Source organism: Tenrec ecaudatus, chromosome 17 (genome assembly GCF_050624435.1).
Source record: "Tenrec ecaudatus isolate mTenEca1 chromosome 17, mTenEca1.hap1, whole genome shotgun sequence".
Classification (NCBI taxonomy): Eukaryota; Metazoa; Chordata; class Mammalia; order Afrosoricida; family Tenrecidae; genus Tenrec; species Tenrec ecaudatus.
Genome location: NC_134546.1, coordinates 20,195,368 through 20,338,948, shown reverse-complemented (window position 1 = coordinate 20,338,948; position 143,581 = coordinate 20,195,368). Strand labels below are relative to the sequence as shown.

The 143,581-nt window shown below is 50.9% G+C and overlaps 2 protein-coding genes across 2 annotated transcripts; one reads left to right on the top strand and one right to left on the bottom strand.

Moving 5' to 3' along the window:
• The first annotated feature begins 35,401 nt into the window (after nucleotides 1-35,401).
• PCARE (photoreceptor cilium actin regulator) lies at nucleotides 35,402-43,898 on the top strand. Its single transcript, XM_075536069.1, has 2 exons — nucleotides 35,402-39,129; nucleotides 43,727-43,898. Exons 1-2 carry the CDS (start codon nucleotides 35,402-35,404, stop codon nucleotides 43,896-43,898), a joined length of 3,900 nt encoding a protein of 1,299 aa, XP_075392184.1.
• Nucleotides 43,899-55,719: 11,821 nt separating this feature from the next.
• Nucleotides 55,720-112,128, bottom strand: TOGARAM2 (TOG array regulator of axonemal microtubules 2). The gene is made up of 19 exons (XM_075536068.1): nucleotides 112,006-112,128; nucleotides 105,589-105,730; nucleotides 99,608-99,889; nucleotides 97,329-97,543; nucleotides 95,583-95,773; nucleotides 91,427-91,473; nucleotides 89,811-89,980; nucleotides 86,758-86,908; nucleotides 86,347-86,511; nucleotides 82,056-82,209; nucleotides 80,995-81,100; nucleotides 78,423-78,658; nucleotides 74,973-75,131; nucleotides 71,805-71,922; nucleotides 71,312-71,400; nucleotides 69,030-69,222; nucleotides 67,934-68,150; nucleotides 61,265-61,351; nucleotides 55,720-55,976 (listed from the first exon to the last, which is right to left on the bottom strand). The coding sequence occupies exons 1-19, from the start codon at nucleotides 112,126-112,128 to the stop codon at nucleotides 55,720-55,722; spliced, it is 3,102 nt and encodes a 1,033-aa protein (XP_075392183.1).
• Between the last annotated feature and the right edge of the window lie 31,453 nt (nucleotides 112,129-143,581).

Below are 143,581 nucleotides of genomic sequence, written 5' to 3'. Positions count from 1 at the left end.
ATTGATGTATGTATATGTATGGATTGTGATAAGAGTTGTATGAGTCCCTAATAAAATGTAAAAAAAAGAAAAGGGGAAAAAAAAGAAAGAAAAGAAAATGATTAGGGCAAAGAATGTACAGATGTGCTTTATACAATTGATGTATGTATGTGTATGGATTGTGATAAGAGTTGTATGAGCCCCTAATAAAACGTTTAAAAAAAAAAGTTGCCTTGAGTGGCTTAGCATTTATCAACTTGCTAGATTTGTTTGTTTGTTTAATGGCAAGTGATGCTTTACAAACCATTCGTTTTCAGACTCAAGGTGTGCAGGGAATCACCTGCATTCAAAAATCAAGTTGAGTCGAGTTACAGAAATGCCCTTGGGTGATCAAAATCTATTGTCTCTGCCTTTCCCATCACACCTCATTAACCACTTAGCAGCATCTTAATACCAACATAGTCGCTATTTAGTCACTTAGTTATTAAACAAACAGGTCATAATAGCATGATCTCCGGCTCGGTGCCCACTGGACAAACCCAGTCCCAGCAAGGAAGCAACAGCCACGCTACCTGGTTGGGTGCTGCCCTGCGCACCCAAGGCAGCCCCACTTCTCTCCACACCGTGGCTCTTGTCTGTTGGCCTAATTCAGCCTCTGTAGGAGTGAGTTTCAAGGCTCAGCTTGTCTAGCAAGATCACACATCTGCCAACGAGTTGTCTTATTTCAGAGGCATTGTTGCTAGGAGAAGGAGCCTGGTGGCGTTGAGCTGCTAACTGAAAGGTCAGCGGTTCAAACCCAGCAGGTGCTCTGTAGGAGAAAGATGTGGCAGTCTGCTCACATAAACGTGACAGCCTTGCAGACTGGATCAGGCGATTCTACCTTATTCCATAAGGTGACCGTGGGTCAGAATCGTTCAGACAGGATCGGGTTTGGTTTGGGTTTGGGATGCTGGTAGCAATGACCTAGCACTTAGCAAGCAATGGCAAGCGACATCATGGGCATTGCATACTCCTACTTCAAAGGCCACCAGCCATGATCGGATTCTAGCTGTGTCTAAGCTAGGCCGCCTCCAAGCACACTGGTTTGCACAGCCCACAGCTCCTGCCGTCTGAATGGGCTCAAGAAAAAGGTCGGGCCTGTGGAGGATGCTCCTAGGCCTCTGTGTCAGGCACTCACTGAACATTTCTTGTTGCTCCGGGCCATCAAAGCGGCTCTGACTCACAGAAACCCGTGTGCAGCTGAGAAAAATGTGCCCAAATCCCAGGCCACCTTCATGATCACTGGTCGGCTAGAGTCCAGTCCTGTGGCCACCGTGTATTTTTAAGTGCCTTTCAACCTAAGGCCCTCATCTTCCAGCAAGATATCAGATAGCATTCTATTAGGATCCATAGGATTTTCATTGGTTGACTTTTAGAATGAGATCGCCAGATCTTTCTTCCTAGTCTGCCTTAAGCTGGCAACTGTTGAAACCTGTCACCCATGAGCAATCCTGTTAGTGCTTAAAATGCTGGTGGCATAGCTTACAAACACCAGAGCTACCACAAGATGACAAACGGACAGCGTGGTAATGGAAGTACGTCATTCTTATGTCATTCCTATCAGCCAGTACGACCCGATGTAGTTCTGTCCTTAGGAACTTTACCGATGTAGTTCTGTTCTTAGGAACTTTATAGCCCAGCTGCAAGAATGAGGTTGAAACGTACAGCATTAGGGATGGGCACTAGGAGGAACAGGATATAATCTTAGACTTGGACATCAAACAGATAGGGGTTTGGGTGGGGCTGAGGGAGTTTTATTCTGGGACATGAGACTTTGTTTGAAAGCCAGAACAGTGCCAGGCAAACTGGCATGTGTTGGTCACCTACAAACAGGTCAAACACTGAGTTCTTTATTGGTTTGGGGACCTTGATCAAATAAAACAGCCTCTCCAGGACGCGGATCCCTCATTTATAAACGGATATTATGCTAGTACTATTTGGTTGTATATCTGCTACAAGAATTCAATGAGCTATTGAGTGAAAAGAACACAGCACATTAACTGGGACTAAATAATTGCCCAGTATATAACTGGAATTTTTTTCAAAGTTATCGTTTTCAATTTTTTTTTTTTTACTAAATAGTCTTGTCACCTTCAAGGTACTCTCCATTACACTTAACACATTTATCAAATCTGCAGCTCCATTCTTGGAAACATTTTTCAAACTCATCTGTTTGGATGACTGACAGCACCTGCCTTGATTTTTTTCTTCACCTCTTCTACATGGTCAAATCACTGTGCTTTCAGGTCCCTCTTAATTTGTGGAAACAAAAAAGAGTCTCGGGGAGTGAGGTCAAGTGAGTAAAGTGCATGGGGCCAGAGAGGAATGCTGTTTTTTGCCAAAAACTGACGCACTGAGATGGCTCCATGAACAGGTGCACAGTCTTGGTGGCAAACCTGTCCCCCATCTGCCACAAATCAGGCCTTTTTGTGTCACAGTGTTTACAACCGCTTCAGAACCTCTAACTAGAAAGCTTGATGAACAGTCTGATCGGGTGGTCAGACTAACTCCAAATGAGCTACGAGGAGTCAACATTGTGTCTGTCCGAGAAGCTGACAGATGATGAGAATGAGGTCTGTCATCAATAGACATTTCACCTCTTTTGAAATGAGAAAACCAGTCGTACAGTTAAGGATTTCCCCACAGCGCTGTCCTTTAAAGTTGTGTTCAACATCACAACCGTTTCTGTGACATTTCTCCCTAGCAGGAAACAAAATGTCACAGCCGCACCCTGTTTCCTTAAATCGGCGTGAAAATGAGGCTAAAGCGAAACTACTTTTACAAAAATTCACTGTGACCAAAGAGAACCTTCTGAGGCGATGCACTGGGTGCACTAACTCAGAGTAAGGTGCTCAATGCTCTTTCTAGCGGGGAAAATGCATACTATGAAACTCCACCCACCGGAACTTTTATCCAGGGTTTATTTTGGAGGGATACCCCCTCGTTTTCATTAATACTTAAAAAATAGCCTAGCATTAAAGACTTCTAGGAACAAAAAGGGAAATCATTGAGAAATGGATTGTGAAGAAAAGGTCCCATGGAGAGAAGGCGGTGAGAAGATATGCTGTGTGTGAGAAGATATCCCCAGTGTGTCCAAGCTTACACTCAGAGTACCCAGTGTGCAGAAGGCTATGGAGGACAGCCAACTCTAAAATCCATGTGCAGAGTCCCCACGTGGATGAAGCCTTCACTGAATTCCTTCGAACAAGACTGTCCTCAGGCGGAGTGCATTGGAAAGTGGCTTCCTTCGCCTCCCTGACCAGCCCCAAAAAAGGCAGCCCCTTAGGCGGGGGCTTGTCTGAGTGTGCCCTTGATGGAGACTGCCATGCCTGGGTCATGCCCTGACTGACTGCCTTGGTCAGAAAGGTGTGGACCTTGCCTAGCATCATGTGGATGTCCCTATCAGCGTCCCAGTCCTGTTTCTCTAGTCTCGCCTGCACCTGTCATGAACAGATCTGCCACCACTCATGCTTCTGTGACTGGTTTCTTTGCCCCACCAACCCCTTCCCATGTACGTTTTCAGTCCGTGGAATCTCAGCAAACCTTTGGATGCCACATGGCCTCGTGCTAATGATCTACTTCATCCGGTGATGTGCTATCGTCTCTGTCTGGCTTAGGGCTTCATGAAAATCCTCCTGCAAGTGCACTTGGGATCCCTGTTGTGCCCTATAACCTCGGTTCCATCTGAATTTCATATAAACCAGTGATGGTTTCATACAAGTGTGCCTCGTGTTTTAGAAACTGTGATTATTTGAATTTCAAACTTAGCTGGGCATTCGGTCTTTTTATTTGCTAACGTGGCAACCTGACAAAGAGAAGGCAGGACTTCCAAGAGGCAGGCGGAGTGCATGGGACGGTCTCATTGTAAGTGTGAGAGGCAGACCCGGCGATCTAGATTGAATACAAAATACATGGGAAGGTCAGAGGTAGGACGCCGGGACCCCAAGAAAGAGAGAATCCAGAGAAAGAGAAGCTTCCAGGGAAGAATGAAGGAAGGGAAAATGTGATCCCAGATGGTGTCTTGACCCAAAGGACTGCTAATTGGCTTTTTGATCTGTTGATGAAGATCAAGGACTGTATCCTTCAGTATGGACTACAACTCAATACAAGTCAAACCACACTCACTGCCATTGATAGCAACCCCATAGGACAGGGTAGAACTGCCCTTGTGTGTTTCCAAGACTGTATCTCTTTATGGGAGTAGAAAGCTTCATCTTTCTTCTGGTGGTTTCAAACTCTAGACCTTGCAGTAAGCAGCTGAATTAGTCACCACTACACCACCAGGACTCCTTAATTCATCAGAATGAAAACCAAAATCCTCACAACTGGACCAATCAGCAACAACATTATAAAGAGTAAATTGGGCAAGGATTTCATTTTCTTTGTCTCCAAGATCAAGGCTCACGGTAGCAACAGTCAAAAAATGAAGTGGTGCATTGTAGATGTGCTACACAAGACCTCCTTAACCTGCTGAAGGGCAGGCATGCCACTTAGAGGGCTGAGGTGAGCCTGACCCAAGCCATGGTATTTTCAATCACCTCATATGCATGTGAAAGTTAGGCAATGAAGAAGGAAGATCTGAGAATCAATGCCTCTGAGAAGGTTGAAAATACCACGGACTGTCAGAATAACAAACAAATCTGGTCCAAAGGAACAGCAGTCAGAATAAAAAATGGCAAGACTTTGTCTCCATACTTTGGATAGGTTATCAGGAGAGACTCGCTCCTGGAAAAGGACATCAGGCTTGGTAAAGTAGACGGCCAGAAAAAAATAAAAAGGAGGAAGCTCCTCCAAGAGACAGACGGACACAGTGGCTGCAACAATGGCCTCAAAGGCAGCGATGGAGACGGTGCAGGGCCTGGCAGTGTTTTGTTCATGGTTGACAGGGTCGCTATGGGTCGGAACCAACGTGACGGCACTAACAGCAACAATAACAACATAATTAAAGGTCCCTGGTGGCATTGTCAGCTAAAGCCAAGATTGCTACCAGCAAGGGATGGATGGTTCAATCCCCTGTTCTATGGGGGAAAGATGAGGTTGACTGCTCCTGCGAAGACTGGCCACTCAGAAACGCGGGACAGGCTCGCTGTGAGCGGGAATCAAACTTGACAGCGTGGCCTTGGGTTTTACGACACAGAAAAGGATGCATTTTCATAAAACATGCCTCAGGCAACTTGGAGCGTGCGTCCTTCGGATCTGAACCCTGTGCTCATCTACGCCCAATCACACTGTGCTGTTTCCACAATGGTCACCTCTGCCCAGGGCAAAAAACGAGGTTCCACCAGGGGCCTAGGTGGACCACAGAGTGATCTTAGAATGAGACTTACCCAAGTCATGTGACTGGCTTCTCAATGTCACCCAGAAAAAGAATTTCCAATCCCTCAAGGGTCTTCCTCAGCAGGCACACAAATTGTTTAGAGTATTGGTTCGGAGCATATGGAAATAGGTGTTTTCATAATGGGCTCCCTCGGGGGCCCATAAGCAGATTCCAATGACAAAAAGCCAGGGTGGAGATGGCAGGTTTGGCTGGCCTCCCTGTGGTGGAGTCCTCCTCTGGGAGCTCAAGGTGGTCCCTAGGGGCAACAAGCACATAACAATGGCATTGCCTGTGGCACTACGGAGACCAGATTTAAAGGGCCAGAAACCATTTATCAAGAATCCTACCCCTGGGCCCTCTTAGGTTGCCAGCAGTGGGCAATAACGTCAACTTTAAGGAGATCTGACCCTTCACTTTGCAGCCACGGAAGAATTCTGGGAGGCTTAGAGGACCCTCCCAAGGTCATGCCTAAGTGATTGAAGGGCTCACCTTGCTACCAGGTCAATTCCAACTCATAGAGACCCTGTAGGGCAGAGGAGCACTGCGCCACCCCCCCCACCCCCCGAGTTTCCCAACGGTGACTCTTTATGGGAGCAAACGCCACATATGACTCTCTCAGGGCAGCTGATGGGTTTGAATTGTGAACCTTGTGGTTAGCAGCCTAACAGTCCACTGCACCACTGGGGCTCTTTCAAGAGCTAAGGGCTCAGCCACCCAGGATTCCAATAGGGGCTCCTTCCAACTCACCCTTCCCGAACCTTGATCCCACTTCCTAGGTGAGCGAAGACAACAATGGTTTCCAGGGTTGAGTTGACATCACTTCACATCCTGGAATCCGGAATGGTAAGGACCGAGACCGCAGCAGTCTGTCTCAGGCTACCTGCTGGGAGTACTCGCCACTAGAAGCCCAGCTGTGGAGCATGAGGCAATTCCCATGTTGCCTAGGACTGAGCCACAGGGAGACATAGGTGGCTCAATGTGTTCTGAAATCAGCCCCTCCGGCCCACCTTTGAGAAAGGACCGAGGCAAGGGCAATTGGTACCTCTTTATTGAGTTCCTTCAGGAGACCGGAACCCACCAGCCCCCATGAGAGAAAAAGATAGAGTCTAATTTCATTCATTTTCACTAAAATCATATGCAGTGGCATTTGTCTTGTCCCCGTATTATAAAATAGCCCTCGGCACAAAAACCGTTTAGAGCGTGGCTGCTAATTGAAAGGTTGTTGGTTGAGAGCCACGCAGCGCCTCCACAGGCGCTCTCTGCTCCTGGCTATCTGCTTGTCTGAAGATCACAGCCTAGGAAACCTGCCCTGCCACCTGGGGTCACCGTGCATCCGAACGGACTCAAGAGCAACTAACAACAAACCAAAACCAAACCCCCCAAAACTGCCGTCCAGGCAATGCCGACCCATAGGGATCCTATAGGACAAGGTGGAACTGCCCCTATGAGTTTCTGAGACGTAACTCTTTTCAGAAGTAGAAAGCCTCATCCTTCTCCCAAGGAGGGCCTGGTGGTTTCAAACTACTGACCCTGCGTTTAGCAGCCGAAGGTGTAATCACTGCGTCCGCTAACAGCAACCATCCCCAAAATGTGGGGCACGGCTCTAGCTCTTGATAGCGTAAGAGCCTTTTCTAAGAGAAAGTAGATCCCTAAAAAGAAATGAAAGATCCCAACTTATCAGAATAACGTATCTGCTTTAAAATAAATAAGTGAAGCACACAGAAATGGAGATGTCTCTTCTGGCACCTATATCAAGGTGAGAGAGGCCATAAGGCTTCTGGGCTTCTCTCAAACAGGAAATCAGCCATGGTGCAGGAACTGGCCAGATGAACTTCCATTGGAGTGGACTGGGATGTAAAGAGACGTGTGCATGTCTAGTGTCTTGTCTTAGACAAGCAGAAACATAGCAATTTCTCTCCCCTCTTCTGCAATTGGAACATGAATTCAGCCAAAGTGGCTTCCCTTGCAGAGATTCCTGACCCCAGGAGCGATGGTGCTTCACTCTGGGAAGGACAACCAAATTCTCTCCTGATTAGCTTTCCTTTTTTTTTTTTTTTTAACCTGCCAATCCCTGGTGATGATGCGACCTAGGTATTGGGTTATTAACTACAAGGTCCGAGGTTCAAATTCACCAGTCACTCTGGAGGAAAAAGACAAGGCAATCTTCTCCCGTAAACATGTACAGCCTCAGAATCAGCTTCGTGACAGTGGGTGCGCTTTCTTCGGGGTAGTAATCATTCCGATCCCTAATAAAGTTGTTAAAGATTTCAAAGACCCTGAAAAGGAGCTAGAATCCTGGCCAAAAGACCCTGGCATGCGTAGCCGAAGAGGAAAGTCGCCATGAAATCATTCAGACCCTCTCACTCGGCGTCGCTGCCTGGGCTGAACGAGGGAAGCAGGTTCTTTCTCTGCCTACAGGTAGGACATGCAGGGCGCATCGGCCAGAAGCAGCCCGAGTTTTGGCAGTGCCCCACAGAAGGTCAAATCAAGTCATTGGAGAAGACTTTAACAAAGGAATGGTTCTCAGGAGTGTGGGAAACCCTTAGAGAAAGGGAAAGGGCAGTGCCCCTGGGCAGTATTTTTAAAAGGCTGTCGACCAGGTAACCCCAATGCATGACACCCCTAATTCATGGTGATCCATGTGTGTCGGGGTGGAATTGTACTCCTAGGGCTTTTCAATGGCCAATTCTGTGGGCGTAGACCACCAGGCCTTTCTTCTGAGGCACCTCTGGGTGCATGGAAGGTACCACCCTTTCTGTGAGTCAAGTGCATGAAGCGTTTGTACCACCTAAGGACTCCCTGGGTTGAATCATGGAGAAAGTGATTTTGAAACCCAGAGGGGATGGCTGTGTGGTGAAGGTGGGCTGGCCTGCATTGCAGCCTTCCAGTTGGAGAGCAGGCAATGGAGATGGGAATAAAGATTTTCCCAGACTTCCTTCCCTTTGAGCTCCTGCCATGCCTCTCGGGGGTGTGGGAGCCCTGGTGGTGGTGCCCATGGATCTGCTCCACGGCGAGTTTGTCAGAGCAAACAGAGTAACATACCAGAAGGGGAGGGAAAGGTGGGTGGAGAAAGGGGGAACCAATCGCAATGATTGATGTATAAGCCCCTCCCAGGGGGACAGACAACAGAAAAGTGGGTGAAGGAGACATCGGTTAGTGTAAGAAATGAAAAGAAAAATTATAACTTATCAAGGGCTCATGAGGGAGTGGGGAGGGGGTGAGCTGATACCAAGGGCTCAAGTAGAAAGAAAATGTTTTGAAAAGGATGATGGTACCGTTTTTCTTCAGCAATTGTGTTGGGAAGGTGAGCATCCTGGAATGACAATTTAATAGAACAACGTGTTCTTGCATTGAGTAAGTGCTTGAGTGGAGGCCCAATGTCCATCTGCTGCCTTAATACTAGACCTATAAATATATGCACATAGATCTGTTTCCCCCACACTCTTATATAAATATATTTACATATGTACATTCCAGTCTTTAGACCCCTGTAAATACTCTTTGTGACCTAGCTCTTTCCTCTATTTCCTTATACTTTCCTCTCGCATGCATCAGTAATGGGTGAGTGCAGAGTGGAGTCTCAAAGCCCATTGGCAGCCAACCAGACACCCCCTTACTGAAGGGTGGCAGGGAAGAGATGAGCCAGTCAGGTGCAGGGTAGCAACAATGAAACATATAACTTTCCTCTAGTTCTTAAATGCTTCTCCCCCCCCCCACTATCATGATCCCAATTCTGCCTTACAAAGCTGGCTAGACCAGAGGATGTACATTGGTACAGATATCAACTAGAAACACAGGGAATCCAGGACAGACGACTCCCCCAGGACCAGTGGTGAGAGTGGCGATGCCTGGAGGGTGGAGGGAACATGGGGTAGAAGGGGGGAACTGATTACAAGAATCTACATATAACCTCCTCCCTGGGGGATGGACAGCAGAGAAGAGGGCAGGGGGAGACGTCGGACAGTGTAACATATGACAAAATAATAATTTATGAATGATGAAGGTTTCATGAGGTAGGGGGGAGTGAGGAGGGAGGGGGAAAATGAGCAGCTGATATTAAGGGCTCAAGTAGAAGGCAAATGTTTTGAGAATGAAGATGGCAACAAATGTACATATTTGCGCTTGACACAATGGATGCATGTATGGATAGTGTATGTATGGATAGTGATACGAATTGTATGAGCCCCCAATAAAATGATTTTAAAAGTAAATACTAGACAACTGCAAAAAAAAAAAAAGACCGCATGTGCCCTTTGAAGCTGCTGGCGCAGACGGAGTCACTGGGCTCATAAGGGATCCTCGTCTGTTCCTGAGATCACGCCGGCACCTGGCTGCTTGGAATTATTGTGGCCAGGACAAATTTCACAGGCACAGGCTCGCGTGTGCGAAACGTCACTTTCTCTGTTCTCCTGTAATGGAGTGTAATTTGTGCCTTGAGCCTCCATCCTGCCTCAGAGCAGAGGAAATCAAACCTATTCACTTTCATATAAACTCATTCTCATTCAGTCAAGTTTATCATGTATTCGCAATTGGGTTTAAGACTTTATCCCCACTCCCTCCTGCTCCCTTCTTCGCTGGCATTGAGGCTAAGCTCTCCAGAGAGCACGCTTCTCCATTCTGAGCAGAGGAGGTGCCCAGCCGTGCCTGGTGAGTCTGTCCTGACACAGGCCAACCGGGTGCTACGGAGTCGACCCAAGCTCCATGGGGTGTGTGCGGCTGTGGATTTTTGTTGTTGTTAATTTTTATTTGACCATTGTGAGTGTCGAGAATATACATAGCAAAACCTGCACAACCATTTCTACAGTGACATCGATGACATTCTTCAAGGGGTGCAACCATGCTCACCTACTTTTCTAAGTGGCTCCCCACCCCCACCCCGTTAACACCAACCACTGCCTTCCAATGTTCTCATCTAACCTTTCCAGTTGCTCTCAGCGGTGACCTTTATGGACGCAGAGTGCCACTCCTTTCCCACAGAGAGCTGCTGGGTGGTAAACGACCTCACCAACCTTTAGGTGATGAACCAGTCATAAATTGCCCAACCAGGGCCACTAGGAGATGTCCAGGGCCCCTTAAAAAGGTGATCTGTCTGGTCCATTGGACCACAGAGGTGTTCTCCTTAAGTCTCTCCTTTGAGACTGCAGCCACCTCCAAGGTTCTCACGGGTCCGTAGTGAGGATTCCTCGCACCTCATCTGGGATGACCCACGCGCACGCTCTCTTTACTTGCTATGTGTTGTCCTTCACTGACAACCTGCCAGACACTATGGGTCCCCTCCTGTTCACTTCGACCTGTGAGAGGCTGGAGGGCAGCCTCCCCTCTTTCTGCACCTAAACATCCCATGTCAGCATGCCTGCTTAGCCACTTCGAAATGACTTGCTGTTTCTCCACAGCTTCAGGCTATGGCCCAAGAAGAGAGGTTACACACCCTCTTCTCTCAGGGATACCCAGATGAGGAGTTGAGATCACAGTGGGTGGGGAGGGGGAGGGCAGAAGCACCTGTTAGTGACAGAATCCTGTGACTTCTCCAAACTCTTCCGCCACAACTAATGTGGAGGAGGGGGAAACAGATCTCACTGCTTCCACCCCCTTCCAGGCCCTTTCTGACCTAGACCTGGTGGAACCAATGTCTGGATAGAAGACAGAAAACAACAGTTTAGTAGTAACGGTCTTGGCTTTGTCTCAGGTGCTAGACTCAGCTGCTTCCCCGGATTGAGTGGCTGGTGTGGTTGTGAGGAAAAGCGTGTGTGAGAAGTGTTAAAGAGACCCGATAATGTTCCTAACCAACATGTAAAGAAAGAGCGGATGTTGAACCTAAGAAACACATCCTAACATGGACCAATTGGGAGACATGATGTGAACGCAATTAGCTCATCTCAAAAGATGAGACAATAAAAAGATCAAGCCACTATTATAAAAGGTGAAGATATGGTTTCCACACTGAGAGCACCGTCATTTGACGGTTACCAGGGCTAGAAGAGTAGGGAGGGGAGTCGGCGGCACCAGGGTAGCCAAGCGTTAACTTGGATGAAGGAGGAAGCAAGGTAGCCTAAGAGAGAGGTTGGCAAAAAGTGGTGGAGACAAAGGAAGACTTTGGGAAGCATGGAAGAGTTCACAGCTACAGAAGTTAATACTGTCATATGCACAATCCTGCAATAGTTGTGATCGATGAGTAGATAGGTGACTAGGCAGGCAGGTGTGGGAGGGAGAAAGAGAATGGATCAGTCATTGAGTCTGGGGGCTCAGGACCATAGTCCAGTGGGACACCAAGGTCAATTGGCACAACAGAGTTCGCAAAGTCAATCTTCTATGTCCTATCTTGGGGCCGTAAAGCTCATGGGCAGACAGCGAAAGGGCAAGCTCGTTCTCGCTCTGTCCATGGGAGAGGGGAGTGATAAAAATGGAGGAGACATGGAAACAATTAGTCCAATGGACTAAAGGGCTGTGTGATCATCCATCTTCATGACCCTGAGACCGGAAGAACTAGGTAGTGCCCAGCTATCACTGCCCGTGGCTCTGAAAGGAATTCTACTAGAAGGTCCCGGATAGAGTGGGAGAAAATGTCCAACAACACTCAAGGTTAGGGGAAAGGGGGGGGAAAAAGAGTCAGGCTTACTGGTAGAATAGAGACTGGTAGACCCTCTGAGTCTGTGATCCTCGGTTGCCCTGCATGTCTAGACCTGAACTCACTCCCGCAGTTCAGTTTTCAGTCAAACAATACGTCGATTTGGAGAACAGGAACCCTAGTGAGGTGTGTACCTTAGAATCATCAATCATTTGAGACCGACAGGGAAACATTTACCCAAAGACAGACTTCGGGAGGGTTAGGGGAAAAAAAGAATGAACATTGGGAGGAAGTGAAATAAGAGATGCTGCACTGTGGGGCTTGCAGTCAATGACATGAAGCAAAATGAGTATGCATGGTTGAATGGAAAACCGATCTGCTCCGTAAATCGTCAACGAATTCACAATGGAAAAGTTTAAGAGTAAGAAATGTGATGGGTGTGAGCAGAGAGAAAAGCACAACCATTCGCACCCCCAACCCGTTCTGCCACAGTGTGACAAACCGAAAGGAATGCCATGTACTCTATTCTAACTCATAGTGACCCCATATAGTGTTGATCCTCACGGGAGCAGACGGCCTCCTCTCGATCTCTCGGAGAGGCTGGTGGTTTCACCTGCTGACCTTGCAGTTAGCAGTCCAATAAGCCAGCCAGTCTGGTTTCTTTCCAGTTACTCTATTACCCTGTGAGGGACCACGACCAACCGGGGAGTTGATTCAGACTCATGCCTACTCCAGCAGAAATGTGCACCGTAGGCTTTGTTCAATGGCTGACTTTTTAGAAGTAGATGGCCAGGCCTTTCTTCCAAGGTGCCTCTGAGTGGACTCAAGTCACCAGCCTTTTGATGAGCAGCTAAAGTACAACTGAAAGGTAGCTAGATTTAGGGACAAAGGGGTTGTCTCCCCAATGCCTGCAAAGGCCCACAAAGAGGGGTTGGAAAGACCAGCCACTGATTGGACACCTATGGGAAGACCCAAACTGAGCATGCACAGACTAGGCGGACCCCCTATGACAGGTGTATCCTAAAACCTAAACCTACCTAGGCCCATGACATCATCCAGGTGTGTTTAAACTCAGCCAATGGGGTCTACCAATACCTTCAACTACGCCTCCCCAGCCAGGGGTGTTAGATACACCGGCTGTGGGAAGGCCAAGTCCCTTTTACTCTGCCCTCACTCAGGGGCTTGCTGTAAGGAGGGCCTCTTGCATGGGCCTGCTCTCGATCTCTTGGCCTCTTGTTCCCCAGGAATCCCCAGTTCTGCAGTGTGGGTACTCTTTACCGCGTGGCTTCTCGTGCCCCGTTGGGAACCCACGCGGGCTTCTGTGCAGCGTGGCACACTTCCTGGTCGCGTGTACCCTATCGAGACTGTAAAACCTGAAACAGTTCCTTTCCTTCATAAAGACTCACTTGGATTACCAAAGTGCTTCTGCGACGTGAGTTCTTCCAGCGCCGTGAAGCAAGACCCGAGGCTTACCCTACTGCAGAAACCTAACACAACCAATAGTAATTAGACTAATTTTATTTCATAATGGAGACAGATTCAGAAGAGAATTCTAAACACGATCATGCTAAATAAAAATTGGGAACTAGCTACTTGTTGAAATGCATGTTTATGCTACCATCTTCACCCCTTCACACACACCCCTTCCCCACTACTCATTTAAGCATGTAAACTCCTGAAGGATGGGGGGGTTAGGGGGCGGGCAGTGGAAATGAGTCTACTTAACAGTCACATCTCCTAACTTTGTATTTTTGCTCATCTCTCGCTTTAAAACTCTTTTACACATTTGGAAATCATCCTCTCAGGTAATCTCATTAGTTTATCATTTTGTGGCCCAAAAGAAACTTATTATACCAACCAGTTCACTGCCGTTTTGAGGGGTTGGGAATTAAAGCAGTCCAAGAAATCCTAAGAGGTACCATAATTTACAGTAATTCATCTAGCAATATCTCTACTGGCTTTGTATCCTAGATAAAAAACAAAACCCAATTGAGTCAAAACATGTCCTCCCATTTCACAGGAACCCAACTTTTTAAAACACTAATTTTCTAAATGCAAATTTAACAAAATATTTTACAAAGAATAAATTCATCCTTTCTAAATATGACATCAGACAGAAATTACAAATAAAAGATTGTCAGTTGCTGACATTAAATGAAAACTTATGTACACCCACCCCCAATATATCATAAAATTAAAAGGCAAAATTACAACTATGATCTATATCTATTTATCTATCTATCCTAGGATCACATAGAGCCTTGATGACATAGTGGTTTAAGCATCAGACTACAAACCACAAGGTTGGCAGTTCAAAGCCACCATGGCTCCACAGTACAGTTTTACTCTGTCCTTTAGGGTCACTGTAAGGCAAAGCTGACTCAACAGCAGTGAGGGGGTTTGGGCAACACATATGAGTAGACAAAATGTTAATATCCTTCATATTGAAAGATGAGTGAAATTAAAAAATAAGCACTCTCTTAGATATATAAGCAAAAGATATATATGAATAATCCCTGAAAGAAAATATGCAAGTGACCCAAAAAAGCATATACTTAATAAATTAGTAAATAGAAGTTAAAACAATGCCATTTTTCCTCTTTCAAATCATCAGCCTTCTAGAAAGATACTATCCAGGACCTGAAAGCGCGTGAGAAAAGAGATTTGCACACTGCTGCCTGGCGTGTACGCTCATGTGATCGTTCCAAAGAGCGGTCTTATGTTTTGCACTAACACTGTAGAAATGTTTCTGGGCAAGGGAGCGCGAGGCAGTGACTTCTTTTCTGAGAGTAGAGTTGGGAAGAGAAGGGAGAATAGTGAAGAAGCCTGTGAAGACCGTGTTAGCCAGGCGATCAAGGTAAGCGCAGACATCAAACAAGGCTGCAAGTACGGACAGCTGGTCTGAACTGACGACAATGATCTTCACCTGTCCACTCTTCCTCCCTAAGGCAACAAAAACCAAGGCTGACCGTGAGAAAAGAAAATTCAATACATTCCAATAGCAGAAATGCTCGGCCAAACTGTGAAGGCCGCAGAGGGCACGGAAAGTCCAAGAAACCGTCACAGCCAAGAGTCACTAAATGAATAAAGCTTAAAACAGGACATCCAGGAGCACAACGAGGACATGAGATAGGAACCGAGGGAATCTATAAAGTGTGCACATTTTATAGTGCGCCAACATTGGGTCATTCATTACAATAGATGCACTACACAAAGGTGAAGGAAGGAGTCTCGGTGGTGCCATTGGATAGGCGTTGGGTTACTAACTTCAAGGTCAGCGTTTCAAAACCACCCGCTACTCCTCGGGAGACAAATGAGGTATTCTATTCCCATAAAGTCTCAGAAACCTACAGGGGCAGTTCCACCTTGTCCAAGCAGGTCACTATGAGTCCACTTGATGACATTGAGTTTGGTTTGTTGACTTTGGATGTCAGGGGAGTGTATGGGAGCTTTCTGTATCACGTATCCAGTTTTTGCTCTGGTAAATATAAACCTATTCAATGAAAGAAATTCTACAAGTGTCTAAAAAGGTTGACATTTATTAGCTCAAAATTTATCCTAAGAAAATTACCACAAAGAAATTACCTACAAAGCTCTGTTGGCATTATTTATGAGAGAGGTAACCTAAAGGCTCATGGGGGAAGAGTTTAGTCAAAGAGAGCATCTTTCTTCTATTCCATGGAGAATTGGCTAGTCAGTGAAAATGCTATAAGGTCTATTTTATTATTTGAATATAGGTCTGTGATATATGTAGAAGAAAAAAATAAGTTATAAATGATATGCACAGTAATCCCCTATCTTTACTGATAGATACAGAAAGGTATCCATTTCTAATTTCTTTTGAGTCTGTATGTCCTACATTTTCATAAGGCCTGTTTTATGAAACAGAAAAACTTGTTGTTTTTAAAAGATAATACCAAAATTAATTGTTCTAAGTACTCCAGTATATCTGAGTATTGATTCAACATTTCCCTAAATTGGCTTCATTGAACTTGTTTTCAATGATCCAACTTTTCATCAATTCTATGTGTGAAGTTTCTAGGCCAGAATTATCTAAAAACATGTAGTACGTTATCGAGAAAAAGGAAAAAACACCTGAAATAGCTAAGATTTTTAGTTCACAATACAGAAATTGAGTTGGATAGTTTTTGTAAGATATTTAATATGATAGCATTGGAGGTTAGTTCTCTTTTTATGGCTCCCTTTGACTAGTTGGGAGGAAATTTTGATATTTCGTATTTTTATTCTATTACCACAATTCTGCACAGTATTAGGTCTCCTCTAAGGAAAAATAACGAAGAAAAGTTTTCATTTAATTCTTGTGTTGATGGAGCAATGCTTGAAACAGAGTGGCCAGCACAAAAGGTAAATTGGTTCATTCTTTTTAAAATTTTGTTGATGTTCAGTTCACATATCATACAATTCCACGATTTAAACATAATTTTAAAGAGTTTTGTTATCAACACCACAATACGTTTTAGAACATTTTCTTCATTTTTATTTATTAGCCCCTTATTTACCTCCTAACTTCTGCTGCCATAACCCTAAGAAACTGCCCATCCAGTTACTGTCTCCATAGATTTCCCTATCCTGGATTTCATATAAAAACCAAACAAAATAATAATAGTGAAATAAAACAGAGAGAACCCTCAATTGAAAAGAAAGCAGAAAATAATAAAAACTAGAATAAATTCAAATGGGTCAAAAGGGAGAACAATTGATAAAAAGGTATTCAATTTTAACCTAATGACATCTGCATTGATCCACTTTGTAATGAACTCAGGAAGGAGCACTGGAGGGCTGCTAACCATGAAGTCCCCAGTTCGAAACCACGAGACAACTCCATGGGCGAAAGACGGAGCTTCCTGTCCCCTGAAGGGTTACAGTCTGGTAAACCCACACGGGCAGTTCCACCCTGTCCTGGGGGGCACTATGAGCCGGCATTCACTCCATGTCAGGGAGTTTGGTTTTATGAACACATATACATCATTTATCTTGAGGGTGGTGAAGGACACACACACACAACTCTAGTTCAATACATGCGTCCATTATACCTCTATACAATTGAAGTGGAGGGGAGCTAGTGTGCTATTCGCAGGTTATTAGGAAACACGGGTTCCTGGGAGTGGCTTCCTCCACTGCTGAAAGTCAGAAAAATGGACAAGAGAGTCGTTAGTCGATGTTCACGTTAGAGGCATGCTGGCTCTTGGCGGTTTTGTGAGTTGTCAATTGAGAATGTGAACCTTATTATAAATTAAAAACAGCACAGATAAACTTCCTATTATATACAAATGGCAAAACGTAATGAAGCCAGTCCAGAAGTATGCGTCTTTCACAGGGCCAAAGGATTTTAACCATCTCGTCCCCGGATCCTTCCTGAGGCTAAATCTCAGGGCATCCTTCTCCTCTGAGCATTGTTCTGAATGCACGTGGACTTGAGTTCTCGGGTCTGTTGCAGTCGTTTTGTTATTTTTCCTTTGGCCATCTATATTTATAAATGGGGTGTATTTGTTGAAAATGTTGTGAGCAAGCAAGAACAGAGTTTTCTAAAAATAAGAATATGAAGTGAGAGAAAGAAACTGGTATCTTATCCCCTCTCCTGCTTAGACAGACCACTGTTGTGGATAAACGTAAAGGGGAGAACTGAAACTTTGTCATATGCTGGTTGTCGACAGCGTGAGGAGGACTCCTCATGTAGTCTCACCCTCCCTGCATTTCCAACCCTGAGAAATTGGGAGCCTCATTCTGACCGGGCAGCGATTTCGGTCGCGTGTCAGAGAAAAGGAGCTGGATAGGCAGGAGGCTGCATCCGGGGCTCCAACAGAACGATTGTGAGGACGGGGCACGACTGACCAGCGCCTCTGTCTGTGGAGTTGGAGCCGACTTATAGCATCCAACAAGCAGGACAACCGTCTGACGGATAGTCGACCACAGATTCATATCATCACCCAATGTCTTTGCCTCTCCCTAAATCAGTCGTATGTTCACACAGACATGCGAGCGTGCATGCATGTACGCACACGCGCATGCACACACACATACTCACACACACAGTTTTAAACAACTACAGTCGTGAGAAGTCTATTTTGAGACATTGGTACAACTAAGAGCTATCATCTTTATGAAGTGTAGGGTGTGTATCTATAAAAGATGAGTTACATCTTTAAAATATTTGTATTTCTTTGTCATTTAATTTCTAACATACCACATGAATTTATAACTTAACATCTTAATTGTAATTCTTTAATAAAAAGCTAGCAAAACTCATGCAAACTATAACATGAAGGCATTTTCATCTTATATATTTTTTTGTTGTATGAAGGCTAATAGGTTTATCATATTCGGGGATTAATAATACCCCCAGAATATAGGAATACTAGCTTTTCTGCCCTTATAGAAATATTAGTGGATATTCTGTTGTAACTAATGAAAACATTATTAGAATGTAACTATCATTTTTTGTAATTAAGGCACAAATAAATAAATCAAGAGTCATGAACTTAGAGTCTGAACTTACTTTCTTACAGGAAATGAGCCAAATCGTCCCACAGTTTATGAGAACGTGAACATCACTTCCCCACAGCTCCGTCGGCCAACGGACACATAGGCTGAGCAGTGAGCACCAGTTTAAGAAGAATTCTCAGTTAATTCCTCCCAATTGGTGTGAAACATCCCCTCCCCTGTGTTTTCATAAGCTTTGCTTGTTATTCTTATGGAATTTATATTATAGGTTGCATGATGACCTTTCTTTTTGTTTTGTTTTTTTAAATAAATCATTGTATTAGTGGCTCTTACAGCTCTTATACATAAATCTTATCAAGTACATTTGTACATGTGTTGCCATCATCATTTTTTAAACATTATCTTTCTACTTGAATCCTTATTATCAGCTTCTCTATTTTCCCTCCCTCCCCTACCCTCCTTCCACTCTCATGACCCCTTGATAAGTTATAAATTATTATTATTTTCATATCTTACACTATCTGCTGCCTCCCTGTGCCCATGTTTTTGTTGCTCAATCTCAAGGGGCCAGGTTATATGTCAGCTATTGCTCTTGGTTTCCCCTTTCTCTCCCTTCTGCCCCCATCTTCCCCCTACCCTCATGATGTTGCTACTCTCATTACTGGTCCTGAGGGCTTTATCTGCTCTGGATTCTGTTTGTCAAGAACCAGGGTACATGCTCTGGTCTAGTCAGATTTATAAGGTAGAACTAGGGTCCTGATTGGGGTGGGGAGTGGGGAGAAAGCATTAAAGAACTAGAGGGATGTTGTGTGTTTTTTAAGTGCTGTCTTGCACCCTGACTTATGACCCTTCTGGGAGAGCATGTCCAATTGTCTACAGATGGACTTTGATCTCTCTACCCTTAGCAATCCCGTACACAATAGAACTACACTCTGCATGGTCCTACGCCATCCTCACAATGGTCCCTGTGTTTGAGTCCCTTGATACAGGCCCTGTGTCAATCCATCCCATGCAGGATGGATTCATCTTTTACGCCACCCCTCCACTTTGCCAAACTTGACTTGATGTCCTTCTCCAGGGACTGGTCTCTCCTGACAATACATCTGAAGGGTGTAAGATGAAGTCTTGCCGTCTTTGTCTCTAAGGAGCTCTTGACCTTACTTCTTCCAATACAGATCTGTTTGCCCTTCTTGTGGCCCATGGTACTTTCAGTATTCTTCTCCAGCACAGCAATTCAGATGCACCTATTCTTTAACGATCTTCCTTATTCAGTGTCCAACTTTCACACGCATTTGAAGTAATAGAGACTACTTTGGCTTGGGTCAGGTGCATCTTGGTCCTCAAAGAAACATCCTTGCACTTCAGCACTCTAAAGAGGTCTGTGCAGCAGGTTTACCGGATGCAATACATCTTTTGATCTGTGCTGCTTCCATAAGCATTGATTGTAGATCCAAGGAAAACAAAATCCTCGACAATTTCATCCTTTTCTACATTTATCATGATGCCACCTGCTGGTCCAGTTGTGAAGATTTGGGGCTCCCTTACATTTAAGTCATAATCCATTCTGAAGGTTCCAGTCCTTGACCTTCATCAGCAAGTGCTTTCAGTCCTCCTCACTTTCACCATGCAAGGTTGTGTCATCTGCATCTCCCAGCTTATTAATAAGTCTTCCTCCAACCCTGATGCCACATTCTTCTTCATGTAATCCAACTTCTGATTATTTGCTCAGCATACAGATTGAACAAATATGGTGATAGGATGCAGCCCTGATGCACACCTTTCCTGATTTTAAACTACCGTATATACTCGTGTATAAGCCAAGTTTTTCCAGCACATTTCTATGCTGAAACACCACCTCCCACCCCCCCCTTGGTATTCAAGTAAGGGTCCCACGCATCTGTTCTCCAGTGCAGTGCAGGTGTTCTCTGGTCTCTCCCGTTCGTCTGCAGGTGCCTGCAGCCTCTGGGGGTGGTGCGATGACTGCTGATATCACTGCTCTTCTTTCTCCTGCACACGGCAGCCTCTGTGTTGTCCGTGCCTTACGGGGCAAGAACCTGCCTGCTTCTGTGTGCTGGTATCTGGGGCGCACCGCATCCTTGTCAGATGAATGTCAAGGTGGCCACTCTTCTTCTCCCGCTCTTCTCCAGGGCTGTGACCAACGACGTAGCCTTCACAGTCTTACCCATGCTTGGTCACGACCCTTTGCCCTGCCCAAGCATTGCTGAATATAAGTACGGGTATATCTCTGGTCTTGGATATACAGTACATTTATTTACAGTACTTAGTCTGCTACATTTCATTTTTGATTTTCTTATTAACCCCTATCTTGACCCAGTGTTGGCTGTGCTTGCACCCAGCAGCCTGTGTTAGGGCTCAGAGTATGCACGCTGCATGGCGCCTGCACTGTGTCACTGCATGTGTTGCGTTAGCACTTCCCGTACCTATGCGCCAATGCTGCGTATGCGGTAGCACAGCACATGCACACGCGTGTACATTGAGTGCTAACACAGGCTGCTCTGTGCCAACAGTCATGTCATCACATTCTGCAGTACCATCAGCCTGCGGCAGGCCTCAAACTATACAAGCAGTGTGGAGTATATGCGGTAAGGCAGCGCAGGCAGTAACACAGCGTGGGTAGTTATTGTTGATACCTTATTGTTCTTGTTGACCCTCTTTTCCACTTACAGATTCAGTTTCCTGTTTTTCTTTGAAATAAATATTCCAAAACATTTAACCTACTGATGCCTCAATTAATGTAATTTTATTGGTATCTATTTTACTTTGAAATTTGCCAGTAGCTGCTGCATTTCCCACCCTAGGCTTATACTTGAGTCAACAAGTTTTCCCAGTTTTCTGTGATAAATTTAAGCGCTTCAGCTCATATTCGAGTCGGCTGATACTCGAGTATACACGGTATGCAGTATTCCCTGTTCTGTTTGCACAACTGCCTCTTGACCCATGTAAGTTCCTCGTGAGCACAGTGAAGTGTTCCAGAATTCCCATTCTTCTCGAGGTGATCCGCTGCTTATTCTGGTCCACACAGTCAAATGCTCTTGTACAGTCAGGGAAACGCAAGTAAACATATTGCTGGTATTCTCTGATTTGAGCCAAGATCCATCTGACACCAGCAATGATATCTCTTGTCCCACATCCTCTTCTGAGGTTGGCCTGAACTTCTGAAAGTTTCCTGTCCATGTGCTGCTGTAACCATTGTTGGATAATCTTCAGTAAAATTTTACTTGTGTGCCATATCAATGATACTGTTCTATAGTCTGAGCATCCTGTTGGGTAACCTTTATTAGGGATGGGCACAAATATGGATCTCTACCAGCTGTTGGCCAGGTAGCTGTCTTCTAAATGTCCTGCTATAGACAAGTGAGTGCTTCCAGTGCTTCATCGGCTTGTTGAAACATTTCTATTAGTATTCCATCAATTCCTGGAGCCTTGCTTTTTATTTCAGTGCAGCTTGAACTTCTCCCTTCAGCACCACTGGTTCTTGCTCATATGCTATCTTCTGAAATAGTGGAGACTAGTTCTTTCCGTTAGAGTGACTGTGTGTTCTTTTTCCTGCATCATTCCCTGCTCCCTGCATCATTCAAAGTCTTTGCACACTTCATTATAATACTTGGTGTTGTCTTCTCAAACTGCCTTTTGAAATTTCCTCTTCAGATCCTTGACTTCATCCTTCTTTCCATTTTGCTTCAGCAACTCTGCAATTCATAGCGAGTCTTCGAGTCTCCCCTGACATCCACTTTGCTCTTTCTTTCTCTCCTGTCTTCTTAATGAGCTTTTGCTTTTTTCATACATGATGGTCTGGATGGCCTCTCACAGCTCATCAAGTCTTCTGTCATTAGTGTGCAATGTGTCAAATCTATTGTTGAGATGTTCATGGAATTCAGGTGGGATAGACTCAAGGTCATATTTTGACTCGTGTCAAATTGTTTTTATTTTCTTCAGCTTTATCCTGAACTTATCTATGCGTAATCGATGGTCTGTTCCATGGTCAGCCCCTGGTCTGGTTTTAGCTGTTGATATTGTTCTTCTCCATCATGTTTTCCCACAGATGTAGTCAATGTGATATCTATGTATTCTATCTGGGGAAGTCCATGTGTATGAACAAGTCATTGGTTTTGCAAAATTCCATCATGTGATCTTCAGCTTCATTTCTTTCACCAAGTCCAGAAAGAGTTATGGTTTGTAGAGTGCCAAAGTAGAAGTGTCTAGGTTGGATGCCCTCTGAAACAGCCCTCTTCCACATGGTGACTCGGGGATCCAGGAAGCACCTTGAAACATCACTATCCCGAAAACATGGATGCCAAGCAGAAGGAAACATGGATGCCGAGCAGAAGGAAACATGGATGCCGAGCAGAAGGAAACATGGATGCCGAGCAGAAGGAAACATGGATGCCGAGCAGAAGGAAACATGGATGCCGAGCAGAAGGAAACATGGATGCCATGCAGAAGGAAAAGAGCATAGGGAAGGCATACCTATATTTGTCTGGGTACTTTAGAGAAACAAATCCACAGAAACTCTTGTATAAGAGAGAGTTTCATATAAAGGTTAAATGCACATCCAGAAAACATCCCAACCCAGTGCTTCCCAAGCACTGGTGTCAGACATATGGGTTAATGTTAACATTAACCCATATGTTCGACACCAATCCACAAAGTCCTCCTATATCTCATTAAACACACGCAATGATGCTGACCTCAGGAGGAAAGCCGAGTCAGTGAATGTGTAAGCATCTCAGCACTGACAGGAATCTCCATATGGCTGCTCCAGCACCCAGGACTGCATTGGGGTAGGTCCATGTGGCTTCTCCTCAGGGCTGTCTTGCAAGACGTGAGCCTTGCCAGCTGAAACAGGGAACTGGCTAAGGCAGCTGCCCCCACGTCAGACCATCACAAAGCAAGAGACCTGAGAACTAGAAAGGCTCACCAAGCCATTTATCCCTCCACCCTTCAATTAACTCCACATGTGTTTATCGGCCAGGTTGGCACAATAAACTACCTCAATCCACCCATGCCAACTTGGCACCTGTACATAATTCTTTAGCCTCACAATTGCAATTAAGTAACACCTACACCTTAATCCTATAATCCTGTGAATATGTTCCCCCACCTATGAAAGTTTGTAAGTCAACCACTTCATTCCTTTATCCTCCCAATTTGGGGTATACAATTTATATACTGCCCACTTACATCAACTCAGAGCTCTGAGGAGACAATCATGTTTTGCAACATGAAGAATCTTCATTCCAGTTGGAACCTTGTGAAGTCTGCATCCATCAGCAAACTCAAATCCGGACAGGCCATCCATAAAGTCAACAACAATATACACCAGTTCACAGGCTCAAAAATCTCCATCTGGTCAGGTTCTGGTCAATTCAATGTGGGCTGCCTCTCTCAGCCTCCACAGGGTGCCCGTTGGCCGCCTTGCCTTTAGACCATGGACTCTCACCAATAGTCAACAAGCCTAGCCCTCTCATTCTAGGTCATGAATGTTAGACCTGTCAACCCGCTCTTGTCTTTTTCCTGTAAATTAGGTCCACAGGTGTCAGTGGTCAAACTCAACCCATCTCTTTATTGCTGCATTTCTCCCACTTCCACTCAAAAGTAGATCCAGATGGTCCCCTAGCAAGCATTTTAGCATGCTCTCAGGCTCCCTTGAACATTCAGTCTTAGATGGGAGTTTTCTTCATAGTTCCAGATATTTTCCATCTTCTGACAAAGACTACTGGTTCTTGCACCCACGTCAGACCATCACAAAGCAAGAGACCTGAGAACTAGAAAGGCTCACCAAGCCATTTATCCCTCCACCCTTCAATTAACCCCACATGTGTTTATCGGCCAGGTTGACACAATAAACTAACTACCTCACATACCCAATACTGAATCCTGGCGTTGACACCCACCTTTACTGCTCACATTTTCATACCAGGACCTGCTATATGGCTTCGTGCAAAAGGTATCAAATTACATCTATCTGCCTTCAAGGAAATCCCATCAATACGACTATTATTCTAATTTATGCACCAACCACAAAAGCTAGTGATGAAGAAAATGAAGAATTCTACCAACGACTTGAACAATTTCCAACAGTTGGAAATTGATCTAACAAGGAATCAAGATGCATCAATAGTTCTTGGTGATTGGAATGTAAAATTTGGAAACAAAGAAGAAGGAATAGGAGTTGGAAAATAGAGTTGGGTTAAGTCACTGAGATTTTGGTGGTGTTTTCTTACATCAGCTAGCCTACTTTAAGGTAAGTATTTATTTATATACAGCAACTGAGTCTGTTTAAATAAAATCGTTTCTCTTGCTACCATGTGAAAACAGCAAATTTTCACCAAATTTGAAAGAGATATTTGGGATACTTTGATTCCAAAAATAGAGTATATGATTTACATGAATGTCCGCGGGTGGATCCATAGGGTAACGTCAAAGACACACACCGTCATCCTCCAAGGCACACAAACGGGCTGGCGCAACTGCCAGCTCAGGCAAAGAGCACACGTGCTAGGGTTTGGGGGAAATAACCAGGGGCTGCGAGTAGAACCCCAAATCAAAAGCTACTTACGGCAGACAGCCTCAACTTTAGGTGCAGGGTTATGAAAGACTCATCTTTCTCCTACAGCACAGATGGTGGCTTCAAACCGCTGACCTGTAATTCGCAGCCCAACATGGAACCCACGATATCACCAAGGCTCTCTAACAATTACAATAGCTTTCAGTAATTTGCACACCTGTGAAAAGTTGACAAAATTGTGTAACAATTGTGTAACGTGCCAAGGCTGTTTATGTATAAGCAAATGCCTCATGGGATTTGGTTACTTGGTTGGGAGATTTAAGATCATAGTTTCACTAGATGGCACGGTTAATTAGGCTAATCACATATTGAGTACTTCTGTTCTACCTTCTAGTTTGTTATGGAATGCCTGGGATCTTCAAAACCTGCAGTGCCCATTCAAGATCCAATTGATCTCTGTTCACCTGGAACAACAGAAAGAAGAAAGTCAGAAATAGGAGGAGGTGGTGGGGTTTGATCAATTGTAATGTAGCCAGGAGGAGTTACTGAGAACCAAATGCAGGTTGAACACGATAGTGGTGCAGGAGGAAAGTTAAAGGAAAGAACTAGGAGACAAATGTCATACAGAGAGGTATAAATATATTTACATATGTAAATATATTAATATCGAAGGATGGGGTATTGATCTATGAACATATATTTATATGTTAAATTATTAATGTAGCAGATGGACTTTGGCCCCTACTTAAGTCTTCCCTCAACACAAGAACACTTTATTCTAATAACATGGCACTCTGTGATACTCACCTTCCTGACACGATTGCTGAAGACAAAATGGGAGCATAAACAAATGTGGTGAAGAAAGTTGATGGTGTCCAGCTATTAAAAGATATAGCACCTGGGGTCTTAAAGGCTTGAAGTTAAACAAGCAGCCATCTAGCAGGGAAGCAACAAAGCCCACATGGAATAAGCACATGAGCCTGTGTGATCACAAGATGTTGACGGGATCAGATATTCAGAAGACCAAAATCAAACAATTCTATTGATGTGAAGGAAGGGGATCAGAGTGGAGATCCAAAGCCCATGTGTAGACAATTGGACATCCCCTCACAGGAGAGTCACAGGGAAGGGATGGTTCAGCCGGAGTGCAGTATAGCACAGATGAAATACACAACAATCCTCTGGTTCTTTAACGCTTCCTCCCACTCCACCCTATCCCACTCCCCACAATCAGTACCCCAGTTTTACCTCACAAATCTTTCTGGACCAGAAAATGTACATCAGTGCAGATAAGAGCTTTCAACACATGGAAGCCAGGACAGATAAACACCTCAGAAACAGTCATGGGAAAAGGTGATAAGAAAGGATAGCGGGTAGAGGGACATTGGGTGGGGAAAGGGAGAAAGGGGGAACAGATAACAATGATGGATGTATAACTGCCCCCACGCCAAGGGGGACAAATGACAGAAATGTGGGTGAAGGGAGACAGCAGATGGTGTAAGATATGAAAATAATAATACTACATGATTCCTCACGGGTTCATGAGGGTGGATGAGGAAGGGAAAAAAGAGGATCTGATGATAAAGGCTCAAGTAGAAAGATAATGTTTTAAAAATAATAATGACAACATATGTACAAGCTTGCTTAATATAATTAAGTGATGAATTGTTATAATAGCTATAATAGCCCTGAATAAAATGATTTTTAAAGAAAGAAATAGAGGAGGATATGGAATGTGTGGCTAACTGCTTCCATGGACCACCGTCTCCTTTGCCAGGGGACCAGAAAACTGGATGGTGCCCAGCTCTGATTACTCGACCTTCTTATCAAAGATTGCCTGTAAGAATTCTGAGAGAGGATGTACACAGGTACAGATCAGAGCTGGAAGCACAGGGAATCCAGGACAGATAAACCCTCAGGACCAATAATGAGAGTAGCGATACCAGGAGGGGAAGGGGAAGGTGGGGGAGAAAGAGGGAACCAATCACAGTGATCTGCATATAACCCCAGCCTTGGGGGATGAACAACAGAAAAGTGGGTCTATGAAGGAGGGAGAGTGGGGGAGAGAGGGGAAAATAGGGAGCTGATACCAAGGGCTCAAGTACAAAGAAAATGTTTGAAAATGATGATGGCAACATATGTACAAATGTGCTTGACACAATGGATGGATGGATGGATGGATGGATGGATGGATGGATGGATGGATGGATGGATGGGTGGGTGGGTGGATGGATGGGTGGGTGGGTGGGTGGATGGATGGGTGGATGGATGGATGGATGGATTGTGATACAAGTTGTGCAAGCCCCCAATTAAATGATTTAAAAAAAAAGAATTCTGAGAAAAGAGGGTGGTGTTGGGGAATGCAGAACAGAATCATTTCATATTTTCATAGACTCCAGATATTCTGGAGCTAAGGCGGTCAAATGCCCTGAGATAATCTTTAAGCCAAAAATATTCCTTGAATTCTTCAGGGGGAAAAATAATGAATAATTTAGCTTAACTAGTAATAAATGTCTGCCTTGAGTAGTACACTGTTTTAAGAATTAGCTCTATGGGATTAATTGACAACAGTAACTTGGAAGATTAAGGGTCCATGAGTGATGTTAAACTTAAAAAAAAAAAATCCAACTCATAGTGACCCTTTAGGGCAGTGTAGAACTAGCCCCTTGATTTTTCAAGACTGTAACTCTTTACAGAAGGAGAAAGCCTCATCTTTCTTCTGGGAAGTGGCTGGTGGTTTTGAACTGCTGGCCTTGCATAGCAGCCCCATGGTAAACAGGGCTGCGCCATCAGGACTCCCTAAATTGAGGTGAGTGAGGGGAAAGGACTCCGGGCAGGAAGGGGGTGATAGCAGCCCAAATCAAGGACAGTTGTAAATGTCCCTAATTTGGACATGAGGAAACTGTTGAATTGGTACAAGCATGGCCGTGTATATTTTCTATGACAAGTTAAATAAAAGTTAGGATAATAATGAGTAGCAATGAATAAAGAGCTTTCTAACTCACTATTTGGAATAGTTAAAAACCAAAACGTAAACACAGTCTGCAAGGTACAGAGCTATCTGACAGCAAGCCCTCCAGGCAAATACTTTGATTTGGATTATTGGTTTGGGAATAACTTTAGCCGCTCAGATCAAAGGTTTTCACAAAGCTGATCCAAACAGGGGCTCAGATGCCAAGAGGAGGAGGAGCATTTACATGCAAAGCTCTGCCAGTGAGCTGTGCCCTCTATTAAATGCCCTCCCCTGTGGCTCCCTTGTTTACCGGCCAGCCCAGCGCTATGGCGATGACAGAAACCAAACAGCGGCTTGATGCCTAACACAGCTCGCCCCCAGGCACTGATTCAGCTCTTTGTTTCCCATGAGCTCTGCTTCAAATAAACAGATCGGAGAACTTTATTAATTATGCACTCTGGGGCATAATGTGTGATCGGCACCAGTCTCCCCACAGGGTCCCAGCTGCCAGGCTCCAGCTTCCTCACAGCAGAAGAGAAATCCCTAAGCCCTTTCTGTTTCCGAGACGCTCTTGAAGCCCACAGGGCTGCTTCCGTTGATTGTACAGTAAGAGAGGATGAAGACGATAAAGTCAAAATTATCAACGCCAGTCACAGTCACTTCAGATGATGCTTCAAGGGAGACAAATGAAAACACTGACAGGATCGCCTCTCTTCCTGGCAAGAATAGCAAAGTTCAATCAGTCAGAAAATAACCTGCTGGCAAAGATGTGGCAGGATTGGAATTCTCCTGCATTGCCGATGAGACCGTACTAATGTGCAACCAGTGCGGGAAACCGTGTGGCACTTGCTTTATTAGTTAGAGAATGAAAGACCATTTAATCTGGTAATCCCACTACCAGGAAGACATCCTAAAGAAAAAAGACCTGGAATGCAACAGATGGGAGTCTATCCGGATTCAGCGCAGCATTATTCACAATAGCTAAGAGATAGAAACAACCTGAGTATCCATCAGAGGATGCCTGGGCAAACGATCTCGGAGGTACGCATACAATGGGTTACTCTGCAACGTTACAAACTAATGACCAGTGAAAGCCCCTTAGTACATGGATGCATCTGGAAGACACGCTATAGAGTAAAATAAGTCAATCAAAATGGAGAGAGATTGTGTGAGTCCACTCTGATAAAGAGTCAAGGACCATGTTTGTGTCTGGCTGGGTTGTCCAGAGCAACAAAAGCAAAGGCACTCACCTATGTCTAAGAAAGAACTCTACATCAAGAAGTCACCTGAGATCAATGTGGTTGATATATAATCGTTTGTCAATTTGAGGATTAAGAGTGTAGGGGTGGAGTCTAGCTTGTCAATCAGATCATAGTCAATGAGGCCTCTGTGTGGGCATGGCCTTCTCCTGAGAATTCTGGGAAATCTGGTACTTCCTCTTTGGGGTGGGAGACTCTCTGCTCACACCCTGGGAGACATAGCAGCTGACAAGACACATGGACCCACTCTGATGCAGAGACCCCTGCCAGCGCTGAGTTGTTTCCAATGACACTGGATCCAAAGACTTTCTACTCACTGGCCTGTGATCGTCTACATTCAGCATCATTGCATGTGTTTCGTGAGTCTGAAGAGGACTTCATAGATTGGTATTGGACATATGGGCTAATATTGGATTTATGGATTTGATCTGGACTGGGATGTTTTCTCAATGTTCTATTGCTCTTATATATAAATCTCTTTCTCATACACATATGTGTGTCCATGAAATTGTTTCTCTAGTCCACCCAGACTGACACAATCAAGAAGGCATCTCAGCCAAGGCCAACATCTGGAGACCTCTTCAGACTCACGTAGCTGCAGGCTGATGATGCAGAAAGGTTGAGTGGGATGCAGGCCGATCACAGGCCGGGGGGTGCAAAGTCACATGGAACCATGGTCAGTGGAACATGGCAGGACTCCAACATCTCTCAAGGTCAGGCAGGCCACAGGGGGGCTGCCTCCGGAGGCAGGCACAGGGGCCAAGCAAGCAGGAAGGTGGGAGGGCATAGAAAGAAAAGTCCCCACTTTCTCTCTTATAAAAAGGCCACTTTTCCCAGAAGGCATCATCAGGCTGTGACCAGATTGACAGGTTGGGCTCCACACCTCCACAAGTGTAAGTTGACATACAATCTAACGTCCACGGTGTTGCATACAGGAAAACTCTATATTACTAGGGAGGGGAGGGGACGGAGGAAAAAGGACTCGCTGCATAAGAGGTATGTATTAACTTGGAGGAAGGGAAAGGCAACAGACAATAAGGAAGGGGGCAGCACAGCATCACTAAAGGAAAGGAAGACTCCGAGGGATGCACAGAGTACAGACCAACAATACATACGATTACACCCGCGATCCTGCACTATCAGTAATAGCAAGAATTAATGTACGAGTAGCTGGACAGGCAATGTGAACAGGGATGAGTGAGTGGGGAAAGGAACTATGCTCATGACCATAGAAGTCCCCGGGCCTATTTGACCTACCACTTCCTTTTCAGGGAAAAAAAAATTGCTCAGTGCCCCCTTCGCCATTAAAGACTTTTGTATTATGGCCCACAATCCAGGATAAAGTATAGCTCTCTGCTTTTGCTGCACTCTTGAATTGCTCCAGCATCCCCCAAGTGATGGTGTATATAGGTATGTTGTTGTTAGGTGTTGTGTTAGGCAGTGTTCTCTAGAGAAACTAAACCAGGAAACATGATCAGATAAATAGATGCTAGATAGATAGATAGATAGATAGATAGATAGATAGATAGATAGATAGATTTATACAGTGAGAAAATATATAACAGCTAATTAGTCCACACAGCAGTAGAAAAGGCTCAGTCCAAATTACTTATGTGGAACAGTTACTATACTGAAAGTCCTTCAACTAACAGTGGGCTGCTGGGTCCAAGGTCAAGGAAGCAGACAGCTGAGTCTTCCCTCGGGCAATGCAGACAGAGTCTGCCCGAAGGCAGCAGAGTGGGTCAGCAACAGTCATAGCATGGGAGCTTAGGGAACCAGGCCCCAATGGGATCTTGAACTCAAGCTATGCGCAGCAACCAGACCTGCCAGCCTCAAGCTCAAGTGATGTGCGTACCAGCAATGTAAAGAAGCAGGTCTTGAAGGAGCCTCAAGCTCAAGTGACACATCCATGGGTTGGCTGGGCCCACAGGTAGTGTAGCACACAGGTTGAGGGAGAGAACTAGCTAAAGCAGCAGCATGCTGCTCCAATCACCAAGGAGCAAAAGGGAGGGGGAGGGCCTTGCAGAGCCTTTATCTCATCCTGCAAGCAAGCTTTGATTGGATTAATCTCCTCGCACTTGTTCCTGTTGGCCTGGTTGGCACAATAGAGCTCACTATCAGAATAGAGCTCACTATCAGAATAGAGCTCACTATCAGAATAGAGCTCACTATCACAATAAAGCTCACTATAACAGGTGTCATCGAGTCTATTCCGTCTCAGAGCAACCCTGTGGACAAGACAAAACACTGCCAGGTCTTGTACCATCTCATAATTGCTATTATGGTGAGCCCAATATTGCAGCCACTGTTTCCATCCATCTTCTTGAAGTTCTTCCTCTTTTTCGCTGCCCTCTTATAGGGCATCTGAGGTGCAATTATTGCTCTCTTCCTGTCCGGATCAAATAAATGTGAAGAAAATTAAAGACACGTGGAAGTAATTTGTCTAAAAGACACAAAGGGCCAAACATGTCCTTTTCCAGGGACTGGTCTCTCCTTAAAGCCTATCTAAAGTACTCGAGACAAATCTTACCATCCTTGCTTTTAAGGAGCATTCTAGCTGGACTTCCTTCAAGAGTTATCTTTTGGTCATCTTTTTGTTTGCTTATTTTCTTTTTCTTTTATGAGTGTTTTGTTTCTTCTTCGCCAGCACCACCATTCTTCTCCAGTCTTCCTAATTCCTAATTTCACCTACATAAGAGGTGATTGAAAATACCACGGCTCAGATCAGGCACATCATAGTCCTCAAAGTGACATCCTTACTATGTAACACTTTAAAGAGATTGACTCAGTGCAACGCAGCCTTTGGACTCTTGACTGCTGCTTCCGTGAGTGTCCTTTGTGGATCCAACCAAGATGAAATCCTGACGGCTTTCGTGGTTTCTCCGTTCAGCCTGCTGTTGCCTATGGATCCAGGTGTGAAGATTCTGGTTTTCTTTACATTGAGCTGTATTCCACACTGAAGGCTGTGATCTTTGATTTTTATCTGTAGGTGATATTTCTTCAAGCATATTCACATATGCTGAAAGCATACTCATTTTTTTATCGAGTAGACATAGGGCAAGGCCGGTGGAAGACTTCTTAGCCATAATAAAACACCTGGAGGGGATAAGTCAGGGGCCTGGAGGCTTGGGGCCACAGTCACCAGGAACATCAAGGACAACTGATGTATGTAGTTCACAAAAGAAAATGATCTACCCCCTACTCTTTTTAGGGTATTGAATAAGATCTTGAAAGGTCATGAATGGTCAGCTGAGGTGCAACTATTGGTCTCTTCCTGTCCGGAGCAAAGAAAAGTGAAGAAATTTAAAGCCACGTGGAAGTAGTTTGTCTAAAAGATACAAAGGAGCACATGCCCCTCAGCCTCCATGACCTTGGATCAGAAGAACTAGGATGAGCTACTAGGGTTGACTGCTCTGAAAGAGACCACAACAGAAGGTCATGAGTAGAGTGGGTGGAAAACATGGAATAAAACTCAAATCATTTCTAATCAGACTGGGTTTATTGGTATAATGAAGACTGATAGAAGACTATGACTCTTGATGACTCTTCAGGTCTAGAACTGAACTCATCCCCATGGCTCCACTTCCCTCGAAGCAACAGATAGGTCTATGGGGCAACCGGGACCCCAGGGAGCTATGCACTCCTTAGAGCAAGCAAACACACGACATACAAGAGACGGCATTTGCTCCCAGAGAGCGTGCAGAAAGCAGAAACGCATAGGACAGAGGATGAATGGAAACTGTAAACCCCTTCCATGCCAGAAACTTGGGTCTGATTCTCACCAATGTACCCACCCATCTGTCAATGGAGGTTTGCATGTTCATACAATGCTGAATAGGTGTCAACAGGAAGGAAGTGTTCCATTATGGGGACTGTAATCAATGCCATGAAACATGTGTATGAAATGTTGGGTGAATAACCAATTTGCTCTGTAAGCCTGCACACAAATAAAACGTTAAAAAAAATAAAAAGAAGATGGTCAAAGATCCTCAATGAAATATTTGTTCGATTCCAGAAAACCAGACTCACTGTCATGGAGATGGTTCTGAATTACAGTGATAGGAAACAGGATTGGCGACATCTAGGGCCCAAACTGGTTAAATGAAAATCCCTCTTTGTCCTGCAGACAGTGAGAACCATGGGTCCAGAGCAGAGAAGTCACCCACTAGGGTATCAGGAACATCTGGAGGCAGCTGTGCTTGGGGAGGGGCCATCCTGCACAAACACAGGAAGGCTAAAGGCCCCATCATTAGGAAATCATTGCCGGACAATTCAGGGCAGAGTAGAGATTTGTTCCTTGGCACATCATGAGCCTTCTTGGGTGTCTATTATTTAAGTGGCCTAGCTTCCAAGAGGGAAATAAATAAGGAATCACATTTGGTGGTTCCATTGTAGCATTCCCACTTTCCAGGTGGGAAACCTGGGTTTGGTTTTTAGCCAATACATCCACTCATCTGTCAGTAGAGACTTGTCAGTTGCCATAATGCTGAAGAGGTTTCAACAGGGTTGCCAGGCTAAGAAAGACTAGGAAGGAAGACTTGAGAATCTACTTCTGAAATCAGCCAATGAAACCGCCATGGATCATAATAGTCCAATGGACAAGCAATCGTAGAAATGGTGCAAGACCAGAGGGCATGTTAGTCTATCATGCATGGGTTCTCTGTGAGCCAGGTGCTGACTCACCACGACCACGTGTCAGGAAGTAGGCCCAACACTCATCAAGCCTTCCTCATCGACATGATCCCCACACCAGCTGCAGGAAGGAGCCAGCATTTGCCCCCTTTTGAAGAGGGGCTTTGACTCAGAGAAGCAACTGGTAAAGGGTCCCCCGACTTAAAGGAGAAAAGGCAGAATTTAAAACCAAGCCTTCCTAACTCTACGCTCTTATCCTTAGACATTACTAATAGCAGCTAAACCCAGAGTCTAAAGCAGGTGACTGCTACCCTTAGCCTCGAGCAAGGGCACTAAGCTCAGATTAAGTAGACAGCAGTACTTGCAAAGAATAAAACCCCACCCCCACCCCAGAGTTCCTTGGGTTCTACTTCTAAGGAGCTCTGGTGGCCTAGTGAGTTAAGGTCAGCAGTGTGAACTCACCAGCAGCTCCCAGGGAAAAATAGGTGGTTTCTGTCTGAGTAAAGATTTACGACCTTGGAAATCCACAGGGGCAGTTCTGCTCTGTCCTACAGAGTCTCTATGAGTTAGAATGGACTCAATGACAGTGAGTTTGGGTTTTGTTTGTTTGGGGGGTTGGGTTGTTCTACTTCTAATAATTAAATGGTTCAAATGAATAAATAAAAATGGTTTAATAAATAAAATTAAATGGTTCTCCCAGTCCACTTACAGCTAGTTTTCCTGTGAGAAGTTAATAACAAGCTTCTCTTCTGAGTCCCCATGGCCCCTGGGGACCAGCCTTGAGCTTCATGTGGTGGTGGGTTTTCCTGAGGTCTCCCTCCAAACCAGAACGTCCCTACCCCGGCCAAGCAAACCCCAGGAAGGGCAGCTTCCCTGCTCTCTACCTCCCTTCTCCAATGTGAAGGAGACACCCTGTCCTCCCTCGTTCACGGGTGGGGTGATGCTGTCTACCCTTCCAGGAGTCTTGTCAACAGCCACACAAACAGTAAAGCATGGCTTCCATTACAGTCTGTTGTGGTTTTGTTCTGTTTTGTTTCTTGAAGCTTTCCAGGCCCCCGTGGATTGGAGCACACTGGGTAAGTTTGCCCTTTGTCACTCTGAAGGTCACTTTGCTGCCAAGGCCTGTCAACAGCAAACTGTCGCTCCTTTTCCACAGATGTGTCTCTTCCAGAACCTTCTCTGCCATCGCGCCCCATTTCTCTAGGTTTCCGAGGGCAGGCATCTGAACAGAAGTAAAAACGCAAGCATGTGCAAAAATAATCCGCTTCCCAATATAGCCAACACTGAGCAGTTCTCTATCAGAGCACGCTGTGCATGCTAACTGGCTGGGCCGTGATTAACCTAATAGGCTTAAAGCTCTGCTTGCCTTCTGCATCTGTCAGGACACAAGCAAAACACAGACCCAGAATCCATGAGCCCACAGTCCCTGCCTCTCACCGACAGCGGTTGGTTCCAAAGCACAGACAGGATGGCAGACACCACTGCCTCTTCACGGCGGGGCCAAAGAAGTTGGCTTCCAGGGGAGCTGGCTTCTCAGACCTCGTGCTGAGGATCTCAAAGGATTCCAGTCTGGAGACTGCCCGGATGGACTGTAAGACTGCCTTTGTTTCTCTTTCGGATGAAAATGACTAAGGGGGTGGGTGGAAGGTGATAGCCAGCTGAGGCCATGGGGTGCACCCCTTCCCACAGTGACATTGTGAACAGTGTCGTCAAGAGTGGCATTCCATTCCTGAAAAAGCCCAAGGCGATTCTGCCAGGGTGTCAGGTGGGCCAAGAAAGATGCTCTGTCCCTTTGCTGCTGAAAAGCACCCCAGACTGCAGCTCTGGGGGTGGCGGGGCCCAGGGACAGAGGCCGGCTGAGGAGCATCCAAGGTGCAGGTGGAGCCCCGCCACAGCGGGAGGTCTGTGTCAGCTCACGAGAGGGCCTGCTTCAGGGAACAGGAACGCTATGGAAGGGCTGATCCTAGACGCCACGACGTCCCCACCCCGGCCAAGCAAATCCCAGAGCCACAAGGCTAAGGACCTTCTGGCCCAGAGCCCCCATGGGTCACAAGGGGCCAATTTTTCTGTGGAAGCGTATGAGGGGTGGGCTGTCCAGGAGACATCCCCACTAGAGGGGCTGGGCACACAGGGTCATGGCTGCCAAACCTCCCTGCCTCCTTGTGGATCTGCAGGGAAGGTGGACTTCCCGGAGCTGCTTATAAGAGCCCACCACCACTGCTACACCTACCTGCACTCCAGCCTCGCCAAGTACGAAGCAATCCTCGGCATCAGCCACCAGGCCGCTCAGACCCAGGAGCTGCTGCAGCTCATGCTCCGCTTCCTGCTGCTGTGCTTGGAGGAGGCCAACCGGCTCCTGGGCGAGATCGCCAAGGACGGCGAAGTGCTCCTCCGGGAAGTTGGGGCTGACCTGGCTTGGCCCTTGGGGGAAGAGGTGCCCCCAGAGCAGCCTGACCTCCTGCAGCAGCTCCTGCAGTACACTGTCAGGAAGCTGCAGGCCTTGGAGGGCACCGTGGGCTCCCTCACCAGCAGCCTCCTGGAGGCTGCCAGCACCTGCTTCCGCTCCTCTTCCAGCCACTTGGAAAAGAAGCTAAGCGTAAAGAGGGGTGTGGGTGAGCATCTCGTAAGGGTCTTGGGGCAACTAGAGAGCTTGGCGAGTGGCCATGGGGACTCCGGGGTGCAGGGTGCCCCCTTGTGCTCTGAGGACAGTGGTATAGGGGCTGACAATGAATCCGTGCGGTCCTTGGACAAGGCAGGCAAGCAAGGCAGCTCGAATTTAGTGCTGGAGCCTATGGCACGGAAGCCAGTGGAAGCCGGGCCAACAGGACGTGCCTGGCAGCCAGGTCCCTCCTGGCTGGGTTCGGACAGCCCCCAAGACTGTCCACTCATGAGGCTTCCTACGGCTAAGATTCAGCCTTCAGGGAGTCACTGTCCTGACGCTGGCCCTGAAAGGATTCCCTCCCCACATTTGGGGACAAATGAAAGCTCTCTGGGTGATTCCCTTAGAACTGAGGTCTCTGTGGAAGCGCGCCTCCCCAAGGGTTCCAGATGGATGGCCCCACCATCCCTCGGTGAAGACCCAGACAGCAGCCAGGAGGAGGAGGAGGAAGAAGAGGAGGAGGAGGAGGGGGGAGGTGCAGTCAGCTGCAGAGGTCCATACACCTGCCAGGACCCCGCTGTGTTCCCACGGCCTCGCTCTTCACCTGCTGGCCGGAAAAGCACATTCCAGCCCCACTTCAGGGGACTCAGGGGCCCCCAGGCCCAGGAACTGATTCTGAAGATGAAGAAAGCCATCAGTGAAAGGATTAAATTTGTCCCCGTGCCCTCTGGGACCTGGGACTGGGCTGAGGAGGAGGAAAGGAGGCTGGAGGTCCCGCTGAGACCCAGCACAGTCAGCGGCAGTAGGAGGGTCCTGGGGAGGCAGAGGAGGACCCAGTCAGAGGCCAGTCTTAAGAACCACATGGAAGACCCCACCCTCCAAGAGCTGTGGAAGGTCCAGAGAGATCTCAGCCAGAAGCTGGAGGCATTCTATGCCCGGGGTGCGCCATGCCAGCGGCTCAGCAGGAAGCAGCTTCCAGGGGCCGGAGTGGCAGCTTCATGGCCGGGTGTCAATCGCCAGGTGGCCCTGAGCACTACCACCAGCAAGCTGAAGGCCTCCCTCACCGAGAACTTCAGCATTTTGCCCAGTCAGGACAAGAGCATGTTGCAGAAAAGCAGTCGGCCCCCGGTGGCCCAGCAGCCCCAGCAGGGCACAGCCAAACAGCATACTAACACCACCCCGTCGGGAGAGAAGGCAATCGGGGCTCCCCAAGCCGAGGACTGCCACACCCGAAGCCATCCCCCCAGAACATCAGTCAGGAAACTAATTGAAACGTTCAGTCCTTCTGACAGTCTGGGGGCGCTGGGGGATTGCAAGCACTCGGAGCCAAAGCCCTGCCTCGGGAAGTGGGGCATCCCCATCATGCCTCCCAGATTCCCCATTTACAGGGGCCTAGCTCCTTTGTACCCTAAGCCCCGCATTTCTCCAGCAGCAGGTGCCTATGCACTCGACGTGGGCACCGACTGGGGGCCCTTCACACCCATCCTTGCTCCAGACCCCTCCGGGGGGCAGGGCCTGGAGGACGAGATGGAGCAGGACCCTGAGCAGCTGCCTCCGCCGCCCCTGGAAATCCTGATGGACCAATCATTCGCCACTCTGGAGACCCCAGAAAGCAGTGCACCGGGAGGGGCTTCCCCAGGAAGGACTTGCGTACCAGCCCTGGGAGGGGGCGGCCCTGCCAAGAAAGCTTGGGCTTCCCCCAAGCTGAGAGCCTCCATGAAGCCCATGGTCCTGCTGCCCAGCAAGGGCACTGTCAGCCCTACCAGACCCCGCAGCATGGGCACCGGGAATAGTGAGAGGGGCTGCAGTCCCAGAAAGTCCACCTTGGACTCGACCCACCCACCAGCCACCAGTCAAAACCCAGAGGAGGAGGGCGGGGGTCCGAGTCAGGCACTGACAGAGAAGGCCACCGGGGTCAGCAAGCAGCCCCGGAAGGCATCACCTTGGCACCACTCCAGTCATATCTCCGGGCAAAACAGGATCTCAGAACCCGGCCTGGCCAGGTCAACTCGGGGGCCACCTTCTCCTGAGGCCTCCAGGCAGAACCAAGAGAGAAGCCCCCTCATGGCCAGGAAGGCCCCTCCCACAAGGGTGCACTGGGTATCCCAAGTTGAGAAGAGACACTCAAACTTGCCCTCCTCCCACAGGCCAGCCCAGCCAAGCCTCCCTGCTGTGCATAGGTCACCCAGCCCGCCCCTCAGCACTGGGGCTCTGAGCCCCACAGGGAGTCCCAGGGTGCTAAGTCCACCAACAGGGACAAAACAAGTATCCCCATCACCCCAGCTTGTGCCACCCAGCCCTCCCCCTGAGAGCCCACCTGCTCAGCACAAGGTCTCCAGCCCTGCTCCCCAGAGCAGAGAAGGAAGTTCCGCTTCCTCCGGTCCCTCCCCATCCCCACCAGCATCTCCCGCTCAAGGGCACAAAGAAACAAGAGATTCTGAAGACAGTCCCACAGCCAAAGCCAAGTTACCTGGGAATACCTGTTCCATATTCTGCCCTGCCTCCGCCTCTCTGTTTGAAGCCAAGTCGCTATTCTCAAGAGACCACCCACTGGCCCCACCATCTCAGACACCCGAGGCTGGGGGCTCTCTCAGGATGCCAGCAGGGTGCTGGAGGAGCAGCTTAGGGCCACGGCTGAGGGCGGATTCCCAGAGGAGGGTGGCCCTGTGTGCCCTCAACCCTCTGCCTTTCGTCCGAAGGACCGCTTCTGAGCGCAGGCCAGGCCCCAGACTGTGGCTGCCTGCCTCTGGCTGCCCGGGCGCAGCAGCTCATGATGCCCTGCTCAGCCCACGCAGGTAAGGTGCTTCAGGTAAGGTGCATCTTCAGGACCAGCATGCAGTGACTTGAAACAGAGAAAGGCAGAGCTACGGGGTGCTAGGATCTTATCCGTCGGTAGTCCGCAAACCGTGCTGTAAAAGGGGCCAGGGGGTGTCTAGGGGACTGGAGTCCAGTCTCCTCCACTTCAACCTTGAGCAACCTGTTACCCATTTTGCGTTTCCGAGGAAGATTTGTATTGGAAAGAAATTCTGTCGTATTAAACCAAAAACCAAACTCACCGCCATCCGATCTGTTCTGACTCAGAGCGACCCCATAGGACACGGCAGAACTGCCCTGTGGGTTTCTGAGACTGTCGCTTTTCATGGGAGTAGAAAGCCTCATCTCTCTCCTGCTGAGCAACTGGTGGTTTCAAGCTGCTAACCTTGTAAGCACTAGGCCGTCCGAGCTCTTTGCGCTATTAGAAGCGCTGTTTTCAATAACCAAGTTAGCCCAGTCCTGTGTCCCTGGTTCTACAGATGGCAATGTGGTGACATGGCTGGCCCTTGTGGTTGACTCGCTGTCGCCCTGCTGTCCCATCAGGAATCGGCAGCTGCTGGTGTCACCATGGTGGATCGGCAACTAGGAGAAATGTTCTCACAGATTTTGGTCCCAAGATTCCTTTAAGCTCTTTCCACTGGAGAACTCAGGAACTTCTGTTTGTATTGCTTTGACCTATCAATGTATGAGATCTTTATTAGAAGCCCTGGTCGGGCAGTGGGTTACACGTTGGCCGTTAACCTCAAGGTCAGCAGTCTGAAACCACCAGCCACTGCGCAGGAGGAAGATGAAGTTCTCAGCTGCCGTAAAGCTCTGCGGTCTTGGAAACTCACAGGGTTGTTCTACCTGATCCTACAGGGTCCATGTAAGTCAGAATTGACTCAACGGCAGAGAGCTGTGTTTTGTTAGGTATTTGTTCATTAATACATTTTAAGGGGAAAAAAATAAACCCATTTATGTATTAACATAAATAATATATCCTTATGAAAAACAATTCCAAAATCCCACTGCATTGCATCGATGCCAACGCACGGGGAGAATCAAGCTCCCTCGTATTACACACGTGAGATTTAGCAACACATGAGACACGCCACCCTCGATTTTCAACAACAAAACGTAATGGAGTGGCATGTCTCACATGTTGGTAAATCGCTGTAGCAGCTCATTTAATAGAAGGGGGTAGATTCTTGGATCCGCGTCTACATTGGATTTTTGTGGTCACGTAGACTCTGTGTACATGACACAGACTATGTGAAATGCCACTCTCCATTCACTGGAGAGCCACAGGGGAGAGGTCATGCAAACCTCCTGGCAGAGAGTCCTACCACAGCCCTCCTAGAGGGACAGTGGTAGCGGCAGGCTATGAGGACAATAGTGTTGGCCTCCTGGGCACCCTGTCTTGAAGAAACCCAAACTAAACCAAACCCACCGCCATCGAGTCGGTTCTGTCTCATGACGACCCTATGGGACAGGGCAGAACTGCCCCTGTGGGTTTCCAAGACTGCATGTCAGACCACGAGTCCTCCAACCTAGCTGGACATTGACTGGCCACCCACGGCTACAGAAGTGGAGCAGGACTCTTCTTGCGGGTCTGGCCTAAGGAGCCAGCTGAAGGGTGCTATCCCTGCCCTTGGCAGACGGAGTCCCGGGGCGCTTTTCTCCCCAGGGGCAGCTGATCCGTAAGTCACTGGCTCAGTTTGGGCACTGTGGCGTCAGTCCAAGGAGCATCTTCCTTCCATCCGTTGGAAGGAGAGGTTACATGCTCAAGTGGTTTTCACAGACTGCTTGGGAGTCTAGCTTGGGGAACAAAATGATAAACTTGACCCCTATCAGAGGAAGAAGTTGTAGCCGTAGAGCTTGATATCAAATCATACGAAGCGCTACCAGCCCCCGCTACCTGCGCGCTGCCCAAGTGTAAATCAGGAGTCACTTCCCGCCAGAGTGATGTACGCTGCGTGCTTCACAGGCTGCCAAGACATCAATGGTCATTTTAATTTATTTTTTCCCCACAAAGGATGCAGCAGTCAATTTTAAATAAAGATATTATCTCAGGAAAGTTGTATGTTATGATAGTTCTATAAACTTCCACCCAGCCACTTGAGAGAAATGAAATATGGATTTTCTTTTGCGAGGATCTTACTGTAACCTTGCACTTCTTCGACGAGCTTCTGACCGCACAGCGGCCTTTGAGAACCTTGATAGGCGCTGGTGCATCATCCCCTACCCCATCCGCTTACTCCGTTATTAGACTCCCCAAACGGTGCCTCGCAGGGGGACCAGCTTCCGAGAGCGGGGACAATAAAGCCGCATTAATTAAAACCACTAACATTTTAAAACAGCGGGGGCAATCACAGAGTGACATAAAATTGTTCCAGAAGGAAATCATGTGTCTCTCTCAGGCTTCTCCTCAGGCGAGGACACCCCCCGCCCCCACCCCGGAGGCCCGAGGTCCCAATACTTCAGCGGGGTGGGAGGACGACTAGCAGGAGGGGTGATGTCTTTGGAAGAGAGGCCAGTTAGCAAGGTCATGGGGAAAGGTCAAATAATAATACCCATCCCCAGTCCCCTGCCTCCTTATAGGACCGAACCCCTAAGTCATCTCAAGTTGTGAGCCCATGATGGGAACATGCCCATTCCTCAGTGCCCCCTAGACATCCCCCCTCCCCCAGGTATAAATTTGGCATCTGGAAACAGAAGCATGCCAGCTTGTGGATGGCGAGTCTTAGGCTGCCAATCTGCCTAGGAGGGAGCAACCCCCGGGACGTGGGCAGGGCTTCCTCAGAACCATGCAGCCTGCAGAGAGCAGAAGCTGCTGAGGACTGGGCTGTCACCCAGCCAGGACTTGCATCCACATCCACCGTATCTCACAGCTGTCAACAGGCCTGCCGGGGACCCTGCCTTACACCTGGCAGAGGGTCCCCTTCTGGTTATCCCAGGCAAGGCATGAACCCCTTTGGTGGAAGCAAAATAAAAGAATGATGTTTATATCCTCTCGATCTTGGGGCCCTGGAGAATGGAAACAGTCCCCCGAGGTTTACCCAGGAAGCTCAATTAATAAGTTTCAGCTGTTATTTATGTGTGAAATCCCCTAGTCGCTATACCAGTCTCTAGGTCTCAGGATGCTCTGTACATCCAAAAAGAGAGTCAACCTTGCTCTTCTAAAGGCTTGGCAGTGCCTGTCTGGTCAGGACTAGTCAGGCAAGGGCTCTTGACAGCCACCACCACCCCCTCACCTTCCTGGGCATCCCGGGTCATTCTGGGAACAGGTGGGCTCACAACCACACCATGGTCACTGGGAAAATCAAGCTCCTAGCCTGAGTCCCTACAGATGTGAAACCTGGGTAGGGTGGAGGACAACTACCATCCTAGCACCAGCTGGCCGGTTGGGCCACAGGGTCAGCCTCCACAGCACCCTGCCCCTGGCTTTGCCCTGGATTTGCCACCCACACCCATTTCTATGGCCTCCTGTCAGGGCCAGCAATGGGTGGGGCCTGCATGAGATGGATACACCTCCCCTGCTCCAAAGAGACACAGGGAAGTGTATGTAAGGTGAGAGCCATGGTCCTGACCAAGACCCCCACCTCTCTGGGCTTCCAGTGCCCCACTTGTGTGTGCCTCGGAGATCCCTGGTGTCCTTTCCAGGGGTGACTTGCTATTCATTCTATCAAGCAGCACCCTAGTGAGAGCAAATCCTTTACTGAGCACATATCATGTGTCCATCAGTATGCTAAAAGTCTTACACGATTCTTCCATCACTGATGTCTGTGAGTGCCCTATGAGAGGGGTGTTGTTTCACAAAGAGGAAAGCTGAGTCTCAGCGATATTGCAGGATAAAAATCGCACAGCAGGTATGTGGAAGAGCCAGGGCGTGAGCCCAGGCAGCCAGCCTCCACCCTCCACCCAATAATTGCCAGCACATAGCCGAGCGTGGCTCTCTGAGCCAGTCCACCCTGCCAGCCTGGGCTTGCTGTACCTCCATGCCCTCCATCAGCCTTCCAGAGTCTGCCCAGCATGCTGAGGGTCCACATCCCTAAGCCAAACCCCTCCTAGGGTTGGCCACATGTGGCTCAGGAGCTGGGAAGCGCTTCCTAGCCTGGGCTCTGCCAAAAAGTTTCCATTTTTGCCATTCAGGAAAAGGGTGGCGAGTGAGTGAGTGAGTGAGTGAGTGAGTGAGTGAGTGAGTGAGTGAGTGTTATTCAAGTAGCTAAGCCCAGCCCTTTGTTAAACAAGAAGGGTTTCCAAACAAAATAGAGGCCCAGCACCCACAGCTGGGAGTTGCTTTGTACAAGCAGCAGGATCCTGGGCATCAGGGGAAAGAAGAGGCCTCACCTGTCAGCCAGGCCAGCCTCGAGCTGGGCCCCCACAGTGCCCGGCCTGGCAGGCAGGCAGCAAGGACAGCAGCCATCAGGATGCACCTGAGATAGAAAGGCAGGAGACCACTCAGCACTCAGGGTTCCCCAGCCTGATAGTGCTGAGGCTGAGATCGCGAGCAAGGGGATGGAAATGGGGGTGTGGGAGCCAGGGGAGCAGAAGGAACAGCAGAGGAAATGTTTCATCTGTCCCTGTCTTCTCTCTCAGCAGCAGTGAAGAGAACACCAGGAAGGGTGGCGAGCCTTGGAGCAGCCCCTGTGGCTCAGAACTGAAGCAAAAGCAGGCTTCTCACCCCGAACTCTGCGTGCTGGGCCACGGGCTGCAGAGGGAGGGCAAGCACCCGCTGGACGTACAGCCCCAGCAGGAGGAGGCAACCTGACTGGCCGGCCAGCCAAGTTACACCAATGCCAGCCAGCCCAGGAGGCAAAGCGCGCCCACCAAGTATCTGCCCTGCCTCGGTAGGCAAACAGAATCCTGACTCCCTGGAAAGGCACCCTAGAAAGGTGTGCAGGTGCACGTCCAGGTGGCTCCTGGAGCACAGCAGAGAGCCAACTTTTGAACAATCACCATCTTCGGTTTCAGTACCTGGATGGCCTTGGGGTTCAAAGGTCAACCCTGACTTTAGACGCACACCCCTCCCTGCCACAAAGATGCTATTTAATCCTCCAAGTGACAGCCTTAAGGAAGAACATCAACCTGATGGATTGCACACCTGCAGAAACCGGTCCTTGACCTTGGTGGCCTTGCCGAGAGTGGGCCAGTCAGCTCAGGCTCCTGGCGGCCTGACGTAGAACAGAATAAAACGCTGCCCAGTTCTGCGCTGCCTTCGGACCGTTGGTGCTTGTGAGCATGTTGTTGTAGCTATTGGGTCAGCCCCTCTCCTGGAGGCTTTCCCTCGCCCCGCCCAGACCTCCGGCCCCCGTGGACCCTCCGCTTCACTAACTATGGTGCGGTTCTCTAGCTATCGGCCTTCCTCCACGTTAGCTCATTGACCCACTTAATCCTCAGAATCCTGGAGGAAGTCTTCATCGTCCCACTTTGCAGATTAAAACACCAAAATGGAGGGAGGCTGTGGGGTGGGGTGGGGGCATGGAGGCGGGGAGACCGTGTCTCGCCCAAGGTCACACAGCTAGGAGAAAACAGAGCCCAAAGGAGAACAGCTGAGCCTGGCTCGCGCCCCTGACCTTTTCACAGCATTTCTGCTGGTGCAGATGTATCCGTGGGTGGGACGTATTGTTTGGCCTTTCAAGCATGTGTGGTGGAGCTGTGTTGCCTTTCCCATTAAGAGCTCTGTTTATCCAGAGATAAGAAGCCGGGCTGCAATTAAGAACCTCAGCCGCACCCACCCTCCCCCGCTCCTCCCCGAGTCCTAATCCAGCTCAGTGCCCAAGACAGGCTGCCTCTCCGCCTCAACACGTCTCAAAGGTTCTGGCTGCCCCACGCATCCGAATGCTTCTGCACTGAGTGGGTACAGCCAGGCCTCCTGAACAAGGCGCCTCTTCTCTGCAGGCCGTGGGTGCAGGCGCCCGCAGGGGTGGCATGGGTAAGGCACCTGTTCTCCCATGCCAGTCTGCCCCTCAGGCTTCCTGGGCCAGCTCCAGGCCCACCTCAGCTGCACAATGTCTGCTGGGGCTGGAATCAAAGTAAAGGGCAGGCGCTCGTGCCAACAGCCAGAGGCTGCCAATGAGCTGGCTTTTGCTGCGATCTTGGACTATTTCCACCGAAGGCGGGGGAGAGCTTCTATTTAGAAGAGAATGTGCAGTAATGGAGTGATTCAGTGCTGGCTCAGTGCATTGTCAAAAAGAACCCAAGAATCCTCACCCACCAGGAGCAGCTCAGAGGCAACCTCCGGATCTGCTGCAAAGCTGGGTGTCTCACTTTTTATTAGTTGGAGGAAATTGTGCAGCTCAAGGCCTTTATTATTTTATTTATTTTATGAAACTGACTCAAGATCAGAATCCTACAGCCCAGAACAACCTCCTCCAGGCAGTCCTCCAGGGCTCCAAGTAATTGAACCCGCCTTGACAGGGGGACAGGAATGATCGATTTCAAACACCCCAGCAGAAAGTAAATGAAAGGATTAAGAGGGGCTTACCGCCTCCTCCTGTACTGTCCGGGGTCCGCAGTGTAGAGGATCCAGCGCCCCCTCCCCTCGCTTGCTCAGTTTGAGCAGTCTCAGGCAGAGCTTGGGCCACGCCGGGCCAAGCCACACCCAGGATGCTGCTGCAGGCCACAGGAGGAAGCCCAGCTACGGGCTAGTTGGGCTGGGGAGAGCATGTGAAAAGTGTCAGGCTTGGGAAACCTGCTTGACAAAAGTCTGGGTGTGCTCCCTGAGTGGCTGGGCAGGCTGCCCCGGTACCAAAGGGTGGGTCCCGGGGAAAGCCAAACCACTGAGACCGCAGGAAGCCAGCAGAGTGGCAAGATCTAGCTCCCAGGCACCTCAGGGAAGGAAGGCAGGTCAGAGAGTGGGCCACATTCTGAGCAGGGATTTAGGAGCAGGATTTTGGGGCTGGAGGACCAAAGAAGCAAGCCCAGCTGCAGGAAATGGGCGAGGGACACCGTTGATGAAGCCGGGATCCAATGTGAGGACAGAGTCATAGGATGGATTGAAAAATCTGGTGCCTGGACAAGGGTGTCCCCAGGGAGGAATAGGGGGTACAGACCACACCCCTGACGCTGTCAGAGGGAGTATACCCAAATGAACCAAGGGTTATGGCAGCCTAGGTGGGTATCTCCCTTCACCTAATGTGGAAACACATGACCCCCATCCCCACCCCACCCCACACTGACCTCCACCACCCCCAACACCCCCCACCCAGGGAAGGCAAGTGACTGTCCTCAAGCCCTCCTCGAGCCAGTATACCAGAGCAATAGCACGGAGACATCTCTGGGACGAAAGGTTACTTCGACCCCAAGCAAGGCTGGTCAGTCGTTAGAAGCCCCCAGCCCTTCCCAACTGAGGCAGCCATGGGCCGGCAGCAGCAACCAGCAGTCCCTCCATCTGACCAAGACACAGGACAGGATCCCTCCTCATCCCCCTAGAGAACCTTGGCATGTGCTGAGTGCCAACGGGAGCCGGGACATTGCTTATATCCCTTATATCCTGCGCTCAATTTGCTGAGAGGCCTCAGCTGTCTCCCCTGAGCTCCTGGGACCCAAGGCTGTAAGACTAGCCAAGTGAGCTTTCCCAGGCAGATGGGCAGGTGGAAGGGCTGCTGAAACCAAGGGACTGAGAGGCAACAAAGGTCAAGGGTAAAGCAATGCTAGCACCGGAGCAGGCGGGTCAGAGATGCGGGTTTTATTGGGGGTGGGGCTACCCTAGCTACAAGGCTTGAATTGGACTGTATAGAAACAAAATCAAATTCACGACTCCTGGCAACAGCTTGGTTGCCCCCCACTCCTCACCCCTCCTGAAGACCAAGCCTTTCACAGCCCCGTGTCTGTGGTTCTGCTTGGAGAGCAGACTGTGTGTGCTGGGCCCGGCCCCACAGCTGCTCTCTCCCCCAAGAGAGCCTGGCCATGCGTCAGATTGGACTCAACGGTCACTAGGTCATTTTATGGGTTTGTCATTTCCACGGAGACTCTCCCCACATTCTTATTAGCCAAGTGCTCTGTGAAGGGGCACACCTTGTTGCCTTCACACCTGTGTGGACCCAGCACCAGGGCTGCAGGGAGGGACTCGGGGCATCTTCCAACAGTCAGTGACGTACGCAGCAGGCCTGCCCAGGAAGGAAGCAAAATGTTCAGAAGAGCCGTGGATAGAATCTTCTGGCAGAAGAGTGATCGTGTTCTCCAGGTAAGCCCCCCTCCATGATGAAGCACACTCTCCCCTGTAGCCTGGGCCTGTGCCCTGTTTCCTGTGAGCAGCTGGGTTTTCCTCCCTCGCATCCCACCCCCAGTGCAGAACCTGTGATCGTCTGTGGAGAGAAAACACGCATGCAGACACATCAAAGAGACTTTCCTTTCACCCCGAAGAAGAGGTGTGTTGGCCAGACTGGCTGCCCAAAGCCCTCGAGGTGAATGAAAGGGATTTCGAGAAATGCACCCCCTTGTCCTCCAAGAAACCAGAGTTTTGCATGCGACCAAGGAGCCAAGGCGGTGAATGGCTCCTGTCGATGTGTTTGTCGGTGGATCAGCCAGCTGGAGGCTCACAGGCTGCCCCTTGCCCACTCTTACCGTGGAGGGAAATCTTTTCAAAGGTGGTCTATTTTTAAGCAGCCCCACCCCATAGACTGTGGAACTGCCGCCATAGAGGAAACTGTCCTGAGCCTCTATTAACAGAGTACGTTAGTCTGCCCTCGCCTTAGCTGCCAGGGCCAACCTGGGGTTATGTGAAGCCCCATCAATCCACCAGATGTCTTTATGAAATGTAATCAGAGCTGCATTGCGCACACAGAGGGGCAAACTGTTCATTCTCTCCGCGCTCTAACTCAGTGTTATGGAGGCTCTGGACACTGGGATTACACCCGGGGAGCTCACAGAGTGACTTCACTGGTTTCGGTAGACTCCATCCCAGATGACGAGAGAATGCTAGTGATCTAGAAGCCCAGGCCCCAGGGGTACCTAGCACCCAAGGCAACAACTTTTAGGTGGAAAGTGACGTTATTAGCCAGGCTGCTTGCTGCCCGCAGATGGGCTGAAGCTGGGGAGAGGGAGGAGGAGGAACAAGAACCGAAAAGCAAGGGAAAAGGAAGGCTAGGTGCATGTGACTGACGGTCACAGTGGGAGGCCGCGCCCAGGATACCCTTTCTGAAGGTGGCATTGAGAGGCCAGGAGGCTGAAATGAATCCTGACACCTCCACTCCCTGGCTCGGTGACCTGGCTTTAGTGGGCCCGCATCTTGTCAGGAAAACACCAGTAACGCCAATCGTGTGCAAGGCGTGACAAACCTGTCATTGAAACCATCGTAGAACTGGACTCAGAGTCCCTTTGGCGACTTGCGTTCCTATCCGCCTCCCCATCTCTGTCCTTGAAGGTTCCGGTTAGAAGGGCTGGGCGGTACATTATCTCCAGTTACTTAGCATTGTTCCAAATACTGAGGGGAACATAAACACAAAAACAAAACAGGGGGAGCAAGGAGGGCAATGACCAGCACAAGGGGGGGCGGGGCTGAACAACAGAGAGGTGGGTGAAAGGAGAAAACAGTTGGTGTAAGATATGAAAGCAATCAAAATTTATCATTTATCAAGAGGTCACAAGGGGGGAGGGGAGGGAAAGAGCTGATGCCAAGAGCTCACACAGAGAGGAAATGTTTAGAAAATGATGGCAACATAGGTACACATGTGCCTGATACAACTGATGATGTCTGGGAGTTCTGAGAACTGTACGAGCCCCAAAATGATCTTTAAAAAACACAAGCCGTCAAACTAATTGACTTCCTTCTTAGAAGGTTTCCACGTCTTTCGAAGGACAGAGGAAAAACTCTAAAACGATCTGCTTTTATTTTTCATCCCTTGTAGAATCATGGAACTGCCTGTCAGTTGGGGCTGAGCACCGGCCGCCTGAAGGGCGGGGTCTACCGCCAGCGGGCTGAGTGAATGATAGTTGTTCCTTGTCTTTCTCTGCACCCGGGACTTTCTCCAAAAGTCCATAATCCACAGTGTCTCATTTCAACCTTGGGGAACCCCCAGTAAAACCAACCAAGTCAGTATTGCTTTAAGACTTTTTACAAGATACGAGAGAAAAATGGAGGCTGCGAGATGTCAGATGTCTTGCTCCAAAGATGCTTTCCCAGCTGCTGATGGCAGATTTAAGTCGCTGGCATTGGTTCTAACACCTATTGTGGGTCGGACTGAGATGATCACAAAGGGGGCTTGGGAGGCAGCACCACCTTCTTGAGAAGAGAAGCTCCATTTTTCCCAACATTACTCTTTGTCTCCAGCCCAAGTTCATCTATCTGCACCTACAGCCCTTCCTCTTAAACCAGCTTGGCCAGTGACTTGAAACAAAGTTCCTGAGAGAATTTTAAAAAGCAGCCATTCCCGACCCTCCTTACACACACGCACACACACAAGCTGTCTCTGATGTGAAGAGAAACAAGTCCCAGAAATCTTTGCTCCCCATTGTCATGCTTCCAGGGGCAAAACAGGCTTTCAGGTGGTAAACAGCACTCGCTTTACTGCAACTGGCTCAAAGGAGTAGAAACCAGTGGGTTATAGACAGAGAGGAACTCTCGGCCAGGCAAACAAATAGCCTTCCATGAAAGTTATTTATCTAGCTTCCCCCTGCCCCGCCTTGCAGGGGGGCAGGATTGGCTGTGTTTATAAACCTGGCGATTCTTTAAAGCTATTGTTTAGTTAATAGCTTCTGACACCAGGAGCTGAGAGGCTGGAGTACTTTCTGGATATAAAAATTCTCAAGGAGAGCCCAAGGTGACGCTGATAACAGCTGTCAACCCACAGAGAGGTAATTATAGAGCTGGGATTAAAACAAGACAAAACCTTCCACCGTGATCATTATTGCCCTCTTCACTGTAACTGCAGGTGACAGGAGACGACAAAGCCATGACACCCCCTAAATCAACCTCATGGTGTTCGGGGGGCCAAACATGGACTCCTAAGAAGTCCCTGACTCAAACCCCCACCTAGTGAGCAACCTTCCTGCACGCACATGATCAGCTGAGGCTGCCACGCCTGCCTGTTCCCCGGGGGCTCCTGGTGCCCTGCTAGGAACCACCCAGGAGCTGGGTACATTTGCATCTCATAACATTCCCTCCTGCCTGTTCGGAGGCAGCCCACACAAGACCCTGATCTTTAGTTGCTCCTGCAGCACTGACCATTCCCCCCAAACAGAATGAGCTGCATTGATCAAGTGCTCAAAGTCTGTGCTAAGTACTTCACATGAACTCATTGCTGCATTCACCTTCACAGTAGCCCTGTGACGATGGGTGTTGTGGTGGGGAAAAATTAGTAAAGGACATCTTACTTTGATTTTAGGGTTTTTCTTACCCCAAAGCCATTTAAAAAATTCCTAACCAAAAGTTTATACTGTCAGGGCCCCTTTAACACCCAAAATTGCTCGTTTCCTTTCCTGCTTGAACACCGGCTTATTTAAATTTCCAAAGATACCCTTGGCAGCGGGGAAGTGGACCACTTTGTGACTGTATATTAATTAATAGGCAAAGGAGGGCAGGGTTCCATCAGTCCCATTAAGATTAATTAGGGAGGGTCTTCTGGCCTTCTCCTTCAATTCAAGCCATTTGTTGTTTGTTTGTTTTGGAATCAGAATGTCCTCTCTGCATGCATATAGCAGAACTGCTCAGAATAAACCTTATGTTTTGATTTCTTTGCACTTTGATTTCAAAAATACTTTTATTGGGGGCTCTTACATCTCTTATCACAATCCATACATTCATCCAGTGTGTCAGGCACATTTGCACATATGCCACCGCCATCTTTCTCAAAGCATTCTCTTCCCACTTGAGCCCCTGATATCAGCTTCCCATTTCTTCCTCCTGCTTCCCCCACCTGCCCTCCCTCATGAACCCTTGATAAGTTATAGATTTTTTTTCCATATCTTAGCACGTCCTCAGTCATCCCTCACCCACGTTTCCGCTATCCGTCCCCCTGGGAGGGGGTTCTAGATTGATCCTTATGATCGGTTCACCCTTTCTCCCCTCACCCAACCTCATTTTTAACATCATGATTTTCTCTCTCTGTCCTCATAAAGGAAGCAAACACTTGGTGCCTGTATTAGTCTGGGTACTTTAGAGAAACATATCCACAGAAACTCATATATAAGAGAGAGTTTTATATAAAGGTTTAGTGCACTTCTAGAAAACATCCCAACCCAGTGCTGCCCAAGCCCACAAGTCCAACATTAACCCATTAACCCATATGTCCAACACCAATCCACAAAGTCCTCCCCAAACTCACAAAACAGATGCAATGAGGCCAACTGCAGGAGGAAAGCCGAGTCAGTGAATGTGTAAACATCTCAGCGCTGGCAGGGGTCTCCACATGGCTGCTCCAGCACCTAGGGCTGCATCAGGGTAGGTCCATGTGGCTTCTCCTCAGGGATGTCTTGAAGGAAGTCAGCCTTGCCAGCTGAAGCAGGGAACTTGCTAAGGCAGCTGCACCCTGGTCCGACCACCACAAAGCAAGAGACCCAAGAACTAGAAAGGCAAGGCTCACTGAGCCATTTATCCTTTCGCCCTTCCATTAACTCCACGTGTGTTTAGCAGCCAGGTTGGCACAATAAACTAACTACCTCAGTGGCAAACTGGCCCAAGGGCACCATCACCACCACCCGCCCTCCAGGGGGCAGCTCCTGGACAGGAGCCCTGGCCCCTCTGCCTCCAGGAGCCTGTGGCACTTTCCCTGGGCAATGAGGACTCCAAACCAGAGGCCATGAGGCCAAAGTTATGGCCCTATTTATTCACCTCTGATTCCACTGTGATTTCTGAATATGGGGAACCCCCTAGAATTAATTATCTAAAGTGAGAAGAAGAAGCAGAACTATAATTTCCTAGCCTTCATTCCTACTAACTAAATTTCTTCCTGAGGGACCAAGACATCCAGATTTTTAAAACATCAGCTATAGAAGAGGTGTAGGAAAACGTTTCCTACATTCTCAAAGCGTCCACTTGATGCCACTTGATGAAAAAGTCAACCCTAGCACCTACGTGTTCTCAGACAAGTCTCGCGTGAGAGAGAAGTCTTCCATATAAGCCGCTCCCCACTGGCCCAGGCCCAGCTCACAGATGCCCTGCCCGTCCCTTGTTTTAAAAGTAATAGCATGGGGAAATCTTTAGAGATGGAAATTTCCCAGGGCACACGAGATCCACCCAGCCCTAACAGTGCCAGGGGCATGGCTGGCACAGCGAGCCCAGGTGAAGATTTAGACTTTGCCTCTCACCTGTTGTTTCAGACATCTCCCTCCAGGAGGGTCTGTGCAGAATACAGCGGAGGGGAAACCCACTGAGTGCTTGAGGCCAGATAGGAAGACAAGACTTTCTGTCTTGAATGGCCCTACCAAATTCTATGTCCTTGGGCTCCTATCGAGCTAAACATGCCTGCAAGACGTTTATAGGTTCTGGGGTCTTCCTGCCGTTAGTTGGGTGGTGGGTCAGCGCCAACCCATAGCTCCCCTCCTTCGACAACAGGATGAAATGCGCCATCCACACGATCGCCGGGACCCTTGCTTCCACGGCTACAGCCACTGTGCATTTTGCCTGCCACCCGATAACCTGCTGTGATCCATGGGGTGGGTGTGTGTGTGTGGGAGGAGTTCGTGGACTGCATTTCAGAAGTAGATCGCCAGGACTTTCTTCCTAGTCTCTTTTGCTCTGGAAACCCTTTGGACACCCGTCCACCATGAGCGGCCCTGCTAGTGTTTGAAATGTTGGTGGCACAGCTTCCCAGCGTCACCGCCACACACAACCACCACAGTGCAAATGAACAGGCAGGAGGCGGTTAGGCCCCTGACAGTCAGGAAATGCTTGTCAGATGACAGGAGACACAATAGTTTAATTGTGTAAAAGAGCTCAAACTAGCCCCTGGGCATCTCTGTCTAGTCCCCTGTCTTGCTCACTCACAGGCCTGCCTGGAAAAGCAGCTATGTGGTGTCCATGAGGTGAGGATCGGCTTGTATGAGCACTGGAATTACCCAGAGTCACTCTGAAGCCGCCTATTAAAAGCTCAAGCACCAGGGTCACGAGGCAGGGCCCAAGCTCACCCAAGGCATGAGAAGGGGCCCCGGCCCTTAGTGACACCTGGTAATTCATTCAAGCAGAGAAAGAAAGGACCACCCACCCACCAAAGCCCATGACCTCTACGGGGTTGGGAAATATATCAATGAGCACATTAGAGGCTTCCCAGTCTGCTCCAGACCAGACTCCTTCAGAGAGACTTTGAACAGTGATGTGGTACCCACGTCAGGTATGAGGATGGGGTGTCAGGAAGAGGGACACACAGTCACTTGCTGGCCTGAGGCTGGGCCTCAGGGTTCCAGCGGGTCTGAATCTGGTGTGGGCCTGGGGTCTCCTGTCCTGAAGGTGGCCATCCCAGACTTCTCCTCACCAGGCCTGCCTCACCCAGATGTTCCAGGGAATGGCCTGAGGTCACACTGGCCCCAATCAAGGCAGGACCAGTCCTACTGTGTGCAGAGCCCAGGATGCCCCTTTCCCACAGCCAGGACCCCCTTTCTCAGTGGGCAGCCTTTTCTCTATGACTTGGTTCACTCTTTGTCCTACACTCTGAATTTCTAGCTTGGTGCTGCTGAGGGAAGCTGGTGATTGATTCCCCAGCCTGTGTGTCCTGCCAGCCCTTTATTCTCTGGTGGTATTCCAGAGGGGCAACAGCACTACACACTCTTTAGAATCCACCAGAAAGTGGCGTCTAGAGAAGGCTTTCCTACGGCGCCTGTGAGGTTCTCTCTGCCTTTGGATGAACTAGGCAGACCCCGTGGGACCAGACAGGCATCGCGGGGAAGATGTCACGAGGCAGCAGAACTCACTCAGAGACGTCTGTTCCCCTCACCTCCATGACACGTAGACTGGGTTCAAATGAACAAATCAGGGCCCGGGGCTTCGGGATGAAGAGTCCTTAGGGTCCATTCACATTGTCTACTTTCATTTCAAGGGTTAAAGAAAGCCTCTCACTGCAGAGATCTGCACACAGCAGCACAATTGATGGACAACCAGTATGAATGAAAGGACCCCCCCTCTTTCAGTCATCTGAGTTGTGGCAGTCTGCCGCCCCATGTAGTCCTACACCATCCCATCATCAGTTGGGGATCAGGTGGTTGTGACCCCCCACACACACCCCGTGGTTCTTTATCAATGGTCTTAGCCGAGACCGGGGTCGGCAAATGTTTGAGATGGAAGATCCAATCCCGCCCCTCACAACAGTTTTAAAAATATTCAAGAGCCCTAACTAGTGTTACAGACCAATGACATTGCCATTTTCTGAAAAATACTCTGTGAAAACAGAGGTATGGCTCTCGAAAGAGCAGCCTATGGCCCACGAGCCGGCTGGTCTAGAGGAAACTCGCTGCCTTCAAGTGGCTGCTGACTCACAGCAAGCCCCTAGGACAGAGCAGAGCTGCTCTTGTGGGCTTCTGAGACTGCAGCTCTTCGCAGAAAGCCTCCACTGCCTTCCATGGAGGTTGGTCTCACACCGTCGACCTCAGGGCCAGCAGTCCAATCTGTAACCCACTCCCCGACCAGGGCTCCTATCTAGAGACTCCCCTGAAAGCTGTGCAGCAGCACAGTGTGGGCAGCGGCACCTCCACTGGCGTGCTCGGGGACTGTGGGAATGACACCCAGGTCTCTCACAAGGACTCCGCCACTGAACCATCATCACCCCCAACAAACTTCAGAATAGACTTCTTCCCATCTCATCTCCCCTGTCTTCCTCTCTCGCTCAGTCTTCCCGATGTCCAGCCACACGAGAACCTCTGCTCTCCTCCCTCCCTGTGGGGGTGGGGGTGGGGGTCTCCCAGAATCCGGGGTCTTTATCATGGGAACGCTTTCCAAACAAAATAGCCGGAGTGTGACCTTTAGAGATCCCTCACTCAACCCACTGGTCAACCCTCTTAACTTTGTTTTGCAAACCTCACAAGTCTCTGTCCCCGTGGGGTAGGAGCTGGTCTCTCCTCCTGCGGCGAGGTGGCCCTTCTCCTACTGGGGTACGCCTTCTCTCCCAAACCCCAAACTCTTTCTCTTCTCGCCTTTAGAACAATTCTTTCAAGACAGGCATCCTTGCCTGTTTGGATACTGTCTGGTGCGGTGGGTCTCGACCTGTGGGTCGTGACTCCTTTGGGGGTCAAATGACCCTTTTCACAGGGGTTGCCTGATTCACAACAGTAGCAAAATGATAGTAATGAAGTAGCAACGAAAGTAATTTTATGGTTGTGGGCGGGGGTCACCACCACATGAGAAACGGTATCAAAGAGTCTCGGCCTCAGGAAGGTTGAGCACCACTGGTCTGGTGCAATTTCTTATTTGGCAGTTCCTAGACCTGAAAGCATTCTGTAAGGTTGCGGGAAGGTGGGGGGGGGGGGGGTCGGAGTAAAAAAAAGTGCAAGAACATCAACCCTTAGAAAAATAAGCAATTATTTAATTCTACTTCAAAATAGACTATATACATCCAAAACTCTAAGGGAATGTATAACGGGAGATGATTCCATCGTTAAAAAATAATTTAAAATATGGGTGGGTCCTCGCTGACGCGCCTGCAGCCCGCGTGTCGTCCGGGGGGTCACAGCGGCTCCGGGCCCAGGAGGTCCTGCAGCGCGCGGAGCACGGCCTTTGGCTGGCCGCTGGCCCGGTCCTGCAGCCGCGAGCCCATCTGCTCGCGGAGGCTCCCGCACAGCCGGCGCACCGCCTCGCGCACGTTCCCGCCGTGCCCGGGCAGGATGCCGTTCCCCGTCATGTGGCTCAGGAAGTACCAGAGGACGGGAAGGACGTGGCGCTCCACAGCCTGAGGCTTCCGGGGGTAAACCGAGGTCACCAGCACTGTGGGAAGAAGAGGGAGAGCTACTGAGTCAGGCACCCTCTCCTCCTCTCCCCCCCCCCCTGCTGCTGCCCTCTCTGGGCACCAACTTCTCCCTGGGGCACCAGGCACCGGGCTCCTGCCGGTTTTAGAGGCCTGTGGAAATGTTGCCATTCTCATAGAAAATCAGATAAAATGAATACATTCAATCCGGATTATATTCACTTTTTTACCAAACAGTTTAAGATATTTTTTTTAAGTGGTTCACAGAGGCAAAAGTATCCAAAAGCCATGGCCATGATAACTGGTCCTACCTCCTCAGGGGAAGCACACCCGGGTGACAGTGCCCCTCCATATCTCCCTAGCTCTGTGAGCCAGAGACCCTTTGGCCTTCCTCCGCCATTGACCTAACTGCTAAAGAAACATCATGCTCCTGGACCAAGCTCTTAGGACACTTTGAGGACTCTGACAGTGAAATCTAGGTGATGAGCAGGGGCATGTGGTGGCCAGGTGCCAGTGTGACAACGCTGTTGTCACTGCCCATGCAACTGCGGGTCCAACAGAACAAAACACTGCCTGGCCCGGCCCAGCCTCACAGCGGTGGCTGTGCTGTTTCGCCTCCCCACCCGGGAACGCCCATGCACAGAGGGACAGAAGCCCTGTGGGAGACAGAGGTGTCAAGATGCTCTCTAACGGAGGGCTCTGGGTGGTGTAGTGGGTGATGCATCGGGCTACTAATTGCAAGACCAGAAGTTTGAGACCACCAGTCGCTGCACAGGAGAACAATGAGGTTTTCTCCTAGTGAAAAAGAGTTGCGGTCTCACACAGACCGTAGAATCAAATCAGAAGGACAGTTCTACTCTGCCCTATAGGCTTGAAACAGACTCGCTGGCAGCCAGTCTGGCTTGGGGTGGGGCAAATACAAAGTCGAATGAGAGGAGAGTGCGGGGCCTGCCCAGCACCGGATGTTCCTAAGACGTGGCTGTGTTCCGGAAGCCATCACGAGTCACACACGCCCTCCCTTAGAGTGATAAGCCCCCAGATCTGGTTACCCTTGTGGAAATCACACTCGAAAGTTTGCAAGCATCTTATGCCTCATACAAAGTTTCAGCAATTCATTACGAATAAACCCCACATGTTGAGATTGGCTGTCAAGTCCATAAATATTTTTAAAGCAAGGGAGTCCGCTGCCTCTCACCCCTCCCAGCCCCACGCTTGAAAATTGTGTGTTTTCTTGCTGTAGATTATAGATAAAACACAGTATTTGCCTACCCGTTATTTTCCATGTGCAAACTACAGCAGAATCAATTACATCAATCAGCTATTTTGCTATTGCCCCCCCCCCCAAAGATTGGTTGCCAATTTTCACTTCACCCTACGCTGAAATTCAATGCTTCCAAGCCCCCAGCCACACCTGCTAGCAAAACCCTCCATGCCTGGAGTACACGTGCCAGCCACAGTCAGTGGCACGACGGGCACTGCCCAACCTGGACAGAGCTGCGCCTCCTTCAGCTGTGGCTCAGCTGACCCGGGCATTCATGCTAGCAATGCCAGCCTTCCCGTCAGCTCGCCCAGCCTGCCATCCTGCCAAAGGGGAAGTGCTGGTGAGTGAGAGCAAGGCTTTGTTTATTTATGGTGCAAAGAAGCCAGGACGTTCCCAGGCTGGGAGAGGCAGCGCTCAGGCTAGTTCCCAGAGGGGAAAACCAAGGCTCGGGAATCAAGGAGCTTGCCCCAGACCACACAGCTCACTGGGCAGAGCTGATTCTGAGCCGCCCCAGCCTGGCCTCCTAAGTCCATGCTCCTTCCACCTACATCAACCCCTATAGCTAACTGGCTTTTCTGTTTGTGTTATAGATGTGTGTGTGTGTGTGTGTGTGTGTGTGTGTGTGTGTGTGGTGGCCAATCTCAAAACAAAGCATTTGCCATTCTAACCACTTTCAAACACACGATCCGACATACACCCATCACGCTGCTCAACTGTTACCGTTTTCCCACCACCTGTAATGGCACCTCCCTCCCCTCTCCAGGGGTTTCACTTTTCAGTGGCTGGTCTGGAGCTCCGTTGTATTTCTCATGAAACCCTCCAGTGGTCCCCCCTCAGCAGCTTAACTCACCCAGGTACCCAGGACACCCTCCACCAGGAGCCCTATGTACAGGGTCTCTGTGAAGCCACGGCCAGCCGGGGACAATGGAGAGCTACGTCAGTGACCTTCCAAGCCCCACAGCACAGTCAGACGCCATCTCCACGACATTTCCCACAGAGGGGGAATGTTGACTTTCAGGCCAGACACTCAGGGTTCCTGCATCCCACTTGCTGGGACACCAGTAGGGATCGATCCCCTGGTATCTCAGAAACCATAGAAGTTTCGGTGAAAGTGTCCCTCATCCCTGGGGAGGACAAGACATCCTCTGAGTCAGCTCAGCCATGTCAGCATCCACGGGGACTCTCCGGAGGAGAGGGCCTTGAACAAGGAGGTGCATTGGCTGTAGAGGTGAGAGCTGTACTCCCAGAGTTTGGCCAAGTGTGTCGAGAGGAGAGAAGAGTTAACAAAAGAGCCACTCCATTTACCCCCAGGGATGGAGATGGGGACAAGGAACTGAAAGATGGGTGAGAGCAGTCAGCTAGCAGGTTGTGAGAGGCAATATGGAAGGTGGGTGGTCATCAATGGTTACCTTCGCTGACAAACACAGTTGAAAGGTTTCCAAAGTCTACACCAAGCTTCACCCACTAAAGAAAGTGGGACTCTCTCCAAAACCAGGCCCAAGTGAGTCACCCCTCTCCCATTCCCCCACCACCAAAGGATAGAGCAAGTTCACCTACCTTCCCCACCTGCCCATACTTCCAGACACAACAACACTCCAGACCAGGACCTGGTTCCCTCTCAGGGACAGTGAGGACCAGTGACACCCAAAGACACACGCCCCCCAGGAAGCTCACACCCCAGCCAGAGCACAATCTGGGGGTCCCTCGAAGATCCTGGGCTTCCTTTGCTTTGCTGATCAGGTCCTTACCGACATAGGACCACCGCGGGGCGTGACACTGTCACCTGGCTGATGGAGGCCTTTCAAAGTTGGGGGGGGGGTCATCCCAAGAAGGAAACCCCCATTGAGCTCAAGCTTAAAAGCCCACTGAAGGGATCAGCAGCCGATTTACTCCTGTTCAGCAGTGCTGTGATGTCTCCTGCCCATTGGAATAGTCTCGGCTGTTCCAGTCTGACAGCCATGGAGAACCTGTGGCCTGGGCCCTCTGGCCAAAGGGTAAATGAGAAGGCTGTGTTACCGCTCAGTCCCCTAAGTGACCTCTGATGGGGTAGGGGAGGATTTCACTCAGACATGACTGAGTTTGGACAAGAGAGGAGGGTTCCCTGTCTGGGACTCCTGGCGGTCTCAGCGCACCACAACACTGCCCGGTGTGGCCCCATAGCCCTGCCCTTGCTCACTGACCTTGCCTTCTTGGCGAAGGCCTGACACCTGGTAAGGGGCCACACCAGGGATGCCGGGAGGACTGAGTCAGAGACAGGGCAGCTGCGCTTGGGACAACCAGCAGCCTGGATCTGTCAGCATCCACTGCATGCCCAGTGCTGTGGGGCACGGGGCACAGGCTGGGCACCAGGAGACTCAGAAGACCTGGGGGCTTGCTGTCCTGTAGGACAACTAACTCCCACAGGGCTGCTACAGGGAGGGGAGCTGGGGACAGAGGAAGTGTGGCCAGAACTCAGTGGGCCTGGCCCCAGTGGGGGAAGAAAGGGTGGAAGTGAGCAGCCTACGGTGGGACGAGGCCTGGGGAGAGGATGGATCCCCTGCTGGACCTGCAGGGCAGTGGTGGAGGCTCGGCTCTGCAGCCAGGCTCCAGTACCTCCACGCCAGGGCGTGCGGAGCAGACCCTGGGCACTTAACCTGGGCACTTGCTTTCTGGCAATTTAGGCTGCCTCTCTCTTGCACACACACCACTTAAATTTAAAAACTCAGATCGTCCTTTTCCTCCACTCCGCGAAGGCTCGTCGTGGGATGTCTATCCTCCTCCCGGGGCTGATGTGAGGGCTCTGTGATACAGGGCATGTAACGGGGGTGGGAGAGAAGGCCAGAGACTGGGGAGGTGGGCAGTCAGGCAGTGGTGGGCACTATCCGGAAGCAGATTTGACCACAGTGGAAGGATGGAAAGGCATATGAGTCCGCACCGAAGGGAGCCCTCTGGAGTCTAGAGAACAGGCCTCCTTGGCTTCCTTCCTCCCTAGATGGAGCCTGCACAAGAAGGGAGAGGGGGCTTCCGGCAAGCAAGAAGGACAGGAGAACGAAGTGGTCTATTCAGCAGGGGAGTTGGTGGCCAGGAAAGGGATCAGTGGCCCCTGAGACCCAGGTCCTCTCCCTGCCGCTGCTTTGAGGGCCACAGAAGCAGGTCCCAGCCCCGAATCGAACTCTGGAGAACTACCCTGCAGACTCAACGCAGCAACACTCGTAGAATTGGAGCACCTTCTTGGAACAGGGCCGAGCAGATCCAGGCCCAGTCCCCACCTGTACACAGTACAGGCCCGGGCACCTGGCCCGGGGTCACGTGGGGTTAAAACCCAGTGCCTGCTCTGCTTGCTGGCAGGGGGTGCTGACCTGAGGCTGGCTCAGCTTGTCCTCATTCTCACAAGAGTGTTGCCTGCTCACCACGCCATGCACCCACAAGGCACACTCTACCTGGACAAGGTCAAAAACACTCACTACCAGCAGTTCTGACTCAGAGATTCTATAGGACCGAGTACCACTGCTGCCCCGTGAGTTTCAAAGGCTGTAAACCTTCAAGGGGGCAGACAGCCTCAGCTTTCTCCAGTGGAGTTGTAGGTGAGTTTGAACGGATGACCTTGAGGTTTGCAGGCCAACCCGTGACCCACTAGGCCACTGCTTTCTCTAATCCACACTGAGGTTTTTACTAACTTTTGGTGACGGGCAAACCTGTCTCCCTTTGAACAAAGACTGCTTTCTGGCAATTTAGGCTCTCTCGTGCACACACACCACTTAAATTTATAAACTCAAATGACCTGTGGAGAGATTCTTGGTAGCATAGTGGTTACAGGTTGGGCTATGATCCATAAGGTGCACAGTTCCAAACTACTAGGCTCTCCACAGGAGAAAGATGGGGCTTTCTACTCCCGTAAACAGTTACAGTCTCAAAGGCCCACAGGGGCTTCCTGCCCTGTCCCACAGGGTTGCCACGAGGCAGGATGGACTCAGTGGCAGGGAGAAGGTAAGGTCAGCCTTGGGCCACAAGAGGAGAACAGGCATCACCCGGACAAGCCACGGGCGCTGGGGGTGTTGGGCTGCTTACCTGCCAGACGATCTGTGACATCAAGCAGTGCACGGCCGCTCAGGAAACGCACCCGCCCAGCAAACACTTGTAAGAGGAAGAGGCTGTCTAAAGAGAGAGAGTGTCCATGACTGTGACGATGTGGGCTACCCACACAGCAGCCGAGGTACCCAGAGCCGGCCACCCACGACGGGGAGACACCCTTTGGGGCAATGAAGAAATGTGTATTAATGGGGAAGGTCATAATTGTTGTTGTTAGGCACATCGAGTCAGTTCCAACCCATGTGGGCCTGATGCACAACCCAACGAAACACTGCCCCATCCCGCATCACCCTCACACCTGAGCCCATTGTTGCAGCCACCATGTCAATCCATCTTCTGGAGGATCTTCCTCTTTTCTTGCTGCCCCTCCCCTTTACCAAGCACGATGTCCTTCTTCAAGGACTAGCCTCTCCGGACAACATGTCCAAAGCATGGAAAACAAAGTCTCGCCATCCTTGCCTTCGAAGGAGCACTCTGGCTGTGCTTCCTAGAAGACAGATCGGTTTGTCCTAATGGGACCACTTCCAATACGGAATGGACGCCGGATGTTTGGGAAAGAGTAGGTAGCCCAAATAGCTCAAATGGCTCCCAGTCCTCTGAATAGAAAATGATCCTGATTTAGAGTGTCCCTGTAGCCTTATGTGGCGGTGAGATCTGGGCCAAAAAGAAAAGGAAGGGAGGAGGGAGAATGGACAAATGGATAGATGGATGATGAATATATGGATGGATGGATGGATGCGTAGATGATGGATGGATGGATGGATGGATGAGTGAATGATGAATGGATAGATTGTAGATGAATGGATACATTATGGATAATGAATGGATGAATGGATGATGGATAGATGATGGATGGATGGATGGATGGATGGATGGATGGATGGATGGATGGATGAATAGGTGGATAAGTGGATGAGTGGATGATGGATAGGTGAGTAGATGGATGAGGAGTGGATTATGAATGGATGGATAGATGGTGGGTGTACAGAAGGACAAATAGATAATGGATAGATGATAGGATGATGGATGGATGGAAGGACAAATGGATGATAAATAGATGATGGATGAATGAGTGGATGATGAATGGATGGACAAATGGATGTTGGATAGATAGATGGTGGAAGCATAGATGATGGATGGATGAATGGACAAATGGATGATAAATAGATGATGGATGGATGGATGGATAGATAGACAGATGGACAAATGATTAGTAGATGATGGATGGAGAGATAAATGGATGATGGGTGGGTGGATGGGTAGATGATGGATAATGGATGGATACCTACCTAAATACAGACAGCTAACCAGTTGCCTTGGAGCTGACCCTGACTCACAGCAACCCCACAGGTGCCGGAGCAGAACTACGCTGCACAGGCTTATCAATGTGCACAGATAAAGACAGAGTTTATCCTTCACGTCCCAATTCACCTTTCCGGAAGTTTGGGGAAAGTGGGTTTTTAAAAATCTTTTCTCTTGTTTTCAATTGTCCCAGAACCCTTCACAGCTGCCCAGCTCCACCAGCACGCCAGCAACACCCAGCCCCAGGAGCCTGCTCTCCCAGGCACACCCTCCGGATGGAGCCCTGAAAGGGAACACCGCCCATCCATACCTTGAAAGAGGACTAAAGCTGTCAGGGAGTTTCCTGCCGAGCAAAGTCACACATGGCAAGGTCACAGGTAAGTGGGCTGGGGAGTGTTGTGGGGGGGAGACTCGCCGTCACCCTATGATTGTATTTCTAAAGCTAAGTCCAGCCAGATACCATATGCACAACACTGAGACGCAGATCCTTTCTGCTCAGACTTCTTACCTTGGAGTTCTGCTTTCCCCTCAGAGACATGCCAAGTGAGCAAAACGGGCCCTGCCCACTGAGAAAGGCGTGCTAACCCAGAATATGCACAGGCCAGGACTGGTGTCGCCTTACTGTCCCATTGTTCCTGACTTGAACCACAGAAGCACCAGCGTGCCCCGCTCCCAGCATGTTGCAAGCATGACTGTCACGGTGGAATTCACAACATAATGGGAGGTCGGGCACATGCAAGAGTGCATGTTCCAGGGATGTGGCTGTGGGGCTTGTCTGCACCTGTCAGGGAGGGCCTGCCCAGGTGTGACCACAGCCCCATTGGCCAGGGGCCCATTGGCCGACCATCTGCAAGGCTGGGTTTGACTTTGTCGAGTCCAGAGGTGAAAGACCTGGCTGGAGAAGTCTTCCGCGGCAGGTCCTGCGGTCCCTCAATACCTCCCCACGCAGCATCCCCACCACTGTACAACCAACTTAGGTTTCTCTCCCTCTGGGAACTGAGAGCATACCCATCGGGCAGCTGTTCTAGCTAACAGCTAATTCCTGCTTCCCTTACTCGCCTCCTGAGACCTGGAAAGGCTACAGAGGAGAAAAGTGCACATGTGAATCTCAGCTGTCGGCTAAAATCCACACTATAAGGCAAAAATCTGTCAGAAATAATTCATTCGGGGAAATCGTTTTATAGATAAAAAGCTAGCTTCTAGAGTATCACAGTTATCAATACGGTCTTGGTCAAGATGTGATTGTGTCATAATATGTTTCTGTATCAACATCAGCTGTGTTATTGTTTCCTGATACTTCTATTACCCTACACTAGCCTGGCCTCACCTTTGAAGGCAAGTCCTCCTTCCTTGATCTCTGGACACAGCACTCCATCCAGGATGCTCTCTGGACACAGCGGAGCCTCCATGCCCTCCCCCCACCCCTGCCAATTGCATGGCTTCCCAAAGCCAGAAAGAAGTGGGCTGAGAGAGGCCTTGGAAAATGTATATCAGACTGACCGCTGTGCCCTACCAGGCTCCCACGGGCTGGGCACAGGGCAATGCACGCCTGCAGAGTGAAGGGGAATGTTCAGACAGGCAGGAGGTTTGCCCACGCGGGTTAAGAGCCCCGGGACACTGTGTCTTCATAAGAGAAGGCGCTGCTCTTGGGTTGCACTTAGGTTTAAAAAGCGCCGAGAGAGCATAGTGGCGGAGTCCCAGGCTCTGGTCCAGACGGCTTGAGTCTACTTTTTAAGTGAACCTAAAAACCAGTTCCCATGGGATTGATTCAAACTCACGGGGACCCCTTGAGTACCACAGAACAGTGCTCCATGGGGGTTTTGAGGGTTTGGGGAGAAATGGGCCACCGGGTCTTTCTCCCAAGGTGCCTCTGAGTGGACTCAAACTTACTACCTTTCAGTTAGCAGCTAAGCGCAGTAACCATTTACACCAGCCAAGAACAATTTACCTATAAACATGTAGGTGCCGTCACCTGGCAAACTAGGTACAATATGGCTTTTGGGGGTGTTTTGGTTTTTGTTGTTGTGTTTGTTTTTTTAAGAAGCAAAATCAAAACTGTTTTACCTGATGATTTATGACCAGGGACAACAGTACACATGGAGCAAGAAACAAACAGGAGTTGGCTGACAGGGTTTTCAACCGTTGATATATTAGGGGGCAATCACAAAGTGAGTGTTCACGTGTCAGTAACAGTGTGATGCTGGCCACACGGTTTCCAGCAGGTCGTCAACTCAGAGGCAAAGGGCAGCATCACAGAAGGGAATCTGAAGCCACCCTGAGCTTACTTGCTCTTGCCAGCTCTGGCCAGGGGTTGGTCTACATTACTGGGGGGTAGGAAGGTGGTGGGGGAGGAGTGCCACCTTTGGATGCTGAGAACACAGAAGGAGAGGCTCTCACTGGGAACCGGATGAGCTGGGGGCAGCTTGATGTTTCAGTTAGGGAGGTTGCTTCTTCAGCTAACTCAGTGAGAGAGCCCGAAGCCGAAGTCAGCCGAGCGCTCCAGGAACTGCCTGGATCCCCGGGGTAACCCACCAGGAAGCAGCGGGCCTTGGCAGAGTCCCCGCTGGTGAAGGGTCAGCTCTTGGGAGGGGCTTGACGAGTAGATTAAAGTATTAAGTACGAAGTGGATGATTTGGTTGTTGACAAATACAAAGCTGATTATGTACAATTAAAAAAAATTTTAGTTTTGAAAAAAAGGGTACCTCTCCCAGCCTCCGTCGCTTGCAGTGCCAAGCAGAAGAGGGCGAGGGCGGGGGGCGCGAGCTGCCCCAGTTTCCTCCCACGCTCACCATTTTAAGAGGGCTGTGGCTGGCAGCAACCAGCCAATGGACCCTGACACATCAGTGCCCGTCTGCTGCAGAGAATCCAAGACAGATAAGCCCCTCAGGGCCACCCATGAGAGAAGAGATGCCAGGAGGATGTGGGGGAGCGTGGGGGAAGAAAGGGGAAATTGATCACCAGGATCAACTTGGAATCCCTTCCCAGGGGGATGAATAATGGAAAGGTGGGTGAGGGGCGATGGAGGACGAGGTAAGATATGAAAATAATAATGTATAACTTATCAAGGATTCGTGAGGGAGGGGGAAGAAATGGGGAGCTAATATCAGGGACTCAAGTGGGAAGAGAATGCTTTGAAAATGACGATGGCAGCATATGTGCAAATGTGCTTGACACGCTGAAGGAATGTATGGATTGTGATAAGAGATGTCAGAGTCCCCAGTAAAAGTAAGGGGGGGGGAGAAGGAAATTACATTTCTATCAGGGCATTGAGCTGTAATGTTCCATGTTCCCATTATTGTTCCCAGCACCCACATTTTGTCCCTTTTGATCCATCCTGGTCTCACTTCATCAGCCATGACGGACCCAGGAAGGATGGGTCCAAAGTCCTCCACTGTTCTGGCCCAACCCCTTCTGAGAGGGGAGAGTTTCATTCCTGGCATCCCTTGGCCCTGAGAAGGCCAGACTCAGACCTCCCACCCCTGAGCAGATGAAAACATTCCCAGGGAGAGCTTCACGCCACCTTTGTACCCCCGGCAATGCTGGACTCTCCTTGAGGGTGACTTTGAGCCCTTACCCACATGAATGAGCAAACCAGCTGGTCAGCCTGAGGGTGTAGCTCACAGCAAAGCCATCTGGGCCAACTAGCCCATACGCCCCACCTGCTCCAGGTGGCCCCTGGACCAATTCAACCTTTGGCCTCCACAGGAGCCTTTTGACAGAGGTGGTTTGGGCTCAACTACATCCTTTGAATCCACGCCAGCCATAGCATTGACCTAAGGACTAGAGGGAGTCCACTCTGATCTCCGCTCTGGCCACACAGGAGTCCCTGGTCAATGGGCCACGGCAGCCCTGGACAGGAGGACAAAACTGCAGGCATTTTTCTAGGAGCTGCCCCTCTGTCTCCGCGTGGTTCCATCGCAAAGACAAGTCCTTCCCAGCTCCCCCTTTGCAGGCTGCCCAGCCCAGGTGGGCTCCACAGAGAGGGCACCTGAGTCTTGTGACAAGTTGAGACCCCGTTGTCGTCGGTGGCGGCAGCCCAGACGTGCTGAACCCAGTGAGCTCTAGGAGGCTGGCCTAATGTAAAAATGAGAACCAAACCACGTGGAGAGGGAAGAGTTAAGCGCTCCTCTCCCCAGACAAGGGTGTTTATCCTCTTCAAATAGCAAAGGACTGCTTTGCTTGGTGCAGGTTCCCCCAATAAATCCAGGGCCCTGCGATGATTTACCAAAAGCCTTGGTTATTGGCAACAGCAATCTCACTTACCCAGAGCAGCGCTGAGAACAAGCTGTAATTTAGAGCTGGATTTATATTGTTTGTTCTATAGCAACAAACTCAGCAAATCATAAATTCCCTCTGAGATGACTAGCAGAAACTGACAATATTTATGAACTCAAGAGGCAGGAAAGGGCCTGGCCAGTCCTCTTGATTTGTAACTGAGACGTCTCCTGGAAGTGCCAGCCAAGGACACAGCTGCTTTCGGAGCCCCAGAGCTGGGAGCCCAGGCCATGGAGGGTGACAGGGAGGGCCGGCTCTGTGGATGCCTACTGTGCTCACTAGGACACAGCACAGTGAGGAGGAAATTGGTGGGCAGGGGGTGTGTGGGGGAGTGGTTATCTCAGCTTTCTCACGTCGATGCAAAAACTGCCTACAAAAACTCACAATTCCACCAGCCTGGACATGTATACATCTACTCACACATACCCCACTCTCGCCGCCCCTGTCCCCTTCCCTCTTCCCCCATAAACCAAAACCCACCAGAGATCCCACCTCATGCTCAGGAATCAAGCCAACTTTCTCTCCTCCCTGAATGGTCTTGCTCTGCTCTCCCAGCCCCCCAGCCCCAGCCCCCCACTCCCTCATCAGCCACATCCACTGCTAGACCACCTCTGCACCTAAGGAAAATGCTGGCAAGCCCTCCCCACCCCTTACGATGGTCCTGACCTTCCCTTCTTCAGTGCCAGAGGGAGCCTCCCCCAGCCCTCCTGGTTCCCCCTGTGGGGCTCAGATACCAGGGGCTACACCCAGCTCTCCTGGATCTCCCAGTGGGGCTCAGGTATCAGGGGCTACACCCAGCTCTCCTGGATCCCCCTGTGGGGCTCAGATACCAGAGGCTACACCCGATCCTCTCCCGACCTTCTGGATATGGAAGTGTGATTGGGAAACCTTGCCAACAAAGGGCCTCAGGGGGTCCCTGGCTGCCCACCCCTGCACTGTACAGCTTTGGAGAAGACCCAAGAACCAACCGGTGCCTTGAACCCCTCTGCTGACTTCCAGGCAGGCAGGGTGGGTGTGGTGCATGGGCCAGCTGCCCACCAGAGCCAACCAGGGGCCAAGGCAGAGGCTCACCCAGGTTCCCAATCATTACATCCAACGCGGCCGCGGCTGCGGTGTAAATCCCCGCGTTCTTGGAGTTGAGGTTGTCTGCCACGGCGATGGTGAGGGAGAGCAGCATGGGATGTAAGCTCTCTCTGAGGAGGGGGATCATCTCGGCGAGAGATTCCAAGGCCCCCTGGTTCACCTTCTTGTTGGAATCCTGAAGCCTTGGGGTGAACGCATCAAAGACCTATTGAGGGAATGGAAACCGAGGGCCTAAGGAAACCATGGCTGAGCAGGAGTCCACAGAGCCAGGCACCTGCAGGTTCACCAGCACAGCCTACTGCTCCAGAAGACCTCCTGCTGTGTCCCTGTCAGCCATGCCTACACCACCACCCCCCCCAGGCCTCCCTGAAGCACCTCCAAGAATGAGGAGCTTAGAGGAGGAACTAGCATGTATACAGAGCACCTTATGCCGGAAAAGTCTGCGATTAGGTATTCTGCACCCTCGCATTGAATGATCTTAGCAACGCATGAGGTGTGTGTTGGCATACCCACATACATACATACAAACTGAGCCTCAAGGAGACATGTCCAGATCCCACCGTAAGGAGACGCTTGGGTGGACATCGAGGTGTGCCGATGCCCAGCCTGTGTCCCCGGTGTGGCTTGACTATCAGCAGCCTTGCTCCAAGAAGAAGCCATCGTTTGCCTGGTGAGAGGCTTGTACCTACTCCTACCCCACCAGGGACCCAGTCACCTGCCTGACCACATGCTCTGCCCCCAAACATCATGCCCGCCCAGAAAGAGCCCAGAAGCAACCCGAGGCCCCAGTCGGAGTTTGGGTTCCTCCCCACCTCACATGAAGCTGCTAGGAGGATGGCAGACACCAAGGTCACCTTTGGGCAGTTGCAAGGTGTCTGGGAGAAGGGATCAGTCCTATAGAATCTGGCAGGAAGTCAAGCCCTTGCCCCATGGGTCACTCTCAGGCAGTCTTATGCTGTTCCAACGGCCACTGGACAGCAAGTGCTTGCCAGGCTCCCCGGATCGTGGCACAGTGCTTTGGTTCAGAGCTTGCTGAACCACAGGACAGAGGAGGTGGGAGGGCAGGGGGCGGAGTGATGCTCACCTGGACCAGGTTGGCGGTGATGAGCTCTGGCCTGGTCTTACAGTACTCCAGGAGCCTCCCCACGCCCTCCATGCGAGCCTGATATTCCTTGGCCTCCAGAAGACGGGTCAGCTCCCGCAGCTGCCCCACCATCTCCGTGCCCCCCCGAGCAGAGGAGCGCAGCCCCAGCAGCCGTGGGCTATTGAAGCTTAGCCTGTGGGGAAGGGAAGGTGATCCTGGCAGCCCCAAAGGGTGGACTCACCTCATGTCCCACGAACCCTCCCAAAGGCAAGTGGGACAGGGAGAGAAGTCCGCCCTCGCTTTCTTCCCCACCTGCTGTTGGGGGAACAATGGTCTTGAGAATTTTGAAAATCTCTTTCCTTGGGGGGCAAGGACATGGTTGCCCAGAGCCCCTGATACCATTGTCATGGGAGCAGGACTATTGCTTCCTGCTCGTTTGTGCTCTCTGTTCAGAAGGTGTGTGGAGCGTGAGAAGCCTCAAGCTTGGAGTGAGGGGATGGGGACTCAGGGAGGGATGACTGGGGGTCTACTTCATCTGACGAGTCAGGAGTGAGCTTCAAGCTCGCCGTACCCAACCTTCTGCCCAGGACGTACGGCCCGGTAGTCTAGGCTCTGTTCACGCTCCTCCAGCAGCATTACACATGTTAGAAATTCTGTCCTCTGGAGTTGACCTCACATGCCCATCAAATCGCCCTGCCCATCCCAGGCAGCATGAGAACAGCTGCGTAGAGGGCTCCTATCCCTTCACCGCCCCCCAGATGCGAGCTGAGGACTTTCAGTTCACGCCCTGCCTATGGGCCCCAAGGGACACACACAGTCCAACATTATTCCTTCGATGCCTCGTTCCTGTGTTCCACACACCACCCATCAAGGCCAGGAGCTCTGGTGGGGATGAAGGACAATGAGATGAGAGGCCCGCACTTTGCCCTGGAAGAATCACGGGCCATTTGGGGAACAGATAAAGTCATGGGCTGGCAGGGGAAGCACAGGGGGACATTCTGATGACCCTGAGGTCATGGGGGCACAGGCATCAGACAAAGGTTCTGGGGCAGGGGACAAGGGAACTCAATCTCGTAGATTAAACAGGCAGGTTCCAGATGGAGGGGGTTCCAAGCCCAAGAACCATGTAGGCAAAGGCCCAGCTGAAAGAGAGAATACGGGGGCAGGAGACACAGCTGCTATGGCCTGGTTGGGCGACTGCTCAGGAGAGAGCTCAGGAAGCTATCCTAGCAGACACAGGCACGGCTTCCTGAAGTGCTCTGTAGAGCATTGCAGAAGGGTTTTTAGCACAGAAGTGACCATCAGATTTCTGACTGGTTTCTAACACCTCTAACGGCTGAAGGCGCCCAGCCTTCAGCACCCCTGGTCACTCCATTCCTGCTCATCTGCCTTGGTCCCAGCTTTGCCTCCAAATCAGTCCTGGCTGACCACTCTGACGGTTACGGGACCTGCTGATCTAAGTGAATGGGAAAGTACTGTGCTCACACGGGAGCCTTGCCACCAGGCATCACCTCTGTACTAGAATTGCACCCACTCAGCCAAGACTATACAACCTGGAAGGTGCCCTGAGTCCAGGATTTGGTCTCTTATCAAGACTCTGAGAGGGGCAAACATCAGTCTCCACCTGAAATCAGAAGAACTAGATGGTGCCCCACGACCACCATCAACTGCTCTGAAAAGGATCTTCTTAGAAGGTCCTCGGTAGAATGGGGGGGGGGAGAAAATGTGGACAAAAACTCACAATCATAAAAGAGGCCAGGACCCTTAGTCTAAGAGACATGACCCTTAGTCCCCCATCAGGAATGGAAGCGAACTCAGGCTGTGGCTCAGTTTTCAACCTCACAAGAGGTCTCTGAAGGAGCAGCACCAGCGTGGTGCACACTCCTTAGAAGAACCAACCCCTGAGATCCCAAGGGTAGCATTTGCTCAAGGACAAAGTTCAGCAGGTTAAGAAAGTGGGAGGGACAGAAACAGGAAATAGAGAGGAAGTGGGGTAAGTGATCTGACCTTAGGGCTTGCAATGGATGAGTGGAAATGGATGCGTATAAAGCATTGAGTGTAAAACTGTTGATCTGTAAACTTTGATCTAATTAAATTTTTTTTCATTTTAAAGAATCTAGGTGTGGGGAAACAGCCTCTAAATTCATCCTTCCATGCTGCTCACCCAAAGAGGCAGCCCAGATCCACATGTCCTCCCCAGAGCCACTCTGGCCCAAGAGCCAGAGAGCCACCGCTGTCATGAGGCTCGGCTCTGGATCCCAAAGAGAGCAGGGAAGTCATACCCATCCTCAGGCAGCCCGTTCTCACACAGCACCAGGCTCCTCGACACCTTGCGGCCTTTGGCAGATGGAAGTCTGTCGTCTTCTATTCCCTTGGAAAACACATGCAGAACGTGAGCCGGAAGGAGTCACCTCTGGGGAGATGCTAGACACGAACACTGGCCATCACAAGACGGAGACACTCTTCCACCTGTGAGGAAGCCTTCCCGAGCCCTGCAGTTAGGGCAGGCCCCAAAGACCCCACTGAACAGAGAAAAACGTGGAGATCCAGGGAGGGACATGGGCAGTAGGGCCCAGAGCAGCACTTTAGTAACCCCTGGGGAAAGGGATCCCAGGATCCCACCTGAAAACGGCGAGATGGAAACTTCTCAGGAACAGCAAGTTTACCCAACTGCACACATCCACCTGCCATCCCCTTGGCTACTGTGAAGGTTGCCAGGCTCCACCCCGCTGTCCCACAAAAGACAGAGGCCCACTCACGCTGCACGGCACTCACCCGCTGTTTGATGGCCGCCATGACCTTCCGCAGGTCATGAGACGGCAGGGACTGCTTCAGAAAAGCGTCGAACTTCGTGTTGGACATTAAGATGTGTACCATCTTCCGGCCGTAAAACCTGCCGTCGGAAAAAGGGAAGATGGAGAAAGCGCACAACCGCTTCATAGAACATTCTAAGCCTGGAATATTGCATTTTTAAAACACTTGTTCTAATTATGAAAGTATCACCTCCCTATTTTAAAATGTTTATTCATAAACACCAAACATGATCCCACAAAGGTAAACACACATGTAAATGTTTACACTATTCTCTTTTAGTGTCTTTTTCTATACATAGTCGTGTCTAGTTGCCATTAGAATATATATATATATACATGCTTGTATTTTTTTCATTTTATCATCTTTCCATGCCACTTAGGAATCTTCAAAAGCATTCTTTGAATGGCAACGTAATAGTCTCCTGTTTGGTTATACCAACACGTCCGGAACTTGTTTCCTGCGTGGGATATTCAGGAGTCGAAGGGCTCAGTGGGACTGCAGGGGAGGGAGTGGTCAGCCCTGTCTGCTGGACAGCTGTGGGCAGCAGAGGGCATCTAGGAGGACATTAGAGTGGAGGTGGCCCTGGTGTGGGGACTCAGAAGCTGAGCAAACATTCATGTGCTGGATGGGTTAGAGAGTACGTTGGAAAGGCTGGCCACCCCCAAGTCTGTACATCACCCCAGCCAGCCTGTCATTAGAGACCAGTGGGCAGAAGTGAGACACAGACACAGGCTGGAGAATAAGACAGGAACTAGTTCAAGGAGACCTGAAGGAGATGGTCTATGGCCTGCAGGCAACACATCTCTGCCAGTTTGCAGGAGAGACGGAAGCAGACAAGGCTGGGACCCAAGGGACCTGTTAGGGTGTTATCACAGTAGTCCAGGCATGAGGTGCTGATGGCCTTCAATAAGCCAACAGAGTTGAAATAGGAAGTGGTGCTCTCAGACAATTCCTGTGAGCACGAGGAGATGGCAGGACTTGGTAACAGACTGGAGGAAGATCATAAAGTGTCTAGAATGACCATATTTCATTCTATCCAGGACGCTGTTGGTTATATAAAGCACCATGACATCAGTGTCTGCTAAGAAACATAAAAGACAGCCTAGAATTATACCGTCCCGTGTGTGAAAGACAGTCCTGATACTGCTCTCAGAAACCAAAGTAGCAGTAGTGTGGAGGTGAGGGGGGGCGTGTATTTTTCCTTCCTTGAGTCCAGTAAAGTATCTGGTGGTTGCCTTACAAGAGAACGCAGAATTTTGGTCATCCTGAGCCATGACTACTTGTTAATATTTAATTTATAAGTCGCGGCTCTAGCTCCGTGCCTGTTCTCATGCACAGTAAGCTGCCATTCCAAAGCATGATGACACAGGGACATACGTCTAAGACACTTTAAATAGCACTTAAACTCAACACTTCTCCACAGACTTCCATGCTGAATGTCAACAATAATGCAAAAGACTGCCAAGCAAAGCCAGGCTCCCAAGTCCAGCTCCTACAGAGCATACCCGATACACGAGTGCTCATAATGACCAGTGGAAGACTCTGCGGGGAGGTAACCTGAACTCCTAGATGCCTCTGATTGGAAAGTAAGTGCCAGTATGGGGAGCTGGGGAGACTGAGTTGTGGAATTAATGAAGCACGGGATTCCCTACTTGGTGTCTCAGTCAATGACTTTTAACAATAGTGAGTCTCTGTGGTGGAAATAGATAATCCATTGAGCTGATCACCCAAAGGTTGGAAGTTCAGCATCTACCCTTCCAATCTTTCCTCCAGAAGTGCTTCAGAAGAAAGGCCTGCAGATCTCCTTGGGAACAACCCGGCCAAAGAGAATCACGGGGAGCACTATTGTTCTTCGTGCACATGGTGTCACCGTGAGCCCGTGCACTGGGGAACAAGAGAGAGGGCGCAGCCAGACATGCAGGGCTGGGAAGAAAGCAGTGAGCCCTTGAAGGACACACTGCCCTGAAGATGACCGTGGGACATCCTGGACATGGGCCCTATGGAGACTTCAGAGATACAGGACGGGAGGGCACAGAAGGGTCTGTTGGAGGGAGGAGTTGGGGAGATCAGAGTTTGATGGTGACTGCAGGCACAAGAAGTGATGTGAGCCCCTCGGGGAAAGCTGCATAGGGGCACAAGCACTACGGACACACTCTGTCAGCTGCCTCCCCTCCATGTCAAGAGCAGGCAGGCTGGAGCAATCCACCACCGGGGGAAAGAACCAGGGAGCCCTGTGCCAGAGGAGCCCGGAAAAAGGTCATCCAGGCTGTGCCGTGTAAACAAAGAGGTCCACCCCGAGAAGGACATTAGCTGTGGCCACAGAATTCTTGATTTCCATCCCCTACACAATGTATAGGTGCCCCAGGGTTTATGCACTGAACTGACCACAAGGTCAGCAGTTTGAAACTACCAGCCACCAACTGCTCCCCAGGAGAAAGACAGGGCTCTCTACTCTTGTTAAGAGTGTGGTCTCAGAAACCCACTGGGAAGTTCTACCCTGTCCAGTAGGGACACTGTGAGATCGACTCAGTGGCAGGGAGTTTGGTCTGACTTATGGTACGGGGTATCTCTGCTGAAGAAAACCCCTTTGAAGTGTTGACAAGCCAGGAGGCGACTTTGAGAACTAAGGTGTGTCTGACCCGAGCCATGGTCTTTCCAATTGCCTCATGCTCATGTGGATGTTGGACATTGAATGTCGACGACCAAACAAGAATGGGCGCATTTTCATGATGGCGTTGGCGAAGAATGTTCTAAGTCTCATGAACTGCCAAAAGAATAAGCAGATCGGTCCTGGAAGACGTACAACGAGAATGCGTCTTCGAACAGAGACGGGGACCCTTGGGCTCACATACTTTGGAACTGCTGTCAGGAGAGACCAGTCCTTGGAGAAGGAACGCGTCTTTGGGGAAAGTGAAGGGTTGGGGTAAAAGAAGAGACCCTTCCCAGTGACTAAAACCATGGGCTCCAACACAGGAACAGCTGTGAAGACGTCTCAGGACCCGGCAGTGTTTCCTTCCATTAGGCAGAGTTCACCCTGGGTCAGAAGCACTCAACAGCCCTTCACAACAGCCATCTAAAACCCCTGAGTATTTCCCACCTGAGTTTCGAGGGCTCTTGCCCTGCCGTTACCTGGTGTCCTGGTTGGAGTCCTGTGCCAGCCTCACCAGGTTGTGCACCAGCATGTCCGTGCTGTCCCTGGTGCCTGAGAGAAGCTTTTCGGCACCGATCTGCTCCAGGACGGCCGCCAGGTGCTCAGCAGTACACTTCCTCACGAGAGGGTTTCTGTGGCTGAAGCAAAACACAACACAGCCAAGGGGTCACCAGACTGATGGCACAGATTCGAAGGTAGGTCTGTGCTTTGTGCCAGCCACAGGTCCCGAACTCTGCTCCCCGTGGGCTGGAGGCATCTCTGAGGGGAGAACAAGCAAGCATCTCCCCACACTAGCACTAAGGGTGAGAACCACAGTGACGGGAGAGGGAAGAACCAGTGCAGTACGTCCCACTATCACTGTTTTCAGTCCCTCCCAGAGCCCTTAGTTCCCTTGGGTCAAGATGCCTGCCCATCTTCCCTCCATTTAGACAACCCTAAGCAGTGTCTCCTGCCCCACCCTGCCCTGCAACATTAGAGGCTCCTGTGTCCACTGCACAGTCCTGTTGCATACCGCGGGCCCTGGTAAGAGTGTAAATCCCCCGGCCCCAGGAGAAAAGACCAGGCTTCCTCTCTGAGGAGTCCCCAGGGCCCAGCTTGGCACCTGTCTGATGTTGGTTATTCTTGTTAACCGCCGTTGAGTTGGCCCTGACTCTTGGCAACCCTGTGCTCAATGGGATTGAGCCATTGTAATCCCTGGATCCCTCCCCACCCCCACCCCCAGCTGGTCTGCAGGAGCAGATCAGTAAGCCTCTCCTCCTAGTCCATCTTAGTCAGCATCATAGCCACACGGGAGCCTCTAGGGACAGAGGTACGCCTGCCATCAAGCCAATTCCAACTCATGGAGACCCTGTAGAGAATATCCCAGGCTGTGAGTCTTTATAGGAGCAGACAACTTCATCTTTCTTCTGAGCAGTGACGGGTGCCTTTCAACCACCAACCTTGTGGTTGGCAGCCCAATGTCTAGCCCATAGCACCACCACGGTTCCCTGAACTTGAGATTGGGAGTATTGGCTGGTTTTCTCCCATTGTGGTAGTTACATAATCTGGTGTCAACATGAGACTATTCAGAGTAAAGGGGTAGAGTTTAGTTTGTCAATCATGTCGCAGCTTGATGACCTCATCTGGAGTTGCTACAGAGATAAATGGCTCACTGGAGGCCAGACCCACTCTCTCTGCTTCATATTCCTGATGACAAGCCACATGGAGCCACCCTGATGGAGCCAGAGCCCTGGAGCTGGAGGAGCCACGTGGAGACCCACACCAGAGCTGAGATGCTTCCACTGCCACTGAATCCACAAGACTTTCCACCCACTAGCCTGTGATCTTCCTTCATTCAGCACCATTGCATGGCTCTATGAGTCTAAAGAGGAATGTATGGACTAGTAGCAACATATGGGGTAATATCAGACTTGTGGACTTGATCTGGACTGGACTGGGATGTGTTCTTAATGTACAATTGCTCTTTGATATAAACTTCTCTTACAGATGAGTGTTTATGAAATTGTTTCTCTAGTCTACCTGGACTAACACACCGCCCTGGAAGGTGAGATTTCTCCCACTGACTCCCCACTGTGCCTGCCTGACACTTAGTGGAAGCCTAAGACACATTTGTCTAACCTCACTGAGATAAGAGGGGAGGAGAGGGAAGTAGTCGGTGCCTGGTACCCCTAACTGGTAAAAACTGACATCTTATCAGAGACACCATCCGTTTTCATCATTTTTAAGCAGGACCTCAGTGTCCAGAGGCTCTTAGGCACAACCGATTAGGCATTAGCAGGCCTTGCCCCCTGGGGGTAGCCTAATGGAATGCAAAGAACTGACAGAGGGGCCTCTTGATTCTCACACTCCGGAGTATGGTCCATGCACACGCTTTAGCGTCTGAATCAGAATCTGCATTCTAGCAAGACAGGGACGGGCCACATGCACAAAGTCCTGTTCTAGGAGCCCCAGATGCCTGAGATTGGTGCCTGGTAATACTGGTCAGCAGATGACCAGTTGCCCCTGTGCATAGTGGGCACCCTCTGGACCAGACACTGAGCTGAACACATCCTTCCCCGCTGTCTCACACCAACCCCACGAGCTACTATTCTCAAACTCTGGCTCACAGCCATCAAGCCAATTCTGACCCGCAGTGACCCCATAAGACAGGGAAGAACTGCTCCTGTGGGTTTCCCACACTGTAACTTTTTCACGGAGTACAAAATCTCATCTTGCTCCTGCACAGTGACTGGTGGGATCAAACTGCTGACCTTGCGGTGAGCAACCCACTAAGCATAACCCACTAAGGCAGTGGTTCTCAACCTCCCTCATGTTGTGACCCTTTAATACAGTTCCTCATGTTGTGATGACCCCCAACCATAAAACTATTTTTGTTGCTACTTCATCCCTGTCATTTTGCTACTGTGATGAATCAGGCGACCCCTGTGAAAGGGTCATTCGACTCCCAGAGGGGTCAAGACCCACAGGTTGAGAACTGCTGGGCTCAGTCACCAGGGCTCCTCTGGCTACTATTAATATCACTATTTTGCAGATGAGGAAACTGAGGCAAAAGAAGGAATCCAGGGAAAAGTGCGATCAGTTAGTAGCATTGACGGCACTCAGATAAATGTTAGGGTTTTTTGAGGTGCTCTTTGGTGAATCAATTAATACTCTTAGCAACACCGTTATCACCCCCATTTTACCCATAAGGCAATGGAGGCACAAAGGAATGAAATCACAGCCCAGGATGTGGCCCTGGCCCCTCCCCTGAATAGCGACACTTCACTGGCCAGGACAGCAAGCCACTGGGGCTGGGGGGTTGTTTTTATCTGACGGAGAGGAGGCTTCAGGTTTTGGTTTTGACTTAAAAGGAAAGCATCTTTGGCAGCGCACAGGGCCCAGCGGTCCCAGGGATCCTCTTCCATCCCCAGGAGAGAAAGGGGAGCCTGCCACCAGCTGAAGTCCCAGGGGCTTGCCTTGCCCTCCTGCCTGCCCCAGACGCCATCAGAAAGAATGCTCTCCTCTGGGACCCATCGCTGCAGGCCAGGCCACCCAGGCCGCCCAGGGCTGGGGCGGGTAGCTCAACCCCACCATGGGGTCCCCAGCCTTGGAGCAAGGCCGCACAAGGCAAGCAAGGGTTTGTCTCCTCTCCTTCCCTGGGCTGCCCTGAGCAAAAAGCATGCCTCCCCTCTCCCCTGGCCCAGGAAAGGTGACCAGAGAAGCACCCCTGCCCCCACCACACACACACACACACACACACACACACACACACACTCCTGGGAATCAAAGGATTTCCCCCCCCCCCCCCCCAACTAAAAGTGTATGGTGTTTGCAGCAAAGCCTGAGCTGAGACCTTTCTTCCTTCCCATCTACCACCTCGGCCTCTTCCCTCCCATCACCCCCTTTCCTCCCTCCACCTGCCCACCCACCCTCTAGCAAGAGCCACTTACTAGACCCCAGCTGTGGTGAGGGCCACCAGTGAGCGCGCAGGAGTCACGTGCTCCACCATGGCCCCCAGCGACCGGTTGGCTGCCCTCTGGATGAACTCGCTGGTGTTGCCCATCTTCTGCAGCAAGCACCGGGCGACCTCCTCGGCCTCCTGGTCCATGTTCTTCTTCAGGGTCCGGAAGAGGTCGCCGAGGGTGCTGATGGCCAGGCGGGACACCTTGGAGCGGAGGTTGGTGACCTTAGAGAAAGAGGGAGAGGGGTCCTTCAGGACTGCTGACCCCTGCCAAGGGCTCCCCACATGATACCGAGAATGGGGCCCCGTCACCCCAACAAACCACCTCCACCCTCAGCCTGGCCCAAGCCTTGCCAAGATGGCAAGGAGAAACCTGCTGCTCTCATGAGTTCGTCGATTCTGTCGGTTTGTGATCTGAAATTGGTCCATCAAAGCCCTTTTGCACATCGAATCCCTCTGGCCCTTCACAAGGACTGTGGGACGTGGGAATGCGATGTCCCTTTGGCAGAGAACAACCCGAGATCCTGGGCTGTGGGAAAGTAACGCCAAAGGAAACATGACCAGAGCTACATTTCCTAACTTACAACAGCGGGAATCTGGGAAGCCGGTATTCCACGGCAGGAAAGCCACCACTTTGGTAAGTTAGAGATAAGGTCCAAGTACATTATCCTGATTTAAATATCATTCCCACCGATTCTCCCTTCAACAGCTATGCTGCCTTAACGTGAGAACACAGTGACTATATCTCCGTGTAGAAGCAGACATTATCCTGTTGTTCTCTCTTTCTGCCGTGACACCCAACCCCCCTTTAACATCCCCCAGGGCAGGCATTAGGTTTCCTCAATGTCAATAACACCCACCTTGTGACACATGTAACTACTGAATATGCATGTCTCATGACTACCTACAAGTGTCCCAAGATAGCAAAAGCTGGAAAATAGATCTATGTACATATAGTTATAGGCTTAGTATTAAAATAGCAAATGGACATTGTTACCCCCTCAATACAAGAACACTTTGTTTTATTAACCTGGCATTCCATGATGATCACCTTCCCGACATGATTGCTGGAGACAAAGCAGGTGCATAAGCAAATGTGGTGAAGAAAGCTGATGGTGCCTGGCTATCAAAAGATATAGCATCTGGGGTCTTAAAGGCTTGAAGATAAACAAGCGGCCTTTTAGCAGGGAACCAGCAAAGCCCACATGGGAGAAGCACACCAGCCTGTGTGATCATGAGGTGTCAAGAGAATTAGGTATCAAGCATCAAAGACGCAGAACAAAAAATCATATCATTGTGAATGAGGGGGAGTTTAGAGTGGAGACCCAAAGCCCATCTGTAGGCAACTGGATATGCCCTTCTGTAGAAGGGTCGTGGGGAAGAGAAGAGCTAGTCAGGGTGCAATATAGCACTGATGAAACATACAACTTTCCTCTAGTTCTTAAATGTTTCCTCCCCCACTATCATGACCCCAATTCTACCTTACAAATCTGGCTAGACCAGAGAATGTACACTGGTACAGATAGGAACTGGAAACACAGGGAATCCAGGACAGATGATCGCTTCAGGACCAGTGCTGAGAGTGGTGATACCAGGAGGGTGGAGGGAGGGTGGGGTAGAAAGGGGAACCGATTACAAGGATCTACATATAACCCACTCCCTGGGGGATGGACAACAGAAAAGTGGGTGAAGGGTGACGTCAGATCGTGTAAGATATGACAAAATAACGATAACATATATTACCAAGGTTCATGAGGGAGGGGAGGGTAGAGAGGAAGGGGGCAAATGAGGAGCTGACACCAAGGGCTCAAGTAGAAAGCAAATGTTTTGAGAATGATGATGGCAACAAATGTACAAGTGTGTTTGACACAACGGATGAGTGTATGGATTGTGATAAGAGTTGTCAGAGCCCCCAATAAAATGACTTAAAAAACCATGTCTGACTCCTTTATTTCACTCTCGCCTATCTTCCTATCCTCTATGACTTTACTAGAACCTTCATGTACTATCACCGTACAATTGTGGAGGCTGGTTTCCTCTGACAGTGGGCCACAAGCAGCAGGGGCAGAGCAGAGCACAACCCAGGCCTCTGTCTGGGGGCTGGATTGGTGTGGGGGACGGGGGAGGTGTCCTCTGTGTTCACAAGCCCTCACCCCTCAGGAGCCTGTTCCCAAGGGCAGGGCTGGGCCAGGCAGGGCCTCGACAGAGATAAAATGCTTCTTGCTGCTCTTTCAGCACAGCTTAGGCCAAGCCCCAGAGCTGTGGGAAATGCCACATTTGCCCTGGAAATGGCCCAGAAGATTCCACCCCTCCTCCGAGGACCACACAGCACAGTGGCAACTGGCCGAGCTTCTGGCAGTCGTAAGACCCCAAGATGATAAACAGAGAGACCCCAGGCCTCAGTGCTCCAGCCGCCCATCTCAGTGCTGGAGGGCTGAGAAGCCGGCAGGAGCTGCCCATGCCCGCGGGAGCCCTGGACCCTCAGTCGCCACTGTGTGAGCCACACCAAGGCTGGGGGGCCGGGAGGACACAGCACACAGCTAGCTGTCGGAAGACCTCACCTCCGTGGTCACGGCCAAGGTCACGTCGTGCAGCCTCCCTGAGAGGACGTCCGAGTGGCAGGCTGCCAGGCGCTGGATGCTCACCAAACCCTTCTCCTTCATGTGCCTGCGAAGCCAGTGGGTGGGGTCACCATCCCCTCCTCACTCAGTGGGTGAGGTGGCAACACTAACGCCCTGCCAGCGTGTCTGCTCTGGCTCACAGCGGCCCTGCAGGACAGCGTAGCACAGCCCCTGTGCGGGTCTGAGAGTGGAACTCTTTGCGGGAGTAGAAAGTCTCTTTCTCCCTTGGAGAAACTGCGAGCGGCAGTTTTGAACTGCTGACCTTGCGGTGTGCAGCCCCGTGAGGACCCACGAGGGCTGTGTGGGGGTTACCTAGGCTGCACCCTTGACAGCAACACAGCATGACGCCTCCTCTCTCAGAGGAGCTGCATGGGTTCGAACCATCGACCTTTGAGTTCGCAGCCGAGCCCCTAATTGTCGGTCACACCCCCAGGCTCCTGACCAGAGTTGCGATTGTTCAGTAAAAGTCATTCCATGCCGCTCAGCTTTGACCGGGATGGGATCAGGGGGCCCGCCCCGCATGCCCACCCTCTGGGGCCTGGCCCAAGCAGAACATAAAGCTGCACACCCTCCAAGAACAGGGCCTGGCCTGACGGGCGAGCACTGAGGACCAGAGAGGACTTCCCACACGTGTGCTGGGCACCTGCCAGTGAGCTGCTCACCACGAAGGTGGTGTGCTCCACCCGCTGCAAGGGGGGTGGCACTGCAGGGGGGCCATCAGAGCCCATTCCTGGGACTTGCAGAAGCCAAGAGCTGGGACCTTGCTGAGGCCCTCGGCTCTGGGGGCAACGCCATACACCAGCTACAGAGCAGGGCACAGGACTGCCTGCAGCCGCTGAGGAAACTAGAAGTAAGCCCCCCTCAGACAGACAGACAGACACATACACACACTCCTTCCCAACAACCACGGTCTGTGGTGAGGAGGAAACAGAGGGCAGCACCGATTCTACCACGCTGGCCGCAGACAGTGCACAGGGCCAGCCGGGCAAGTGTCTCCTCACCAGTCGCTGCTGCTGAGGCTCTGCAGGGCATCCATCAGCCCCAGCTCCGGGTTGGAGAAAGGCCTGAGCTCCTTCAAGGCTCTGAGATCCAGCTCCTCCTCCTCTTCGTCCCATTCCGGAGACCCCAGGGTGAGAACCGCGGGTAATGAGTTGGCTGCACCCACAGGGAGGAAAGAAGCATAGCGCCTGTCACCCAGGAGGACAGCAAGCGTCCAAAGCCGCTGCTCCCTCTGCTGCAGCCTCTGCACCAGGCCTGGCCAGAAGCACTCAGGCCCTCTCACCAGAGCGCAGGTGGGTGAGTGGACACTGCGAGGCCCCTCCTGGGGAGCCAAGGAGACTACCAAGTCTCCGCTTTTCCCTGGCCTCTCCATGCCCACCACACCACACCTCATTGTTCCCTGGCCACTGAAGGGCTGGTTTGGGACACACTGCTCAATGCCATGTGACCCAGCACACCCAGTCAGTCACCCACTTGTGACCCTGCTATGGTGGTGCTTAGGGGGAGGCCCAAGAGGTCTGTTGATTGTTGAGGGACTTCAGGGCCTCTGCTCTCTGTCCCACCCGCCGGGAGCTAACTCTGTCAGCTTCTCCTCCTGTCCCCACTGTGTGTCCTTCCGTGTAAGGAAGGGGCCCAAAGGCAGAAGGCCACAGAGCTGCAAAAGGCAGGAAGAAACCAGACAGATGTGGCTACCCGGACACATGGTCAGGATGGGGCCCCACGCCCCGGGCCCCACCAGCTGCAGGGATCTTATGGAATACTCAGATCGCGCTTCCAAGCCTCGCCTTCCTTGGGACAGATGTTTGAATCTTTGGAATCCTAGAAGAACAGGAAGGAGTGCCTGAACAACACAGGGAAGATGGCAGGGCCCAGGGAGCCTGGGACACCCTCCACAGTCCCTCAGCTACTCCATCTGCAGAGCCAGGACACGCAGTCCCCTTCTCTGAGCCCAGAGCGCTCGCTCACCCCGACGCCTCCCTCTCAGACTAGTTCTCCTCCGGGTCCGGCCTCCCCGAAGACAGCTTTCAAAAGGGCAATCTATGTTGAGAGGCCATTTTTTTCTTTAAAACTGAAACACAAAAGTCGCCATCCTGATTTTTCTCTGCTGCTTCTTCTTCACTCCATCCCTTAACCAGCCCCTGCGTTTGCCCTCTGGTGCACAGAAAGTGACATCCAAGCTCCATGTCCTGTCCTGGACTGCAGAGACCTGGATTTGATGTCGTCTGCAAAGCCCTCAAACAGGGAGAGAGTGGCGGCCTCCTGATTTTCAGCCCTGCTCCTCCCTCGCTGTCTCTTCTCTGTGGATTGGATTATGGCCCCTGACACATTGGAGTCCTGATCCTGTCCCTGTAGATGGAACCCTGTTTGGAAACAGGGTTTTCTTCTATATTAATTAGGTCATATCAATGCCGGGTGGGTCCTATACCGAATCCCTTCTCAGTTACTTGGAAAGAGAGCAGAAGAGACACAGAGGGAAAGATGCCACAAGGAGACAGACACTCAGGGCAGCTGCTTCCACATGCCAAGGAATACAAAGGAACGCCACAGCTGCGAGAAGCCAGGCCTGGAATTCAGACCTGGGGCTCCTGAATCAGCCTGCTCAAGACAGGCACTTGGTGTATTTTCAGTCACAGTTCCAAACTCAAACCTCACTATCGTTCCGATCTCAGAGAGACCCGAGAAGACAGAGAAGAAGTATCCCTGTGGGTTTCTCAGACAGGAACAGAAAGCTCCACCTTCCCCCCTCAGACTGGATTCGAACTGCTGACCTTGAGGTTAGCAACCCAACTTGGAACCCACTATGCCGCCAGGGCTCCTTTCTGCTATGGCAGCACTAGGTAACCCATTAACCCAGCTTCCAATGGCCTCAGGACCACCCAGGCTGAGAGGGGAAAGCACAGGGCTCCAGCTAAGTGGGCTCCGGCTTCTAGTGACCTGGGAGCAGACTCTGTGTTTAACTTTGTTCGTCTGTTTCTTTTCAGCAGGCTCATCTCTAGTACCTTTCTGCCCAGCCATTTCCATGCTGGGACTCTAGTCTAAGGAAATCCTCCTTGAGAGGGAAGACGCTCTGTTCATACACACCATACAGGAGGGCTTGGGCAGACCCAGCGGAGCCCACCTAACGCCCCGTGAGCAGGGAGGATCTCACAGGACTTCTTAGGAAAATCGAGATGACCAAGCTCACAATCCTGACATTGTGTCCTTTGCAGCCGACCCCAAAGTAGAAATAGGTGCAAAGTATCAAGCCACTTAAGTGACTCATCCTCCGTCAGGAGAGAGGAAGATTCGATCCCGCTTCCAGTGAGACTGAGCGAGGAGAGCGTTTTCCGTCAGTTATTCTACCTTCTACAACTCCATCTGCGCGGAGGTGGTCTTTCTTTCCAATGCACACGCCCACCCACATCCACACATAAACACCAGCTGCCGCCGAGCTGACTCCACCCCACGGTGACACCACGCGTGTCGGTCAGCGTCGAGTGTGCCCGGAGGGGCTGTCCACGGCTGGTTTTCCAGAAGTAGGTGCAAGGCCTTTCTTCTGAAGTGTCTCTGGGGGACTTTCCAGGCCAACCTTTCAGTGCATTGTTGAACGCTTATGCGGTTTACAGAATGCGAAACAAAACTAGACTGGGCTACAGGTCTCTGCAAGTAGTCTCTGACTTACCAGAAGTTATAATAAATTGCATCTGTGACCATGCTGCTTTGCTTGTTTTTCCTCCTACAGTTCAACATGAATAATATATTGCAAAACATAATGTGTGTGGTCGTTACATCATCTGTTATCAATTTGAGACTTAAGAATGAAGGGGTGGAGTTTAGCCTGTCAGTCAGGTCGCAGCTTGATGACCCCATTGGGAGGTGCTAAGGAGATAAATAGCTCGATGGAGGCGGGACACACGCTTACTCCCTGGGAGCCATTCCAGCTGAGAAGATGCATGGAGCTACCCTAGTGCCCTGAGCTGGAGGAGCCATGTAGAGACACCCTGCCAGTGCCGAGATGCTCCCACTGCCACTGGATCCACAAGACTTTCCACCCACTGGCCTGTGATCTTCTTGCACTCAGCATTATTCTATGGCTGTGTGAGTCTAAAGAGGAATTTATGAACTGGTATTAAACATATGGGCTAATATTGGACTTAAGGACTTGATCTGGACTGGACTGGGACGTTTTCTCAACATTCAGTTGCTCTTGTATATAAAGCGCTTTCTTATACACATATGAGTGTCTCTATGAATTTGTGTTGCTCGTCTACCCGGACTAACACAATGTGCTCATGCTGTTATTCTTGGATGTTCATTTACCGCTCAGAACACTGCTGCTGGGCTGATCGGGATACAGAAAACGAACTACAATGACAAAGAAAATGAAACTAAAAAGAGGTATTTATTTCGCCTTCAGGAGAACCGCCTTACAGCAGTCACTGGAAGAAAACCCACTGTGCACCAGAGGTCACTGGCCGAGGTTTGGGACCCTGTGAGCCACGATCACCGTAGTGACCTAAGGCATCTGGGGCTCCCACTTGCCATCTACAAAATGGGCACCTTGGTTAAAACAGAGCCGCCTGACTTGATGGGCAGGAAACGGGTCTGCCCTGTCAGTCTTCACCCAGTTCTCAATAAGAAGTTTTTCTTTAAAAAATGAACCCACTTTTCAAATCGTAAACACATTTTATTTTTAAAGAAACTGTATGTCAGGACTTTGGACACGGTGTCAGGAGAGGCCATCCCTGGAGAAGGACAGGATGCTTGGTCCAGTAGAGGGGCAAAAAGAGAATGCCGTCGACAAGCTCTGGTCAACTAGAAGTTCCTCTGGTAGGGGGGGTGAGGCTTCTGCCCTCCGCCCTCTGGCACCTCTCCCCAGGGGAACTTTTGGGCTCCTCTGATCCCCATTAGTAACCAGCACCATTAAGCCCTGGCAGGCAGGAAACCGACATGTCTCCAAAACCCTCTCTTCTGGAGATCCTAGCTACACTCTCGGACGCCGTTCCCTGGCACCATTGGATCAGCATGTCCTTAAGATCCCTAGGGCTGGACTCACCTGCCTAGCCATCTGTCACAGTTGTGATGGCCCAGAACATCAGCTCAGCCCACAAACGCATATGAACCCCGGGCACTGTGTGTGTCTCTCTCTCATAAGGTGACCTCCATCCCAGGCCGCCCACCCCTCGTCCACCGGCGACACCAGGCAGAAATGCAGAAGCAGGGCAGCCAAGGTCACGTGGCCAGCCCTGAAAGCAAGCAGAATCCACCCACAGGGAGGGGATCCCCTGCCCCAGTGAGTAGTCTGGGCCCCACCTGAAGCGTGGCGGGCAAAGCTGGGCTCCTGCTTGCTGACGGGGATGCTGGGGAGGGAGGACCGGTTGGCACGCCTCCTCAGGGTGAAGCCGACATTGTTTCTGCGTGGGCTGCTCAGCCCCGTGGGCACAGACTGGGTCCCGCTGCCCCGTAGAGGAAGGAGGCCTGTGGAGGCAGAGAAAATCCCAGGACTGATCTAGTCCTGCCTGCCCCCACCCTGGGCTCCCCGCTGGATGGAGATGAGCCCGTCTGTGGGTTATGAGAGGGTAGGAACAGCTTCTGGTGCATCTCAGGAAGGGGGTCCGGGTGGAGGGGGGCGGGCAGTCTCCCTTTGGGAGGCTCAGAACCCAAGACTTAGTCAATGTGCTTCCCCAGCCTGCAGACATCCCAGCCCAATACACTACCAAGTACCTTCCTTCACCAAGGCTCTGCGGGAGCCCAGGCCCTGGGCAGCGAGCTCCCTCTCCCGATCAGGGTCCTTGGCCCTCCGAAGCGACTCCATCTCCTTCATCTGCTTCAGCCGCATCTTCTCCTGGGCAGACTTGGAGATGGTGACTTGGATCTGGCAAAAGGGCAAGGCAAACTCCATGACCCTTGGGGACCCAGGACCCTGAGCACTGGAGCCTTCTCAGAAGCGCAGGCCAGAGTAAGCCCCCTTGGCCGAGACGCTGGCTTCTGGCTCCGCTCTCCACACTGACTGCCCAAAGGGCTGCATCCCCTGCTCTGCTGGAGGCCCGAGAGGCCACTTCTAAGGAGTGCCATCCAACCGTGACCCAGCCCTCAGAACCTGTTCAGATGTCGCCTCACCCAGAAACCACCCCATGCGTGTCTTCCCTGGACTCTGCTTCATGTAATCAATAAGCTCCCTCAACCAAAACCTGAATGCCTCCTGTGGATGTTCTGGGACTGAATGGAAAGGACAGACCAATGGCTCCCGCAGATCGAGGCAATAAATAGACCAGCCTCCACTCTCAGAGAGGAGACAGGAGAGGAAGGGGACTTCCATTGTGGACGGGCAACCAGGAGGGGCGTCCTGAGGAGGCGAGATTTAAGCAGGGACATGCAGGAAAGGCAGGCGAGGGTCACACGGGTTTCTGGGGCAGGCTTGCCGTAAGCAGCTGGCCAGGCCCCAGGTTGGAGCCTGGTAGGTGTTTTGGGAAGAGCGGGGAACTCAGGCTAGGGCACTGTGGGTCAGAAGGGGCAAATCACAATATGGGAAGTAAAGGCAGAGGGCCAGAGGGCTGCAGTACCCATGTCATCCTGCGTCTTGTAGCCCACAGCAAGGAGTTGGGCTCTTATCCGACGCAGGACGGAAGTTAGTGGAGGTTTTCAGTAAAGGAGTGATGTGATCCGAATTTTGTTTGGAGAGGAGGTTGGGAGTTCGCTGAGTCATTTGTGTTTTTTTCAGTAGCTCCTTATTTGGAGTAACGGCGAATTATAAATGATTAAAAACTGTTCTTCTGGAGGGACTGGTCCCTGGAGAAGGACACTGCGCTTGGTACAGCAGCCTCGCGGAGAAAAGGAGGAAGCATCACTGGTTCCCTAATGGGTGACACTGGCTGAGGCAGCGGGCTTCAACACAGGAGGAGTTGTGTGGGTGCACAGGGCAAGGCCGCGCTCTGGTCTGTGACACGTGGGATTGTTATGGTCGGAACCAACGCGATGGCCCCACAACCACCACAAATTTCTCTGGACAAAGTTTGACTCAACAAATGTTCTCAGAATAGAACCAAGAGCTCCCCGGGCCCTCCTCTGCCACCCCCAGTGACCGAGCTCCCACATGTCAAAGGGTCCCACTGGCTGGTACCTGGGGAAGGCCCCGAGCGGGCACCAGGTGGAAGTAGAGAGGGTACCTAGGTTAATGCCACAATTCAAGTTCTGGACATTGTACGTTTAAAATATCAACCATGTGGCTACGTGAAGATATTGAGTAGCCGTTAAATATATGCACCTAGAGGAGGTGCTCCGGTGATTTCGTGGTTTGTGCATTGTGCAGCTAACCACAAGGTCAGAGGTTTGAACCCACCCACTGCTCCTTGGGTGAACAATAATATTGTCTACTCCTAAAAAGATGTAAAGCCTCATTAACCTCCCAAAAGGCAGTTCTACTCTGTTCCGTACGGTCGCTGGGAGTCAAAATCCACTCGAGAGGGAAAATCGGGACTGGAGAGGGAATCTGGGTCCTTGAAGTCATGGATTGGATAGGAACCCCCAAGGGAAAGTGTAAACAGGGAAGAGGCTGAGAATGGAGCCCGAAGGAGCTCCAGAATCCAGAGGTGAGGAAGATGAGAGAGGAGGCGGCAAAGGAGGGCTAGGCTGGTCTCTGAGCAGGGCAGAGGGGCAGAAAGGAACTTTCTTTGGACCCTAGACAGAATCTTCAAGGGGAATGAGAGACAGCTGAAAGATCACGTCAGATGAGGGCTGAAATGCATCTGTTTGGACAGGTGAGGTCACTGATGACCTTACCGTGGACAGGCTGATGCCCAACTGGAGTGGGCTCAAAGGGCTGGGAAGGGAGACGGGCGACAGTTTCCGCTGGGCTTGATTTGCTGTTTTCTTAGGACGGATAGAATGATCCAGGCAGGAGGAGACTCCTGCTGAGGTGGGAGAGCAAATGCTGAAAGCGAGCCCCCCAATGGCTGGAGCTCGATCAACAGAAGCGGGGGTGAGAGACTCAGGTGCCTCAGATGAGAGGATAGGAGGTGAGGATGAAGTTGCTTGCAGCCTCACCACCAACTAGGGGAGTGAGCGCAAGGGTTGGGAGATTCAATTATTTCCCTGCACTGAGTGATTCTGTTTCACCTGTCTGTCCCCTTCACAGGAGGGGGAAGACCATGGCGGCTGACCCTTGTCACCGCCATCACTGAATTCAGTCTGCAGTCTCTAGCAGTCTGCAAGTGCACATCAGGCTTCCAGGATCTGAGGGCGCAGATCCCCCATTGCAGTGCTCTTCAAGTTCTGCAGGGAAGGGAGAACCCTCTCCCCAAGGTCACCGTAGAAGGGCAAGGTATTTTGTCAGCTGGACCAGCACCGCCTTTGGCAGATCAGCCTCGAGTCAGCTGTCTCTTCAGCTGCTATCTTGGGTGTTGGCTCAAATGACTCAGCTGGGTTCACCTAAACCCCTCTGTACTCTCCCTCACATCCTGCCCCTTCCAAACTCTGCGTGACCTCCTCTGTCCTCCCCCCTCCTCCGCCACAGCTCCCCACTGAACTTCCCTTCATTGGCATCCAGTTCCCTACCAGCCTCCACCTCCTCCCCCTTATTTCCCTTCCTGTCTTCAGCCCTCACCCCAAACCAGTCTGCAGGCTCTTAGATTCTAGTCTGCGGAATCAAGGAGAACGGCCTTGGGGATTTGTCCTGCTCTCTCTCCTCCCTGTCCCAGAAGCTGACCCCACTCTGGCATGCTGGGTATTCAACCCCTGGTCCGAGCGGCCCCACCTCCTGCTCCTCTTGCTCCCCATACCTTGGTAGCGTTGTTCTCCCTGGGTTCCTCTTCTTTTACCAAAGGCCGGCCTGCCCGAGCCTGGCTGAAGGAGAAGGCCGTGAGCGTCGGAGCAGACTGAGCCGAAGGCAGAGCAGGCTTCTCGGCAGCGGCAGACCTGTCTCTGACCACTGGGGCTGACAGTCTTGGCTCTGGGGAGTCAGGAGCAAGAACGGAGCTGAGCACACCCAACTCTGGCGAGCAGCAGGCACCCCCGGGACTGACTTTCGTCTCCCCAGAGTAGAAACCAAGCCCACTGCTGTCAGTGGACGCTGACTGTGAGCAGCCCTGTGCTTTCGGGGACTGCGGGTGCTGAGGGGAGCGGAGAGCCTCGTCTTTCTCGCTCAGGGTGCTGAGAGAGTTCCAAGGGTTATAGCAGCCCCCCCCCCATGTGATAAGGAGGGAGATGGGCACGGGAGCATTTTGTACCCCATGGGTCCTGTCTGTCTGGATCTGTCACCCAGGGTATGAGGCTGGAGCTGGAGGGACCTGAGGATGAAGGGATGCTAGCCCACCCCACCCACGTCGCAGGCAGCAAAGTCAAGGCCTCCTGTCCATCAGGTGTTCTCGCAATAGATAAAAATGCCTATCCACTGAATCTCTTTGTCCATCTGAATGTTCCCGAACAAACGGACATCAGGTTAGGGTCCCAACCTCTCTTCTTTATGCTAAATGGGTTCTCCTCACCACATGTGTCCTCAGATTAGGTGACCAGATGTCCCGCTTTGGGCAGGATGGTCCCTATTTTTAACAACTTTTTCCGCGTCCCACAGCATTTTTTAAAAGTCCTGATTTCTTAAAAGCATGCACGACAAGCTAGGGTATACGGTTTTCGGCTGCCATGTGGCTATTTCGCCAGGATATGAGTTTTATCAATGGTGTCCTGCTTTACCAATGCTAAAATCTGCTCACCTTATCATTAACCTGAAAATCGGGCTTCCTCAGGGGAAGGCAGCCACCGTCTGGGGCGCCTTGAGTTTGGGTCCCCCTAGTCCCTGCCCCGCCTAAGCCTTCTTCAAAGGATCACTTGCTCGGTGCTGGACTCAAGAGGAGGACCAGGGGCCCAGGGTGAGAAAGAGCTGCCAAAGCATCCAGCTACCAGGAGTAAGGGGCAGGGTGGACAGTGGGGCTTCCCGGGGCCGGGTGACCAGGGCAAGGACAGTAGGAACGCCACAAGATTCAGGGGCGTCCTCAGCATCAGATAAGGTCACCTGGCCCCCGACTATGTGGTAGGGCATTAACATGTATGGGCTCACCGGGACCCCAGGTACGATTCCTGACAGGGCCACGGGAGTCACTGTGAGGCTGGGTGTCCTGTCCATAAAATCCGCCCCCACCCCATCTCTACCATCAGGGCTGCAGGCACTGGGGTACATCAACACGCCTGGCCTAGTACTGGAATTCACAATCCCTGTCTCTCTTTGCCTCCCACATCCGAGTCTGGGGGAGCCCTAAGCATGCGGCCCTGGGAGACCTCAACTTTCCCATCCATGAACCAAGAAGGCTGGTCTACGAGGTAGCGTCTCAGGCATACGGAGAGTCGGGTAACGGGGTTAGGGGCTGCGGGGGGGGGGGGCGCAGTGCACATGAGTACGTACCCAGAGATTTAGGGGTCTTCTCCCGAGGCCCACTCTCCCGAACCAATCTTAAAAGAAGGAGAGGAGAAAAAACCATGAGAGAACTCAGGCCGGAGGCGCTGCTGTGACACCCTGAGCCTGCTGGAGGTAGGGGGTGTGGGGGGAGCTGGACAGAGGCCCTTGGGCAGCCCTCTCAGGAGGGTTCAAAGCAGGCACCAGGGCAGGGTGGCCAGCTGCATGCCCGTCCCATAGGTCCCCCAGGAAGCAGCGTCCACAGGAACCTGCATAGCTGCAAAGGCAGCCCCTCCCCTGCTGTGACCCTTGGGCCTGGGCTGCAACAGGCAGGAGCAGATCCCCTTGAGCTCCAAATCTCCCCCACCCCACCCCCAGAGCTCAGTGATCTCCCACTCCTCCGGAGAGCAACCCACCCTCCCATCCCCTCTGCTGCTGACCAGAGCGAACTCCGCTCGCCACTAACAGCTCAGCCGCTGGCACCCACAGCAAGGGGAACCAGGCCCGCGCAATCTGCATCTTCATTTGCAAACTGGGCGGCACCATTGGAGGCCCACTATGTACCAGTCGTAGGCCCCATGAAGACAGTTACATGCCGAACACCGTGGACTCTTCTCAGTGGGTGAGGGCATCCTCACCAAAATGCCCTGGCACCAGACAGGGTGACCAGTGCAGCATCACATCCTGCGCTCCCGCCCCTGAGGATCCCCCAGTAGGATGGCCCCTGGCCAGGCTGGGGCAGAGGCCAAGCCCTGAAGGTTAGAGGGTTCCTAGGGTCCCTGGAAGGTGGAGCTTACATAAGGCCTGCACCAGCCAGGCCTCAGAGCTCCCCATGCTGGGCTCCGACCCACGTGGAACGCCTGTGTAGGCCAGGGAAACAGGGCAGCACCCCAGGGAGCCCGCCCTGGGGAGACTCTGTCCCGGGAACACACCACTGGCCAGACTGCAGGGCAGGGATTTCTTTCTTCTGCCTCTTTGGATTTTTGAGGGGAGAGGAGCAGAGCTGGAGAGGCAGGGCTGCGAAGTCCCCAGCCTTGTCCCTGGTCCCCAAGATGCTGTAGAAGCCTCCGGAGCCTGAGGATGTCACACAACACTCCAAGGAACAAGCTACCACTCCGGGTACTTAGGCTGCCCTCCTCCCCTGGGGAGCAAACGCACAGCCATGAGCAACTTGGCTCTGCTTATTTCCAGCCAGGCCTCAGGAGCCTCCCCCTCCCGCTTCTCTCAAGATCCCGCTCTAGAAAGACTGAGGTCGTTCTGGAGAGAGACACTCCATCAGAGTCTCTGCCTTTCTCCAGGAGGTACCCCAGGCCTGCCTGCAACTGCGGGGCTTCTACCAAAGTCCCCTCCCTGCCCCAGGCCAGCTAGCATCTCTGCACATCCACGGGTGTCCCAAAGGCACTCAAATGAACTCACCCCTGCCCCCAGCCTGGCTCTCTGCCCTGTCAGCTACAACCAGGAGCCGGGCCATGGTCTCTGGCTCCCCCTGCCTTCCCCTTCCTCCTTCCAGTCACCCAGCCCTCTCACTCCCCCTTCAGCTGCCTGGCCCCCAGGGGCCCTCTCCACCAAAGCCCGGCCCCAGCCTCCCAGCCCACAGCCCCCACCTCCGTGAGAACCTGTCTCTCTGCAGTTGCCAGCGTGGCCTCTCTAAATCAAAGCTGATGTCCCTCTACACCAAGACCTCTTCATGACACCTCAGCACCCCAGGACAAGACTGGTCCCCCCCAGATCCTCCCACGGCCCTTCAGCCCAGCCCGCCTCACCTTCCTGTCTCCCACAAACACTGGCAGCTCAGGCAAGCTGCTCAGGCACCCCAGCTGCCTTGCTCCTCCTTCATGTCTCTCCCTCTTCATCATCTCACACCAACCCTCCCCCCACCCCACCCCACAAAGCTCAGCTGGGGCCTCTCCAACCCCCAAGAAGTCGTCCCAACCTGATTGAGATCATCTGTGACCGGGCTCCTCAGCATGGCGTTTAACTTCACCGGACTTGGATTTGTCTCATTAATTCTCTCTCGTGAGCTTCTGGGTCACAGACACTGTGTCTCATTCAAATTTGTTTCCGCAGCAGCAGGCCCTGCCTGCCATGTTTAAAAAATGAACTTGCTGCCATCGAGTCGCTCCTGACTCGTGGGGACCCCACAAGATAGAGCAGCCCTGCCCCTGTGGGTTCCCGAGACTTCTAATCTTTATGGGAGTAGAAAGCTTCATCTCTCTCCACCCACAGAACTACTGGTGGTTTCAAACCGCTGGCCTTGCAGCTAGCAGCCCATCGCATAGACACTACACAGCCTGTGCTAGCCGGCACCTAGTAGGTGCTTGATCGTATCTAAGAGAGAATGGATGAGCGAGCAAGTAAATGAACGAATGAAATGGGGACAGGGCCCCCTCCCCGCCCATTTGCTGGACCAGGCAGGGGCAAGAGAGGGGAGGAGGCTTTTTGTATTTCTGTGGTTTCCACGGAGACTTGATAGGCTGTGGCAGTCTGCTCAGAACCGGAGACCACGGGGGCAGGATTCAATGATGATGCTGAATTCTGGGGGCCAAGAAGAATGGGTGTACTGAGACAGAAAGGAGGCGGTCTGGGAAGGGAGTCAAGGTCTTACAGTCACTCAGATGGTTTGTGCTTGGCTACTGAAAGGTTGGTGGTTCCAAGCACCCCCACCCCCCCCCACACACACACACAACAAGTGACACCACCAAAGAAAGGCCAGGAGCCCTACCCTACCACCTAAGTCACAGACCCCGAAAGCACTTCCAATCTTTGCACACGGGGTGCCAGGTGTCAGGCGCAACTCCATGTTAGGACAACCGGCTCCTGGGTTTGCTTTCCCTTTTGGAGATGAAGGACTGCAGAGCAGGCCACCGGTCCGAGGCTGATGGTGGAAATGGAGCCGAGAAGCCCAAACCAGCAGCGGGTCCATTGCCCCAACGGGGCTGGAAAGACATGGGGATGTATGCAGGCAGGGGAAGGCACCAGAGGAGATGGAGAGAGGGAAGGGGCCTAAGAAAAATGGAAGATTTCGGTAAGTAAGGGTCCCACGGAATCAGAGAGGAGCCTGAAGGGGCATGAGCTTAGTCATGGCCCTGACCTGCAGTGTGAGGCGCACACACTCACAGCAGCGTTGACATCGGTGTGCACAGGCCCTGGAGCTACTCCTTACCCTCTGGAGGGCACTCTGTCCCCACTGACAACACAGACACCGCAACCCTATGAGTACCTAGCCTGTCTGGGTGTAAAGACTCATTTTTAAGGCCCCTTTTTTTAAGTGGTTGAGACCCCTCAGCCCACATGATCATGAGGGAGCCCTGGTGATGGGGTGGCTTATAAACTGGGCTACTAACCACAGGGTCAGCAGTTCGAGACCACCAGCTGCTCCGCAGGAGAGAGCTGAGGCTTTCTGTGTCCATAAAGAGTTACAACCTGGGAAACCCACGGGCAGTGCTGCCCTGTCTTACAGGGTCGCTATGAGTCCGCATTGCCTCAATCACCATGAGGGAGTTTTTCAATCAAGCACATGGGGGAGGAGCAGGAGTGGGTCAGTGGTAGACTTGTCTCCTCCCAAGGTCCTTGGGTGCATTCCCCACCCTCCTGCCAGTGGAGGCTGCTTTGTGTGTTGCTGTGTGGCTGGGCAGGTGTCAGGGGAGCTTGAGGATGAGGGCAGATTAGGAAGAAAGGTCTGGTGATCTATATGGGAAAAATCAGTCCATGAGAAGCCCTCAGATCACAACAGGCCCACCTGCAGCCCACTGAGGATGGTGCAGAGCCCGGCAGCATTGAGGTGCGTCATGGTGCGTGCACAGGTGGCGTTGACAACTACCAGGAGGCACATAATAACCACAGCAGAGGCACGGCCCTAAATCCAATGGCGCTTCACCGTGGGCTGCATTTTACTCATTGCTACAGTAACCGCCTACACTTGGAAACCGGGGGGAAGGTAGAAGCTCCAGGTCTTGCATATTGCACCTGGAGTCAAGGGTCAGAGACACCCAGGCAACAAGGCTGTGACCTCCCTGGCTCTGGGACCTGAAGACAGGGGCTCCTGCCCTTCCCAGTGATGCCAGAGCTCTGCCCAGGCAAGGGGGCTCCATCCTGGGGAGCCAGGCAAATCATGGACGAACAGAGGGAGAAGGGACTATCAGGTAGGGGTGACAGGGCCACTTACCGTATACGGGGGGCCCGCAGGCCTTTGAGGACATCCTGGTGTAGAGGCAAGGGGCTGGGAAGGGAGCGGGGTGCTCCGGAAGAGGTCCCATTGGACAGCCCAGCCTTCGGGATGGGCGGGATCACAATGCCTCCCAGAGACCTCTGCATCTTCTCGTCATTGCAGTGCAGGTACTGTGGGGAGACCTGCACCTGGACAGGGGACGGGAGTCAGGGACAGAATTGGGCCCTCCGAGTATGAACTGAACTGCTAGCCCCTGTGGATGCCATCCAATTTAGAAAAAGGATTTTCTTTGTTTTACTAATTAGACCAACCCCCAGTGTGGTGGTCCTATACCTAATCACTTCTAAGTGATCAAAAGAGTAGAACACACACACACACACACACACACATACACGGGAAGAGGGTGCTCTATGAAGACAGACACACACCGCAGAGGCTGCGCCTACTAGAAGCTGAAAAAGACAAGGCAGAAGGATCTTGCTCCAGAGCTACTGGACGGAATGGGACTGTTAGCCTCCAGGACTGTGAGACAAGAAACTGCTATCCTTCAAAGCACCCTCCACAGGGTGCATCAGCCCTCGGGAACTGAACCATGGTCTGGGGCAAAGGCCCTGATCCAGGGCAGCACGGCCTTACACAGCATGACCCCCCCATTGGGAGCCCCCTGCGGCAGGAGAGCCAGGAGATGTCCTCCTTTTCTCAATGGATGTAACCCTGCGGTCTCCAGAAAGCTCACGGGCCCTTCATGCTCCTGTGAGAGAGCTGGAAGATGCTCCCTGAGCCTGACTCCACACCCCTGCTCATTATCGCTGCCGCTGCTGCTGCTGCTCTGTGCTTTTCTGGTCTCATTTCAGAACAACCCCAGAGCCCCCAAGCCAGCAGGGGCCTGAGAAAATGTCTGGTGCAGGCCCCTCTCTCTAAGGATGCGCAAACTGGGATCTGAAAGGGGAGAGACTTGCCCACCATCACACCTCCTGCGAAGGAAGAGCCCTGCACAGCCCACCTCTCCTGAGACCTGGCCCGGCCTCCCCGCCCTCCACCATGCCCGCTGGCTTAAAATGGGCAGAGCCAGAAAGCATGTGGCACTCCTGAGCACTCAGACCAAAGGCTGAGGGTCCACCAAGTATAGGAAGAGTGGCCACGGAGCCTCTGCTTGAGTACTCCAGGAACGGGCACTCATTACTTCCTGGGGAGCCCCCAAGAACTCCTGGGTCCTAGCTAGAAGCATTTGGTGGGCTGGGAAGAGGTGGGCGGGAGACCCTCAGACTCCCTCAGTGCCCCACCCCATCATTCTTGAGGGCAGCCCTCAGGACCCTCCGGAGTACCCCAGGATCTCAGAACCTAGTGTGCCCAGCATGCATAACAGGGTCCAAGCCCCATTTCACCCAAGACAAGGGTGGAGAGGAGGACCCAGGGGAGTGGCTTGCTCAAGTTCACTCAGTGACTGAGCGTTGTGTTGAGCCTGAATCCCAATTCCCTCCATACCTGGGGCCCTTGCCCTGTTCCCAGTGGGTGGAGGGAGGGGAGGGGCTGCAGAGTACAGCCAGAGGCAGATCCCAGGCAGAATTCCAGATCACTCCGCCTGCCTCTTCCCATCCCTGTGATCCCAGGTCAAAGGGGGTTTCCCAAACCCCACCCTGCCCCATCCCAGCTCTGGTTCCACAGGACCCTCTGGTCTTGAGCTGGGGAAGGGGAGCAGAGAGGTTTAAGCCACCCCAGCCAGACTCATTGGAACTTCCTTACCTCCTGGGCACCGGGTCTCCGCTCCCGGGGATGGTGGCTGCTTCCCGGTGTTGGCTCCAGGCCCTTCTCCCTGGGTCCAACCCCCTCGGGGGTGGTGGGGATGCTCTGGATGGGTGGCATCGGCCTGGGCACTCTCAGCAGCCTCTGTGAGGTGCCCCTGGGGATGGCGTTCTTCAGGGGAGCTCCACCGAGGCCTCCCCCTGGATCCAGAGAAGCTAGACAGGAGTGGCAATGGGAAACAAGTTGGTTCCAGGAAGACAGGGGGCATGGGGCAGGGACCCACCTGACCCCCAGCTCCACACCCACATTGGCTGAGCAAGCAGATGGTGCCCAGAGCCTTTTGTGTTCCTATGAAATGTGGGAGAAAATGCCCATCAAAGGCACCTCTTTACAAGTGAGGGAAGGCGGGGTAGCCCCCATCAGCTCCAGATGAGGAGCACAGACCCCGCCAGCCTTCGGCAAGAGGCTCTCTCTGAGCCCCCCTCCCCGTGTTGACACCCCCTCCCCTCCATCCCCGTGTGCTCCCAGCAAAATGAAAGAGCTGAGGGAAGACCCAGGTTGTACAGCGAGGCAGGACAGGTGATAGCAGGTGATGCCACGCCTCTTCCTTCTCAGCTGATGGTGTGGGAAAGCAGTGGCGTGGGCACAGGGCCTCCAGGTCTGGAGGGGGGACCCTCACTCATCCAGCTCCTCAGTAAGCACTGTGCCCAATGAGCATGCACTCTCCACCCTGGCCCCCTTCCCTGGGGCAAAGGCATAGGGCAGGGCAAGCAGGAGGGAGGGCAGGGCAAGCAGGAGAGCTCAGAAGGGCCTTTCAAACACTGTTTGGCAGGGGGAGAGGGGACAGGGCGGGAAACAAAGGAAGTTTGGTTGTCTTGTGCTTTAGCTTCCAAAGACCCCGGTGTGTTCCGGTTATATGAAAATGATGGCATCAATCAAGTCCAAGGATCGGTTCCGCTCCGGCACCGCGCCCCTCCTCAGGGCTGGCCCTTGCACACTGAGTGCCGCTGGCAGCGTTATTGGAGGACAAGGGGATGGGGGTGGTGGGTAGAGGTTAGGAGGAGACACAGGGCAGCAGCATGGCCACCTTGCCCCCCACTTACCGGGGTGCCTGCACAAAGAAACCAGCACAGCCCCCAAGCCCTGCTCAGCGGTCAGGCATCCTGTCCTCACACACTGACTAGGGGACCTGCGGAGTCAGACCCTTTCTGGAGGTCTCAGTTTCCCCATCAGTACAGTGGGTGGGATTACTTGTTCTTTTGGGCCTCCACTAGAACTTGATACAAGAAAGAGGGGGCCAAATGTCAGGGGAGAGATGTCAAGTGTCGAAAGGAGGGCGTTATTGATCTGACACCCGAAAAGTTAAGCCATCTGGAAATTCTAGCAAACTTCTCCAACCCCTACCTTCTGCCTCCTGACTGCCAGCCAACCACAGGGTGACTCCTTTGTGGCGTCTCTCACAGGGAGCTTACGAGAAATCCCCTCATGGCTCCGAGGGCAAGCCTCAACAGAGGCAAACCACTAAGTGTGTGTGGGGGAGGAAATGCAAACCCAGAGAAGAAGGCTTGTGGGGGTGGGGGGTTGCGGAATGACAGGAGGGTGTGCCTTGTTGAACTCGAAGCAGATTTGCTCCCTAAGCCTTCATTCCATCCACAATACAACATTTTAAGAAGAAGAACGACGGGGCCTTCTTCCAAAGAATCAGGTGGAATCAGGGAGGCTGGAGAATCAGGCAAAGGAATCAGGGAGCCTCTTAGAAGAAGGGTTTGGGGCCGAGGCCCAAGGATGAGTGGGGATGAGCCCGCTGGAGGGGAGGGGGAGGGGGAGTAGCAGCAGGTCCTAAAGCCCAAGGCAGGGAGGGCCCACTAGCACAAGGGACCCAAAGACCAGTGTGTGGGCATCACAGGCCCACCAGGAGACAGAGCCACCAAGACCTGGCGACTAGAACCGCAGGTGGTCTTGCAGGTCTGAGACTACGGAGAGCCACTCTAAGTGGCCTGGGACGTTATCAAGTGGTTTTATGTACAGTTAGTGGTTGGGGAGGATGGCAAAACATGGCCAGATTTGTGTTGGAAGAGGAGTCCTCTGGAGAACGTACTAGAAGGACTACAAGGGTAGAGTTGGGGACTGTTACAGAGACGGGCAGGAGCTGGAGCTCCAAGGAGGTAGGGAGAAGGGATCCTTGGTGGGCACCCCTGGGGCCAACCTGTCACGGACTGACTACTAAGACATCAACACCACCCCCACCACCACCACCCCCGCAGCCCGGCAGAGCTCACCTTGTGAAGATGCTGCCAAGCCCTCTGAGAGCCTCCTCTTCTTGAGCTTGTCCTTGATCTGTGTGGTGTCCCGAGCCACACTGCTGGCCTCCGTCTCCAGCAAGGGGATGGGTGCAAGAGGGTTGGGCCCCAGACGCAATGCCCCGAGGTTCCGGGGGTAGCCATTCCTAGCCTGCCAGCCCTTCAAGGGGGTGTCCAGCTTGATGCTGGCATGGTCTCCAGGTCCGTTCAGGAGCTGTGAGGGCTTCTCCAACGTGGCATCTGGCCCAGACTGGAGGGAGGCTGAGGGAGACAGGGGCACCAACATAGGCTTTGTCCCGGAAGCAGACAACCGCTTGCCTAGTGAACCCCAGCCACTCAATGTCTGAGCTGCTTCTTCACCAAGTCCGCACTGAACGGTGTCTGGGAAGCACCTGATACGTGCCGAGCCTGTGCCAGGAGAGGCTTTGCGGACAAAAGAGGGACAAATGCGCCATCGTCTGGCAACAGACAACGCGCCATCCATGCTCATGAAGAGGTCTGCCCAGGGACCACCATCCCTCAACCTCAGCAATTCAGCGCATGCGTTCAACACGACAGAGCACCCGCCCGGTTCATGACAGGCACACATGGAAAGGGGAAGCTCAGCTCCTTCAGAACACACCACGCTCTCCTACAGACGCAAGATTACCCAAGGACTCAGAGAAGCAAGCATTTCATAAGCACCCGCTGTGTGCCGAGCAGGAACCACAGGGCGGGTGAACAGTTTGCACACTCAAGTGCCAGCCAAACACTGGGGATTCAAGTCCACCCTGAAGTGCCTTGGCGGCAAGAGCTGGGGAGTTACTCCTGAAAAGTCAGCCATGGAGCCATCGAGTGTGGGGGCACAGTCCTGCTCCCACACACAGGGACTCCCATGACTCAACAACAACACAAAGGAACTGGCTCTTCTATGTACCAGTGTGGGGCAGGCGGCTGAGAAACACGGGAAAGGGAGGCACAGTCTTTGTCTCTACAGGGTTTTCAATGCATTAGAGAAATAAGATACGAGGGGGTACCCCCCCAAAAAATAGAAAAAAGCTCCACTGGGTGGAGCTTTTGTAGTATGCATTTTTCCCGCTAGGTGAGCATTGAGCAACCTGCTCTGAGTTAGTGCATCCAGTGGCGTCACCTGGGAAGGTTCTCTCTGGTCACAGTGAATTTTTTCATGAAAGCAGTTTTGCTCAAACCTCACATTTTGTGATGGCCGATTTAAGAGAACAGCGTGAGGCTGTGAAATTTTGCTTCCTGCTCGGGAGAACACAGCTTATAAGGACAGCAATATGGGAAAGACTCAAGTGTACAAGTGGTTTTCTCATTTCAAAAAACATGAAATGTCAATTGATGACAAACCTCATTCTGAACATCCATCAATTTCCTGAACAGACAGAAATGCTGACAAAATTCATGCACTTGTGCTCAAAGACTGACGACAAACCATTGAAGAGATGGGAAGGTTATCTGGACTATCTCTGACCTCAGTTCAGCAAATTTTAATGGGAGATTTGGGAATAAAAAGGGTGAAATTTGTGCCTTGGGTTCTGACTGACCAGGAAAAGGAACCTCAACTGGAAATACTCTGTGCTTTGAAAGAACAGCTCTGAAGCGACCCAGACTTTTTTCCAAGGTGACACGACATGATGCTATTCTGATGACCCCAAAGCCAAACACCAATCAAGCCAGCTGAAGATGCCATTGTCACCTCATCCCCTAAAAGCTCGTCAAGTGAAATCAAATATCAAAACAATGCTCATTTGGTTTTGATGAGGATAGTGCATTTGGAGTTTGTTCCACCAGGTCAGACGGTTAATCAAGCTTTCTATTTAGAGGTTCTGAGAAGGTCGCATAACAGTGTGTGACCCAAAAGGCCTGATTTGTGGCAGACGGGGGACTGGTTTTGCTACCACAACAAAGCACCTGCTCATGCAGCCATCTCAGTGCACCAGTTTTTAGTAAAAAACAGCATGCCTCTCTTGCCACATACACCTTACTACCTGACCGAATGAAGAGGGACATGAAAGGACAGCAATTGATGATGTAGAAGAGGTGCAGACAAAAACAAAGGAGGTGCTCCCAGCCATCCAAACAGATGGGTTTGAAAAATGTTCCCAAGGATGGAACCGCAGATTTGACAAAAGGATTAAGTGTAATGGAGAGTACTTTGAAATTGATAAGATTGTTTTGTTTTTTAAAAAAAGTAAATACATAGCTTTGAAAACAAAAAGAACAAAATGCTTTGTGCACTTAGAGGAGGGGAAGGATGGTCCGGAATCTGCCCGTGAAGTGGTGGCCTTGGACCTGAGCCCCGAAGGAGTGCTGGGCAGGAAGACACAGAGGCACACGGACAGACAGACAGACAGAGTGGCTTTCAGAATCCCACAGTATCTCAAAGAAAGGTCTCCCACAGACACTGGGCTGGAACTGACCCCCAAACCACACACAGCTCAGCCCTGAGCCGGTCTCTGGTATGGGGGCCGGCCTGAAAGCTTTGCCCCATGACTCGGAGTCATTGACGATCTGTCCAAACACCAGGAGGGGAGCTCCAAGGAGAAGAGGTCTTGCAGCTGGAAGCCAGTGGCTTCCCTGGGGTGGGTGTCCCCCCTCCCCCGCACAGTAGCGCATGGTGTCCCCCTCATGGGCAGGACCAGCTGACAGACCCCACCACCACTGGGCGTGCAGTGAGCCAGCCCGGGAGGTGACACTGGTGTGCGTTGTGACAACTGCCTCACTGAGGGGTGGGTGACACGAGATATCGTGATGCCACCGCTGTGGTAGCCCCTCCCCCATGGCAGCACCCACCTACCATCACTGCAGACCCCAAGAGCATTTGGGAGTGCCCCGTTCCTTTAGTGAAGTCAGTACTGGGTGCTTCAGCAGGAAGTTTTCCTGTTGTGAAAACCAGCCTGGCTTTCATTGTTGCTACCCTGAACCCTGAGTGACTCATAGTCCTTGAACACTTCCTCCCCCCCAGTTCTCATGATCCCAATTCTGCCTTGCGGACCTGGTTAGACCAGAGGATACACAGCGGTGCAGTAGGGACCTGGAAACACAGGGGATCTAGGATGGATGAACCCCTCAGGACCAGCTGTGAGAGTGGCAACACCAGGAGGGAAGGAGATGTAGAAAGCGGGAGCCAATCTCGGGGATCTACATGTAACCTCCTCTCTGTGGGATGGGCAACAGGAAAGTGGGTGAGGGGAGACGCCGGGCAGTGTAAGATCATATAAAATAATAATTTATAAATTATTAAGGGTTCATGAGGGAGGGGGAGTGAGGAGGGAGGGGGAGGGGGAAAAGGAAATTTAGCTGATTCCAGGAACCCAAGTGGAAGGCGAATTTTGAGAATGATGAGGGCAATGAATGTATAAGGGTGCTTTACTAAATTGATGTGTGTATGGATTGTGATAAGAGTTGTATGAGCCCCAATAAAAGAATTTATTTTTTTAAAAAAAGAAAAAGAAAACCATCCTGGTGACAGAAGCGGAGCTGGAGAGGCCCACTTCCCAGGCGCAGACCAAGTGCTACAGCCTCCTCTTCCTGTGGTGAGGGAGGGGCCTCGCAGGGCAGTAGACCCTGGGCCCACTGGCACAGGGAGCCCGGCCTCTCTAGCCCTGTACCTCCTCAATACAGCCCACCCCCTGAGGCGCGGATCTAAAGGAACCTACGGAACAGCATAGAGCATCAGTGGGTTGACTTCAGAACCCGGCCAGCTACCTGAATGAATGCATTCCTGTCCAGACCCCCGGGGTCTGCCCTGTGGTCAGGGGCCCTGGCTGTGCAGCTGCCTGGTGGGAATCCACCAAGAGGACACTCCAAGTAGCCCTTGACCTGACCAACTGGCCCATCCTCCCCCACCCCCTATTTGTAGGCCTGCTGGCTAGGGTAGACACTGTCACACTGGGTGGCCCAAGACTTGACACTGGCCACAGGAGCCAGAGTTTGTCTGGGGACAGAGGAGAAGGAGGGTGGCCTCTTAGAGCACTCTGAGAGCAGGATCAGGAGGGAACAGACTGCGGGGGCTGTGCCCCTGAGCACCTGCCCCTCACAGCCCCTGTCCTCCAAGTCCCTCAGCCTTCTAACTGGGTTACCATCACTCCCAGCCCTGCCCTCTGACCCTCCGACCATGCTGCCCCAGTCGCCTCCACAGTTTCCCTCCTCCACCGCCCAACCACACAGAACCCTGCCGCCCTGGACCTCCACCCACCAGACAGCTCACTCCAGCGGCTCTCACGGGCTACCTGCTCACTGCCACGCCATCAACCATCACCCGCACGTGGCATGCCCTCATCCTCTTCTCACCTCTGTCTCTCACCAGCCCCCCACTCCCACCGCCTCCCGGCCGGCAAGTAGCAAAAACCAGACTCAGCTCTGATGGCATGAGGATGGTCAGGTAAATCCCATCCTTGCCCAGGGTGTGCCCTGCAGTCAGCTGGGGAAGCTGACGATGGATAAGCACTCATGCTGGGGCCTGGTGAAGGGGGCTGTGAGCCTGCACAGCAAGAGGAGCCTCCTGGGCCAGAGTCAGGGTCAGGGTCAGGGTCAGGGTCATGGACAGGAACAGCTCCCAGAGGAGCACAAGTCAGCCAGGAATAGAGGAGTGGGGCCTGAGGTGTCCACCCCCTTCATAGCGGTCCCTCTTCCTCCCTGCTCCCCCGGCCCCTCAGGCGCCTTGGTTTACAACCCTAACAAAGGTGTCAGAGGGAGACGCCCATTCTACACTCACCTCTCCACGAGTCTGTATCTCCCCTGCCCTGTGGCATTCTCAGGGCCAAGGGACTGATCTTATTACTCAATTGAATGTCATAGTATCTGACGTACCATCTCTGGGTACTGAAAATGGTTACTAACTCATCCAGCAGCTAACTGAAAGAAGGCTGGAGGTGAAGTCCACCCAGAGGCACATAGGAAGAAAGGCCTGGTGATCTACTTCCCAAAACATAAGCCCTGAAAACCCTGTGGAACATGGCTCCACCTGGCGGGGGTGGGGGGAGACGGCAGAGTCAAAGTCAACTCAATGGCCAATGGGTACCTGAGGCCCATAGGCCCTTCACACAGGTGTATGCACTGGACCAGGGGGCCTTGCCTTCCCCAAGCAATCCTCAGAACCTCCAGGGACTCGCCCCCACACACAAGAGCACCCGCCCTGGGTCTGCCTCCTGTGTGACTTGAGGACATAAATTAACCTCTCTGAGACTGTAAAGCAGAAGAGTTGGACAAAGGCAGGTTGACACACTATGTCTCCTGGAGTCTAAGGAACTGGAGGCGGATTTCCCATATCCCGAGAAACTTGGGGTCATGAATAACCTCTTCACTTTATTTCTAGATTTTAGTTTCCTGTTAAACTGTCAAAGCGGCAGATGGCTCGGCCCAGGCAGCCTCGGCGTTTCCCCGGGCAGTCTCACTTTCAGGCGGCATTCCTTCCTAATGGCGATCTGAACCCTGCTTCCACCCCTCACAAGTAGCCCACTTCATCTGAGGCGAGACTGATCCCTCACTTTTCAGAGCAAATCGAGGTTCACACAGCTGGACCCCCAGAAGCAGAGCCATGTCTGGAACTCCGTCTCCTGATACCATACACGCGTCCCACTGTCCTGCCTCACCAGCTAAGGAAGGGGGCTCATCAGCCCTCCCCTAGGACTCCACCCCAAGCCCTCACCTCCTCTCAGACTCACCACAGATTGACACCACAGGTGTCAGCCCCTCAGCCAGCCCGCGCTGCCTCTGACGCTGGAGGCCATAAGCAGCACACGTTCCTGGAGCCTCCGAGCCCCTCCCCGGGCCAGGGAGCACCCAGACACCGTGCTGAGCAGGCAGAGCCACAGGTAGACCGCATGTGGAGAGCTGGGAAGAGTGAGTGCGGCAGCCTTGCAAAGCTCCCAGACAGAGCATAGCCCCCGGAAACAGAGAAGACCCCCTATTCCCAGCCTGGCAAGCACCAGGAACAAGCCCCTAGGTGCGCCTACCTGGAGGAACATCGTCACAAGTGCCCATGCCCCAGGTGGAAAGGGTGCCTGGGAGGTCGTCCAGAGGGGGCAGCAGCTCCTTGCTGGTCTGGGGTACGGTCCTCAGGAGTCCAGAGGGATCCAAGCTTGAACATCCAGGAGCCTGTGGTGGAGCAAGCAGAGGGACATGGGGAAAGTAAATGAACACGTTCAGCACGGACTGCTTCAGTCTTTGGTCTTGAAGTCTGAAGAAGAAGGGCTGGGTGGATCGTGGTGCTGGCGAAGACTGGAAAGCACCGTGGACTGTCTGCCCTAGAAGAATGACAGCCATAATGCTTCTGAGAAGGAAGGACAGCTAGGCTTCATCTCATATACTTTGCACATGGTATCAGGAGAGACCAGTCCCTGGAGAAGGACATCGTGCTCGGTGAAGTAGAGGGGCAGCGGAAGAGGCAGACCCTTGACGAGATGGATGGACACAGTGGCTGAAACAGCGGGCTCAGACAAAACAGCAATTGTGAGGCTGGCACAGAACCACGCAATGCTTCATTCTGTTTTCCATAGGGTCGCTGAGTCTGAGTCAATGCCACAGCACCTAACAATAGCACACTGCCTCACAGCAAGCCTGGTGACACCTACAGTTGAGCAACTTCGTTGATAGTCAAGAGGTTGGTGCAAGATCACCCAGGGTGCCTCAGAAGAAAGGCCCGGTGACATACTTCCAAGAAATCAGCCACTGAAGATCCTGCAGAGCACAGCTCTACTCTGACACACGTGGGAGCAACCATGCATTGGAGTTGATGAAATGGCAACTGGGCTGTCTTTCTTCATCTATAGACTGCTTCACAGCATAGCCTCTGGGAGCTAAAGCATTCTTATAGCCAAGAGCTCTGCCCCTGGACCCAATGACACTCCCTTTGCCTGACATCGTGACTCTCAGATGCTGCAGTATCTCAGCATCTTGAGTCAAGCAAGAGTTCATCAAGAAGCACATCAAAGAAAGCTACCCACCTGTCTTCACTTTGACATGGAGACCTAGAGTGTCAGAGAAGGAGGAATTTAACAAGGTGGACTCTGACACTCTGTTTCCCCCTCAGTTTCTATGTACTTCAAAACCTATTACTCGCAACAAAAGTGCCCATCCCAACCAATGAAATTCTAGTCATCCAGAAAGAGAAACGATATCTTGCAGCATGCTACAACCTGACGGGTCCTGAGCACATGGTGATGAATCCATGGAAAAGGGGCAAATACTCCGATCTCTTTTCTATGAAATAGGCAAATATGTGGTAATCAACCACCACTTGTCAATGTGTCAGACTGTGGTGACTTGCATGCCACTGGCCTTTCAAATACCAGCAGGGCTGCCTATGGTAAGCAGGTTTCGGTCGAGCGTCCAGAGGAAGAGCAGACTAGGAAGATGGCCTAGGCAGACCGCTTCTGAAGGATTAGGCCCTGAGACCTCATGAAGGTCAGTAGAGCCTTCACAGACACGGCACTGGAAGATAAAGTTCTCAGGTTGGAGTGCACTCAAAACACGACTGGACAAGAGCTGCCTCCCCAAAGTAGAGTTGAGCTTAATGACTTGGATGGAGTGAAGCTTTCAGGACTGTCATTTGCTGACAGAGCATGACTCAAAATGAGAAGACGCAGGTACAAAGATCCATAAACAATTGGACCGTGGAATGTATAAAACCTGAACCTTGGGAAACTGGAAGTCATCAAAAATATCATGGAACACATAAACATTGATAATCACCACTAGCGAGCTGAGACTTGTTCTGACCACTTTAAATCAATCACCTGGTTTGCCGTACCAGGACTAACAAACTGAAGAATAATAGCACATTCAGCCTTGAGAAGAACATTTCAAGGTCTACCTTGAAGAACAGTGTTATCCGTGATAGGATAAAGACATACGTGTAAAAGGAAGAACAGTTAGTGCAACCAGTAGTCAGGTTGACACACCAATCACTGAAGTTAATGATGGAGAAACTGAAGAACGCTACCAGCTTCTTCAGGCTGAAAGTAATCAATGATGGAAGCAATGATGGAAGCAATGAATTACTGGCGACTCGAATACAAAATTTGGAACCAAAGAGAAAGGATCTGGACAATACGATGCTGGTAATTGAAACAAAGCTAGAGATCGGATGATGGGATTTTGCAAGATCAAAGGCTTCTTCATTGCAAATGCCTCTTTCCAACAATATGCATGGTGTCAATGCATAGGAACCTCTCCAGGTGGAAGACACAAGACTCAAATGAACTATATCTCTGGGAAGAGACTGATAGAGAAGTTCAATATCATCAGCCTAAACAAGACCATCAATTTCTCATACTTAAGTTCAGGTTGAAGCTGAAGAAAATTAAGATAAGTTGGCAAGAGCTAAAATACAACCTTGAGTATATCCCGCCTGAACTTAGATACCATTTCATGAATACATGTGACTCATTGAACACTAGTGACCAATGACCTGACGAGTTCTGGGATGACATCAAGAAGATCATCTATGAAGGATCCTGTGGGGGAAATCTTGAATGATGCAGAGAGATGGAAAGAATATTCAGAGCCTCTGGACCAAACAGAATGGGTGTTTGATCAAGGACCGAAGGTGTTACAGGAAGAAAGCAAAGCTTTGCTAAAAGCATCCGTGACAAACAAGCCTCCAGGAGTGGATGGACTATCAACTGAAATGTTCCAGCAGGTTGAGAAAGCCCTGAAAGCACTCGCTCATCTGTGCCGACAAATTTGAAAGAAAGACAGCTACCTAGCCAACGAAGTGGCAGATATTCATATTTGTGACCATTCCAAAGAAAGGTGAGCCAACAGAAGGTGTGAATTATCAAACAATATCATTACTATCATATGCGAGTGAAATACTGCTGAAGGTAATTTAAAAATAAACGCAGCGGTACATTGACAGGGACGCTACCAGTAGGTCAAGACAGGGTCAGAAGAGGAGGTGGCATGAGGGGTGTCATTGCCGACATGAGACGAATCCTGGCTGAACACAGAGACTGCCAGGAAGATGTTTCCTTGGAGTGTATTGAGTATGCAAAGACATTTGACTATGTGGACCATAACCAACGACGCAGATCACACCACATATTAAAAAGTAATGAGAACCCCGGAACACTTCATTGTGCTCAAGCAGCACCTGCCCATGGTCCAAGACGCAGTCGTTCTAACAGAATGAGGGAATGTTCCATGGTTTAAAATCAGGACAGGAGTGAGTCAGGATTGTATCCTCTCACCACACTTATTCCATCTGTCTGCTGAGTAAGAAATCCAGGAAGCCGGGCTCGATGAAGAAGCTGCAGTATCAGGGTTGGAGGAAGGCTTAGTAACCTGTGATGTGTAGATAGCACAAACCTGCATGCTGACAGCAAGGAGGGCTGAAAGCACTCACTGATGAACATTTCACTCAATGTCCACCGCAACTCAATGTAAAGAACACCAAAGTGCCCACAACCGGACAGATAAACAGCATCATGGTACGTGGAGGGACAGACTGAAGTGGCCAAGAATTTCATTTTGCTTGGACCCACAACCCATGCTCAAGGGGGCAGCACAGCAGTCAAGAAACCAAACACTGTATCTCCCGGGGTGACTCGCTGCCCAGCACCTCTTGGAAGCATCCCTTTGAGGTCTGAGACGCGCCTAACACAGCCACGGTATTTTCAATCACTTCCTATGCATGGCCAGGTCGGATGACAAATACGGACGTGTGGGGATGAATGGATGCAGGGGATGACGGTATGGGTGCAGGCTATTGCAAGCACGTTGGGCTGCCAGGAGAGAAGGAGTAAAGCTGACTTGGAGGAAATCGAGCAAGAATACTCATTAGAAGGGAGGGTGGAGAGAGCTTGTCTCAGGTACTTTGGGCACGATACGCAGAGAGACACGTCCCCGGGCACGGGCATGAAGCTTGCTGAAGTCGAGGGTCACCCTCGATGAGATGAATTGATCACGGGAGCTGCAACAGTTGTGAGGATGGCATTGAACCCGGCAAGGTTTCCTTCCGTTTCACCTGGGGCCACTGTGAATCCGAGCTGACGCCATGCCACCTAACTGCAACAGCAAACAGCTGGGTGACAAAGAGTACTGGTGACCATCAGGGTTGGGAGAGGGGAATGGCTTTTGCTCAGTGGATGCTGAGTTTCTGCTCATTCAGGTAAGAATGGACGTTGTTGTACAACGTGAAGCATGCCATCAACATCGGTGGGTTGTGTCCGCAGGAATCATTTAGAAGACAATCAAGTCGATCCCCCTGCCAGCCTCCCTGAAAGATGGCAAGGATGCTTTGTGCGTCTGCTCTCACGTGGGTGTTTGGTGAGATCTCCCTGGAAATCGGGTTTCTTTTAGAAAGTGCCTGTCTCTGGCTAAAGGTCTTAGCCCTCATTCTCCATTCACAGAACCAGCCAAGCCTCTGAGCTACCCGGAATCTCACTTCCCTGGGACTGACCACTGGACCACGTCTAGTCTCTTCCCAGCCCCCATTCTACCTTGCAGGTCAGTCACCAGCTCTTGCCCTTGACTTAGCTTCATTTTCTTTCCAGATGACAAATTCTGAGATCCCACACGATTTTTTTCCCCATGGCTGAAACACTGGTCCATTTCCATGTGACAAGCCAGGGGGAGGGGAGGCCAAAGGGTCCGTTTCCAGGCCAGGGGGAGGGGAGGAGGGCAGCCAGAGCTATTCAGTGATAAAAGCGGGGTTCCAGCCCACGTCTCCCCACTTGTCCTTCAGAGAGTCATTTTCTTTAGCTATCGTCTGGGGACATGGCAAGATGCACTGCCAACTCCCTTTAGCTAAGCAACCAGTGCCAAGTCAGGAACTGAGAAAACATGTCCTCCATCTGGAAGCCAGCCTGCCACTGTCCCCACCCAGGTCCCAAAAGGCCGAACAGCTCTTAGCAACCCTCTGGCCAAACAGAGGTCCCAGCCCAGCCTGGTCATCCTAGCCCCAGCTCGGTCCTCTTCTGGCCTCCCAGCTCAGGGCTGTCAGCCCTGTGGCTGCTCCATCTCAGGGGACATTCCTGCCTAGCGAGGACTGAAATCAAAGTGATTTCGCCACATGGCGCTAAGCAGCAGCCGTGAATCTCTGTGAGGCACAGAACTTCTCTGGAGCTGGGCAGGTCTACTCCCCAGGGAGGCACCCGCTCCGACCCAGAATGCCCTGAGCTTGAGGGGAGACTCAAGCGCCCAACAGAACCCGGAGGTCGTGTTCCAGGTCAAGACTGGCCTTCTACAGCTGAACTGTCACAAACAAGCTTGGATCCCCGGGGGTTGGGGACAGAGAGAGTAGGCAGTCCCAGGGAGAATGGACTATCTCGGTACCTTATGTGCAGAAAACAAATGTGGAGCAATAGCCGGGGGACGGTGGATCAGAGTCACCTGGGAACCGATGAAAATGGCAGATTCCAAAACACGACCTATGGCATTAGCATCTTCTAGGGAGCAGGCCGTGATGTCCCTGAGGAGCGCAGAAGGTTCAACAAAGGCTCAGAAGAAGTAGCGGGTGAAGCGCATCACTTCTGGGCTCACAGCTCAGGTCCACCAGCCCCCTGGCTTCTCTCTCTTGAGTCTCCCCTGCAGCACGATTCTTCTCAGATGTACACGGCGGCCCCCTGAATGTCAACTCGGTGGGAGCTGTTTGCCAGGAGGAGCAGGCCACTGGGATCTCTCGTCTGGTTTTGTTCTGAACACCTACAGGTGTCCGACGTTCACAAGGATGGAGAACCACAGGGCTATCATTTCGGTTCACTTGATCACAAGATCTCAGCTCTATGTCCTCGCTGTGAATGTGGTTATCACTGCCTCGATCAGTGTTCCCAGAGAAGACATGCAGCTGCCTGAGTCTGGAGAGCGTATGATTCTGCAGCCACCACTACTGACATGGGCCTCTGACCAAGACTGCCCCACCACTACCCCACCACTTCAGAATGGCACTAAACCAGCCCGAGGGACACCGCGGCACAGAGAAGAAATCACTCCACAGCTGTTCAAGGCAGCCCATCCGCAGGCCCCTTCAGGTCCACCCCTCCTTAGATCTGTCCCTTGGACCCTTCAGGCCCCTAAGGGCCCATAGGGCAGGACTGTGGAGGTGACAGCCCGCAGAGAGGTGACCAAAGCTGCTTCTGGGCAAGCCATCAGGTCTTATGGGTGAGCAGCTGATGGCCTCTCCTGCCCCAGAAAAATCACTTAAGCTCCCGGAAATTGAAAAACTCGTGTTCAAACGCTAAAACCAGAGTCAAGAATTCACGCACAAATGTGGGCAAAACATTGGGATCTGGCTATCCCAAAGCCAGAGCCCCAGGCACCACTCCACGGAGCCTGTTCGCATCCAGCGGGGCACCGCTGCGCCCTGGAGGGTGACTCTCCCCCAAGAAGCCTTGGAGTTGGGAGGGGTGGGGGCAGGGTTCTGCCCTCACTTCCAGGTGCTCTGCATAGCTCGAGATGCTGGCCCCTCCGCCCTCGGCCTCGGTTGTCCAGCTCGGTTCACAGGGTGGCCCACGGTAAGGAGCGGCTTGTCCGCTTCTCTCACCAAGAGTCATGGCTACAGAAAATCCATGGTGACCCGCGCCACAGGAATGAGGAAAGACGAGAAGAGGGACTCTCAAGTTTCAAGTGGAAAGGGAACAAAAGCAAAGACATCGGCTCCAAGGACAAAATTCCAACCATTCAGGCACTCTGCCCAGCCTGCAGGAAGACAGCCCCCACCTGCCTCCGAAGGAACTGGGTAGAGAATCTTTCCTTGAAACCAGTCCACACACAGCAGGGCAAGCGAAGGGCTTCGATGAGAAAGAAAGAGTCAGGGGAGAGAGAGCAGGGAGGAGGAGGAGGAGGAGATGGGCCGGAAATCCTGAGCTCGGGTTCCACCTGCCGACCCACCCAGGGGTCACCATACCCACAGCCCCTCTGTGTGTCAAAGATGCTACGACTTCTCCTTCGAGAGACGCTGAGCGATATTAGCTCCAGGAAGTCAGAATTCTCATCTCCTCAGACACATTTTCCAGAAACAAGACAATGGTGCCCAAAACAGGATCAATAGAAAAGGGGGGGGGGGGGGCTAGGGCCTACTTTGAGGGGAAATATTTTTTAAAGTTTACAAATTTAATTTTCGAACCCCCAAATACATCCCCCACTAAAATTCACCCCCCTGAAAAGAGGCCTCTTGCCTAGGCACCCTTCTTGTGACCGGGCGTACATTCCAGAATGTTCTTAAAGGTCCAGCTTGGCGCTTCTAGAAGCGAGGCTTCGGCATCAGACACAGGTGAGTTGGAATCCTGCCCCTGCCCCTCTGGAGATAGGGAGTTTTAATCCTTTGAGCTTCCGTGTCCTCATCTGGAAAGTGACCTCACAAGCATTTTGCTCGGATTAAATGGAGTAAACTGAGAAAACGTCCATAAGTTCGTGGAATCTTGAGAATAAAAGATAATGACTCACAAAGGCCCTTCTACATTGGACTTAGTGCCACTGCCATTAGAGAGTGGCTAATTAACCTCTGAATTCTTCCTTCCCCAGGAAAAGTAGCCCCCAAATTCACTCACCCCATATGAATACTTACATGTCCACACTCCCACACTACCCTGAAGGTTAGGATGGGCTAAGCCTCCATTCCTGCAAGACAGACCCAGGTGACAGAGAGGACCCCTCCCATTAAAGGGACAGGTGTGTCTACAGAGAGGGGGGCTCAAACTAGACTGCCTCGTTGACCTCTTCAAATTCTCACCCCTTATCCTGTGCTTCTCAGTGAACGTGACCTGTAAGTTAGGATGAAATAAAGAGATTCCCCGCATAGAAGGGCCAACCGTGGAGCTGAGTGGCCCTGCCTGACCAGGGTCCCTGCAGATGCTCCACAGAGCCACTGAGCCTGGAAGTGGGAGGAAAACCTTCCTTCGGGACTGAGGAAGCCGTCCAAGAAAGGGCCTGATGGGATGATCCGACCTGGGAATCTGGAGCCTGACAAGTGGGCTCAAGCCGAGAAAGGTGGACAGAACCATGATGGAGACCTAGAATGTTCTATAAGAGGCTGGGTTGTGCTCCATAGACTTTCTGAGGGAAATAAAAGAGTTATGCCCCTCTCTGTTTTCCTGCAGACTTCTTGAGTGGAGTCTGGGAAGGACTTCTGAGGAAAGGAAGGCCCATGACAGAAGTCAACTGCCAAGAGTTAGAAGCCACCCATCCAGCATCCGGACTGAGCACCAAAAAATTATTTAGCCAAGATGTGGCATAGTCAGTCCTATGCCCTGTAGATCTCTCTAGGGGTGACAAGTTAGCCACTCACCTCTATGCTCATCAAACGCAGGCACCTCACCCCTCCCCTCAAAAGAGGCAGCACACACACACACACACCCTACAAGACCTCCAGGGAAAACTGGGTGTTCTCAGGTGACCTCTTAGAGTTTACCTCCAGAGTTCAGTCTATTACTGAGAGTCTGAGACCCACCTTCGTTGAGCCAATTTATATCACACCAACCCTATGTGAGGGAGGCCTGGTCCTGGGTACCAGTATGCAGAGTGCTTGTTGTATGACCACCGGTCTATTACTGCAAACATGGCGCATGGACGTCTGGCATCCTCTAATTTCCCAAAGAGCGAGGAGAATCATGACCAACATCAACAGCCCCAGGCCGAGCACTCTGATAAGCAGGTCAGACACACACACCCCCTGCCAGCCTTCCTACTAACTCTGCTACGAGCCATCCCTCTCTACATCCCTGCTGGGCTGGACAATGTGTAGCAGTGGACACACAGAATTCACGGTCCATACTCAAAGTTATGAGCATTATAAGGGGAGTCACACATTATAATTCAGGATCAGGAGTGACTCGGGATACAGTTCTCTAATCAGGATATCCTCTTCTCAGTCATGTCCACAGGCAGGCCTCTCTTCTGGCCTTCAGCCTCTCAGCCACTCCAGCCTGGTCTCTGCCCTCCTCAGGCAAATGTTACAAAGCTATTGGCCCCACCAATACATGTCCAAGGGTGCCCTGTTTCACCAGGAGCCTCAGCTAAAGGAGCCCATTTCTCGCATCCGTGAGTCAGCAAGCCTCGCTCCCCTGACAAGAGTCCAGAGGCACCTCACCCCATCAACGAGCCTTCTACCCGGAGCGGACCAGGCAGTCCATTGTGCCATCTTGTCTAGACTCCTAGTTCTGCTGCTGACATCTTGTGCCCTCTCCAGCGCTCCAGCTCTCCCTCTGGTACCTGCATCCAGGAGGTTCTCAGCACAGGAACCCTGGGTCTAAGAGTTAAGTTCCATTCCCATCTCTTCTTTGCGGTAGTAATGAGTTCCCCTTCTGCTCTGGCTCTCTCTCAAGCCTAGTGGGACAGCAAAGTGATCGATCCTTCCCTCGTGACTCCATACATTTTATTTGCGTGGCCCCATCCCAACAAAGCGTTTCTCGCACTTCATTTGCACAGCCAGCCAGCTGTCCATTGGTGAGCCATATCCAGCTCATTTGCATAGTTCCACCCAATCATTCCATCTGAATTACAAGATGATGGCAAGAAAGGCTACGTAAAATCAAACTATCACACCACAGTTACTAAACTTCTCGGAGCCCTGTTGTAATTAAAGACTGAAGGTCATGCTGCGTAGACAAATGACGTCATCAATGTCGCTGTACTGAGCAGAGATCACAGCAGCTATGGAATATTTTGTGGAAATAATTCTGGCCCAAGATGATAGAGTCTACTTTAGAGTATGGTGACTCCAATGGGGGAGGGGGCAGAACCCAGAAAGAGGGGGTCAAGTTGGATGCAGGTTTGATCAGGATGATTAGAAGAAGAGTCAAGACCGACTCCAAGGTTCTCGCATGGCAGGTTAGGTGTCTTCAACTGAAAAATGCTGAGTCCTGGGGAAGGCAGGTTGATCTGTGACTCTGCTGGGCCACCGGGTACAGGATGAACGGTCTAGATCACAGGATAGGCTTGGAGACCCAAGGAAAAGAAAACTACAATCGGACCAATGAGCAACATCCTGATAAAGAACAGGAAGACTGACGTTGTCAAGAATCTCCTTTTGCTGAGGTCTCGGTGTCGTTAATGGTTATACCCATAGCAGCTGAGACCACAAGTAGAGGTGCCGTCGGCTCTGCAGACCTGGCCACCAAAGAGCACAGAGCTGAGGAAGACCCGAGAGAACAAGAGCGCGGTGCAGCTCCCCCCACCCCCCACTATCATGATCCGAATTCTACCTTGCTAGTCTGGATCGAGCAGAGGATATACACTGGTGCAGATAGGAGCTGGAGACACAGGGAATTCAGGGCGGATGACACCTTCAGGACCAGGGGTATGAATGGCGATACTGGGAGGGTAGAGGGAGAATGGGTTGGAAAGAGGGACCCGATTACAAGGATCTACATGCGATCTCCTCCCTGGGGGACAAACAACAGAAAAGTGGGTGAAGGGAGACGTTGGACAGGGCAAGATATGACAAAATAATAATTTATAAATTATCAAGGGCTCATGGGTGGTGGGAGCGGGGAGGGAGAGGGCAAAAAAGAGGATCTGATGCCAAGGGCTTAAGTGGAGAGCAAATGCTTTGAAAATGATGAGGGCAATGAATGTACAGATGTGCTTTACACAATTGATGGATGTATGGATTGTAATGAGAGTTGTATGAGCCCCTAATAAAACGTTTTTTAAAAAAAAGAGCGTGGTGCAGGGTGGGAAGAGGAAGTGGAAACCACAAGAGAGGCTGAGCCAGGGCGGACAGGGAGGCTGAGGAGAACCAGGAAATTCAAGCGAGTAGAGGATGTGCAGAGTGTCAAAGAAGGCACATGGGTCCAGATGGAGGACTGTTAGGGAGTTTCACTCTCTCACTCACAGAGACCCTCTTGGACAGGGTAGACCTGCCCCTGTGGGTTTCTGGGGAGGTAACTCAACAGGAGTGGAAGGCCTCCTCTTTTCCCAGTGGCGAGGCTGGCGGTGGGGAGGGAGGAGGTGTCTGTGCAGTTGGGGGAGGGACTGTGGGTCAAGAGTCCTTGGAAGGTCAAGGAGTGGAAACCGAGAGGAGGGCTCATTCGTTAGACATCTTGGACAAGAAAGGAAGGGGTGGCAGCCGGAGGAAAATGAAGAACAAAGAAACGTCGGGGATTTGTTTTGCTTGTTCTTGGGGTTTTCGGGAGAGTCCATTCCTTTGCGGGAGGAGGAGGAGAAAGGAGAGACTGCGGGTCTGTAGGAAGGAAGGACAACTGCTGGCACAGGATCCCAGTGTCAAGTGGACGGGGAGCGGCACAGGCTCTGGAGGCGACTCGCCCTGGGCAGTGGGGGCAGAGGGTGGGCGAGGGCAGAGCAGAGGGAGGGCAGGGGATTCGAATGGTCAGGCTGGATCTGGCTATTGTCCATGAAGAGGAGCATGGGAGGCTGGATGCAGATGAGCAGTGATCTTCTGGAACCATCTCAGAGAATGCATTCTCAGTTTAAAACGCCAACAAGCCTACCCCTTCCTGCCCAGTCAGATACCATGCCCTTCTGCAGCCGGGGCCAGCTGATGTCCACATCGCTGACAGACAGAGGCTCGGCCGTTCCTGGGACTGGTCATCTCAAGAGCCCTCCTCCACTCCCCGTGGATGGCCACACCACCACAGCTTCTGCATGGGGCATCCGGGCCCAGCTCAGACTCCTGCCTCCAGCTCTGACAGGCTCATGGGCCAGCAGGCGGACAGTGTGGGGACAGGAATGCACAGAGGAGGAGCCCCACCCTCCATAGCTGTCCCTCTCCCAGGTCTCCTTCACCAGCTCTGTTTCTTCTACCCGCACTGTGACAGATGCCACCTTGGGGTTCTCAGGCGGGGTCCATACTCTATAATCAATCCTCTGCCCCCCAGACAGTGAGGGGCGGGTCAGCTAACAGTTGATGGACCAATGATTTCAACATCAAAGCTCATCTTTCCAGAGTCCTGCTGCACAGAGACAGTATGAGCCCCGCGCTGTTTGTTGTCTGCCAGGACCGGACTGGCCCTTTCCCAACACTATGCCCTGTGGGGTTGTCCAGGGAGCACCAGGAAGATGATGTCATTGGGAGCTGTCAAGTCAATTCTGACCCACAGCGGCCAGAATCAGACAGAACCAAGCCGCCCTTCAGGTTTCGTAGTCCGGAATCTTTATAGAATGGACTATCTGGTCTTTTCTCCTGTGGAGTCACTGGTAGCTTCAAACTGCTGCCAACCTTTCTGTTAGTGGCTGACCACTAAGTGAGCACACCACCAGGACGCCTTAGGTACTTTCTGTGGTGTATATGTAAGAAGGTTGAGGCTCAGCAAGGTCAGGTAGCTAGCTCAAGGTCACGAGCTACTAGGTGAAGAGTCAGAAGTCACACTCGCAGCAGGTGCACTCAGTTGTTAGAGGAGGTGATCAAATGAAACATTGCAGTATGTGGACTTGGGAGGCAAGTCGTGGCCAGTAAGTCCACTCTGACTCACAGTGACCCTGTAGGAGAGGGTAGAACAGCCCCCACGAGTTTCCATCACTCACTGAAACTGTTGACGGGAGTAGAAAACCGCATCTGGTGGTTTCAAACTGCTGGCCTTGAGGTTAGCCAGTCAATGCCATTATGCCACCAGGGTCCGTTAGGTGCCAACAGACCAGGATGAAATCCATCACCTTCTAGCTGTGTGACTTCAGGCCCTTCAGTACTAACCCTCTGAACCTCAGTTAACTGCATCACGGAGACCTATTCCACATGGTTATGGAGATTATGTAATAAAACATAAAAACATTAACACTGCGACTTGCAAGTGGTCCATAAACAGTGCTATTAATCTGCTGCTTGTTTCATAAACAGTTGTGCTGTGTTCAAAGGTTTGGCGCATGGGGGAAGACTGTCCCTTAGGAATGTGTTTGGGGTAAGAAGCTAGACAGGCCGTGTTGCGGCTGGGGGCCAGAGCATGGGGTGTAAAAGAGAGGCACTGTCTAAGAGGGCAGGGTGTTCTCCCCAGTTCCTGGGGTGAGCAGGAGGCAGTGGACAGGCTGGGGCAGCACACGGAGAGGAGCAGAGCAAGCACCACCTGGCCGAGGGCCACCTTAGGAAGTCCTGTCTTAAGCACACTCTCTATGGAGGAGGTGGTTGACACTTACATGTTCATGAGCTTCCTGGAGCTCTGACCAGGACCCAGAGTGACCATGGTACCCAGCCCAGCTGAGGGGAGGTGTTTGAAGAGGGGGGTGGCCGCATCTATGGCTAGTGCTGTGGCTTTGAAAACAACCCTACCCCTGAGAATTCGGACATGACATTGAGGAGACTAGAAAACCTTCAAAAGCTCCAGTGGATCCGAGAAGGTCTTGTGTTTGCGAAAGTACCAATAAAACCGTGACGGTAAGTAAGTTTGAAAACAAGGACGCAGGGACGCCACGCTCGATGACCCAGGCTGCACGCTGTGGACCATGGTCAAGGGCACCCCGTTCACATGGGGGCACAGGTGATTGGCTGCCACTAGTCATGTTATAATGAGCAGCAGCGAGGAGTCTTGAAAAGGAGGCGTCCTGTTCTGTTTCCCAAGAAAGGTCCTGTCCAACCGAGTGGCGCGGCACGTGGAAAGGGGTAGATCGTACATAGAAATTTATACTATTCGAGTTGGGCGGGAGCTGGCCTTTGTAATCATGTTGATGCAAATATAAACTGGGATGAACCGCAGCGTGTGCTGGTCATTGGACAACGCTCCACACTGTGGGGACAGGATGCACCTGCACCTGCTCCTCTTGTCCCTGACGTTTGAGCTGGAAGGGCTCATACCGGTGAGCTGCTTTCTTTACTAGAAAGTGGTTGGCTTTAGAGTCTGAGGCCTGGAGAGTCTGCAAGACAAGCCCAAGGCCACCCAAGAGTCAATCCCACTCCTGGGAATCTCATCCCCACAGGCAGAGGACTGGCCACCCCCTGGCAGGGACCTCTGCTTGGCTAGGAGGAGCCTCCTTCTTCCGCATCCCATTCAGGCCTCCCCTCATCACCTCGGACCTGCAGTGCCAGGTCAGTGCCCAGTAGGGGACATTCCCTGGGATGACGGTCCTTGGTATTTTAAATCACCTCGTGTGCTTGTGAAAGCTGGATACGAACGAAGGAAGACCAGGGTGCTGGTGAAGAAATGGAAAGAGCCGTGGACTGGCGAAAAGAGCAAACACATGTGTCTAGCAAGAAGCATGGCGAGAGCACTCCTGGAAGGCAAGGATGATGAGACTTGGTCTTACATGCTTTGGACATGTTGTCAGGAGAGCCCTGTCCCTGGAGAACATCATGCTGGGTAAAGGATCAGGGCAGACCCTCAAGGAGATGGACTGACACGGCGGCTGCACAGTGGTGAGGATGGCCAGGACCCAGTGGTGCTTCGTTCTGTCCTACATCGGGTCAGAACTGACTCGATGGCACCTAACAGCAACAATCCATCTGAGACGGATCAAAGCCAGCTCAGAATGACACAGCCATTGGCTAGAACTTGGAGGCCTTCTGTCTCCTAAGGTTTCCACGAGTGAGGGGTGAGTTCTTCTGAGCTTGCTCACAGTGCTAGGCTCTTAAATGAAAACTAGCCTAGTCCGCTGGCCCAGGATGGAATGCGGAAAGCCTGGGAGTAGCTCAAGTCTTCAGACTGTCTTCTGGGAATGCACTGAAGGAATCGGGAAGCCCAGACCGAATGCAAAGAAATAAACTATCTTTCCAACCAGAGTCTCAGCAAAGCCGTCACTTTGACCATGAATCTAGCATCTGAGTACCTAGCCTGTTCCAGAAAAGGGCTCTTGACAAAAATCTTTGGTCAAAGAGCTCAGGAGACATCAGGACCACCCTCTCCGACCTTTCTGAGATGGTCCTCAGAGCAAGTAGACTCTCTTTCTTGAACGGGGCTAGGGCTCTGCAAATGACCTTTCCAGAACACACTCCAGCTGGTCTCAGAGCTGTAAATGACTTCTATGCAAAAGCTTATTTTCTCTCTTTCTTCTCTGTCTTGATTTTATTGAAGGGAAGCCTGAGGCCAAGATAGGAATGTGATTTGGGCCGTGAAACAGAGTGGGCGTGGCACTCTCAGCCCTCCAGAGAGCTATAGCTCCAAGATCAACATGAGAGCAATCGTGAGGACTGGCAGTTGTTCCTCTATGAAGAACAGGCAAGGGGACACAGGGGCAGGCATGGCAGAGGCAAGTGGCGGAGGAGAGACTGAGCGACAGACATGAGAGAAATGGAACACCCGGTCTGAGAAGCAGGGAATGTGAACACCAACCGCAGCGAGGCCCCATCGCCCCTCTGCACAGACTGGGGAGAGAACACGATGTGAGACAGCACAGGGGTGTGCATGAGTGCACAGAAGATGGATGCCCAGGCGTGGCTGGTGAGCATGCGGAGGGGCCACTGTGGGGAAGTGACATGGCGCTAACGAATGAAGTTACTGGTCCCAGTGATTGTGGAGTCGATGCTGACTTGCAGGGACCCTGGGTGGGTCCAAGCAGAGCTGGGCTCCACAGGCTGTGGCAGTTACATAATCTCCTATCACTGTGGCAAAGATGTGGAGTCTAGCCTTTCAATCAGGTCATAGCCAATGAGGCCTCTGTGTGGGCATGGCCTTCTCTCATGGGATTTTGGGAACTCCGGTCTTCCTCCCTGGAAGCAGGACACACTCTCTCTGCTTTGACTCCCTGCAAGACATTCCTGTTGACAAGCCACATGGAGCTACATTGATAGAGCCAGAGCCCTGGAGCTGGAGGAGCCGCGTGGAGACCCATGCCAGCGCTGAGAGGCTTCCACTGCCACTGGATCCACAAGACTTTCCACCCACTAACCTGTGATCTTCCTGCATTCAGTTTCATTGCATGTGTTGCATGAGTCTGAAGAGGAATTTACAGACTGGTATCAGACATATGGGCTAATGCCGGACTATAGACTTAATCTGGACTGGGCTAGAATGTTTTCTTAATATATAATTAAGATATAAAGCTCTCTCTTATACACATATGAGTGTCTATGAATTTGTTTCTCTAGTCAACCCAACCCAGACTGACATACTGGGTTTTTGGAATCCATTGGCCAAGCCTTTCTTCAGAGTGGACTCAAATCTCCAGCCTCTTGGTTAGCAATCAAGTACATGAACTACTTTGGGAGCATCTCTGTAACAAAGAGATCCCACTAGGACTGAGTCCATTCCAAATCTCTAAGAGATCCTACTTTTAGGAATTCTGAGACTGAAAACCTTTATGGGAGCCGACAACCTCATCTCTCTCCTGTGGAGCAAATGGGGATAGGGATGGGGGGATGGGGATGTTGAGCTGCCCATTTTGCAGCTCATCACCTCGCCCACAGCACCACAAGGGCCCTGTTCACCAACCAGGATCCCCTAGTAAAGATGCACAAGCCTGATATAGGCAGTGCCACTCCTAAGTGCATACCCTGGAGAAAACCGTGCCCACATGAGCCAGGAAACACGCAGCTGACTATCCAGAGCAGCTTTACTGATCATGACTAGAATGCCCATCAACAGGAAGCTGGGAAACCCAGTTGTGGTACGTTCATACAGTGGAATATTACACGGCAATGAACACAAACAAATGCCTCCTCTGCTCAGCACCAGCACCACGGACAGCCCCCCTACCCCACACAGTCCACTGATTTGTGTCAAAGAAGCCAGCCTTCACAGACCCCAGTCTGACGCTATTTCTATGAACTTCAAGATTCAAGCTGCAATACAGAGAAATGCGGACACAGATGGTCAGGCATGAGAGAAAAGCAAGGAACAGCAAGGTGAGCGGTCAGCCCTGAGGGGAAGGAGAGAGCCCCACGGGGAGGAAGTTGCTAGGTGCTACCAACCTTCTTTCTGTGTGCTGGCTCCACAGATTCTCACTTGGTAATTACTCTTTAAGCCATCCCTGTGTTTTATACATTCTTCTCTCTGTAAAAGGTTGGATTTAAAAAAGAGAAACAAAAACCAAACACTTCAGATATTCTTCCTGGTGAGCCGGGTCTAGAGCCTCTGAGCTGGCCCAGGAGCGATGGGAGGATGTTACTCCTTCCAAGGCAGGCAGCCTCCCCACAGCTCAGCCGAACAGCTCCCCTCGTCCCGCCTCTCACAGGTCCCCCCTCGCTTCAAACCGGCTAGGTCACGTCTCCGGTGTCCAAACCGGATCAGTCTCAGGAAGCGGGCAGCCCTGTGGCAAGGGCAGCGCTGCCCCTCCCACCCCCGCTGCCCACAACCTTGTGACTGGCCTCACCCTCAGTGAGGCACTGGCCTGAGAAGGCCAGGAGGAAGGATGAGAAACACGGACGCTCCGAGGTCCCAGCACAAACCCAGGCCCTCATTCCCGAGAGGTGCTCTGCACCCCTCGTTTGGGCAGACCAAGCGCTGTGTCAGAACCACTCCCTGCCACCAGACCGATGGACATTGCCAAACGGCCCCTTGGGTTACCCAGACCCAACCTCACCTTTCCCTCCCTGACCAGCTGGTGGGTTTGAACTGCCGACCTTTCGCTTGCAGGCCCAGCATTTAGCCCACTGGACCACTAGGGCTCCTTCTGCACCAGAAGGAACATCATAGTCTCCATCTCAACAAGATAAAAGGGGCCACCAAAGCAGCTTCGGTTTAGCTGGTACACTAATGTCCCTGTGGCTCTCCGCTCCTCCTAAACCAGCGGTTCTCAACCTGTGGGTCGCGGCCCCTTGGGGTCACAAACGATCTTTTCACAGGGGTCACCTGATTTAACACAGTAGCAAAATGGCAGTGATGAAGTACCAACAAAAATTATTTTATGGTTGGGGCGGGGGGGTCCCACCACATGAGAAAATGTACGAAAGGGTCACGGCATTCAGAAGGTTGAGAACCACTGTCCTAAACCGACCAGTCATTATCTTGCCCCTGATTTACAAGGAAGGAAGGCTGTGTCTTAGGCATTGAACCGCTAACTGCATGGTCCAAGGTCCAAAGCCCCCAGCCACAGTCTGCTCCCATGAAGGCTGTCTCAGGAACCCGGTACAGGGTCTCCATGAGCTGGACTCAACCTGATGGCAGTGGGTGGGTGTGGGGGCCCCGGGAGCCGTGGTGATGCCATGGGTGAAAGCTTGGCTGCTGGTCAAAAGGTCAGTGGTTCAAACCACCTGCTGCTCTGGGGGCGACAGATGTGGCCGCCTGCTTCCATTAAGATGTACAGCCTTGGAAACCCTATGGGGCAGTTCTAACTCTGTCCTAGGAGGTCACTCTGAGTTGGAATCAACTGGAGAGGAGTGGGTTTGGTTCAGAGAGGTCAAGAGCCCAAGTCTCCATGGTCACTAGGAAGGGGGGCTGGAATTCAAACTCAGAGCAGAACCCCTGGGCGTAACTGCTTACTTCTCTGTCCGCAGGAAAGCTGCCTCCCATGAGGCACAGCTCGGTGCCCCCAGCAGCAGTACCAGGGATACTTAACCCTGCCCCGAAATAGAGAGCACCTTACGCTGACCAGCAAGGTCAAGGCTGGAGAGGGGTAGCCCCCCGGCAGCCCTCCAACCCTGGCTCTCAGCTGCTCAGAGAGCAGCCAGGCCAACCTCTTCCAATGGAGCCAAGACTGGAAAGGCAGAGCGAAAGGGACCACCCAGTCACATAGTCTCCATTACACAGGGCGACCAACATCTTTCCTCATACCCAGTCCATTCTGTTTGCTCCAAGTCTCCTCCTTGTCCCTCTCTCCAAAGGCTCAGGACCCTGCCTCGCCCACCCAGAATCCATGCCACCCCTCCCTCCACACACAGCTGGATTGCCACATCGCCCTCACCTCTCTGCCCAGAGGCCCAACCACTGGAGGAATCCAGGCTCCTCGGTCTCTCCGGAGATGGGTGCACCCACGAGTTGAGGGAGGTGAGGACCAGGGCCGCCCCACACCTGGCCCGCTTGGCCCCGGCCCAGCCTGGCAGCCCTGGGCTGCAGCCTCCTGTCAGGGCAGGTGCTGGGAGCCACGGCGGCCCTGCTGCTGCCACGGGGCTCTCTGTGCCAGGCTCTCCTTGGATAAACAAGGCTGCGTAGCAACCACAGCTCTGAAGGAGTCGGCAGCTCCCTGCGTGGGGCAGAGAGGGAGCTGCCAGAATTCTCCCCAGTGGCCAACTTGCCCTGTGGGGCCAGAGAGGGCAGGGCCTCCCGGATTGGGCCTCACCAGCTAGTTGCCAGCAACGCCGGTGACATTCCACTGTCCTTTTCCAAATTCTTCCACCACCGTGAACTACACTCTCCCTCCCTTCGCCCATCCGGCCTGCGAGCCAATCCGCGCGTCTGCCCGGACAGACTGACATCACCGTTAGTGCAAACTAGTGCATTTCATGGTGCTCATGTACTTCCACTCCCCCCGCGTCTTGTCCTGCCTCCGTGATAATTTTTAATCATTGATAATCATTTTATTGGGGCTCTTACAAATCTTGTAACAATCCATCATTCGATTGTATTAAGCACACTTGTACAAATGTTGCCATCAACATTTCCTTTCTACTTGGGCCCTTGGTATCAGCTCCTCTTTTCCGAATCTCCCTCGTCCTGTAAACCCCGTCGCCCCCTCCAGTCTAGGTAACACAGGTCAACCCTCTGGCCAGTGGCCTCCTTCCCTCCCTCCCTCTGGCTCCCCCCTCCCCCAACAACCCTTCTAAGAATGGTTCTTCTAGTGTGCTCCACAGAGTGGCTCCACGCGTGTCCGTGCTGGTGTGCTGGACTAACTTCTCGGCGTGGCGTCTCCCGGCCCTCACTACGCAGGGGGATAAACCGAGTACCTACCAGATGGGGCTGGTGTAAGGGTTCAGAAGGAGCACATGCCACGCCCCCCCTCTCTCTACACACACACACACACACACACACACACACACACACACACACACAGCAGGAAGCCAACCAGATTGCTCTGCCCAACTTGTGGAAATGTTGAAGCCCCTCAGGCCAATGGCTTGTTTACATTTGTTCTTATTGCAGTGAATATACAAAACACAGTGAATATAACAAAACATCTGTCATTTCTACCATCTTCTCATGCATCCTTCGGTGGCAGTAAAATGACATCCATTGTGTGGTTCCACCAGGAATATTCGTGGTTCCTGGATTTTTTCCACCACCTCTGCCAGCAACTCAGAGTCCCCTAAGCAAGTTCTTCCTTCCCCTCTGCTCTCAACACTCACTCACTCACACACTCACTCACTCTCACTCACTGATATACACACTCACTCACACACTCTCACACACTCTCACACACTCACTCACTCTCTCACTCACACTCACACACTCACTCACTCACTCACTCTCACATACTCACTCTCACTCTCACATACACTCTCTCACTCACACATTCATTCACACACACAATCACTCTCACTCATACAGACACTCACTTTCTCACTCTCACAAACTCTCACTCACACATTTACTCTCACACACTCACACACTCACTCACTCACTCTCTCACTCACACACTCACACTCACACACTCACACACTCACTCACACTCACTCTCTCACTCACACACTCACACTCACTCTCTCACACACTCACTCACTCACTCTCACATACTCACTCTCACGCTCACATACACTCTCACTCACACATTCATTCACACATATAATCACTCTCACTCATACAGACACTTTCTCACTCTCTCACTCACACACTTACTCTCACACACTCACTCTCGCATACTCACACACACACACTCACTCATTAACTCTCAGGTACTCACTCACACACTCACATACTCATTCACTCACACACTGACTCACTCACTCTCTCACACACTCACTCACCCACTCACACATTCTCTCACTCACTCTCACACACTCACACACACTCACTCACACACTCACATACTCTCTCACTGCCATCCAGTCCACGGCAGCTCTAGGCGAGCTGGAGGCCCTATAGGACAGGGTAGAACCGCCCCTGTGTGTTTCTGAGACTGGACCTGTTGGCAGGAGTAGAAATTCCCATCTTCCTCCCTCGGAGAAGCTGGTGGATTTGAACTGCTGACTTCTTGGTCAGCAGCCCAACTCATAGCCACTGTGCCACCAAGGCTCCTTGTCGGCCACTAAAAAGACTTTGTGCTATCTATTCTAGGAGTCCACACAACCTCTGTCCCGTTAGGACTGGCATGTTCTCTCAGCAGGCATTTCTCACGGTCCGTCTGGATATGGTGGGCTGTCTAGGGCCTCCGTGTCTCCCGGTGGAGGAGCGGTTTTCTTCCACTGGGTGTCCAGGGCAGGTTGTATGCACCCATTCATCTGCAGACCGGCCTTTGGGCTGTTTCTACCCTTTGGTTGCTTTGTGTAAACTTGCAGAAGAATCCATGTTTGCATCCCACAGGGCAGAAACCCCAGGTCACCTGCTTTCCCCTCGCCCTACTGTCCCCCAACCCTCACAAGCCAAGGGGCACAGAGAGAAGCCGGGGGTCTCCCTGATTTGATGCAGCCTCACAAAGCGACGCTCAGATTACCCCAGGTGAGGCCACTCCTCCTCAGGTCTTTATAGAACTCGAAGGTGGATGGGACAGAGCAAGCTGCAGGCAGCCGTGGTTCCCAAGTGAGGCTGCCAGGAATCCAGACCACAGGGCCCACTGGACCACACTATCCCCCAGGGTTAACTACCTGAACGGAACCCAGTCCTGAACTCTCGGCACCTTTCCAGGGGTCCCTTGTCTTCCCTGAGAGGGCCACACCTCCTGCCTCCCATCAGGCCCCAGGAGAAGCAGCTTTCATTAACCAAGATCTGGGCGGGGCCAAGACCCAGCCAATGCAGACTGAGAACAAGATATTCCCGGCAGAGGTGTTGGTCCCCAGCCAGAACCAACCAGGACGGCAGGCTCTGGGCTCCCGGGGAGGTGGCTCCCCTTGGGACAGACCAGGTGACAAGCTGAGCTGAACTCCTGACCTCCCTCCGGCGGGGGGGCCTCTGGAAGGGGGGCACTTCCTCCAGACCACGAACAGAAGTGGTTTTCATCTCGGAGGAGGGGAACTGAAGTCGGGCAGGACCCCCGGGGTGAGCAGCTTGGAAGCGAGAGGGGGTCAGCAGGGAAGTTGGCAGAAAGGGCAAGGAAAGGATGCTCCAGCCTCCAGAAAACCCCTCCTTACACCCCGTCCCGAGTTAGAGCTCCCACAGCACAGACCCTCGGTCACTTCCAGACAGCTGGAGCAGTGCCGCCTGCCCCTGAGGGAGGAGGGCGCCCTGCTCGCCTCCAGAGGACTGCTGGCCTCCACGCATGCCCCTTGACCCGCTCTGAGTCCAGCACTGATCTCTGGGGGAGCCACCCACGGGCCCTTCTGCCTTCAGGGGAAGAGAAGAAATTAATGGGCCCGTTCCCCTCAATTCCTCCCCAAAGGGTCCTGGTGGGTTGGCTTGTCTGAAGGTCATCCCGGCTCCACAGGTGGTGCTTTGCAAACTGCTCTCTGGGTTCCCTGGCCCCCCAAACCCCTCCCTCTCTTTGCCCCTGGAAATCTAGAGGTGATAGAGGGCCCTGCCGGCCTGCCAGGGGCTGCACTCCCCCTGGGGGGGTCTCCACATCCCTGGAAAGACTCCTCTCCCGCCATCACCCCCTGTCAGCACGCTCCCAGCCAGCCCCGACTCTCCCGCCATCGCACCTGACACACTGTAGTGTGCGCCAGGATTCCTGTGAGCCACCTGTGGGCAAGCACCAGGAGGGGTGCTTTCTGCACAAGGTCGGCCCCTGGAAGAAGTTCAATAAATTCCCCAAATGAACGCCTCCTCCTGACGTGTAGAGCCACAGCCGGGAGGAGGGGTCCAGGCCCTGGGTTATGTACCCTCAGTGAACGCACTGGGCTGCCGGCCAAAAGGATGGAGGTGTAATCCATCTGAGATGCCTCAGGAGAAAGGCCTGAGGAACGACTTCCAAAATCTCAGTCCTTGAAGACAGCACAGAGCACTGTTCCACTCTGGTACCCATGGCGTCCCCATGACCCCACGGCAACTGGCCATCTGCACACAGGACAGTCCTTCCTGTGGGAGTGCAGGGCTCCACCCAGGCTTTGCACAAGGAGACAAAATGTTGGCGGAGTCTCACCTCGCCTCTAAAACCACGTGGGCAGCCTCCACGACGCTGGACCTTAGTCGCCCTTCAGATCTGAAAATGGACTCGGTCCAGCGGCTCAAGTTTCAGCGAAATGAATCGGTCTCTGAAGGGGACAATTACTCTAGGCAGGTGACCACACCTTAAAAGAATCAGCCATTTCAGATCAAAAGGGCAGCAATTTGCCCGAGAACAAAGTTCAGAAGGGCTAGGTCTGGAGAGAGGGCACACAAGGAGGAGGGAGGACTCATGATCGTCCATGGAGGGGACAGAAACCGATGAGCTGAAACAAAATGATGGGTATGAGTTGTGGGATGTGAAAACTGCTGATCTACTCTGTAAACCTTGACCCGACCCACAATTTTTTTTAAAGTCTTTTTTTTTTAATGGCAAAAGGAGCATCCAGAGGGAAAACGCTTACTTTGCCTGATTCCCCTTGCCTGCGCCCCTTTGAGAGCCCCTCTGAATAGATGTGAGGTGGTGAAAGCCTGAGACTCCAGGCAGCCTCCCTCACTGGCTCTGCCTCCTCAAACCCCAACTCAGGAGAAGCAGGTCTCTGGGACTCCTGGGGCCCGCCCCCTGACCAGCCAGCTCTCTGACGTCCACCCGGACAAGTGGCAGCGTGGCATCCCGCAGGGACTCACATCACCGGTCCTGTTCAATACTCTTTGAGTTCGGAGGACCCAAAAGAAGTCTGAAGGGGAAAATCAGGGCCGAAGTTGGGGTGGGATAAATTCTCAAAGGCCAGCCCTCGGGACCCTCAAAGACTGTGCAGATCCATTATCGTGATGGGAAAAGGTCCTTAGTACAAGTTTCCAGGTCATTTGGTCACCAGTGTAGTTTTCAATTTCATTAAAACTCCTTCATCATAAGCCCTCACGATCATCCGGTGTCCTGCGAAAACATCTATCGAGAGCGCCCCAAATGTGGTCACTGCAACCTTCTGCACTGACATGTCCACCTGGAAGGAACTGGCCTGGGAGATCCCCTCAGAAGCAGCTGTTTTGATTGGACCGTTTATTGGGGAAAGTGCCCACACAAGAGTCAGACAAATGCATTACCACAAGGACTGATCTGTCGCCATCTGCTGACCAGCGAGACACGCTTAAACACATTTCTTTTAGCAATAAACCCACGCGTGTATGAACTGGGAAAGTGGAGGGAGAGACATTAGTGTAGACTTAAGCAAACAATGAGATCATGGCCATGGGCTGGAATATTCAATATTATACAATATTCAGTTGGATGGATTAGTGTGGTATTGGCATAAGAATATCAATATAGATCACTGCCATAGAACAGAGTACAAAAATAGATCTATATCTGTATGGTCAGCTGGAGTTCAAGACTGGGGCTAAGGTAATTCAATAAAGAAATATCATGTTTTCAACAAACGGTATTGGGACAACTGGCTATCCATGTAGGAAAAATAATGCCCCTCAATTCTTAGTTCACGCTGTCCACAAAGAACTTATTCACAATTACTCACAAAGATAAAATAAAACTATAAAACTTCTAGAAGAAAATCCTTGTCGCTTTGGAATAGCAATGATTTTTAAATAGGACGCACAAAGCATGACTCATAAAAAATAATAATAAAATCAACATCATCAAAATCATTACTGCTGCTAATCAAGGAAATGAATAGGCCAGGTTGGTCAAAAATATTCAAAATATAGCTGTCTGATAGAGGATATGTGTCTCAAATAGTTAAAATCCTCTTAACACGTAATCATACAAACACAAACACTTCACCAAAAACTAAACAAGAGATTTCAGCCGACCCTTCACTAAAAACACATAACTAACCAATAAGAATATTAAAACGTATGCTCCCAATTAGTAGTCATTAAGAAAATGCAAATTAAAAGCATAATCAGATCACACTGCAAACCCAGTGGCGTTCCCTATTAAAAACAACTCAGCTGCTAACCAAAAGATGGGAACTTCAAGTCCACCTAGGGTCATTTTAGTAGAAACGCTTGATGATCGACTTCCGAAAAATGAGACACTGAAAACCCTACAGAGACTTGTGTCAATAAAAAGCCCATGAGCCGTCGTCGAAGCTACGAGTGTTGAAGAGTGGGCAAAATCAGGGACACCGGCGGTCTCCCGTGGGCCGCCCACCTGGAGAGATGTTGGTGCCCGCCATGCTTCCACCGACCATGGAGCCCTGCGACTTTGTGCCCACGGGTCTGCGATCCCCTTGCATCTTGCTTCATTCACCCTTCTGCTTCATCAACCGGCAGCTCCCCAAGTCTGACGAGGCTCCGGCTGAACTGGACACGTGGACTTGGGTTGGACTGGACAGGGATGCTTTCTTAATATAAAATTATTTCCCGTATGAAATACTTTCTTAAACATAAAAAATAAAAGATGCGTGATCACAATGACTCCGATGGACAGCGAGCCACATGAGCCTTAACCTCCAAGACCTTGAGACCAGAAGAACTGCAGTGTCCAGCTCCTACGACCAACTGCTCTAGAAAAGATCACAGGCCCCAACTGGCATCAATCTGAATATCCATCAATATTTTGGTTGTTAGATGACACAGAGTCTATTCTGATTCATACTGACCCCATGCCCAAGGGCATGAGGCACTGCCTGGTCCCACACCAACCTCCTCGTGGTTATGTTTGAGGTCATCGGTAGGAGAAAAAATAAATTCTAGCATGTTCATTCTAAGATACATACAACAAGATCAGTGAATCCTAAAGCATGTTGAGACTCCTTCATTGGAAAGCAAAATAAAACAAAAGCATATTTATATGAATTTACTATATTAATCTCTAAGGAAGATATCTATTCCCTAATGAGAGAAAGCCTCCCTGAGTTTGCCTCAGACTTGCAGGAAGGAGAAGGTAATTTGAAGTGAACTGGAGAGGGGTACAGGGAATCTTCTAAGGAGCACTGGTGGTACAATGGGTTACACCTTGGTCTGCTAACTGCAAGGTCAGTAGTTCAAAACCACTAGCCCCCCAGTGGGAGAAAAATGAACCTTTCTACTCCCATAAGGCGTTATGAGGGGGGGAGGGGCAGAAAGAGGAGCTGATACCAAAGGCTCAATAGAAAGTAAATGTTTAGAATATAATGATGGCAACATATGTACAAATATGCTTGATACAATGGATGTATGGATTGTTATATGAGCTGTAAGAGCTCCCAATAAAATGATCTTTTAATTAAAACACTAATAAATAAATGAGAGTTACAGTCTCAGAAATCACAGGCATAGTGGTGTCCTACCTGATAAGGTCGCTCTGAGTCAGAATCAACTTGATGCCAGTGAGTTGGTTTGAGTGACAGAGATTGGATTGAGATGCATGCACTTGTGGAAACTCATTGACCAATACACTTAGACGGTCTACTTTTTATTGATTGTAAGTTATATCTCAATAAATCTTGTGTTAAAAAAATTCCTGCAGCAAGATCTTTTGTTGTGACTTTGTGTTCCCCCCCCCAAAAAATACAAAAAATGATTTAACCCAAATCAAGCCTTAAGATCTGTGAACCCCCATGGCTATTTAACTGTCAATATATTTAAATGAAAAATTTTTAATTCAATTTGCCGGCTGGTCACATTGTTAGGGCTCCATCGCAGTAAGGGGCCAGCACATTTCCACCATCACAGGCATGTCTCTAGGGCAGCACTGTGATGCGACTCCCAGACTGTAGAAAACATCGCGGAGAGCGAAAAAGGCCCTCAAAGAGGTGGGCTGATACCGTGGCTCCAACAATGAGCCCAGAAATAGCCAGGGCAGTCGGGACGCTGGGGAGCCGCCGGTTCCAGTCCATGGCTCACGGGGCTGCTATGAACCAGAACCAATTCAGTGGCACTTCACGGCAACAAGGGGGCGAGTTAAACCCACACTGGGGAGGCAATCAAATTCAGCAAGTGGATTGATCTACAGACAACTGGCCTGATCGCCTCAATGTGTCCGGTCACAGAGAACACCAGGAGAGGAGACAAGACTGTTTGGGAACAAACCCAGCTAAAGACGTATCAGCCCCACACATTAAGTGAACGTTGGCTGCACCCTGCTTGCAAAGGGCAGCCGGAGAAGACACTGGAAGAACACTCCATAGCAGTGGGTCTGATCGTTTGTTGATACTTAGCAAATGTGACAGAGTTTCTGCCGCTTGTTCTGTCAGCAGTATCTACAGGCCTTGGGGAGTGGAGCAGGTTCAGGTGGTGTCAAGATTAACCAACCGGCTGCCTGCTCAGGAGAGCAAGCCCCAAACAAGGAAGCTGGAAGGCATCCCTCACCTGCGGATAAAATCTGTTAACTCAGAATTCACTACACCTTGCTGAGCTAGAGACGTCAGGCTCTAGGTTCATACCTGAACCAGGGGGAAATCAGCTGGAAGCACCTGGGAACTCTCTGAGCTGGTATACAGAAAACTCACACAGCCTTACCTCAGGGGGCGTTCACACGGAAGATGTCAATCCCCAGCCTTTCCCGAAAGTGCCCGACTTCAGAAGAAATTTGCACAAGGCAAGGCTACCACCTTGTGGTTGAATTTGGTATTGACGGCTTACTTCTAAACCGAGACCTTCACAAGGACCATGGAAAAGGTGAGGATGCGAGTGAGAGAAGATATCCTTTGGGTGCCCTGGTCCTAAATTACGCACTAATTCACCAATTCAAGCCCCAGGAACAGCGGTCCTCAACCTTCCTAATGCCGCCACCCATTAACACAGTTTCTCACGTTGTGCTGACCCCCCAACCATAAACTTATTTTCCTTGCTACTTCATCACTGTCATTTTGCTACTGTTAGGAATCAGACGACGCCTGTGAAAGGGTCGTTCAACCCCCAACGGGGTCGCGACCCACAGGTTGAGAACCGCTGCTGAAGACTAACCTCACACATGGTGAAGTTCAAAAGCAGGCAGTCTGGTGAGGGAGAATTTGGAGACATCTGGAAATGTGTCCCCTCTCCTCAACTCATTGTGATTTCTCAAAACTGAATAATCTTGAGGTGGTCACAAGATGATTCTAGAACATTCCTAATAGTAATCTACCCACCACTCACGGTCCTCATTCTTTCTTCCTCTGTTAAATGTCTCCAAACTCTCTGAACCCTGATTGAATATGATCAAAATCTCTACGCTCCCCTGATTTCCACTGCACTTCACTTTGTCCTATCTCAAATTCTCCCTCTCCATCCCCCTCCCTAAGTTATCCAGGCCACATCCCCACAATGACATTCAAATGTATGCCAAGCACAATCTGCTGTATGTGAAACACAACCATTCAGCTTAGTCACTGAATGGCAGTGTTCCATCCATATGGACCCTGCGGTCCTTCGTTGTCCCTGTGGCACACTGACCTGAAGTTCTAACACACACACGTGTGTGCACGCAAAATCATTCATTTGTGAAACAGGGTTTGGTAAAGATGAGGGGGCTTCAACGCCTCATGAAAAAATTCCATCATCTTTTCATTCCATTTGCCCACCAATGTCTTGAAGCTCCATTGTACTTTGGGGTTAGGATTTTTACTTATTTTGCCTAAAACGAGATGTTACGATACATCCTTTTCTGTTGTTGTTTTATTAACTTATAATGCACATATCGTGCAATGGTTTAAGCGTCTTTTTAAAAGTTATATCACCACAATCGAGTTCAGAACGTCTTCCTCGCGCCCATCTTTTTGTGAGGCTATTGTAAATGGTATTGTTTTCTCGAAGTCCCTTTCAGAACACACTTTGCTGGTGTGCAGGAGACGAATTGATTTCTGCTAGTATCCAAATCCCTCAATTGTTTTCAGCAGTCTTTTTGTGGAATCTTTGGGATTTTCTACATACACAAGCATCTCACCTGCAAATGGTGTTTCACTTTTTCTTTGCTGAATTGTGCAAGGGGTACCCACCCCCAAATGGAAAAAAGTGCCCCCTCCCCCTACCGGGCACAGCTTTCCTAGGATGAATTTCCGCCCCTGCCACCCCCACCCCCAGGCAAGCATCCAGCCACTCACTCTGAGTTAGTGCACCCAGTGGCTTCGTCTGGGAAGGTTCTCTGATCACAGTGAATTTTTTTCATAAAAGCAGTTTTGCTCAAACCTCGTTTTGTTTTGTTTTGTTGGGGATGGCTGATTTAAGAGAATGGCATGCAGCTGTGAAATTTTGTTTCCTGCTCAGGGTGGGGCGGGGGCTGGGAGAAACACCTCAGAAACAGGTGCGACGTTGGACATCGCTGACAAGGACTGCGCTACGGGAAAAGCTTCAAGTGTAAGAGTGGTTTTCTCATTTCAACAAAGGTGAAATGTCGATTGATGACAAACCTTGTTGTGAACGTCCATCAACTTCCAGAACGGACGAAAAGGTTGACTCAGTGCATTTGGAGCTTGTTCCACCAGTCAGACTGTTAATCAGTCTTTCTATTTAGAGGTTCTGAAAAGACAGTGTAACAGTGTGCAACAGAAAAGGCCTGATTTGTGGCGGACGGGGGACTGGTTTTGCCACCATGACAATGTGCGCACACAGCCATCTCAGCGCGCCAGTTTTTGGCAAGAAGCAGCACGCCTCCCTCGCCCCACACACCTTACTCACCTGATCTCACTCTGTGCGACTTCTTTTTGTTTCTGAGAATGAAGAGGGACGTGAAAGGACAGCGATTTGATGACATAAAAAGGTGAACAAAAACACGAGGCTTCTGTCAGCCACCCAAACAGATGAGTTTGAAAAATGTTTCTAAGAATGGAATCACAGATTGGACAAACGTATGAAGTGTAATGGAGAGTACTTGGAAGGTGATAAGATTTTTTTTTTTAATGTAAATACAAAGCTTCTGGGGAAAAAAAATTCCTGGTGTTTTGCGGTACCCTCTCGTAGTCTCTTGATTTATTTTTGTTCTCCAATGCCCTGGCTCAGACTGCCAGCATGGTGTTGCAAAAGCAATGATAGGGAGCATCCTTGTCTGTTTTCCATTCTCAGGGGGAATGCTTTCAGTTTTCCACCATTGAGTAGTATGCTGTTGGTTTGCTGCCTATGGGTTTTATGATGTTAAGGAATTTCTCTTTTATACTAGTTTGGTTGTTTGTATCAGAAATGGGTGTGAGATATTATCAAATGCTTTTTCTGCATCTACTGGTATGATCAGGTGGTTCTTATTCTTTGTCTTGTGTGGTGAATGACACTGCTTGTTTAGCTAATGTAGAACCACCCCTTTACACCTGGGATGACTTCCACTTGATCGTGGTGATTATTTTTTTGATATGTTGTTGGAGACAATGGGCCAGAATTTTGTTGAGAATTTCTGTGTTTATGCCCCAAGGTTCTGTAGTTTTCTGTCCTTGTGGGATCTTAGCCTGGTTTGGCTATCAGAGTTAGGCTTGCCTCATAGAATCCTTGGGAGGTTACTGCCACTTTCTATATTCTAAGATCGTCTGCATAAAATTGGTACCAGCTTTTCTCTGAATTCCCCTCTGAAGTGTAGCCATGTGGTCCTGAGATTTTCTTGCTTGGAAATTTCTTGACCTTCTCTATTTCTTCTTTTGTTATGGATCTGTTGAGGTTTCTACATCAGTCTACGTTACTTGGGTTGATGGTGTATTTCTAGATATTTGTCCACTTCTTCTCTGTATCAAACTGTTGGGGTACATACAGTCGTTCATAGTAGTGCATGATTGTTCTTTCTGTTCCATTTGGATCTGCTGTGATGTCTCTCTTTGTATCTCTAATTCTGGATATTTATATTCTCCCTTTCTTTCCCTAGCTGGGTTTGCCAGTGGTGGTCAATTTTACTTATCTTTTCCAAGAACCAAATTCTTGTTTGTATTTTTCCATTGTTTTCTGTTTTCCAATTCATTGATTTCTGCTCTGATCTTTATTATTTCTTTTCTTCTGTTGAGGTTTTATCTTATTGCTCTTGTTCTAGTTTTTGGAGGTGTTAAGGTGCTGATACTGGATGTCGGCCTCTTTCTTTGTGTGCGCCTTCATTGCTCTAAATTGCTCTCTGAAAACAGCTTTTGTTGGGTTCCAAAGGCTTTGGTATGTTCTGTTGTCATTTGTTTCAGGAATTTCTTAATTTCATCCTCATTTGTTCTGTTACCCATTCTTAAGTCGTATATTGTTCTGTTTCCGTGCTTGGCTTTATGTTCTTGTTCTTTCTAATGTTGATTTTTAGTTTTATAGTTTTGTGGTCTGAAAAATGATTGGAAGATCTCAATGTTTTTAAATACAGTACAATTTGTGTTGAGGCCTAACATGCGGTCTATTGTGTATCTGCCATGTGAGCAGCAGAACACAATCTATGCTGTCTGGAGGGGTGCTCTGCATATGTCTAGGAGGTCAAGCTGCCTGTGTTAACTCTTGTTTCTATATTGAATTTCAATCCTGATGGTCTGTGTTCCTTGAGGGGTGTATTGAAGTATCCTATTATTGACAAGCTGTCTATTAATCTCTTCAACCCTGTAGGGGTATTCCTAGGGTCTTTCATTGGGGGCATGTTTGTGATAGTTCTATATTCTTGTTTTAATGGTTATAATAACCATCTTTGTGCATGTCCATTCTGGTCTCTTATGTTATTTGCTCTGAAGTCTATTAATCAGAGATTAATGTTGCCACTCCTGCTTTGTATGGTTGCCATGGGCTTGGTTTATTTTTATCCAACTTTTGAGTTTTATTTTTGTTTTGGAGTTTAAAGGACTTTCTCTTGTTTGCTATTCTCTGCCTCTTGAACGATGCATTTAATCCGTTGACATTGTCGTTATTAATACATGTGTTTTTGTGTGTGTGGTTTTATTGGTGTCTTTGCTCTTCCTCCAGTTCTGTGTATTTTGAGTGCTATTTTCATTGTATTGGTTTCTGGGTGGGATTGTCCTATTTATCTGCTGTTGTTGAGTCTCTGTCCATAGTGATCCCATTAATTTTTATAATGCTATGCTTGTTTTTATTAATGCAATTTTCCTTGTCTGGAAATACCTTTATTTCTCCCTTGAATCTGAGGTATAATTTTGCTGGATATAGTATTCTTGGTTAATAGCTTTTTCTTTCAGAATTTTATAAAGAATGGAAATGCATTCATTTTTAGGAAGAAGAAAATAAGCTGGAAAATGTATGGTGGAGAAATGGAGAAAAGGAAAGAGAGATGGGTAAGTAGGGAAGGTTGTGGGGGTGAAAAGTAATAATAATAGGCTATCTGAATGAACCAAGAAGTTTGTGGAAATGGGAGAGTGTATTTTAAGAGTAGTACTAAAAATGGGTAGGAATATATTTCAAGAGAAAAGGCAAGAACAGAAAGAAATAATGGGTGGAGCAGGAGAAAAGTGTAAGCAAAAAATCAGAAGGATTTATGTATATTTCTGTTAGAAGATATAAAATGTTAAACGAGTGAACAAGGAAGATGAAAAAGACAAAGGAAATAGCGCAGAGGCAGAGAACAAACAAGTAAGGGGCACACGGCTTGGATGTGGGTGCCAAGTTCTACTGTTCTGGCAGTGTCAACGTAGGTGAGTCCTAGTGCCAACGTAACGTGCATCCTTGAAAAAGGAAAAATCTGGTTTGGGCAGGTGCACCGGGTCTGTGGTGGTGGTGGTATGCATGCTTATGTCCATCTCAGAGGCATGTGTACCCGCAGAGGGCAGGGCCACAGGGGCAGAAATAGTAAGAGGAAAAAACAAAGCAAAACTCTGGTTGGGTGAAGATTCCTGCGTGGCACTTTGTGTGCATACAGCCGTGGGGCAGGGTGAAGGTGGGCGGTGCCAGAGGAGAAGAAACCTGGACTGGGAAAATGCTGCTTGGAGAGGTCACCCACACCAGGTAGGGAGGAAGTCTACACTGAGCTACCCAAGCAGTCTGCTATCCATGCAGGGCCCCCAGAGGGTAAAAAGATAAGAGGCAGCAGAGTGTTGAAATAAAGGCGCTATCAGTTTGAGCTGCGCTGTGCCTGGGGGTGGAGAAGAGCCACTGGTCAATGGTGACAGTCAGCCGACTTTGTCAGTCCAGACTTTACGTCGTTTGGGTGTACTAAGCTTGAAAACTGTTTTTCTGGCTTCCTGGGAGTGCAGGTGGGATTTCTGGGTGGGATCCCTTTGGGTAATTTTTCTGGTAGTTGTTGGGGAGATCTTCCTGTTGATTGTTACCCTGCAGCCATGTTCCCTGGATCTCCCCAATACATATACTTCTAAAGGAACAGCTAAGTAATTTCTTCTACATACTTAGCCTAGCCTAAGGGTGTACCAGAGGCACTGTCGGCCAAATGCTGGACTACTAACAAAAAGGTTGGCAGTTCAATAGGTTTGGTTTTTGGTTTTGGATGAAGGTGAAAGCTAGACCCACAATTTTCTTATTTTAATATATACACACATATATATTATATATTTCTGAATGTATTATTTTTTCCTGATGAGAAGTTTTCATATTGCAATAATCTATAATGAAATAAAATCCCTTAACTTTAAATCTATGTATCATAATCCCCCAAAGGATTCCCAGGCTAAAAAAAAACCCACATTACTGTCAGGTTCTGACTCACAGTGACCCTGTCAGCAGAGCAGAGCTACCCCATGTTTCCAGGGCTATACATTTTTATGGAAGCAGAGTGCCCTCATTTGTCTTCTGTGTCATGGCTGCTAGATTCAAACTACTGACATTTCAATTAGCTGCCAAGGTCTTGGTCTTTAAAAGTTTGGTTCCCACAGGATTTATTTTTTACTTGGAAGAAAAAATTTCTTGAAAGGTTATCTGTAAAGTGTTATAACCACCCACCCACTGCCATCACGCAATTTCCAATTCATCACTACCTTATGTGGGGTTTCTGAGGCTGAAAATATTTACAGGGCAGACAGTCTGATCTTTCTCGCAGAAAAACGTCAGCAACCTTGGAGTCAGCAGCTCGACATATAGATGGTGGTGCCTCCAGGGCTCCAATAGGGAAACTGACCATATGTGTTAAAATGCGACGCACATCCTGTGATCTGGAATTCTGCCCCTCAAGACACTGCACGAGTGGATATTACAACATCCTTTATTTTACTGGAAAACGGTCTGAAGTTACCAATCAGAAACACTCCACTAGTGTCCTACTTCCACAGCAGGTTTCAGAAGCATCAGTGCCTGGTCCTCATTACTCACACTGACACCAAGTCAATCCTGACTTACATGACCCAATGGGACAGAGTAGAACTGCCCCTGTGGGTTCCCGGACTGTCACTCTTTACAGTAGGAAGCCTCAACTAGTCTTCGTGGCTCCAGGTGAACCCGACACTACTGTCTTGAGATCATCTATACCATGTAGCCCCCAATTCCCTAATATCTTCGTAAAGCCAAGCAATCGTTCAGTTTAATGAAAATATGCATCCCTATCTTGATGGGATGAAAGTGACAACTAATCCCCCAATAAACAAACTCACTGCCATCGAGTTGATCTGACTCATAGCAACCCTAGAAGACAGGGTGGAACTGCCCCTGTGGGTTCCCAGACTGTCTTACGAGTGTCAGTCTCATCTTTCTGGTGGTTTTCACCTGTTGACCTTGCAGTCAGCAGCCCAATGAGTGACCCCCCTACACCACCAGGGATCCTTCAAAGGGACAACAGCAACGCAAGACTAGCTAGGCACCTTCAGGGAGCTTGTTGATGGCGAAGGAGCGACTCAGAAAAAGAAGGCTTGCATGGTCACTGACCGTATAAACTGTTGGTATATTCTCCACAATAAAGCCTTAAAGACTTTACTAGGTTGAGATGAACTTGTTTCCCAAATGTAGCCAGATTATGGTGGCGAAGTGCCCAGTCACCAGCAGGCTCATCAGTCCTGCGGTCCTGTTGGAGTCGGAGATCCTAAGCAACTCCAGTCACAGGAACTGCCCGCTCACCTGAGTGCTCAGGATGTAGTGCGAGATGCTACAGCAGCACCAGCTGCAGGGAGGCCAAGAATTCCCACCCCTTCTGCCCTGGCGGGGTCAAGGGTCAAACACTGGGCTGCTAACAGAGGTCAGTGGAAAGAGCACACCGCCATTGGGGTGGGGTGGGGGAGCGTAGTCTGCAGCCACAATCTGCTTCGGAAACCCCATAGAGCTGATCTACTCCACCCTATCGCGTTGCTGAGTTGGGATCCACAGTTTCTGCCCATCCAGAATGCGCAGTCCCCACTCTGATAAAACACCAAACTCACTGCCATTGAGTCATTTCTGCTCATAGCCACCGAATAGGACAGGGTAGAACTGCCCACTGGGAGCTTTCCAAGGCTGTGTGACTCTGCGTGACTCTTTCTCGCGAGGAGCGGCTGGTGGACTGTGGACCGGAGGTTAGCAGCCCCAAGGCGTCACCCTCTGCACCACCAGAGCTCCCCAGGATCGCTACGATGATTCCCAGTGCGTTTCTCTAATTCCAATGCCACGGTCTAGTCCAAAACCCAAACAATCTCCCAATCAGGACCAAGGGGTTCGCCGGGTGACTTTCCCGCGTGGAAAGAAGAGCAGTCACCACCCAGCACCAACCGCTGCTCCACTGGCGTCTTTCCCAATTTCTCTCGCAAGCAGGTGAACACCGTAAGTCAGCCATCTGAATGGCTTCGGCTCTAGGGACAGGACAAAAGAAGTTCCTGAACCTGAGCGGCTCTGGAACACAGGGGCAGCTGCCAAGCTCCGAGTGGAGTGATTGTACCCGGCAACTAGGCTCCCCCTCTCCGCTCGCAGCCGGAGCCCCGGGAAGCATCTAAAACAATTAAGCTGCACAAGGTCCAAGGGCACAGCCCGTTTCCATCAGAAACCCCTCAGCACACACAGGGGGCAGTTGGCACTTCTTCTAGCAGCTGAGCCATTGTTTGCTGGAAAGCACATACCGGGCAACTTCCAAAGTCCGTTCCGACTTTAGGATTTCCACCCCCGACATTCCTCGGTTCCAGGAGCTACACCCAAGCAAGTTTCCTGTTGCTCTGCCATGTATAACTGATGTGTTGTTTGTCTCTGAGTTTTTCACATTAAAATCCGCCCTCACGCGTGGCAGTCCATCCTATGACCGAGGAGCCGTCTGGTTTCCTCAGTCAGTCAGCTACAACACCACGGAGTAAGCACCATCCAGCCTGTACGCTCCCAGGCTCCCGGGTTTGAATGGTGTCTGCTCCCGGTCATTTCTCAACAATCCCAATTCCCCTGCCACTCACTCTGCTCGTGTTGTGCTCAGCTGTACAGTTCTAACCCACTGTGGTCAACCCGGACACTAGACTGAAAAAGCAAATGCTGAGCTGCCTCCAACTCAGAGTGATGGATGCGTTGGAAAGCGTGGTGCTGGTAAAGAATACTGACAATGCCGTGGACCGGTAAGATGAAACCTCTGCCTTGGAAGAAGCACAGCCAGAGAGCTCGCTGGAGGCAAACATGGCCAGACTTTGTCTCACACACTTCCAACATGTTGTCAGTCTCTAGTCCCTGGAGAAAGACCTCATGCTCGGTGAATGGGGCGACAGGGAGGAGGAAGGCCCTCAAGATGGGCTGCCGCAGTGGCTACCAGAAAGGGCCCCGGGAATGGGCCGACGTGCCAGTGCAGGACAGGGCAGGGTGTTGGTCTATTGTGCACGGGGGCATTCATCATGGCTGGAACCGAGTGGAAGGCACCGAACAGCATGGATTGGCGTCAAGTCAGGCGTCAGGCGACAGGCATGCAGGGACTGCTCAGCAATGTTTCAGTTACAGCTTGAAGCACACAGATGGACGTCACAGATCCCCAGTCGAAGGCAACACGAGAATGTCAACCCCTCCAATCTCCTGTTCACTTTTCTTGGTGTCCCTTAGGACTTTTCTCCTCTTCTGCTCCAACACAGGAACGCTAGTCACACTCACTCCCTTAGCAAAGTAGAGCTGGGTCTTACTAACCTCTCATGTCACAGGTACCCCACATTCCCCCTCCCAAACCTGTCCAGGGGCTTTGGCAAAAGCAGTGAGGCCCATGGAATCCCTTTCCCCACACCTCACATCGACTCTTGCAAGACAGCTCATTGGCTCTACCCAGAAGGAAACCAATTCCCACCAACGCCAATACCACTACCCTGGTCTAAACCACCTCTTACTTGGATTACTGCAAAAGCCTCCTACCTTTCTTCCCTTGGTGAGTCCTTCACTCAGCAGCTGGGGTGAGGGTTCAAAGCCAGACTATAGATCTGTTCATCCACTGCTACTACGACCTACTTCACCCAAGCCCAGGAGCACCCATTCGTCTCCTGAGACTCTCTCTGCCATGGTTCCCCCCGCATCATGTTTTCCAGTATCAACACACCTGGCACGTTGTGGATTTAGGTCTTTGTGAAAGCTGTAACCTCTGCCCAGAACACACGTCCACAGATGCCGATGGGGGCTAGTCAACTCTCATCAGGACCGCCCTGATTACGCAGTTCACTCCGCACACTACTTTCCAGTGCGTCTCCCAACCCCGTCTCCGTCTTCCCCGAGTTACTGTCACAAGTTTCCTGGTTTTGATGGTTATCTTACCACTTTTCTGTTACGAGTGGAAAACACCAAGTTTCCTTCTGACAGGCTTTTTCTTACACAGATAAACCTTTCCTGCATACAGAAATTACTTATGACGATGGAACTTCAAAAGTTCATGGAAAAGTGGAATTAAAATCTTAGATAATGGAGTGCATCCTCAACTTTTGGTTGCCCCTGGAACATAGGTGAGAAAGCACTGCCGTGACCGCGCGGTGCACAACCCTCCACAGGAATCGCGCCGACAACCCGAGGGAAGGAGATGCAGGAATGAACTGTCACACTCAGCTCTGCACCAAAGCCGCCCCACACCTTCACGGCTACTCAGACACCCAACACCTACACCTAGGGCTGTCCTACCAAAGGAGTTTTCTAATCTCTGTCTATTGTGCATTCTTGCCACCATCGTTTAACCAAATCCAGTCAGATGGGACCAGGCTGATGTCAATTGCAGGTCACTCTAGAACCTAGGCAGACAATGCTAAACTCGTGAAACATACATAGTAACATGTTGGGGAATGTTTAGGTTAATGCAGGTCACAGCACTATGGCAGCCAAAAACATGTTTGATTATCGACAGAGGTGTAGATTTGCT

What these genes read in the sequence shown, in the direction of transcription:
- PCARE (XM_075536069.1), top strand. Translation starts at nt 35,402, where the DNA reads ATGGGGTGCACCCCTTCCCACAGTGACATTGTGAACAGTGTCGTCAAG. An exon ending in GCCCTGCTCAGCCCACGCAG is followed by an intron (nt 39,130 to 43,726) that starts GTAAGGTGCTTC and finishes CTTCTCTCTCAG; the next exon opens with CAGCAGTGAAGAGAACACCA.
- TOGARAM2 (XM_075536068.1), bottom strand. Translation starts at nt 112,128, where the DNA reads ATGACTCTTGGTGAGAGAAGCGGACAAGCCGCTCCTTACCGTGGGCCA. An exon ending in GGGAGAACAACGCTACCAAG is followed by an intron (nt 86,909 to 89,810) that starts GTATGGGGAGCA and finishes CCCTTTTGCCAG; the next exon opens with ATCCAAGTCACCATCTCCAA. An exon ending in TGTAATGATTGGGAACCTGG is followed by an intron (nt 61,352 to 67,933) that starts GTGAGCCTCTGC and finishes CTCTCTCTTTAG; the next exon opens with ACAGCCTCTTCCTCTTACAA.